The sequence below is a fragment of the Aquarana catesbeiana genome, linkage group LG09 (genome assembly GCF_042186555.1).
Source record: "Aquarana catesbeiana isolate 2022-GZ linkage group LG09, ASM4218655v1, whole genome shotgun sequence".
In the NCBI taxonomy this organism is placed as follows: domain Eukaryota; kingdom Metazoa; phylum Chordata; class Amphibia; order Anura; family Ranidae; genus Aquarana; species Aquarana catesbeiana.
In genome coordinates, this window is record NC_133332.1 from 195,182,267 (window position 1) to 195,326,445 (window position 144,179).

The window sequence follows — 144,179 nt, forward strand, 5'->3', positions numbered from 1 at the left end:
TGCTGGGAAGGTACTGTTTGAATGACAAGCAGACAGAAAATTTAATCAGGGACTCATCAATGCAGACAACTTGATGGGGAGTAAACAAGTCAGCAAAACGCTGGTTGAAGTGGTTTACGAGGGGCCGAATTTTGTAGAGTCGATCGTATTCAGGGTCTCCACGAGGACGACAGAGTTCATTGTCATTGAAGTGCATGAACCACAAAATCTGCTCATATCGTGCCCTGGCCATGGAAGCAGAGAACACGGGCATATGGTAAATTGGGTCAGTGGACCAATATGACCGCAACTCACTCTTTTTAGTTATGCCCATGTTGAGGGAAAGGCCCAGAAAGATCTTAAATTCGGAGACCGTAATTGGTCTCCAATCTCTGGCAAGGGAGGACTGGGGATTAGCGGCGATGTGTTGACCAGCGTATAAATTGCTTTGGTCCACAATAGATCTATAGAGATCTTCGGTGAAACAGTGAATAAAAATCCAGTGGCGTAAAATCAACTGTTGCCACCTGAATTCCGGGTTGGCCAGTGAATGGGGGAAGTACGGGTGCTGCAGAAGTGGTGGGTTCCCAGTTCGGATTGGCGAATGCAGCAGGAAGGGCACTATGGGCACGACGGGCCTGTGTTCGTCTTCTTGGTGGCAGCGGGACACTACTAGTGCTTGTCACCTCACCAGCTTGAACTGCACTTATGGGACTCGCCACGTCACCACGTGATACTGCAGTGCTGGATGTACGACCAGGGTATACTAGGCCGCTGGTGCTTGCCAGTTCACCATAAGAAATAGCGGCGCTAGTACTGCTCTGCTCCATACGAGGGACCTGCGGTTCTTGCACTTCAAGGACAGAAGAAGAAGTTCGGGGTCTGGTACGCCTGACCTTGGCAGGGACCACAACTCCGTCATCAGAGCTATCTGTCATGGAGCCGCTGTCGTCTACAGGATCGTATAATGAGCCTGAATCTGACAGATGAGTGACTCCCTCTTCACTTGCTGTCATGCTCAGAAATGTGTAGGCCTCTTCACTAGTGTACCTTCGATTTGCCATTTTGGGCTCTAAATTTAGGGGTACACTAGTGAGACTCACAGGCAAAAAAGCTCCTGACTGTCAGCGACTGTATCAAAACGCTACCAAAAAACTGTTAGCGATCGCAGGGATCAGGCCTGACTCTGCGAACGCTGCAGTTATGTGTGCTTAGCGTTTTGTAAGTGTCAGTGATCAATCGATACTGCACTTGGGTGGGCTGGGCTGGGCCGAGGGGCAAAACGCAGGTGCTAGCAGGTATCTGGGCTGATCCCGCTACCACTGCGTTTTTGGGGACCCTAAACTGCTGGGGATGCTAGTATAGATCTGATCGGATCAGATATTGATCCGTTCAGATACTATAGCACTAAGGGAGGTGTATGCGTGGGTTTTAGCGGTACTGGCGCTAACCTGATGCTGCCTGGGGCGACGCAGACCTTATCTGTCCCTAAAAACGTAACTTATATCACCGCCGGGCGATCAAGGGGTTAAACCTTTATAAGGTAATAAACGGCGGGTGCCCTAAAACTATAATAAACTATAAAAAACAAACTAACTAACCAGCGTCACCCGTAACAATTATATGGTGATCACTGGTGAAAGGGTTAACTAGGGGGCAATCAGGGGGTTAAAACCTTTATTAGGTAGTATATAGGGGTCCCTGTCGCTATAAAACACTGACGGCGAACCTATATACTTACCTCCCTAACTAGCGCTTAGTGACACTGGCGACGGGGGGTGATCACAGGGTTAAAACTTTATTAGGGGGGTTAGGGGGGTACCCTAGACCTAAAGGGGGGTACCCCAGACCTAAAGGGGGCTAACCCTAACTGCCCTAACACTTATAACTGTCACAAACTGACACCAATGCAATAATCAGAAAAAAAAAATGCTTTTGGTGTCAGTGTGACAGGGGGTACAGGGGGGTGATCAGGGGGTGACTGGGGGGGTGATGGGGGGTGACAAGTATGCCTGCATGTTCTACTGTTAGTGTAGTGTTGGTGCAAACTTACTTGGATGTCTTCTCTCCTCGGCGCCGGAACGAAAAGACCGGCTCGAGGAGAGATGACATCACTTCCTCCACTTCTGTTTACATTACAGAACTCGAGGAAGCCTGTCATTCGACAGGAGCGATCGCGAGGGGGGAGCCACGAATGAGTGGCCTCCCCCTCACCTTTGATCGCCCCTGACCTGAATCCGACCACCACAGGCACGGGGGGGGGTCCGATCGGACCCCTCGACCGCGGGAAGGCAAGGACGTACCTGTAAGTCCTTTTGCCTGCCCGTGCCATTCTGCCGACATACATCGTTGTGCGGCGGTCGGCAACTGGTTAACAAACAAAAAAACGACAATATTGATTAAAAAAACAATGTTTTTTACTTTCTGCTATAAAACATACCCATCAAAAAAATGTCTTCATCAATTTACGTCAATATGTATTGTGCTACATATTTTTGGTATAAAAAATCCCAATAAGCGTAAATTGATTGGTTTGCGCAAAAGTTATAGCGTCTACAAACTATGGGATATTTTTATGGAATTTTTTTAATTCATTTTTTTTACTAGTAACGGTGGCGATCAGCAATTTTTTGTGGGACTGCAACATTGCGGCAGACAAATCAGACACCTAACTGACACTTCTGACACTTTTTGGGGATCAGTGACATTATTACAGTGATCAGCTCTAAAAAAAAATGCACTGTTACTGTATTAATGACACTGGCAGAGAAGGGGTTAACATCAGGGGTGATCAAAGGGTTAAGTGTGTCCCTAGGGGGTGCTTTCTAACTTTGGGGGATGCTTTGACTAAAGGAAAACCGAGATCTATGTTTCTGCTTAGCAGAAACACAAGATCTCCATTTTCCTCTCTGGCAGAATGGTGCTCTGCCTTGTTTACATAGGTAGACTGCCCTTCTGTCCATCCTCAAAATGATCGGCGGGTACTGGCAGACGTCCCGTTCACCGGACACGCTTATTTGCTCCCACTGTGTCCAATCACAGCGCGTGCGTGCGCCCCAGCGCTGAAGGAAAGAAATCACGTACAGGTACACAGAGTGAATTTGATTTAAATCAAGTCGATTTAAATCCCTAGTAAAAAGGCATGATGTAGATCAACTCAATTTAAATCAAAATTTTTAAAGAGCAACTGTCATCTCTGTCCCGCAGTGGCTCCTCCTCTGACCCGCTGTTGACTCACTGACAGTCCCATTCACTTTAATGGGGTGGCTGGTGATGCGGCAGTGATGCAACAAGGTGAGGGAACCTGGCAACAGCAGATGAGTGGATGCCCGCTAACAGGCACTGCCGTGAAAGATCTGAAATGACAGTTGATCTTTAAATGTAAGAACTCATTCTTGCTGGTAGTTAGAATCTTTAATATTTGCAAACAAAATGAAGGTTTCCTATTAAAAATAATAAGCTGTCAGGTTAGTAAATTTTCCCAAACTGAGTCTCTTTTATAGCCTGCTACCATTTTGTACCTCAAAGGAGGAATAAAGCACTACAAGCTATGTGCAGAAAGATAACAAGGTTTTTAAGCTGCTTAGAAGGTTCCACTTTTATGTTTACTGCTTTCCCTTCCTACTCACACATAGAGCCCGATACAGATGTATTTCTCTTCACCAGTTTGTAGTGTACCTAGATTCGCAAAACAACGGGATAAAGGAATATTCCCAAACTTTGTTTTATCTCATGGTTACTGTGAAATTGTGTGAATGCATCAATGCAGTGGGTGTTATCTCAGCTTGCAGAGCTTGGATTCATTGAATGAGTTTACAAAAAACGTAAATATTGCAGAATATACAGCCTGATGCTACATAACTAAGCTCCATTTTATGCTGAATAAACTAATTTTTTAATGTATCTTAAATAGAAAACTATCTTTAGATAGATTTTTACTCCAAAAGCATTTTATTAAAATAAATTTGATAAAAAACAAAAAAAATCTGATTTAAATAAAAAAAAAAATCTGATTTAAATCAAAAAATCTTTTTTTTTTTTTAAATCATCGATTTTTATCCACCCTGCAGGTATGTGATTTTGCACTTAAGGGCCACCCTGCTGCACTATATGTACTTGGGTGGTCCTTAAGCTGGCCATACATTAATTAAAATTCATCTGGTTAAGCAGAGACTGGACAAATTTCTATCAGTGTGGGGCAGTCCCTACATTACAGATGGACACATGCTTGCTGTTAAAAATCATGGGGTCCCGTACAGCCTACCTGACAGAACCCCCCCCCTCCTTTTTTTTTTACATTCTTTTAACAGCCTTGTTGGGGGGCCTTTGGTGAAATATCACCAAACCCTTGATGTCTCACATTTGAGATTTCCCAGTTCCTTTCTCTGCAGCCTCAGCTGCACTGGACAGTCAATGAATGCAAAGCACTCTGAGGCTCCCCGATCGTTCACAAACTGAAGCTTTAGTGATGAATGGACACAGTGAGTGATCTGTGCCATTTGCTCACTGTGTTCATTCAGGAAAGGAGAGGGGCTGGTAAATAAGACATATTTATTGCACACACCCCCTCTCCATCCTGAAATATCCCTCTGTGTGCCCTCAGCAGCTTCTGGCACGAGAGGAGAGTAGGGAAGCTGGTAATTCTGCAGGGGAGGGGGGCAAACAGGAAGGCCCAGACAGCAGGGGGTGGGAACACAGATAATTATCCACTTGCAGTGCAGCTAGAGAAAGAAAGAGGAGGAGAAGTCAGCAGAGCTGCAGGGGGAGCCACAAGAGTTGGCAATTAGGCAGTACAACCGTCGCTCCTGCTCGGCAGAAGTCCGGGCCCCCCTTTTGAACGGATGGGGCCTGGGTCTGGTACAGGAGGGCTGGCTGTGCTGCTTTATCAGCGATCCTGTATGGACATATTATAAATCCTTTCCAATCAGCAGCTGCGGGTACCGCTGTTAAAATACAGTATCACGGCTGGGGAGATTCCTCCATCCACCTCAGGAATCTGTTAGTTTGGGCAGAACGAAAGATGTACATCTCTATATAGAATATACTAATTTCTTACTAAAAGTGTTATGCTGCACTAACTTTTTACCCAACCTTTATATTACTCCATTTGGTATGAAAAGCCATTATACAGGAAAAATAAAAGTTAAAAAACTTGTGTGGGATAGCCGATAATTTTCTGCACATTGATCTTTGCGGTCCATGTAACCAGGCCGTGGTAGGGATGCGTCCTTTGCATACTGCGTGCTAAAATAATCCCCACTGTGTGCTCTATCATTTCAGAAAGTTATTAGGTATGTATATATCATTTATTGCCTTTAGTACCACTTTAAACTATGCTGGGAATGCTGTTCTTCCGCCTACAAAATTGAGCAGGGCCCTCTTTAATATTGATTGGACCCTGGGCAAACATTTCCTTTGCCCCCCCCCCAGCTCCCTCCCCCCACTCTAGGAGCTAGACTCAAAATCAGTTCAGGCAGCAATTGTGATTGGTTGCCACAGGTTACAGCATATCATTACTGCTCATTGACTGGATGCTAGAGGTTACAGCACACATTACGACTCATCAATTAGTTGCTAGAGGTTACAGCGCACCATTTCTGTTATCTGATTGAGTGCTAGAGGTTACTGCACATCCTCATTTACTAGAGGTTAAATGCTTACCGCTCACTCATTGGTTGCTAGAGGTTGCATGCTTACCGCCCACTGGTTGCTAGTTGTTACATGCTTACCACTCACTGATTGGTTGATAGAGGTTACTGCACATTATTACCGCTCAGTGATTGGTTGCTAGAGGTTACTGTGCCTCATTACCACTTACTTATTGGTTGCTAGAGGTCACAGCACATCAATACAGCTCACTGACTGGTTGCTGAAGCTTACAGCACATCATCCCCTCACTGCCTGCACACCATGGACTAGGGAGGTGAGGGGACCCGCCAATAGACGGAAAACTCCTAGAACTTGCTATTAGCAATTAGCAGAGCCAGGGTCGTTGCTAGGCCTACTAAAGATCTGGGTCTAGAGCCCATAGCAGCGAAGTAAAGAAAGTCATACGCTTGGGCGGGCATACACATGTATATAATAAAAATGTGTGTGTGTATATATTTATACAAGAGGTGATGCAGAGGCTGCGGACATGGTACAGGAGATGTCAGAGGCTGCGGGCATGGTACATAGGATGTCAGAGGCCGCGGGCATGGTACAAGAGATGTCAGAGGCTGCGTGCATGGTACAGACCACCCCCCGTCATCAGTACAGACCCCCCTCAGTACAGACCACCCCTCCCTTAGTATAGACCTCCCCCCATCAGTATAGACACCCCCTCAGTGCAGCCACCCCCCCTCAGTGCAGACCCCCCATCAGTATAGACCCTCCTCAGTGCAGACCCCCATCAGTATAGACACCTCCCCTCAGTGCAGACACCCCAATCAGTATATACACCCCCCTCCATGCAGACCCCCCATTAGTATAGACACCCCCCATCAGTATAGACACCCCCCTCAGTGCAGACCCCCATCAGTATAGACACCCCCCTTCAGTGCAGACCCCCATCAGTATAGGCGCTCCTCTCCCCTCCCATAGCCCCCTGCACATGTCCACCTACATACTGTATAGTAAAAATGTACAGACCTCAGAACAGCGCTGACAGATATACTGTACACAGTGGTGTGTCCCTCGTGATCCTCCTCCTCCTGTGTGGATGTAAACAGAGAGGAGGGGAAGGCGGCCCCCACACCCCCAGTGACACCACTGCCTCGGGCTCCCACTGTGTCACTCAGCTTACGTGACATCACTGGTTGCTAGACCCTGGGCGGCTCTAGCAACCAGTGCAGTGGCAGAACAAAGTAAAATGATTGAGATGTTAGTTATCTGCATGGCGCCCACATCCGCCACTGATGGCATCGCTTCCCCCCAGTGAGAGACTCGGGGCTATGGGCCCCAGATTCGGGGCTATAGCCCCAATAGCCACCTCCTAGCAATGCCTCTGAGCAGAGCTTACACAGCTATGAAGGTTAACTGAGTGCAGGTAGGAACAGAGCTCAATAGGAGCAGTATCTCCGAAGACAAGCTGCCAGGAATAAATGACTAGTCATTAGGGTAGTGTGGAGGGGTGAGCTACGTACAGAGTGCAGGGTTAAGGGGTGTGCTGTGTATGGAGTGCAGGATTTAGGGGTGAGCTGTGTACCGGGTGCAGGATTGAGGGGTGAGCTGTGTACGGGGTGCAGGATTGAGGGGTGAGCTGTGTACGGAGTGCAGGATTGAGGGGTGAGCTGTGTATGGAGTGCCGGATTGAGGGGTGCGCTGTGTATGGAGAGTAGGATTGAGGGGTGCACTGTGTACAGAGTGCAGGATTGAGGGGTGAGCTGTGTACTGAGTGCCGGATTGAGGGGTGAGCTGTGTGCGGGGTGCAGGATTGAGGGGTGAGTTGTGTACAGAGTGATGGATTGAGGGGTGAGCTGTGTATGGAGTGTAGGATTGAGGGGTGAGCTGTGTACGGGGTGCAGGATTGAGGGGTGAGCAGTGTATTGAATGCAGCATTGAGGGGTGAGCTGTGTACGGGGTGCAGGATGGAGGGGTGAGCTGTGTATTGAGTGCAGGATTGAGGGGTGAGCTGTATATAGGGTGCAGAATTGAGGTGTGAGCTGTATACGGGATGCAGGATTGAGGGATGAGCTGTGTACGGGGTGCAGGATTGAGGGGTGAGCTGTGTAATGGATGCAGGATTGAGGAGTGAGCTGTGTATGGAGTGTAGGATTGAGGGGGTGAGCTGTGTATGGGGTGCAGGATTGAGGGGTGAGCTGTGTATGGGGTGCAGAATTGAAGGGTGAGCTGTGTATGGAGTGCAGGATTGAGGGGTGAGCTATGTACGGGGTGCAGGATTGAAGTTTGAGCTGTGTAAGGAGTGCAGGATTGAGGGTGAGCTGTGTATGGAGTTCCGGATTGAGGGGTGCACTGTGTATGGAGTGTAGGATTGAGGGGTGAGCTGTGTACGGAGTGCAGGATTGAGGGGTGAGCTGTGTATTGAGCGCAGGATTGAGGGGTGAGCTGTGTACAGGGTGCAGGATTGAGGGGAGAGCTATGTACGGGGTGCAGGATTAAGGGATGAGCTGTGTATGGAGTGTAGGATTGAGGGGTGAGCTGTGTACGGAGTGCAGGATTAAGAGGTGTGCTGTGTATGGAGTGAAGGATTGAGGGGTGAGCTGTGTATTGAGTGCAGGATTGAGGGGTGAGCTGTGTACGGGGTGCAGGATTGAGGGGTGAGCTGTGTACAGAGTGCAGGATTGAGGGGTGAGTTGTGTATGGAGTGTAGGATTGAGGGGTGAACTGTGTACGGGGTGCAGGATTGAGGGGTGAGCTATGTACGGGGTGCAGGATTGAGGGGTGAGCTGTGTACGGGGTGCAGGATTGAGGGGTGAGCTGTGTATTGAGTGCAGGATTGAGGGGTGAGCTGTGTACTGAGTGCAGGATTGAGTGGTCAGCTGTGTATTGAGTGCAGGGTTGGGGGTGAGCTGTGTAGGGGGTGCAGGATTGAGGGGTTACCTGTGTATTGAGTGCAGGATTGAGGGGTGAGCTGTGTACGGGGTGCAGGATTGAGGGGTGAGCTGTGTGCGGGGTGCAGGATTGAGGGGTGAGTTGTGTATGGAGTGTAGGATTGAGGGGTGAGCTGTGTACGGGGTGCAGGATTGAGGGGTGAGCAGTGTATTGAATGCAGCATTGAGGGGTGAGCTGTGTACGGGGTGCAGGATGGAGGGGTGAGCTGTGTATTGAGTGCAGGATTGAGGGGTGAGCTGTATATGGGGTGCAGGATTGAGGGGTGAGCTGTATACGGGATGCAGGATTGAGGGATGAGCTGTGTACGGGGTGCAGGATTGAGGGGTGAGCTGTGTAACGGGTGCAGGATTGAGGAGTGAGCTGTGTATGGAGTGTAGGATTGAGGGGGTGAGCTGTGTATGGAGTGCAGGATTGAGGGGTGAGCTATGTACGGGGTGCAGGATTGAAGTATGAGCTGTGTAAGGAGTGTAGGATTGAGGGGTGAACTGTGTACGGGGTTCAGGATTGAGGGGTGAGCTATGCACGGGGTGCAGGATTGAGGGGTGAGCTGTGTACGGGGTGCAGGATTGAGGGGTGAGCTGTGTATTGAGTGCAGGATTGAGGGGTGAGCTGTGTACGGAGTGCAGGATTGAGTGGTCAGCTGTGTATTGAGTGCAGGGTTGAGGGGTGAGCTGTGTAAGGGGTGCAGGATTGAGGGGTTACCTGTGTATTGAGTGCAGGATTGAGGGGTGAGCTGTGTACGGGGTGCAGGATTGAGGGGTGAGCTGGGTAAGGGGTGCAGGATTGAGGGGTGAGCTGTGTATTAAGTGCAGGATTGAGGGGTGAGCTGTGTACGGGGTGCAGGATTGAGGGGTGAGCTGTGTACGGGGTGCAGGATTGAGGGGTGAGCTTTGTACGGGGTGCAGGATTGAGGGGTGAGCTGTGTATTGAGTGCAGGATTGAGGGGTGAGCTGTGTACGGGGTGCAGGATTGAGGGGTGAACTGTGTACAGGGTGCAGGATTGAGGGGTGAGCTGTGTATGGGGTACAGGATTGAGGGGTGAGCTGTGTACGGGGTGCAGGATTGAGTGGTCAGCTGTGTATTGAGTGCAGGGTTGAGGGGTGAGCTGTGTAAGGGGTGCAGGGTTGAGGGGTTACCTGTGTATTGAGTGCAGGATTGAGGGGTGAGCTGTGTATGGGGTGCAGGATTGAGGGGTGAGCTGTGTACGGGGTGCAGGATTGAGGGGTGAGCTGTGTACGGGGTGCACGATTGAGGGGTGAGCTGTGTATTGAGTGCAGGATTGAGGGGTGAGCTGTTTACGGGGTGTAGGCATGTGCATTACGTTTCGTTCCGAATCGAAATTCGGACGAATTTTTCATTATTCGGAAATTCGGATGCATCCGAATTTCCGAATGACAAAAGTAAAGAATTTAAACGAATCCGAAAAAAAAACGAACGAATTCGAATCGAATTCGAAAACATATTCGAATCGAATTCGAAAACGTATTCAAATCGAATTCGAAAACATATTCGAATCAAATTCGAAAACATATTCGACTCGAATTCGAAAACATATTCGAAAACATATTCGAATCGAATTCGAAAACATAATCAAATTAAAAAAAAATAGAAAATGTTTTTCTAAAAAAAACAATAAGGTAGAATATAAAATAATAAAGCAATAGAATATGTATATATATATACATATATATATATATATATATATATATATATATATATATATATATATATATATATATATATATATATGTTTTTTTATGCTTTTCTTTTCTATTATTTTCTATTCTATAATAGTATTTTCAATTCAAATTCAAATTCATTCTATACGAAATTCGAATTTCGGAACATGGCTTCTGAAGTTTGAATTTCGTATAGAATGAATTCGAATTTGAATAGAAAAGATTAGAACAGAAAATAATAGAAAAGTATAGACTATAAAAACAATAGAACAGAATAGAAGAAAATATAATATATATATTATATTTTCTTCTATTCTGTTCTATTGTTTTTCTAGTCTATTCTTTTCTATTATTTTCTATCCTATTCTAATCTTTTACATTCAAATTTGATTTCGGTCTATATGAAATTCGAATTTTGGAAGATGTTATATATATATATATATATATATATATATATATATATATATATATAATTTTCTATTCTGTTTCATTGTTTTTCTATGCTATTCTTTTCTATTCTATTCTAAACTTTTCTATTCGAATTTGAATTCATTCTATACGAAATTCGAATTTCGGAAGATGGCTTCTGAAAGTGGAATTTCGTATAGAATGAATTTGAATTTGAATAGAAAAGATTAGAATAGAAAATAATAGACTAGACAAACAATAGAACAGAACAGAATAAAATATAATATATATAATTTATTCTATTCTGTTCTATTGTTTTTCTAGTCTTTTCTCTTCGACTCTATTCTAATCTTTTCTATTCAAATTCGAATTCATATTATAAGAAATTCAAATTTCGGAAGATGGTTTTATATATATATGTGTGTGTGTGTATATGTATAATATATATATATATATATATATATATATATATATATATATATATATATATATATGTATATATATATGTATATATATGTATATATATATATATAAAACCATCTTCCAAAATTTGAATTTCTTATAAAATTAATTTGAATTTGAATAGAAAAGATTAGAACAGAGTAGAAGAGAAAAGACTAGAAAAACAATAGAACAGAATACAAAAAATTATATATTATATTTTATTCTGTTCTATTGTTTGTCTAGTCTATTATTTTCTATTCTAATCTTTTCTATTCAAATTCGAATTCATTTTATACGAAATTCCACTTTCAGAAGCCATCTTCCGAAATTCGAATTTCGTATAGAATGAATTCAAATTCGAATAGAAAAGTTTAGAATAGAATAGAAAAGAATAGCATAGAAAAACAATGAAACAGAATAGAAAATTTTATATATATATATATATATATATATATATATATATATATATATATATATATAAAACATCTTCCAAAATTCGAATTTCATATAGACCGAAATCAAATTTGAATATAAAAGATTAGAATAGAATAGAAAATAATAGAAAAGAATAGACTAGAAAAACAATAGAACAGAATAGAAGAAAATATAATATATAATATATATATATTATATTTTCTTCTATTCTGTTCTATTGTTTTTCTAGTCTATTCTTTTCTATTATTTTCTGTTCTAATTCAAATTCATTCTATAAGAAATTCAAACTTCAGAAGCCATGTTCCGAAAGTCGAATTTCGTATAGAATGAATTTGAATTGAAAAGACTATTATAGAATATAAAATAATAGAAAAGAAAAGCATAAAAAAACAATAGAAGAGAATAATACAAAAAAATGACCGTATTTATCGGCGTATAACACGCACCCCAAGTTTAGGAGGGAATTTTAAGGAAAAAAAAACTTTTAGGAGGGAAGTTTAAGGGAAAAAAACTTACATTTAAATGCCCATCATTGCAGCCTTCTCAGTGCAGCCTTGCCCCAGTGCAGCCATGTCAGTGCAGCCTTGTCAGTGCAGCCTTCCCAGTGTCCATTGCAGCCTTATCCCAGTGCAGCCTTGCCCCAGTGCAGCCTTGCAGCTCGCAGTTTGAAAATCCTGTGATCCCCTGCGATCCTGAGCTTCAAAATCGCCGACCGCGATTTGAAAATGGTGCCGCCGGCGCCAAAATACACAGAGCCGGTCCTCGGCTCTTCTCGGCGGCTCTCGTTCACTTTCGGCTCCACTCGTAGTCCCGCCCGAGATGGGCGTGACTGTGAGCGGAGCTATCCGAACCTAGCCGAGTACACTCGGCTAGGTTCGGGCGGCACTCGAGTGAAGCCGAAAGTGGCCGAGAAGAGCCGAGGACCGGCTCTGTGTATTTCGGCGCCATTTTCAAATCGCGGTCGGCGATTTTGAAGATCTGTCAGCTCAGGATCGCAAGGGATCGGCGTATAACACGCACCCATGATTTTCCCCTGATTTTAAGGGGAAAAAAGTGCGTGTTATATGCCGATAAATACGGTATATATATTTATATATTTTTTTTTATTTTTATTTTTTTTCTATGCTGGTCTATTGTTTTTCTATTCTTTTCTATTCTTTTCTATTTTATTCTAATCTTTTCTATTTGAATGAATACGAAATTTGAGTTTTCCGAAAATGGTTATACAGAAACAGAATGAAATAGAATGAAATCGAATTCTAATAGAAAAGACTAGAACAGAAAAACAATAGAACAGAATAGAAAAAAAAAATATATACATATATATATATATATATATACACACACACATCTTCCGAAATTGGAATTTGGTACAGAATGAATTCAAATAGAAAAGATTAGAATAGAACAGAAAATAATATAAAAGAATAGCATAGAAAAACAATAGAACATTATAGAAAAAAATATAAAATATTCTATTCTAATCTTTTCTATTCGAATTCATTCTGTACCAAATTCCAATTTTGGAAGATGGTTTTATTTATTTTTATATATATATAAAATATTTCTTTCTATTCTGTTCTATTGTTTTTCTATTCTATTCTTTTCTATTAGAATTTGATTTCATTCTATTTCTATATAACTATTTTCTGAAATTCGAATTTTGTATAGAATGAATTTGAATTCAAATAGAAAAGATCAGAATATAATAGAAAATAATAGAAAAAAAATAGAACAGAATAGAAAAAATATTTTATATATATATATATATATATATATATATAAAACCATCTTCCAAAATTCGAATTTCGTATAAAATTAATTTGAATAGAAAAGATTAAAATAGAGTAGAAAGAATAGACTAGAAAAACAATAGAACAGAATAGAATAAGATATAATATATATATTATATTTTATTCTGTTCTGTTCTATTGTTTTTCTAGTCTATTCTTTTCTATTCAAATTCAAATTCATTCTATACGAAATTCGAATTTCAGAAGCCATCTTCCGAAATTCGAATTTCGTATAGAATTAATTCAAATTCGAATAGAAATGTTTAGAATAGAATAAAAAAGAATAGCATAGAAAAACAATGAAACAGAATAGAAAAAAATATATATATTATATTTTATTCTCTTCTGTTCTATTGTTTTTCTAGTCTATTCTATTTCTATTCTAATCTTTTCTATTCAAATTCGAATTCATTCTATACGAAATTCTAATTTTAGAAACCATCTTCCGAAATTCGAATTTCGCATAGAATTAATTCAAATTCGAATAGAAAAGTTTAGAATAGAATAGAAAAGAATAGCATAGAAAAACAATGGAACAGAATAGAAAAAAAATATAATATATATATTTAACCATCTTCCAAAATTGGAATTTGGTACAGAATGAATTCGAATTCAAATAGAAAAGCTTAGAATACAATATATTATATTTTTTTCTATTCTGATCTATTGTTTTTCTATGCTATTCTTTTATACTTTCTATTCTATCCTAATCTTTTCTATTGGAATTCGATTTCATTCTATACGAATTTCAAATTTCGCAAAATGGTTATATATAGTTTACTTTTTCAAATTCAGTTATTGTTTTTTTCGAATTTTATAGTTTTTTTCGAATGTGGTAGAAATTTTTCGAATTTGACAGTTTTTTTCGAATGTGGTAGAATTTTTTCGAATTTGACAGTTTTTTCGAATGTGGTAGAATTTTTTCGAATTTGACAGTTTTTTTCGAATGTGGTAGAATTTTTTCGAATTTGATAGTTTTTTTCGAATGTGGTAGAATTTTTTCGAATTTGACAGCTTTTTTCGAATGTGTTAGAATTTTTTCGAATTTGATAGTTTTTTTCGAATACGGTCGAATTTTTTCGAATGCGGTCGAATTTTTTCGAATTCGAATACGAAATGAAACGAATTCCGAAAACGAATGTAATGAATGAAACGAATTTAACTAAACGAATTAAGTTAAATAACGAATCGAAACGAAACTAAACTAAACTAATTTTTTCATCCTGCACATGTCTAACGGGGTGCAGGATTGAGTGGTCAGCTGTGTATTGAGTGCAGGGTTGAGGGGTGAGCTGTGTAAGGGGTGCAGGATTGAGGGGTGAGCTGTGTACGGGGTGCAGGATTGAGGGGTGAGCTGTGTACGGGGTGCAGGATTGAGGGGTGAGCTGTGTAAGGGGTGCAGGATTGAGGGGTGAGCTGTGTAAGGGGTGCAGGATTGAGGAGTGAGCTGTGTAAGGGGTGCAGGTTTGAGGGGTGAGCTGTGTACATCCAAGTTGCCCCCCTCCCAAGTACAGAGCTCTCCTCCCCCCAGATTCTAGTTTGGAGCTCACGCCCCATTAATACAGAGCATTCCTCTGGCATCAATACCCCTTTCAATACTGAGCATTCTGATCACCTAACTAACATCAGAGTCGGGCTGCAGAAGAGAAGCTGTAACTCACCGCATGTCCGTGGAGTAGCTTCTGCTTGTGTACATCCCCCGCCCCCTCCCCCCTCTGCTCTCGCATAGAGATAGAAGATGTGTTTTGTAGAGAAGAGAGAGGATTCTAAACGGCAACCGGGAGGAGAGCACTGTCACTTGTAAATACCGAAGCAGCGCTTCGGTATTTACAAGTGACAGTAGCAGGCAGCTCAGCAGCCAGAGTTGGATCTCGGAAGTGGAGGAATGGCTGAAAAAAAGCCAACGGGCAGAGCGGGCTCCAGAGGCAGCTGCTTTGGGCGCCCAACGATGACAGGGCCCTGGGCAGGTGCCCCGTTTGCCCTGCAGTAAAGACGGCCCTGAAATTAAGATAGATGATTTGATTAGTATAGTAAGAGCAGCCCTTTCCACTAAGCACACAAAAGAAAGTACAAAGGGATGGTGGATATAAATCTCCTATAACATTTTCTGAAAACCTTGCTGCAGAATTTACAGTATATAGCAAACCTGTAATAATGATTTGCCATAGTTCTACTGAGGTTTATCTTAAAAATAAAACAGACTGACAGGTTAGTTTGTTGGGTAGCAGATTTAGGTTCCTCCATTCTGAAATGAGCTGATGACAGTAAGACAGCAGTTGTAGGAGTTCATGTCACAGTTATGAGGTGAACAAAGCAGTGGGGAAATGAGAGAGGCATAGAAGGAAAGGTAAAATTAGAGACATAGGAATATATAGGAATAGGTCAATTGCTGTAGAGGAGAACAAGAGCAGAAATAATTTATGAGAGATTGGAGTTGATTTACTAAAGAAAAATTGGCTGTTAACTTTTTCCCTATAGCTTAGTGTATGTGGTGAAAATTCACTTTGCAATAAATACCCAATCATGTGCAAGGAAAAATAGTAAAAAACATAGGTTTTTGCTTGCATATGATTGGATGTTGGATCAGCAAAGCTTCAGTCACAGCGCTCTAGATAAATTGCCTTGTGAAAGACCTCTTTGCCTTTCTGAAATTAAGCTCATGGTCTCCAATCTGAGCTGCCTAAATAGCTTACATTTTACCTTTAAATTAAAATAAGGATAGTAAAATTCCAGAGCCCAGTTTATTGAATGAGAGTAAATCTGAGAGTACAGTGGCATAACTAGGCTTGGATATTCAGGGCATGTGCCCCAAGTATTCTGTTTAGTACTCCAAGTGTCAGCCATGTGAAGGTCAATCCTATCCTTTCTACTGTAAGTACACATTGTATGATTGTACAACATATCTCAGTTAAACAGCATAATACTAATGTGGGAGCTCCCTGCAACATCTTTCTTATAGGGTCTGGACAGGGGATCTCCACTTTGTTGGCTTCTAAATGACCAATAGTGCAGTCAATAGAAATATAGAGTAGAGAAAATTCCAACTCCCAGTCCCATAGGGAAGTTTTTGCGAGGCACTGACATAGCAGTAGATAAGTAAGATGAGAACATAAACGGCGCTGCCCTCTATATTATTAATAAGTACCAGGTAAAAATGTCAAAAAATCCACACTGAATCCAGATGACTCCGATACATAAAAGCTCCACCAATATCAAAACTTACTGCGGTTTAAACCAAAATGAACCATATATTTAGAGATAACCAAAATTTCAAAAACACCAGTACTTTAAAAATTGCTAAGTAAAATGTGTTCCCCCAGCGGGATAAAAGTGTCATCCAAAGTGAAATATATAATACCTGAGTGAAAAAATATATATCATACCTGAGTGAAAAAATTAGGTAGGTGTGAAAAACAGGGAATCAAGTTAAAAAATTTTTTTTTAAAATTCTTTAACCCCAAAGTTCAAAAGTATTGGAACAAGATGGCGCCAAAGGAAAACTATTAGATATTGAAAGAAATGTGTGCTTATTATTATCAGTGTGATGTCTGTGTTACCCCTTCCATATTTATATACAAAAAAATAAAAAATTAAGTAGGGTTGTGTTTGACCCCAATGTTCAAAAGTATTGGGACAATATGGCGCTTGTGAAGCGTAAGATGTGAGATGTCCTTCTGTGCGAAACGTGAAATGTCCTTCTAGGTGATAAACTAAATAATAATTGAATTTAAACCACCCCCTATGTTTAAATTACAGTGAATAAAACAATATATACAATTAATTCAAATTTCTTTTGTTTGTGTCCAAAGAAAGTGTACGCCAGTGTTCCAAACATTCATTTAGAAAACAGTCACGTAAAAAAAGGGACTCAAATGGCCTTAAAGAAAAAAAAAATTATAGCAAAAAATCTTTGCACCCCAGCAGGGGAAAGTGGTGTCAGAAGAAGTGCCTGAATGCAAAGGAGAAGCTGAGAAGATTCATAAATCTGATATTTATTCATTCTCAAAAAAATTGTGACAAAAATTACAACTTCAAAAAACTCACCATGCCGCTTACTAAACAGTATACCGTTGTGTATCTACTTTCCAAAAATGGGTCATTTTGGCTGTATTTGTACCGTCGTGGCATTTCAGGGCCTCAATAAATGAGTTACTGTAAGCAGTCAGTGCATCAGGACTAATCAATTTTCATATACAGTATATGTAAATATATATATATATATATATATATCCATAATTTGAAGACTATAACTTTCACACAGACTGAATAATATCCACTGATTTGGGTTATTTATACCAAAGAACTAAACATTTCGGATTATGACTCATCAGTGCAAAGCACTTGTTGGCTGCCTTTGCACCTGCAACATAGTCCTTGTTTTTTAAGTAGGTGAACTATTTAGGTTTGTGTAAGCCAGTGGTCTCCAAACTGCAGCCCGTGAGCCAGATGTGGCCCTTTGCCTGCCTTTATCCAGCCTTTGGGGCACTATTCCTGTCATTGATATGAGGCATTATTCTTTCTACTGACACCAACAATGAGGCACCATTCTTTCACACTGACACCAACTGTGGGGCATATTTCCTCTCACTGACACCAACGGTGAGGCATACTTCCTTCTACACATATAAATGTTGGAACCCCTTTTCCTCCCGCTGATAACAACAATAACACACTATTCCTTCACTGACACCAACAAATGAGCACTATTCCTTCCACTGGCATCAACGATAAGGGGACTATTCCTTTCACTGGGACCAACAGTGGAGCACTATTCCTCCCACTGACACCAATGAGAGGCACTGTTCCTCCCACTGGCACCAGCAATGGGCCACTATTCCTCCCACTGGCACCAACGATGGGGCACGATTCCTCCCACTGACACCAAAGATGGGGCACTATTCCTTCTACTGATGCCAATGATGGAGCACTATTGCTCCCACTGACACCAATGAGAGGCACTGTTTCTCCCACTGGCACCAACAATGGGCCACTATTCCTCCCACTGTCACCAATGATAGGTCACGATTCCTCCCACTGGCACCAATGATAGGGCACGATTCCTCCCACTGACACCAATGATAGGGCACTATTCCTTAGACTGATGCCATTGATGGGGCACTATTCCTCCCACTGACACCAATGAGGGGCCACTGTTCCTCCCACTAAGACCAATGATGAGGCACTATTCCTCCCAATAATACCAATGATGAGGCATTATTCCTCCTCCTATTGACTTTCACTGTTTACCAAGCTCCAGGCATTTTCTACTCCCCCTGGCCACAGTCCAGCCCTTCTATAGTCTGAAGGACATGAACTGGCCCTTTGTGAAGAAAGTTTGAAGACCCCTGGTTTACAAACAAGGAATGACATGGATATGCATCTACAGAACAGATTCAACCAGCACAGCTGAGTTTGACAGGTATCAGGGATGGGTGCATGAATCTCGATGCAGGGCCTGTGCATCCAGGGTCACGCACCTGTCCCTGGGTACCTATCAAACTCAGCCGTGCGGGTTAGTCTGTTCAGATGATGCATGTCCATTCAGTAATAAGTGTTTCCTGCACACATGCTGTATGGAGCTCAGCAATCATGTGAATGAGCCCTTATGTCATGTCTCACTTTGATTGAGTCACTGAGGTTCTCCAATTTGCATAGCAGGAGATTGTGACCAGCTCTCTATGGAGCCGGTTCATACATCTCAGCAGCGGCTCTGGTGCGAATTGCACGGGCATCCTGTGCATCTTTTGGTCCATTTCAGGTCCAAATTCAGCCAATGGCGGAGAGCGATGACCGGTGTGTTCTGGTGTACTGGTGGTGGTGGGGGGGTAGTCCCCCTGCCATTACACAATAGCTCAGCAGGGAGATTGCTGTACAAACATCAGATTGTTAGTACAGGATCTCCTCCCAAGCTCTTCAGTTTTTTTTTTCGCTCAGCCTGTTAGAGTGTTGGGACAAACCTGTAAATGCTACAGGGGCGCTTCCAGTGGTCTTCTTTTATCCATTTATATAAAGTAAGGGATCTGTTGCTGTAACTTCTCAAAAAGTGTTAGCTGGAAGCATAGCGCATCCAACACAACCCTCTCCACAGATGTCTCTGTGGTAGGAAAAAAAAGCCTAAAAAAGAAAACTAATGCAGCCACCACATTTATGGTTTGGAAAGCTGCAATCTATTACATTTTGGGTTTTGGGTTTATTTACACTTCAAGCCTCTCTGGGATTACTTGTATAGCAGTTAAAGTCTAAAAGGTTGCTTGAAACAAAATACCTTCAGAAACCACATTCATAACAAGATAACATGACTTCTGTTTTTTGTTTTCTTTTTTGTTTCTTTAAGTAAAGATTTGGTATCTTATAGGGAACTTGAAGTTAAAGTGGTTGTAAAGGCAGAAGTTTTTTCTTATCTTAATGCATTCTAGGCATTAAGATAAAAAGCCTTATGTGTGCACAAGCCCCACTCACTCCCCTTATACTTACCTGAGGTCTCTCTAGATCACATGTGTCAAATACAAGGCCCGCGGGCTGAATCTGGCCCTTCAGTTAATTTCATGTAGCCCTCACACCTCTTCTGCAGCTGCAACACTCCCCTCATCTCTACCACCCCCTGTCTCAGCAGCCGGCAGCAGAGTGGAGGACAGAACTCCTTCAGGTCCTGCTTCTCTCTTTGCAGCTGCAGCAACCCCCTTGTCTCCACCACCCCTGGCCTCAACATTCAGAAGACTCCAGCTCTCCCCTGGTCCTCCTCCAGGCCCAACACTTTCTGCTTCCCAGCTCTGCCCCCACTATGATGTAAGGAAGGGTGGGGGACCCTTGACTTCTGATGGTGGGGGGACTTTTGGCATCTGATGTAAGGGGGGTGGAGCTCTGGACTAGACTTACAGATACAACCGGCCCTTTGAGGGCAACCATAATGCCGATGCGGCCCACAATGAAATCGAGTTTGACCCCCCTGCTTTAGATCCAGTGATGTGTCAGGAGTGTCCAAGCTGCCCGGGACTCCCCTCCTCATTGGCTGAGACAACATTGGCTCCCGCTGTTGTCAATCAAAGTCAGTCAGCCAATGAGGAGAGAAAGGGGGTGGGTCACAGCTCTGTGTCTGAAGGGAGCTGAGGCTCGGCTCGGGTGCCCCCATAGCAAGCTGAACAGGAGGGAGGGGCCAGGAGCACAGAAGAGGGACCCGAGAAATGAGGATCTGGTCTGCTCTGTGCAAATCCACTGCACAGAGTGGGTAAGTATAACATGTTTGTTATTTAAAAAAAAAAATGACACTTTACAATCACTTTAATTATGCCTAAGCAGTTCCATGAAAGATCTGTCTTTTGCCTGGAAATCTATAGTGTGAGATAATTTATTGGGATTTCAAATTATTTGAAGTGGTAATGTAGGTCTTGTTCTGGAGAGGAAGCTGAAACTGAGGACCTGCAGTGCAAGGATTTACCTATTTCAATTTTTTTCACTCTCGGAGAGTGTGCTTCCTCCTCCTCCCCTGTGGCTTCTTCTTCATTGTTTCCTCAACCCTCCCCCCCTCATTGGAGCAGGTGGATGGGAATAGGGGGCATATAAGACCAGTAAAGAGCTGGGTGGCTGCTTTGTGTGAGAGAGTCATTATCTGACCCTCCAATGTGGTGGCAGCACAGGTCCATATTTAGTACTGTATATGAATCTTGACTGCAATACGATGATGAATAGCAAGGGTTCACCTGGACTATAACGGCAAAGGGTGGGAAGTTCACCGATTAATAATATACTTTTTGTGGCATTTTTTAAAGCCTAGGAATTTAGACTTTTTTGCACAGTACTACAACCATACACTATTTAGCGGTAGGTAGGATCCTGCTTATTGCCCATTTTAAAAGTGCTAAAACAGGCTCATTTTCAGACAGGTAACCTCATAGGCTAGAAGAAGAGGGTGTGGGATGTGGTTCAGCCAATGTCAAAAGCTTGTCAAGATAATTGCACTGGATTTTTGGGTTTTCCAGACTATACATGAAATGTGAGCACAATGCAGGTACCCCCAACTATTTGTTTTTCAGCACAGCTGCCTTTTTGTGCAGTATTCCTGTAACTATCATTTTCATGTGCCAACAACATAGACATACCTCCCACCTTTCTGGGATGGGAATGAGGGACACCTATTAGCAAAATGAAGTAGGCATAGGACACCCCCTACCACACCCCCTTGGAAGAGAATTGTACCAAAAAATGATTGGTTAAACCCACAACTGCTTTTTATCATTACTATTCCTTTATCTTGGCTTTTGGCATTTACAAATGCAGCAATTTAGAAATTGGATAAGAGGTTTAGCATTGTGAAAAAAAAAATTGAAAGAAAAGTAGTGCATTTTATATACAACTATATAGATCGGACCAAAATGAGGAACAAATGAGGAGGAAAGAGGGACAGAGGGACATTGTTCTGAATGAGGGACAGTCCCTCGAAATCATGGACAGTTGGGAGCTTTGCATAGAGCAAAAGTCTGCACAGGAAACTTACATAATTGTCAGCTAAATCTGTTTATTTAAGATGTGATTACTTTTACAGTGCATAGTACCTTTAATGCTAAAAATAATGGTGAAACTTACATTAGACTATAAAAAATAACTAACGCTCAGATACAATGTTTTATGTTCATTAAAACCCAAACAAATAACATTTCGTTGACTTTCGTTGATTTAACTTTTAGCATGTAAAACCAAACATCAACACTAGAGAGCAGCGAACCTTCATTTATAGATGTACTCATTGCAGCAAGATCACAATAAATAATATGAGGGTGTGTAGGCTGGTTTCTTGTACATAACTGTATTTATAGAAATGATGTTATAAACATTTATTGTCTGCCTTTCTTTTCCTTAATGTTTTAAAGTAGACCAGGAGGTAAAAGCAATAACTTGTATATACAATATACCATACAATATAAATATAATAAGTTATATAAGCCTGAAGGCAAACAAAATATTTAAGTAACAAATTGTAATCTAGGGTACTAATGGCAACTAGATACATGACTTTTGCCAAAGCATTTCTCAGGGACATACTAAAAGGAATGACAGAATGGAATGACCATAGACTTTAACAGGGAGATGGAATGCCCATAGAGAGTAATGGAACAAAGTGGAATGCCCATAGAGAATAATGGAAAAAAAAATTCTATTTCTGACAGACTCTTTAGACATATCATCAATTTCTTTTTTTAAAACCTACTTTTAAATATCAGTGGCCATGTTTAATATGAGATTAGGTGGGATTATTGTTGTTTTTTATGGCATAACAAAGGTGAATGACAGAAGGGAATGTCCATAGAGTATAATGGGAAGTAAAATCTAAACTAATTTGCAGGCAAATCTGAGAGACATAGCAATTTGTCCTTTACCACAGCTGTTCTTCAAGTAGAGTAGCAGATTATAAGATTGAGATTATTTGGGATTACAGCTGTTTTCTACGGAATGACAAACATATGACAGAATGGAATGCCCATAGAGTATAATGGGAAGCAAGATGTGACCAGGAGTCAGAACCATTGGTCATATCAGATCAATCTTTAGCAGACATACTCTCTATGTTCAGTGATGATGATGTTCAAAATTGAGATGAAACAGGATTATTATTGTTTTCTATGGAATGACCAATATTTGACAGAATGGAATGCCCATAGAGTATAATGGGAAGTAAAATCTAAACTCATTTGCAGGTAAATCTGAGAGACATAGCAATTTATCCTTTACCACAGCTGTTCTTCAAGTAGAGTAGCAGATTATAAGATTGAGATTATTTGGGATTACAGCTGTTTTCTACGGAATGACAAACATATCACAGAGTGGAATGCCCATAGAGTATAATGGGAAGCAAGATGTGACCCGGAGTCAGAACCATTGGTCATATCAGATCAGTCTTTAGCAGACATACTCTCTATGTTCAGTGATGATGTTCAAAATTGAGATGAAGCAGGATTATTATTGTTTTCTATGGAATGACAAACATATGACAGAATGGAATGCCCATAGAGTATAATGGGAAGCAAGATGTGACCTGGAGTCAGAACCATTGTTCATATCAGATCAATCTTTAGCAGACATTCTCGCTATGTCCAGTGATGATGTTCAAATTTGATATTAAGTGGGAATATTAATGTTTTCTATGGAATGCCCAACATATGACAGAAGGGAATGCCCATAGAGTATAATGGGAAGTAAAATCTAAACTCATTTGCAGGCAAATCTGAGAGACATAGCAAATTCACCTTTCCCACAGCTGTTCCTCAAGTAGAATAGCAGATTGCAAGATTGAGATTTTTTGGGATTACAGCTGTTTTCTATGGAATGACAGATAAATTATAGAAAGGAATGCCCATAGAGTATAATGGGAAGCAAGATGTGACCTGGAGTCAGAACCATTGGTCATATCAGATCAATCTTTAGCAGACATACTCTCTATGTTCAGTGGTGATGTTCAAATTTGAAATTAAGCGGGATTATTATTGTTTTCTATGGAATGACAAACATATGACAGAATGGAATGCCCATAGAGTATAATGGGAAGTAAAATCTAAACTCATTTACAGGCAAATCTGAGAGACATAGCAATTTATTCTTAACCACAGATGTTCTTCAAGTAAAGTAGCAGATTATAAGATTGAGATTATTTGGGATTACAGCTGTTTTCTACGGAATGACAAACATATGACAGAATGGAATGCCCATAGAGTATAATGGGAAGTAAAATCTAAACTCATTTGCAGGCAAATTTGAGAGACATAGCAATTTGTCCTTTCCCACAGCTGTTCCTCGGGTAGAGTAGCAGATTGTAAAATTGAGATTATTTGGGATTACAGCTGTTTTCAAAGGAATGACAGATAAATAATAGAAAGGAATGCCCATAGAGCAGTGGTTCTCAGCTCCTGTCCTCAGGACCCACTGACAGGCCAGTTTTGCAGGATAACTGAAATACATCACAGGTGATATCATTTGCTGCTCAGTGATTAAAATATTCTAGTCTGCATCTCCCCAAGGTAATGCTTAAAATCTGGTCTGTTAGTGGGTCCTGGGGACAGGAGTTGAGAACCACTGCCATAGAGTATAATGGGAAGCAAGATGTGACCTGGAGTCAGAACCATTGGACATATCAGATCAATCTTTAGTAGACATACTCTTTATGTTTAGTGGTGATGTTCAAAATTGAGAAGAAGCGGGATTATTATTGTTTTCTATGGAATGACAAAGGTGAATGACAGAAGGGAATGCCCATAGAGTATAATGGGAAGAAAAATATAAATTTGTTTGCAGGCAAATCTGAGAGACATAGCAACTTCACCTTTCCCACAGGTTTTATTTTGCTTCCCATTATACTCTATGGGCATTCCCTTCTGTCATTCACCTTTTGTCATTCCATAGAAAACAATGCTAATCTCGCTTCATCAAAATTTTGAACATCTTCATTGAACATGGAGAGAATGTCTGCTAAAGATTGATCTGATATGTCCAATGGTTCTGACTCCAGGTCACATCTTGCTTCCCTTTCTGTCATATGTTTGTCATTCCATAGAAAACAATAATATTCCCGCTTAATGTCAAATTTGGACATCACCACTGAACATAGAGAGTATGTCTGCTAAATATTGATCTGATATGACCAATGGTTCTGACTCCAGGTCACATCTTGCTTCCCATTATACTCTATGGGCATTCCATTCTGTCATATGTTTGTCATTCCGTAGAAAACAGCTGTAATCCCAAATAATCTCAATCTTATAATCTGCTACTCTACTTGAAGAACAGCTGTGGTAAAGGATAAATTGCTATGTCTCTCAGATTTTCCTGTAAATGGGTTTAGATTTTACTTCCCATTATACTCTATGGGCATTCCATTCTGTCATATGTTTGTCATTCCATAGAAAACAATAATAATCCCGCTTAATGTCAAATTTGAACATCACCACTGAACATAGAGAGTATGTCTGCTTAAGTCTGATCTGATATGACCAATGGTTCTGACTCCAGGTCACATTTTGCTTCCCATTATACTCTATGGGCATTCCACTCAGTCATATGTTTGTCATTCCGTAGAAAACAGCTGTAATCCCAAATAATCTCAATCTTATAATCTGCTACTCTACTTGAAGAACAGCTGTGGTAAAGGATAAATTGCTATGTCTCTCAGATTTGCCTGCAAATGAGTTTAGATTTTACTTCCCATTATACTCTATGGGCATTCCCTTCTGTCATATGTCAAATTCCATAGAAAACAATAATAATCCCACTTAATGTGAAATTTGGACATCACCTCTGAACATAGAGAGTATGTCTGCTAAAGATTGATCTGATATGACCAATGGTTCTGACTCCAGGTCACATCTTGCTTCCCATTATACTCTATGGGCATTCCCTTCTGTCATATGTTGGTCATTCCATAGAAAAGAATAATAATCCCGCTTAATGTCAAATTTGAACATCACCACTGAACATAGAGAGTATGTCTGCTAAAGATTGATCTGACATGAGCAATGGTTCTGACTCCAGGTCACATCTTGCTTCCCATTATACTCTATGGGCATTCCTTTCTATTATTTATCTGTCATTCCATAGAAAACAGCTGTAATCCCAAAAAATCTCAATCTTACAATCTGCTATTCTACTTGAGGAACAGCTGTGGGAAAGGTGGAATTGCTATGTCTCTCAGATTTGCCTGCAAATTAGTTTAGATTTTACTTCCCATTATACTCTATGGGCATTCCCTTCTGTCATATGTTGGTCATTCCATAGAAAACATTAATATTCCCACTTAATGTCAAATTTGAACATCATCACTGAACATAGAGAGTATGTCTGCTAAAGATTGATCTGATATGACCAATGGTTCTGACTCCAGGTCACATCTTGCTTCCCATTATACTCTATGGGCATTCCATTCTGTCATATGTTTGTCATTCCATAGAAAACAATAATAATCCCACTTAATGTGAAATTTGGACATCACCTCTGAACATAGAGAGTATGTCTGCTAAAGATTGATCTGATATGACCAATGGTTCTGACTCCAGGTCACATCTTGCTTCCCATTATACTCTATGGGCATTCCTTTCTATTATTTATCTGTCATTCCATAGAAAACAGCTGTAATCCCAAATAATCTCAATCTTACAATCTGCTATTCTACTTGAAGAACACCTGTGGGAAAGCTGGATTTGCTATGTCTCTCAGATTTGCCTGCAAATTAGTTTAGATTTTACTTCCCATTATACTCTATGGGCATTCCCTTCTGTCATATGTTGGTCATTCCATAGAAAACATTAATATTCCCACTTAATGTCAAATTTGAACATCATCACTGAACATAGAGAGTATGTCTGCTAAAGATTGATCTGATATGACCAATGGTTCTGACTCCAGGTCACATCTTGCTTCCCATTATACTCTATGGGCATTCCATTCTGTCATATGTTTGTCATTCCATAGAAAACAATAATAATCCCACTTAATGTGAAATTTGGACATCACCTCTGAACATAGAGAGTATGTCTGCTAAAGATTGATCTGATATGACCAATGGTTCTGACTCCTGGTCACATCTTGCTTCCCATTATACTCTATGGGCATTCCATTCTGTCATATGTTTGTCATTCCGTAGAAAACAGCTGTAATCCCAAATAATCTCAATCTTATAATCTGCTACTCTACTTGAAGAACAGCTGTGGTAAAGGACAAATTGCTATGTCTCTCAGATTTGCCTGCAAATTAGTTTAGATTTTACTTCCCATTATACTCTATGGGCATTCCATTCTGTCATATGTCTGTCATTCCATAGAAAACAATAATAATCCCGCTTAATTTCAAATTTGAACATCACCTCTGAACATAGAGAGTATGTCTGCTAAAGATTGATCTGATATGACCAATGGTTCTGACTGCAGGTCACATCTTGCTTGCCATTATACTCTATGGGCATTCCATTCTGTCATATGTTTGTCATTCCATAGAAAACAATAATAATCCCGCTTAATGTCAAATTTGAACATCACCACTGAACATAGAGAGTATGTCTGCTAAAGATTGATCTGATATGAGCAATGGTTCTGACTCCAGGTCACATCTTGCTTCCCATTATACTCTATGGGCATTCCTTTCTATTATTTATCTGTCATTCCATAGAAAACAGCTGTAATCCCAAAAAATCTCAATCTTACAATCTGCTATTCTACTTGAGGAACAGCTGTGGGAAAGGTGGAATTGCTATGTCTCTCAGATTTGCCTGCAAATTAGTTTAGATTTTACTTCCCATTATACTCTATGGGCATTCCCTTCTGTCATATGTTGGTCATTCCATAGAAAACATTAATATTCCCACTTAATGTCAAATTTGAACATCATCACTGAACATAGAGAGTATGTCTGCTAAAGATTGATCTGATATGACCAATGGTTCTGACTCCAGGTCACATCTTGCTTTCCATTATACTCTATGGGCATTCCACTCTGCCATATGTTTGTCATTCCGTAGAAAACAGTTGTAATCCCAAATAATCTCAATCTTATAATCTGCTACTCTACTTGAAGAACAGCTGTGGTAAAGGATCAATTGCTATGTCTCTCAGATTTGCCTGCAAATGAGTTTAGATTTTACTTCCCATTATACTCTATGTGCATTCCCTTCTGTCATATGTTGGTCATTCCATAGAAAACATTAATATTCCCACTTAATTTCAAATTTGGACATCACCACTGAACATAGAGAGTATGTCTGCTAAAGATTGATCTGATATGACCAATGGTTCTGACTCCAGGTCACATCTTGCTTCCCATTTTACTCTATGGGCATTCCTTTCTATTATTTATCTGTCATTCCATAGAAAACAGCTGTAATCCCAAATAATCTCAATCTTACAATCTGCTATTCTACTTGAAGAACACCTGTGGGAAAGCTGGATTTGCTATGTCTCTCAGATTTGCCTGCAAATTAGTTTAGATTTTACTTCCCATTATACTCTATGGGCATTCCCTTCTGTCATATGTTGGTCATTCCATAGAAAACATTAATATTCCCACTTAATGTCAAATTTGAACATCATCACTGAACATAGAGAGTATGTCTGCTAAAGATTGATCTGATATGACCAATGGTTCTGACTCCAGGTCACATCTTGCTTCCCATTATACTCTATGGGCATTCCATTCTGTCATGTTTGTCATTCCATAGAAAACAATAATAATCCCACTTAATGTGAAATTTGGACATCACCTCTGAACATAGAGAGTATGTCTGCTAAAGATTGATCTGATATGACCAATGGTTCTGACTCCTGGTCACATCTTGCTTCCCATTATACTCTATGGGCATTCCATTCTGTCATATGTTTGTCATTCCGTAGAAAACAGCTGTAATCCCAAATAATCTCAATCTTATAATCTGCTACTCTACTTGAAGAACAGCTGTGGTAAAGGACAAATTGCTATGTCTCTCAGATTTGCCTGCAAATTAGTTTAGATTTTACTTCCCATTATACTCTATGGGCATTCCATTCTGTCATATGTCTGTCATTCCATAGAAAACAATAATAATCCCGCTTAATTTCAAATTTGAACATCACCTCTGAACATAGAGAGTATGTCTGCTAAAGATTGATCTGATATGACCAATGGTTCTGACTGCAGGTCACATCTTGCTTGCCATTATACTCCATGGGCATTCCATTCTGTCATATGTTTGTCATTCCATAGAAAACAATAATAATCCCGCTTAATGTCAAATTTGAACATCACCACTGAACATAGAGAGTATGTCTGCTAAAGATTGATCTGATATGAGCAATGGTTCTGACTCCAGGTCACATCTTGCTTCCCATTATACTCTATGGGCATTCCTTTCTATTATTTATCTGTCATTCCATAGAAAACAGCTGTAATCCCAAAAAATCTCAATCTTACAATCTGCTATTCTACTTGAGGAACAGCTGTGGGAAAGGTGGAATTGCTATGTCTCTCAGATTTGCCTGCAAATTAGTTTAGATTTTACTTCCCATTATACTCTATGGGCATTCCCTTCTGTCATATGTTGGTCATTCCATAGAAAACATTAATATTCCCACTTAATGTCAAATTTGAACATCATCACTGAACATAGAGAGTATGTCTGCTAAAGATTGATCTGATATGACCAATGGTTCTGACTCCAGGTCACATCTTGCTTTCCATTATACTCTATGGGCATTCCACTCTGCCATATGTTTGTCATTCCGTAGAAAACAGTTGTAATCCCAAATAATCTCAATCTTATAATCTGCTACTCTACTTGAAGAACAGCTGTGGTAAAGGATCAATTGCTATGTCTCTCAGATTTGCCTGCAAATGAGTTTAGATTTTACTTCCCATTATACTCTATGTGCATTCCCTTCTGTCATATGTTGGTCATTCCATAGAAAACATTAATATTCCCACTTAATTTCAAATTTGGACATCACCACTGAACATAGAGAGTATGTCTGCTAAAGATTGATCTGATATGACCAATGGTTCTGACTCCAGGTCACATCTTGCTTTCCATTATACTCTATGGGCATTCCACTCTGCCATATGTTTGTCATTCCGTAGAAAACAGTTGTAATCCCAAATAATCTCAATCTTATAATCTGCTACTCTACTTGAAGAACAGCTGTGGTAAAGGATCAATTGCTATGTCTCTCAGATTTGCCTGCAAATGAGTTTAGATTTTACTTCCCATTATACTCTATGTGCATTCCCTTCTGTCATATGTTGGTCATTCCATAGAAAACATTAATATTCCCACTTAATTTCAAATTTGGACATCACCACTGAACATAGAGAGTATGTCTGCTAAAGATTGATCTGATATGACCAATGGTTCTGACTCCAGGTCACATCTTGCTTCCCATTTTACTCTATGGGCATTCCTTTCTATTATTTATCTGTCATTCCATAGAAAACAGCTGTAATCCCAAATAATCTCAATCTTACAATCTGCTATTCTACTTGAAGAACACCTGTGGGAAAGCTGGATTTGCTATGTCTCTCAGATTTGCCTGCAAATGAGTTTAGATTTTACTTCCCAGTTTACTTTCCATTATACTCTATGGACATTCCCTTCTGTCATTCACCTTTGTTATGCCATAAAAAACAACGATAATCCCACCTAATCTCATATTAAACATGGCCACTGATATTTAAAAGTAGGTTTTAAAAAAAGAAATTGATGATATGTCTAAAGAGTCTGTCAGAAATAGAATTTTTTTTTCCATTATTCTCTATGGGCATTCCACTTTGTTCCATTACTCTCTATGGGCATTCCGTCTCCCTGTTAAAGTCTATGGGCATTCCATTCTGTCATTCCTTTTAGTATGTTCCCATTTCTCATGTAATGTCTGTAGACAGAGAAGCTCACTGTTGAGGATGAGGAAAGGCTGGGGGTAGGTGAGAGGGCGGTACCGTTTTTTTTTTTTCATGAACAGTAACTATATGCATCCTCTAGTCTATGCAGTCCTCTGTTTTGTAAAATAATGCTTACTTTTCAAGCTGCTTATTTTATTGTCCCCTCTTCTCCCCCCTATAGATGACAAGATGTACTGAGCGTTAGGTGCACAGCTCTGGAAAATGACGAACGAGCACTGAGCTTCGCAGCTCAGCATTCTACAAGAGTGAAAGAGAGCAGACTGCACATGTGTGGGTAGGGAACCTAATGCTCCTTTGTGAGTTTCATCCAATGCTTCATACATCCTTCCTCCTGCACGGCGAAGGGGGGAGAACAACGGAATAAGCAACTGAAACAGTAATCATTTTATTCTAAAAGGGAGCACAGCATATTAATGTACCGAGGATGCTGTAATGCATAGGCATGTTTTTGGCAAAGGTCATTAAAGTTGAACTAACCCTTTAACTTGCACATAAACAATCCTACCAACTACCAGTAAACAAATCCAACAGACTCTGCCAGAGATCTTTCTTGAAGGGGTTCTGAAAAGTTTTAGGCCAGCCCACTCCTGATGGGTTTGTGTGGAAAATAGTATTGCAATTAGTTAAGAAAGACCTATCCAGCTGGTCCCCTTAGGTCAGGTGAAGGAACAGAGTAGGTGACAGTTGCAACCAACACTAGGACTTCTGTAAGCCTATTGATCTAGAAAAAAGCACAATACGCAGTTTACTCAAAAACTTTTTTTATGGAAAGTCCTTTCTGCATGACTATGGATAGCTAAGCATGGACTTCCGTAGGGATTTGAACAAGGTCTAAAGTGAGAACTACTGTTTGAGTATTCTGAGCTCTCACTCCTTATGAAACTTCTTGTCATATAATAAAATATTAAAAACAATCATAAAGACTACCAGCCCATTTGTTAGTCCTGGAAGCTCAAGTTTGTAAATAAGATTGTCCTCCACCATCTATAATCAAGATATCTTCAAACTATGGTGTCCTTTTATGAAACTGAGATCAGCGGCGATCCCGAGTCTCACCGCTGATCTCAGCTCATTACCAGTTTATGGAACTGAGATAATCAGCGGAGAACATGTTCTCCGCTGATTATCTCAGCACAGTGAGAATTTGTAACTGACTTCACAGAAACGGCCAGTTTATGAAGGTGCGATCTCAGCACCTCACTGGCGATCTGTGACAGAATTCTCACTTTCTGATTCACCATTTCAGAAGTGGAGAATCAGAGTGAGAAGCCTGAAACTGGCTGATATTCTGGAGAAAGCAAGAAGTCTTTTGACTTCTTTCTTTCACCAAACAGTCAGAGCACACCTTCCCCACCATTACACACCCCAAAACCAGCAGGATAGGAATTTATAGTGTATATATATATATATATTTTTTTAGATGTTCACGTCTCTGGCTGGGTTCACACTTGAGCGATGCGTGAACCAGCGTGATTCCTGTGCGGGTTTTCACATCGCACCTACATTGACATCTGCGCACCACTGCGGGTGTCAATGTAAAGTTAATGACACCCCCAGATCATTTCACAGATCGCAGTGCGAACTATGTAATGGTGCAGGAATCGGATCGCATGGGTGTTCACACCCATGCGATCCGATTCCAGTGCGGACCAAATAAAGGGTCCTGTACCATTTTGGTGCAAATGCAATATGATTTAGGGCCAGTTCCCACTGCTGCGGTGTCCGAGATCGGATGTGATTCGCACCGCACTGCAGTGCAAAATCACATCCGATCTCTGTGCGATGCGATTTCAGCCATACAGATAGTATTGCTAAATTTGCATTGCCCTCGGACCAAACTCTTACAGGACCCTTTTTTTGGTCCACAGCAGAATCGGATCGCATGGGTGTTCACACCCATGCGATTCGATTACTGTCCGAGTTTGCAGATCGCACTGCGATATGCGAACTGATTTGGGGGTGTTGTTAACTTTTAGGCCCAGTTCACACTTGTGCGATGCCGGACATCGCACAGGCATCGCATGTTAGTCACAGCACACTGCCATTCACATTACATGCGATGTCTGTGCGGTGCGATATCAGCTGTACAGATAGTATGGCTGATATCGCACCGCATTCGGTGCAAACACGCACTGGACCCTTTTTTCTGTTCGGACCAGAATCGGATCGCATGTGTGTTCACACATATGCGATCCGATTCATGTCCGAACTGTCAGTTCGCAGTGCGATATGCAAGCTGATCTGGGGGTGTCGTTAACAATGTATTGACACTCCCCAGCGATTCCCATATGCAGTGTGAACTGACATGCGAGTCGGTGCGATGCGGGAACCCGCAGTGGATTCGCAGTGTTCTCGCATCGCACCAGTTTATCAATTTTTATGTTTATCTATAATGAAATATATTTTATTTTAATTTATTAATAAATATTTATACTTGTATAGTTTATTAAAAAAAATTTTTTAATGATTATAAATGTATTTTGCATTTATATGAATGGTGTATAGCTGCATTACATATGTGCATTACATTCATTTACTATACACCATTCACATTTAAATAGGGACATGTATGATCTTTAAATATTGATAAAAACAATGTTTTTTTTATAATTAGGTTAATGTATATTGTGTAGGGGGAATTTCACTTTATTATTTTATTAATATGTTGGGGAATAATGTGTGCTGATTTGTGTTAAACTTTTGTATTTTATGGTTCCTCATACTGTAATCCCGCTATATCACGCGAGATTACAGTGAGAGGAGCCATTCTCAGGAGTTCCCGGCGTTTGTAGATCGCTCCTCAACTCAACATGAGAAGCGATCTACACACTTTCATAAACAGGCACTCAGAGGAGAGCGATCTCCTCTGAGAATGCCTGAGAACTGAAAAGCGGCATTTTACCGCACTTTCATAAAAGGACACCAATATAAGAAAAGACAGTCTGTATTATCTTAGCATTTATAAGGAGCACATGTATTTGTGTGTTCTACTGTAACAAAAAAATCAAACAGCTGTAAAACTGGCATTCAGAAAAATGACTGTTTATTTGAATGTATTTTATTTGTGTGAAGATGGACATAGACAGCTCCAATGTAATAACTGTGTTATATTTAGCTTAAGCTCTGTGTGTTCTTTTTAAGCAAGTAAGATCTTGCCTGATCCAAGTAGAGCATGGGCAAGCATAATTGGCCCATGAGTGTTCCAAGTAATCAAATGCCAGTTATTGCCTGCAGATGCTTTGTTTGATCTACTAAATACCTTAAATGTATAACTGGTTATTGTCTGAGGTCTTACTAAAAGTGATTCAGCAACTGGCACATTCCAGGTGGCTTGGCTGCCTTCATCTGCAATGTCCAAATATTTTTTACTCTTTACCTAATACAGTTTTGACTCTGGATGCCCTATGAGTACAGTAAAACCTTGGACTGCATGTATAATTAGTTCCGGAAACATGCATGTAATTAAGAGCACTCGTATATTAAAGCAAATTTCCCCATAAGAAATAATGGAAACTGATTCGTTCCACAACCATTTATTCGTAAGTCCTTCCGCCTATAGTCCATATAAAAAGATTATAGCAATGTGACTTCAAGGCAACTTTAATGCCACGTACACACGACCGGACTTTACGGCATACTTTGCCTGGCGGACTTTTCAACGGACTTTACGACGGACTTTCCGAATGAACGGACTTGCTTACACACGATCAACCAAAGTCCGACGGATTCGTACGTGATGATGTACGACCGGACTAAAACAAGGAATGGATGGAATGGATGGTTTGGATGGAGTGGATGGAATGGATGGTTTTCTGGGAACACACACAGTTCCCAGAAGGCAACGGGGCCGCTCACCGAGGAACAGGACACGCCGCGGAATAGGAAGAGGCAGATTAGGAAGACTGCCTAGCAACAAGGGTTCAGGTAAGTTTAAAGTTTTTTTTTTATTTTTTTTTAGGATTTTTGGTGCAATTTTTTTTTCAGGGTGGCCCTCTACTTTAACAGGCATTTGAGATTTCATTTCAGCTTGAAGAAGCATGTGCTTTTTTGTGCTCTTGTGTACATTTTTATTGAGCTTCTTTGAGCACCTTTGAGCTTTTTTGAGCATAAGCGTTTTTTTCACAAACCCTCGTTAAAGTCCAAGAGCACAAGTTGGATAGAAGTCGCCTTGAAGTAGTACAGGAAACTTTTCTAAAGTCGGAGCGACTTCAGTAGTGCTAATTAAGACAGCTCTCATTGACTAAAATGGGATTTCACATGTAGTAATAACTCTCGGTGGAGCTGCTGGTTTGAAGCGGGCTGTTACCGTCACCTTCGTCACCCCTATTTCACCAGAACCGGGTCTAGGGTCCCGTTGAGTTTAATACCAGACAGTGTAGGCACTGGACACTTGACTATCTTTTCCAATGTTTTAATAAACGTAAATTAAAGGAAGTAGCAGGAAAGAGGTAGAAGAAGAGTTGCAGGGAAGTTCAAATACCTTTTCTTAGCGTAGTATTAGGAATTGAAAGCTTATAGATGAATGTACTCTCTTTTTAGAGTTGAATCTTTGCCCGCCTGGATAGGTTTCTCTCACTAACCTAGCAGCCAGTAAGCAGCACGAACAAAAGTCTCTGCCACAGACTTGATTGGAACAAAACCCGTATGATCCTCTGCAACAGGATGTAATGGTTTACGATGGACAGCAAACACAGCACTAGAACCTTTAAGCCGACCCAGCAGTACTATGCGGTAGGATTACTTTAGGATACGTCCTCCAACTGAGTCACCAGGCCCCTCTCCAGACCAGCACTCTGCATGATCCTTCCATGACGGGTCCTCCCCTGGGATCTTCTTAGTTGTCCAGCTTCTTCCCGTAGGACAGACAGGCCAGGACCATTCCTTTGCCGCTGTGGTAGGCCCCAGACAGGCTTCTGGGCCCACCCACACGCTGCAGCGACGTGGACCTCCCGGTAGGAGGACCACGAGGTAGTACTCTTAGCACATACCTGTCGGCTAGGAGGGTCAGCAGGTGGAACGAAAACGAACCTCAGAACATGGCGTCTGTCCCATAAATACCCTCTCCCAGAATGCAACTCGGAGGACCACCTCCACCGAGTTATCTCCGGGACAGAGGAGCACTCATGCGCTTCAACGTGTTGCCTTTCCAACACCGACCCATGGTGACAACGACACCTACAGGCACAGTGTGAAACTACGCGCAACTCAGCCAAGCTGGAACAGAGGCAAATCTGACTATGTATAAACAGATAACCTGGTAGATTGAAAATATACCAGCGCTACACACATATCACATGACTTGGAATCTCACAGTTCGGATCCCAAGCTACTCGTATTGCAAGACCTTGCTCGTTTATCTAGTTAAAATTTATTTAAAAAATGTTGCTCGTCTTGTAAAACACTCGCAGACCAAGTTACTTGCAAGCCAAAGTTTTATTGTATAAAGTAGTGTTGAATATAAATATACATAAGCATTTCTTTGATTTAAAATTACTGCCGAAAAGAGTTTTTCAATTTTCATAGAGAGGGAAACTGGGACACTTATGCTGATTAACCATAATGCTTGAGCTTATGACATCAGTGGGTTTCCAGTTCTGAAATGGAACAGTACCAAAAGGAGATGAGTAGTTGTGTGTCCTCTGTTAAATATTTACCTGACAAAAATCACTTTGGGATAGTTACAATGCCTTGAAAAAGTATTCATACCCCTTGAAATTTTCCACATTTTGTCATGTTACAACCAAAAACGTAAATGTATTTTATTGGGATTTTATGTGATAGACCAACACAAAATAGCACATAATCGTGAAGTGGAAGGGTTAAATGATAAATGGTTAAATGATAATTGGTGTAATAATCCTAATTATGTTGCCTCAGTTGGGCTGAGGCTGTACTTTCATAAACTCCAATGATGGCCCTGGAAGCTGTCCGTCCTGGCTTCCCCCCCTCCAAAGCACCCATGAAGTGCAAGAAAAATATGTAGAATATTTTACGGTTAGGGGGGCCATTACTATGCCAGCACATTTTGAATAAATGTTCTCTTTTATCAGAACAAATCTTGATTTTCATTTACTGCTTGGGTTTCTTTTTGCTGTCTCTTAGGTTCTCCTAGTGCACTTGTAGTGCCAAGTGGTTTTCCATTATTAAATAACACCCATTGTCACTGTAAACACCAACTTAACACAAAAAATGGTATTGATCATTGAAAGAAGAAGCCACACATTGTTGAGTATAAAACCTTTAACTCCATGCACATTCACATGTGTGTTTTATAAAACATTTGGAGGTAAAAAAAAACACTTTTATTTTTTTTCAAAGTTTTACCTTGAAATTTCTGAAAAAATACAGAAACAGGCATGTTTCCAAACATAACATACACAACTCTGGAACTTGCAAAGTTCAACATTGCAAAAAAGAAGGCAATATCAGACATTTTATAGTGTGAAAAGGGTCTTGATCTTGTCTTCATCAGATGGGGTGAAGTCACCCTGTAAAAGCCAAATTTAGAAGATGCACACAAATTGTGAGTCAGATGACATTTATGTACCCAGGTTGTGGTACTATAACAGACTGCATTTTATGGTAGGCCAGACTGAACCCAGGCCAGCACTCTCCAATCTTCCTTCCACACCAGCTGAGGCTTCTGTCGACCAACCAGCTTGAGCCAGGTATAGCATTCAATATATTTCTGGTTGTCAAATTAATGATGTAAAATATATGCTAATTTTAATCACTAATTTCTGATTGCACAAAGTTTTATATTTATAAACATTAAATTTGCAACAGTCATGAGTTGAAAATTGTGTGTGATTGATGAACCAAAAACTAAAACGATATCCCTTTTTCATACACAGGAAAGCCTCAGCCAGGCCGTGGAAAGTGGCAGCCAGGAGGTGGCCGGGTCCAGTAGCCTGCCAGAATCGCAGGTCCCTCCCCTCCACCTTCCACCAAAAAGTGGCAGGAAGAGGAGTATTGTGAAGGAGGCAGCAATTGGCCTATTTCTGAAGGCTTCTGTGGCCCTCAGAACCCCCCACAGTGTTCAAGAGGACTTTGCATACATTACAGCATGCAAAATGCTGGAAATGGAGGAGGGCCAGCGCCTGTTATGTGAGGAAGTGTTGTTACAAGCCCTAAACAAGAGCTTGAGGGGCCAACTCAAAATGCAAAGCCACATTTGTGAATTGAACCATGGTCCTCCTCCTCCTCCACCTCCTGCCACACCTCCAACACTACAGCCACAGCCTGGAAGGAAGCGTCTAAGGAAGACCAGAGAGTGATGGCCTGGGTTCAGTCTGGTCTGGCAAAAGATGCAGGCTGTTGTATGACCACAGCCTGGGGACATATATGTCATCTGCTGCTGTTCTCCTAGTAGTCCTAGACTGGATTGTGCTCACTATTATAAGGACTCCTCAGGCCACTAATTTTTACTGTAAAATTATTGATGTCTGCCCTGGGGTACAAAGGCTTTGCAAATGTCACCAGTTTCTCCAGCGTTGCCTTCTCTTTATTTTGTTATGACCCAGAATAAATGGATATTTTTTTTTTTTTCAGAAATACTTGCCATAGTTTTTTACTTCAAAAAGGAACATTTTTTGGAGTAGGCAGGTACATTTTAAAAATACAATGTCAAATTAACAAGGGACACCAACCAACCTCATTGAGATTTACAAAGACAAGATAATAATGGTGTTGTGGAAACGTGACATACAAAAAAAAAATGGAGATCACTATAAAATAATTAAAAAAAAAAACAACAGGAGATTTTGATTCCAAAAAAAATAAAAAATGACTATAAAAATTAATTATAAACATTATTATGGAGATCTGGCTTTAAAAACCAAAAAGATTATTCAGGAGATCACGAGAAACAATAAAGAAATCTGTGTGAATATGAGCAGCAAAACAATTTCATTCTTCTAGCATTATAAAGAAGAGAATGAGCTGCTTTGAAAGATTTAAAAATTTGCAGTGTGATGAATGTGCCATCTCCATTACGAACGCTCGTTTTACCAGATTGAGCGGCTCCGTCTCGTACTTGATTCTGAGCATGCGTGTTTTTTTGCACATCGGAATTGCATACACACGAACGGAATTTCCTATAGAAACTTTTTCTGTCTGGAAAATTGAGGACATGCTCTCAATCTTTTGCTGGTGGAAATTTGGCCAGCAAAAGTCCGATGGAGCATACACACGGTCACATTTTCCAACCAAAAGCTCTCATCGGTCTTTTGCTGGCCGAATTTCCGATCGTGTGTATGCGGCATAACAGTTTTTCTTCTAAGATTGCCCTGTATTTGTCTCCTTCCATCTTCCAATCAGCTCTGACCAGCTTCCCTGTCCCTGCTGAAGAAAAGCATCCCCACAACATAATGCTGTCCTCACCATGTTTCACAGATAGCGTTTTGCTTTTAGGCCAAAACATTACATTTTGGTCTTATCCTTCCAGAGTGCCTTCTCTTGCATGTTTGCTGTGTCCCCCACATGGCTTCTTTCAAACTGCAAACAAACTTCTTATGGCTTTCTTTGAACAATGGCTTTCTTCTTGCCAATCTTCCATAAAGGTCAGATTTGTGGAGTACACGACTAATAGTTGTCCTGTGGACAGATTCTCCCACCTGAGCTGTGGATCTCTGCAGCTCCTCCAGAGTTATCATGGGCCTCTTGGCTGCTTCTCTGATTAATGCTCTCCTTGCCCAGCCTGTCAGTTTAGGCGGATGGCCATGTCTCGGTTTTCAGTTGTGCCATACTCTTTCCATTTTAGAATGATGGATTGAACAGTGATCCATGAGATGTTCAAAGCCTGGGATATTTTTTATAACCTAACCCTGCTTTAAACTTCTCCACAACTTTATCCCTGACCTGTCTGGTGTGTTCCTTGGCCTTCATGATGCTCTTTGTTCACTAAGGTTCTCTAACAAACCTCTGAGGGCTTCAGAGAACAGCTATATTTATACTGAGATTAAGTTACACACAGGTGGACTCTATTTACTAATTAGGTGAATTCTGAAGACAATTGGTTCCACTAAATTTTATTTAGGGGTATCAAAGTAAAGGGGGCTGAATACAAATGCACGCCACACTTTTCACATATTTATTTGTAAAGAATTATGAAAACCATTTATCATTTTCCTTCCACTTCACAATTATGTACCACTTTGTGTTGGTCTATCCCATAAAATCCCAATAAAATATATTTACATTTTTGGTTGTAACATGACAAAATGTGGAAAATTTCAAGGGGTGTGAATACTTTTTCAAGGCAAAGAGTCTGTTCTGGCTCTTGTGCCCGCGATTGCGCATGGCTGGTGGACATCGTGCCTGTTGGCAACGCTTATTGGGTCCCCTGCCGTGCAGCACATGCCTGCTATAGTTGTTTAAAGGGCCAACGTACAGCTACGGCGATTTGCACAGGAGAGCCGACCTGCCGCAGTAGAATTATGGCGGCTGGTCGGCTAGTGGTTAAAATTGAAAAAGAAAACAGCTAAAGGCTTGAAGTCATCACTAGAACTGGCAAACATCCCTGTTCATGAGTCTACCATACATAAGTCTTTCAACAGGCAGGGTGCCCATAGCAGAACACCATGAAGGAAGCCAAAGCTTTTTAAAAAGAAGACATTGCTGTGTGCCTGAAGTTTGCCAAAAAGCACCTTGGCAAGCTGCAACGCTACTGGGAAAATGTTTGGTTGACTGATGAAACAAAATTTGAATTGTTCAGTAAGAATACTGAGCACTATGTATGGTGCAAAAAGGGCACAGCTTACCAACATCAAAACATCATCCCAGCGGTGAAATATGGTGGAGGGAACATCATGATTTGGGCTTTGTTCACTGCCTCAGAGCCTGGACCACTTTCCATCACCGAGAGGAAAATACATTTCCAAGGTTATCAAAATATCCTGCAGGTTAATGTCAAGGTGGCTGTCCGTAAGCTGAAGCTTAGTAGAAGTTGGATGATGCAGCAAGACAATGACCCTAAGCTTCTAAGTAAATCCATCACAGACTGGCTTCAGAAAAAGCAAATGTGCCTTTAGAGTGGCCCAGTCAAAGCCTAGACCTTAACCCCATAGAGATACTGTGGAATGACCTCACACGAGACATCCTACAAATGTGTCTGCGCTGAAGCACTTTTGTTAAGAGGAATGGTCAAACATTCCTCCTGAATGTTGTGCAGGTCTGATCCAGCGCTACTGAAAGCGCTTGCTTGAATTCATTGCTGCCAAAGCTTTTACCAACTATTAACCTCATAGGTTCACTTACTTTTTCCTGCAGCACTGTGAATGCTTAATGGGTGTGTTCAATAAAGAAATGAGAAATTAGATTTATTTGTGTGTTATCCGCTTAAGCACATTTTTGTGTTTGTTTATTGTTGTGATTTAGATGAGGGTTAGGTCACATTTTATGGCAAATTACTGCAGAAAACCAGTTAATTGCAATGTGTTTCACATACTTTTTTTGCCATTTGTGTATATATATATATATATATATATATATATATATAGCGCCCTGCTCCTGTTGATCAGGCGCTTGCATGTAAATTTAGGGGGATATCTGTCATGTACACAGTTCAAATTTAATCTGTGGCTAAATTAGCTTCTGTTCCAGCATTGGATGTGTTGCATGTAGTTCCACACTGTTGTCTGTAGGTGTCGTTGCCACCACAGGCCAGTGTTGGAAGAGCAACAGGCTGAAGTGTATTGAGTGCTTCTTTCTTGGAAACAGCCCAGTGGGGGTGGTCCACCGCTGTGCATTCTGGGAGAGGGTACTTAAGGGGCAGACGCTATTTTTGTTTCGCTCTTGCCTCCTGGCCCTCCTGGCCCTCCTGGCCTAAGGTATGTGGTGACTCTTCTCCTGCCTCGGGGCCACGTTGGCCTGAGGCTATTTGACTACAAGTAGGCCCAGAAGCCTGTCTGGGGCCTACCACCGCAGAGGTGGTCCTTAGGCTGTCTTGCCTGTTAGGAAGAAGCCAAGCTGAGGATCCAGGGAAGGACCCTTGCTGGAGAAAGCCAGGATGAAGGCTTGTCTCTCGGGAGGGCCTGGTAACTTACTTGGAGGACACACCTATACCTAACTAACCTGCCTCACAGTACTGCCGGGTCGGCTTAAAGGTTCTGATACTGTGTAATCATGCTACTAATACTAAATCCTGTGGCAGAGGATCGTGCAACTAATACTAAATCCCATGGCAGAGGATTGTTCAACCATTTTGTTCTTCTCAAGTCTGTGCCAGAGACTTTTCGTCCGTGCGCCATTACGGCTGCTAGGTCAGTGAGAGAGGCCTATCCGGGTGAGCAAGATCTGGTGACTGAAGGTGTGTTTGTCTTTAGGATCTCAAATTCCTCAGTGATCTGCATAAGGTATCTGAACCCTCTTGCAACTCCTCTTCTACCGCTTTACTGCTACTTCTTTAAAAGTTTTGCAATAAAGCATTGGAAACAGAACTAAGTGACTGGTGCATACATTGGTGGGCGTAAGGCCTAATACGGACTCTAAGTCCCGTATATGGTGGAAATACAGGTAAGGGGGTGATGGAAAAGACCCAAATTAAATCAGCCGCTCCTTCGGGGGTAAGCGCTATATATATATATATATATATATATATATATATATATATATATATATAGTGTGATATGGGGGTTGGCTAGCTCAGTGGTAGAGTCCACATCAGTTCAAACTTAAGTTTTAAACACATGGCAACTTACTTTTATTTAAACGAAATAGCAAAATAAAAGTTTCAACAAAGATTCTCACGCAAGGGATTTTCCAACTTCAGCAAAACAACCGATCACCGAAAGTACTGAGCCACCTGGCTCTCATGTCAGCAGCACCTCTGTGCTCTTTGGTCTCCCAGACCACCGGCTATTCTGGGTCTCTCAGCCTTGGTTGCAGCACCTTGCTATACAGGCACATTCCTGGCCTCCTGATAGAGTTTTTTAGCCCCTCGAGCTTGCCCTCTCTAGAGACTTTCATATTCCCTCCAGTCCCCTGGACCCGCAAGCCGACTCAGCTTTGTCGGCCTCCCAGATCTGTATAGCTAGCCCAACTCTCCCAGTCCTTACGCAAGGAATCCCCCTCACAAGGGATGCAGCCTGCAGCAGGAACTCCCTGCTCTGCTGAAAGGGCTCTGTCTCCAAATAGCAGCAACTGTAATTCCAACTGCTTTGAGCTACTCTCAAACCTGTCTTATAATGACCCTGCACATCTATGCACTCACAAAGTCCATACACAAGATTTAGGGTTCCGTACCACCCAAGGCACTTTGAAACCTTCAAACTCCAGGCTCCGAACCAGGACTACCAAACCCAGAAGAAACTTAAAGCGGACCTCCAGGCTCCTCCAGAAAAAATTAAAAGTCAGCAGCTACAAATACTGTATATGCTGACTTTTAATATTAGGACACTTACCCATCCACGAATCCAGCAGTGTCTTCATCTGAGCCGATTTTTCAATCAGCTCTCGGCTGCTGCCACTGCCATCTCGGCTATTTCCCTACTGCACATGTGCAAGCAGGAGCTTCTCAAACTGCACCTTTGAGAACCCTGAATCATTTTGTCAAGCATTTTCACAGTGGCAGGGCCTTACATTGTCACATAATATATACAGTATACAGTATCTCACAAAAGTGAGTACGCCCCTCACATTTTTGAAAATATTTTATTATATCTTTTTATGTGACAACACTGAAGAAATGACACTTTGCTACAATATAAAGTAGGGATGAGCTTTCTGTTTGGGTCGAACATGAGTTCGACTCGAACATTGGCTGTTTGCCCGTTTGTTGAAAACCGAACATTATGGGCCGTTCAGGCCAATTTTGAGCAGTGCATAACGGGCCATAATGCACTGCGTGAGCGCAGTGCATTGCTGTATGATGATTGGCCAAAGCATGCACCATGACCTGCATGCTTTGGCCAGTCCCAGCGCCCTCAGCTAAGAGAGCCATAATTGGCCAAAGGCAGGGTGCCTGTGGCCAATCATGGCTCAGGAGAACTAAGTCCACGCCCCACACTATATAAGGCTGCCTGCACGTCGGCCACGTGTAGTGTGTTGTTGGCGTGGACAGAGAGAGAGTGTCATTTAAATTGACTGCAGGCCGATCCTGGTGTACTTTTTCTAATATACTTCAGGCAGGCAGGTTATTCAGGTAGCTGCAGTGTATTTAATATATATATATATATATATATATATACAGACAGTCTCGTATATCTATCTATATATATATATATATATATATATATATATATATATATATATATATATATATATATCCACTGTATCCAGTTTAGCTATATCTGACTGCATGCAGTTCCTGGTATACTTTTTCTAATATACTTCGGGCAGGCAGGTTATTCAGTTAGCTGCAGTGTATTTTATATATATATATATATATATATATATATATATATATATACAGCCAGTCTTGTATATACAGTATATATATCCACTGCATCCAGTTTAGCTATATCTGACTGGACTGCAGGCGATTCCTGGTGTACTTTTTTTAATATACTTCAGGCGGTGTACACAGTACACAGTACTGTGCACCCATATTGCAGTTGCTACTACTTTTCTGGTGGTGTTCACAATACAGTATACCCATAGTTGTTATTACACTTCTGTTGGTGTACACAGTACTGTGCACCCCTAGTGCAGTTGCTACTAATTTTCTAGTGGTGTACACAGTACATACATAGTTGCTATTACACTTCTGTTGGTGTACACAGTACCGTTCACCCCTAGTGCAGTTGCTAGTGCTACTACTTTTCTGGTGGTGTACACAGTACACAATACATACAGTGAACCCATAGTTGTTATTAAACTTCTGTTGGTGCACACAGTACCGTTAACCCCTAGTGCAGTTGCTACTACTTTCCTGGTGGTGTACACAATAAATACAGTGCACCCATAGTTGTTATTACACTTCTGTTGGTGTACACAGTACTGTGCACCCCTAGTGCAGTTGCTACTACTTTCCTGGTGGTGTACCCCACCATCATGCAGGGAGGAGTCCCCCGAACTATTCGACCACAGTGTCGGGTACATGCTGCAGGAGAATGCGCAGCAATTTGAATGCTCCAATGATGGTACCCATGTTGAGGAATGGAGTAACGTGAGCCTAAAAGAGTGGGTGCCAAAGAAGGTCAAGAAACTGGCAGTCATGTTCCCTGTGCTGCAGCATACTGCCAAGTTTGCTCCAGTGATGAGGAGGAAGGGGATGATGAGGTCGCTGACTCTACTTGAGTGCCTGATAGAAGGGAGGAGGAGGAGGCACAATGAGGCAGGATGCCCTCCAGCTTAAGGGTAGCCACCCTATTGCATCACACCGCAGAGTTAAGCAGGTGCAGGGCACTGCTGACTCCCCACATATTTTGAAAAGTTCTTTGGTGTGGGCCTTTTTTGATACGAGTTCAGCAGATCGCACCGTTGCTGTTTGCAACATATGTCTGAAGCATATCAAGCGTGGCCAAAACAGCAGCCGCTTGGGCACCACATGCTTGACCAGACATATGACGACCTCCCATGCAGTCCGTTGGCAACAGCACTTAAAAGACCCACATCAAAGAACAAGGCGGACCTCTCCTTGCTCCTCATCAGCTGGGATCTCCAACCCCACTATACCTCCAGTTCTCCCAGAAACCTGCACTGAGAGGAATGAAGGTATAGAAATAGGTGTCCCAAGTACTTGCGGCCAATCTGCTAGCGGTACACCAACATCGGATTTTAGCAGGCAAATTTCCCTACCCCAGTTGCTAAACCGTCAAAAGAAATTCAGTCCCAGCCATCCACATGCTCAGTGTCTGAATGCTAGCTTGGCCAAATTGCTAGCACTGCAACTGCTGCCTTTTCAGCTGGTAGACTCTGCCCCCTTTCATGAATTTGTGGAATGTGCGGTACCTCAGTGGCAGGTTCCCAAATGCTATTTCTTTTCACGGAAGGCCATTTCGGCTCTCTACCAGCATGTGGAAGTATCAGGAGCCATGAATCAGACTGAGACAGAAGTATAGTTAAATCACACTTGTTTATTAATAATAATAATAATAATAATAATAAGGTAAACAGAGTAAGCGTAGTCAAAACAAGCCAGAGTTCAGTAACCGGATAGGGTAGTCAGCCAAGCAGATGTCAGAGAGCCAGAGAAAAACGTAGTAGTACAGCAAGCAGGATCAAGAGCCAGAAGGAACGTCAGCCGAGCAAGTCTTCAACAGGAATGCAGGAGAAAATCTTTGTGATGTTGACAAAGGCGAAAGGCAGAGATCAAGTGAGCTGGATGACTTTAAGGGTCGGTTCCCACTACAATGACTTGGGATCCAACTTGTCAGCCCTCAAGTCGCCCCAAGTCGCTTGACATTGGGAATTGCATTATAGTCAATGAGAGCCGTCTTCATGTACACTACTGAAGTTGCTCCGACTTCAGAAAAGGTTCCTGTACTACTTCAATGCGACTTCTAGGCGAACTGTACCCATAGAATTAAATGGAAGTCGCCTCCAAGTCAGATCCTCATCTATAGTGAAGTGACTTTACAGGAAAAAGAAAAGATCATGAGGGGGAACTCCATGCCAAATTTTAAATAAAAAACTGGCATGGGTTCCCCCTCCAGGAGCATACCAAGCCCTTAGGTCTGGTATGGATTTTAAGGGGAACCCCCTATGCTGAAAAAACGGCGTGGGGGTCCCCCCAAAATCCATACCAAACTCTTATCCGAGCACGCAGCCCGGCCGGTCAGGAAAGGGGGTGGAGATGGAAGAGACCCCCAAAGTCGGAAGAAGACCCACGGAGCTGCTTAATAAATTACTTTAAAAATCTGTCTAGTGTGTTTTTTTATGGACACTTTTTTTCCTCCAGGTGAATGGGTAGGGGTACGATGTACCCCATACTCATTCACATAGGGTGGGGGGCCGGGATCTGGGGGCCCCCTTATTAAAGGGGGCTCCCAGATTCCGATAAGCCCTCCACCCGCAGACCCCGACAACCAACGGCCAGGGTTGTCGGGAAGAGGCCCTTGTCCTCATCAACATGGGGACAAGGTGCTTTGGGGTTGGGGGGGCCGCAGGGCGCCTCCCTTCCCCAAAGCACCCAACCCCCCATGTTGAGGGCATGCGACCTGGTACTGTTCAGGAGGGGGGCGCTCGCTTTTGTCATTTTTGACATGCCTGACATCATGGGGAGACCCATAGGGAAGTCCCTGTCAAGTCCCCGTGTGTCAGAGGGGGGCGCCCCTTTACAGGCATACTATAGACACCCCCCAGGTACGAAATTTAAAGGAATATTACACTTTTATTGTTTCACTTTAAGCATTAATAAAATCACTGCTCCCGAAAAAACGGTCGTTTTTAAAACTTTTTTTGCGTTGATCCATGTCCCCTGGGGCAGGACCCAGGTCCCCAAACACTTTTTATGATAATAACTTGCATATAAGCCTTTAAAATTAGCACTTTTGATTATTCATTTTCGAGTCCCATAGACTTTAACGGTGTTCGCGTGTTCGAACAAATTTTTTGCCTGTTCGCATGTTCTGGTGCGAACCGAACAAGGGGGTGTTCGGCTCATCCCTACCTGGGAGGTTACAATTTCCTGGTGCTGGACAACTGAGCCTTCGTTCTGTCACAGAAAGAGCGGTGGAGAAGGTGGCCGACTGACCGATGCCTTCAGACAATTCTTCAGTCCTCAGCGCCCAGGTCTGATCGCTTCCAGCAACCATCGCCAGCATCTGAATTACATGGTGTAGGAATATCTAGGGGCAAGATCAGACTTGGAGACCTTTCCACCAGAACATCCACTGGGTTACTGGGTCTTGAGGATGGACCACTGGCCAGAGCTTGCTCAATATGCAATTGAGCTACTGGCCTGTCCTGCATCCAGTGTTCTTTCTGAATGCATATTCAGTGCTGCTGGAGGCTTTGTAACCGATCACAGAGTGCGCCTGTCCACAGACTCTGTTGATCGGCTCACATTCATAAAAATGGGATAAAGAGGCTGGAAAGGAACCAGTGTTTGAGCTTTTCCGGGGATCTCTGCCACATCCCATATATAAAGAGAAAAACCAAAAAGGAAAGTGTGCCCCAAGGGGGATATTATGGGCAGTATATCGCCGGAAAATAAATAGATGGTGCAAAAATCGAATGCAGAAATGTTATTTATAAATTTATCACAAAAGTTTTTATTGGTTGCAAGGTATACAAAAATATCTATAACATGGAATTAATGTAAAATCAAAGAGATGAAAGAGACAACAAACAATTGTAATCTAACCGCTATAGTGTTGTAGTAAGTCATCCCAGCAGGTTCAGAGATCAACTCACTGGGGTGAAGATAAGACAACACATGACACTCTACATGTTTCGGAATAATATAGAAAGACTCAGTTCCTTCTATAATGTATATTTCCTTCTTCAGGAGTTTCAAAGAAGCAGTTTTGATGTATTTCTAGAGAAGAAAAAAAATATATATAGGTGTATATCAGTAGATGTATTTAGCACCAACATATAATATAAAACAGTTCTGTCTAATAATTTGAGAGATTGTTATATTCCAGACAAAACATACGGACAGCAAAGAATCTCAATCCGAACAGGCATAAATATATAAATATACTCACAGAACATTTGTCTCTTCATTATAAACATTGTACAAGGGTATGTTGAGAGATGGACTCCCACCTCCTTAGGTCCAAGGGGTTAAATTGTCTGATCAAAAATCCAGGCAATAGATGTTGTTGAATAGATGAAAGGAGGGGAAGAGCCTAGGGTGCTTTACAGATTTTGGCCTTGGTGCTGATCCCCACAGAGGCGGCAGGCCAGGGCTCACAAGAGCCACTACTGCTGGGCGGACTGGACACACATCTAAAAAATCAATAGAGAAAAGTATATATCTCTAATCAGAGACACTAAGCTTGTAGGATTTCTATGAATTATCTTATGATAAAAAGAGTTTTGCTTTCTAGGCATGTGCCATCAAGCAGAAAAATATGCGCAAAAGTAGTCCATGAGTGTGAAAAAAGAAAGGGTTGAAATTACATACCTAACCTCTGATGTTTCGCTGTACAGACATGCACTGCAGGGAAAGCACGCTCCTCTCAGCTGTGTAGCATAAGAGAGTGTGTGTGGAGTTGGTATTATATACCCTATGTATTGCAAGGTGTCGAGTTTACAGGCCAATCACTGGCTCAGGGGGTGGAGCGAGCTCAGGTGGTAGTGATGCACCTAGCTTAAAAACAAACTGGAAGATGCTGAAAAGACATCAGCTGTATATACAAAACAGTGTGACGTCCGCCCATCGTGGCTCCTCGGCCTGAGCGGCGTCCGACGCCAGCGCGCCAGTAGGCGCGGTGACGTCACACGTCGACGGAGGCCGCCGACACGGAGAGTGAGCAGCCTGGTTGAGTTACGATGGAAGGGTACCTATTGCGCAGGCGTGGGACGAGATGTCGGGCGCGTGCGCAACCAGCGCTGCTGAGGAAATGCCTCCGTCCCCAGGGAAGGGAATCAGAGGCCTTTCCGTGTCGGGGAGCACCGACGAGCCATCACAGCGAGGACAGCAATCAAAGCCATAGAGTTTCAGACCCAATTGTTGTAGAAATAAAAAAGAAAAGAAAAAGAAGAAGGGAGAAATTTGTGTTAAAACATGGTAAAATAAAATAAATTTGATTAGTGTTATTAATTTTACAGAGATTAAGTCAATATGTTTCGGGCTGTCCGGACGTGGGAGTTCCATCTTTACAATGACAGTACACATAGTAATCCCTGAAAATGAAAAACAAACATGCATGATTTCTATAGGTATTACAGTACAGCTGTAGATTGAAGGCAGACAGATGAGTTTGATGACAATTAGAGTAAGTACATTTTATTTAGTGCATATCCACTTGGTCATAGAGCAATTTGGCTATATCCGAGAAGAACATCAATATAAACCCAAAATCAGACTAATAGAAGACAAGGTGGAAATAAAATAGTGAAACAAGGAGGAGGAGATGAGAAGGAATGGCTGCTAATAGCTGCTAGTGTAATAGCATATAGTTGTTCTATAATTCCTTGTCATAGCCTCCTGTGGAAAAACCAGGAAGAAAAGGTTTCAAATTAAAGGCTTCATTCAGGCCTGGTGGCATTGTCGCATCAAGACTGGATATCCAGCGAAGTTCCCGTTGTAGTAGAATCTTATTAAGATCTCCTCCACGGGAACTTGGGTGCTAGCGATCCAATACCAGTGCCGAAATTTTGGGACAAATGCCACCATGTACCTGGGCTACGTGTCTGCCCAAGGGAAGGTCGGGGTCAGCTGACTGCATGGCCCTGAGGTGGCGATAAATACGTTGCCACAGTTTTTGTAGGGTTTTCCCCACGTAGAAGCAATTGCAGTGACATGTTAGTAAGTACACCACTCCTGTTGTTTGGCAGTTTGAAAAATGTTTCGGCACAAAGTGCTTGCCATTTGGTAGGTATATATTTTTGCGTGTATCCATGTACTTACAGTAGGCACACGATCCACACTGGAATGTGCCCACTGCAGTACATGGGTCACCTCTTTCCTGTCCTTTGTATTCGCTTTTGACTAATAGGTCTCCCACAGAAGTGGCACGTCTGTATGTGATTGGAGGTCTTGGAGGTACAAGTCGGGTCGGAAGTCAATAGATGCCAGTATTTTTGGCAAATCTGCCTGACTTTGTTATGGTCAGGGGCGTTACTAGGTCTACAAAAGATCTGGGGCTAGAGCCCATAGCAGCAAAGTAAAGAAAGTCATATGCTAGGGTGGGCATACATATGTATATAATGTGTGTGTGTATATGTATATGTATGTATGTATATGTGTATGTATATGTGTATATATATGTGTATGTATGTATGTATATGTGTATATGTGTATGTATGTATGTATGTATGTATATGTAGTTTGGAGCACCATCACAAGAATTTGACTCGCTGCATATCTTGAATGGACTTCATTGATGAATTACTATTATTGATGCACTTGAATGAGTAAACATATGTTTAAAATACAGTATATGCACTTTAAGCACTATTCACTTTATTAATATTTGCATTAAAATTTATTGCCCAGTATTTTTTGTTGATTCTTTTTCTTCTATTGTTTATACACAGTTTTGGAATTTTTTTTACAGTGTATAGCGCAGCCAGTTATAAAGCATTGCTCACAAAGCCAGATATAAAGCAGTGCTCTTTTATAACTGACTTTGTAAGAAATGCATTATATCTGGCTTAGTGATAAATACTTTGTAACTGGCTTTGTAAAAAAATGCTTTATAAAACTGGCTTTGCAGTACTCACAAAGCCAATTATAAAGCATCTTTTACAAAGCCAGATATAAAGCATTTCTCACAAAGCCAGTACATTGTGAGCAGGTGGGGACAGTATAGGGTGGGCAGGAGGGTACAGTACAGGGTTGGTAGCAGGGTACAGTGCAGGGCGGGCAGGAGAGCACAGTGCAGGGCAGGCAGAAGGGAAACAGTGCAGAGAAGGCAGGAGGGTGCAAGGCGGGCAGGTGGGTACAGTGCAGGTCAGGCAGGAGGGTACAGTGCAAGGAAGGCAGGAGGGTACAGTACAGGGTGGGCAGGAAGGTGCAGGGCAGGCAGGAGGGTACAGTGCAGGGCAGGCAGGAGGGTACAGTGCAAGGCAGGCAGGAGGGTACAGTGCAAGGAAGGCAGGAGCTTACAGTACAGGTTGGGCAGGAAGGTGCAGGGGAAGGCAGGAGGGTACAGTGCAGGGCGAGCAGGAGGGTATAGTACGGGGCGGGCAGGAGGGTACAGTACGGGGAAGGCAGGAGGGTACAGTACGGGGAAGGCAGGAGGGTACAGTTCACTGAAGGCTTCAGGGTACAGTACAGACTGGGCAGGTGGGTGCAGAGCGGGCGGGGGGGCACAGTGCAGGGCAAGTGGGGAGGGCAGAGTACAGAGTGGGCAGTAATGTATAATACAGCACTGTTCTGACAGAGGGGGAGATGGAGGAGGGAGAATATAGCAGAGCCTGCTCCTCCAAGCTCTCTTCTCTTTACTGCTGTCACTTCTGTCCCAACTTTACTGTTCACTGTAGTTCAATGCCAGGCTGCCACCACCCCGATCCCCCCTCCCCCTCTCCCCCTGTCCTGGACCTGAGCATTCCTTTCTGCTCTGGCACTGTCTGTGTCTCTTTGCTGACCTTATCCCAGGGGAGCATTTCATCAGGAAACTTGTTAGGGCTGCAGAGCTTTGTGACCTGGAACAGGCAAAATATCTCGGAGTAAAGTGACCATCTGTAGGGCAAAGGCATCCAGAACTCCTGCATGCAGCTCCAGGTGCTCATGCCTCTCAGCCGAGGGGGGAGAGATAACACTCTTATCTGTCACTTGTGCACTCAGTCCGCTGGCCGTATGCTCTCTGCAAGCAGTGGGGGAGTGGACCCCTCCCTGTGTGCACTTTGAGCTGCATTAGGCAGGGGCAGGAAAATACCTGACTCCCGAGATTTTTAAGCACAGCAGCTCTCCGCCCCTGTAGTGACACCACTGCTTACACAACTAACCTGTAAAAAAAACCCCATCCACAGCCAACATGGTCTCTCCTTCAGCTAGTCGCGTGGCTACTTAGGTTTAAGCAGTGCTCAGAAACAACAGATGAACACTCAACATACAGAAGCCTGGCCATGACCCAGATGATAAAAGACTGCCGCTGCCACTTACTACTACTCTGTCTGACCCCAGGGCATCCGACTCCCTCACTGCACAGATCGATAGTGCCAATGTCAGCATGAGTGAGGTGGGCGGGAACCAGCCGCACAGCGTCTCATATACAGCCGCTGAATATTAGACTGGCTTTTGCGTGTGGGAGGTGGTTTTCCAGGATCACTCTGCAGGGGCTTGCTGACCCCTGCCCTAAAGACTCGGGGCTATGGGCCCTAGATTCGGGGCTATAGCCCCAGTAGCCACCCCCTAGCAACGCCTCTGGTTATGGTCGTTTGTGTAAGTTGTGATTATTCTAGCAGGGACATCAGTGGTGGATTTTTGTTTGGGAATTAGCAATTGACGTCTGTCTTTTAGACTGGCACGTTTGAGAGCTTTTTTCAGACACTTGTGGCTGTATCCACGCTGTAGTAGTCGAATCTTTAGTTTATTGGCCTCATATTTAAAATCTGACTGGTTTGAACAATTCCGTTTTATGCTCAGGTATTCCCCATAAGGGATTGAATTAATTAAGGATTTGGGATGAAAGCTGGAAGAGTGGAGTACTGTATTTCCCACGGTAGGTCTCCTGAATAGTTTGGAAGATATTACATTGGATTCATTGATTGAAATTTCAATATCCAAGAATGTAATGGTGCCTTGTCAGAAGTCATAGTGAATTTGAGGTTGAACAGATTTTTGTTTAATGCTTCTAGGCATTCATTCAAAAGAGATTGAGTGCTGTCCCAGACGATGAAGATGTCATCTATGTACCTGTGCCACATTAATACGTGGCACAGGTACATAGAGAGACCCTCATCGTCAAATATGGTCTTTTCCCACTCCCCCAGGTACAGATTGGCGTAGCCAGGGGCACAACAAGTGCCCATGACTACACCCTGTACCTGGAGGAAGAGTCCACCGTCAAAAGAGAAAATGTTGTGGTTGAGTATGAAGTCTAAGGAATCAAGTATAAATTTGTTAAATGAAGCCTCATGGTGACTGGTTTGTGACAACACCCTCCGGATGCAGGCCAGCCCTCTACAATGAGGAATGGAACTGTAGAGGGCCTCTACATCGATGGTTACATATATATATATATATACTTTACATATATATATACTTGATTCCTTAGACTTCATACTCACTCACCACAACATTTTCTCTTTTGACGGTGGACTCTTCCTCCAGGTACAGGGCGTAGCCAGGGGCACTTGTTGTGCCCCTGGCTACTCCAATCTGTACCTGGGGGAGTGGGAAAAGACCATATTTGACGATGAGGGTCTCTCTATGTACCTGTGCCACGTATTAATGTGGCACAGGTACATAGATGACTTCTTCATCATCTGGGATGGCACTCAATCTCTTTTCAATGAATGCCTAGAACCATTAAACAAAAATCTGTTCAACCTCAAATTCACTATGACTTCTGACAAGGCCACCATTACGTTCTTGGATATTGAAATTTCAGTCAATGAATCCAATGTACTATCTTCCAAACTATTCAGGAAACCTACCGCGGGAAATACGGTACTCCACTCTTCCAGCTTTCATCCCGAATCCTTAATTAATTCAATCCCTTATGGGGAATACCTGAGAATAAAACGGAATTGTTCAAACCAGTCAGATTTTAAATATGAGGCCAGTAAACTAAAGAGTCCACTATTACAGCATGGATACAGCCACAAGTGTCTGAAAAAAGCTCTCAAACGTGCCAGTCTAAAAGACAGACTCCAATTGCTAATTCCCAATCAAAAATCCACCACTGATGTCCCTGCTAGAATAATCACAACTTACACAAACGACCATAACAAAGTCAGGCAGATTTGCCAAAAATACTGGCATCTATTGACTTCCGAGCCGACTATAGGCCCCCTTGTACCTCCAAGACCTCCAATCACATACAAACGTGCCACTTCTGTGGGAGACCTATTAGTCAAAAGCGAATACAAAGGACAGGAAAGAGGTGACCCATGTACTGCAGTGGGCACATTCCATTGTGGATCGTGTGCCTACTGTAAGTACATGGATACACGCAAAAATATATACCTACCAAATGGCAAGCACTTTGTGCCGAAATATTTTTCAAACTGCCAAACAACAGGAGTGGTGTACTTACTAACATGTCACTGCAATTGCTTCTACGTGGGGAAAACCCTACAAAAACTGTGGCAACGTATTTATCACCACCTCAGGGCCATGCAGTCAGCCGACCCCGACCTTCCCTTGGGCAGACACGTAGCCCAGGTACATGGCGGCATTTGTCCCAAAAATTTCGGTACTAGTATTGGATCGCTTGCACCCAAGTTCCTGTGGAGGAGATCTTAATAAGATTCTGCTACAACGGGAACTTCGCTGGATATCGAGTCTTGATGCGACAATGCCACCAGGCCTGAATGAAGCCTTTAATTTGAAACCTTTTCTTCCTGGTTTTTCCACAGGAGGTTATGACAAGGAATTATAGAACAACTATATGCTATTACACTAGCAGCTATTAGCAGCCATTCCTTCTCATCTCCTCCTTGTTTCACTATTTTATTTCCACCTTGTCTTCTATTAGTCTGATTTTGGGTTTATATTGATGTTCTTCTCGGATATAGCCAAATTGCTCTCTGACCAAGTGGATATGCACTAAATAAAATGTACTTACTCTAATTGTCATCAAACTCATCTGTCTACCTTCAATCTACAGCTGTACTGTAATACCTATAGAAATCATGCATGTTTGTTTTTCATTTTCAGGGATTACTATGTGTACTGTCATTGTAATGATGGAACTTCCACGTTCGGACAGCCTGAAACATACTGACTTAATCTCTCCAAAATTAATAACACTAATCAAATGTATTTTATTTTACCATGTTTTAACACAAATGTCTCCCTTCTTCTTTTTCTTTTCTTTTTTCTTTCTACAACAATTGGGTCTGAAACTCTATGGCTTTGATTGCTGTCCTCACTGAGATGGCTCGTCAGTGCTCCCCGACACGGAAAGGCCTCTGATTCCCTTCCCTGGGGACGGAGGCATTTCCTCAGCATTTCCTGGTTGCGCACGCGCCCGACATCTCATCCCACGCCTGCGCAATAGGTACCCTTCCATCGTAACTCAACCAGGCTGCTCACTCTCCGTGTCGGCGGCCTCCGTCGACGTGTGACGTCACCGCGCCTGCTGGCGTGCTGGCGTCGGACGCCGCTCAGGCCGAGGAGCCACGATGGGCGGACGTCACACTGTTTTGTATATACAACTGATGTCTTTTCAGCATCTTCCGGTTTGTTTTTAAGCTAGGTGCATCACTACCACCTGAGCTCGCTCCACCCCCTGAGCCAGTGATTGGTCTGTAAACTCCACACCTTGCAATACATAGGGTATATAATACCAACTCCACACACACTCTCTTATGCTACACAGCTGAGAGGAGCATGCTTTCCCTGCAGTGCATGTCTGTACAGCGAAACATCAGAGGTTAGGTATGTAATTTCAACCCTTTCTTTTTTCACACTCATGGACTACTTTTGCACATATTTTTCTGCTTGATGGCACATGCCTAGAAAGCAAAACTCTTTTTATCATAAGATAATTCATAGAAATCCTACAAGCTTAGTGTCTCTGATTAGAGATATATACTTTTCTCTATTGATTTTTTAGATGTGTGTCCAGTCCGCCCAGCAGTAGTGGCTCTTGTGAGCCCTGGCCTGCCGCCTCTGTGGGGTTCAGCACCAAGGCCAAAATCTGTAAAGCACCCTAAGCTCTTCCCCTCCTTTCATCTATTCAACAACATCTATTGCCTGGATTTTTGATCAGACAATTTAACCCCTTGGACCTAAGGAGGTGGGAGTCCATCTCTCAACATACCCTTGTACAATGTTTATAATGAAGAGACAAATGTTCTGTGAGTATATTTATATATTTATGCCTGTTCGGATTGAGATTCTTTGCTGTCTGTATGTTTTGTTTGGAATATAACAGTCTCTCAAATTCTTAGACAGAACTGTTTTATATTATATGTTGGTGCTAAATACATCTACTGATATACACCTATATATATATTTTTTTTCTTCTCTAGAAATACATCAAAACTGCTTCTTTGAAACTCCTGAAGAAGGAAATATACATTATAGAAGGAACGGAGTCTTTCTATATTATTCCGAAACATGTAGAGTGTCATGTGTTGTCCTATCTTCACCCCAGTGAGTTGATCTCTGAACCTGCTGGGATGACTTACTACAACACTATAGCAGTTAGATTACAATTGTTTGCTGTCTCTTTCATCTCTTTGATTTTACATTAATTCCATGTTATAGATATTTTTGTATACCTTGCAACCAATAAAAACTTTTGTGATAAATTTTTAAATAATATTTCTGCATTCGATTTTTGCACCATCTATTTATTTTCCGGCGATATACTGCCCATAATATCCCCCTTGGGGCACACTTTCCTTTTTGGTTTTTCACATTCATAAAAATGAATCAGTCTTGAATCACCAGCTACCAAGCACCTGATGCTGATGTAACCGATTGATTTTTCTGTGGATGTGGTATCCCTTGAAGACTGCATATGCTGAGTGACTATCCTATTATGCTGAGTGACTATCCTATTCCTCCTCAATCTTCATGATCATAGCTTCTAGGAATATTTTCGGTTCAGGGCACCACCACCACTGCCTAAGACCCAATTTTTCTGTGTCTGTTTAACAGGGGCGTGTAATTACAATTTTTGATCTAATATTTCACAGCAGGGCCTGTTCCTGCGCTCAACAAAAGTATCTGTGAGACTTTACAGTGTTGTGCCACCACCACCACCACCACCACCACTGCCTAAGGCCCAATTTTTCTGCCCCTGTTTAACAGGGGCGCATAATTACAATTTTTGATCTATTTCACAGTAGGGCCTGTTCCTGCGCTCAACAAAAGTATCTGTGAGCTTTACAGTGTTGTGCCACCATCACCACCACCGCCTAAGGCCCAATTTTTATGCCCCTGTTTAACAGGGGCACGTAATTACAATTCTTGATATAATATTTCACAGCAGGGCCCGTTCCAGCGCCCACCAAGAGTAACTGTGAGGGCTTACAGTGTTCTGGTACCACCAATACCTAAGCCCCAATTTTCCACAGAGTGTATAGGGCAGGCCGTATAGTATATACAGGCAGTCCACTATTTTCAAACATCCAACTTGCAAACGACTCCTACTTACAAACGTAGCACAGACAGCAAAACCTATGTTACAGGGGTGATGATAACCCTTCCCTATGTTATCCAAAAAGCTTAAAAATAGATTTTTTGGCTGGAGCTACACTTACAAAATGTACCTGTTACAAATTACAAACAGATTCAACTTAAGAACAAACCTACAGTCCCTATCTTGTTTGTAACCCGGGGACCACCTGTATACTGCTGCTGTTCAGAGTATATAGGGCCTGGGGGCCCCACGCCTTTTTTTTTTAAATTTGGGTGCGGGGTTTCCCTTAATATCCATACCAGACCCAAAGGGCCTGGTAATGGGCTGGGGGTAGGGGGCAACATTACATTACAGCTGCAAGCAGTTTTAAATGACTTTTATTCCTTTAGAAATAACATTTTGTGCAGGGACTGTTCTAAACACGGGAAAAATGCGCCACTTTACAGGCATACTATAGTCACCCCCAGGCACAATATATAAAGGAATATTTCATTTTTATTGTTTCACTTTAAGCATTTGGTTGCAGAGAGGTAATTAGGTGAAGAAGAAAAACGTTTTATTGATTGCCATCTAAAATAAACATCCATAGCATTTGATTACAACAGTAATAATATACATTGATACATGGTATAAATTCTTAAGAACAGTATCATGTAGAATGGCAATTAATCATCCTTCCAGAGTTCACCAATATGGTCATGTATAAAAACAATAATGCACCGTAAAACTTGCAAAACCCATGGTCTTGTTGATCCTGATGAGGATATTGAATGTAAACTTGGTAATGTGGTAATGTTAATTGGAAGTAAGATGTATGGCAGCTCTACGCGTTTCGTGGCTAGAGGGCCACTCGTCAGGAGCGAGCACAAGATATATCTATGAATAAAAGATGAGGTATTGTAATAGGGTAGGTAGATACGGTAATGGAGTATAGAACCCTCAAATCAATTACCTGTTAATATTGGGCATAAGTACGGTTGTGGCGCGAAAGCGGGGTGCTAAACCCTCCGGATAAATGCTCCCAACCGGGAGCCGCGGCAGACATATCATCCAAGATACCCAGGTAAGCGTCGGCCAGAGCTGGCACAAGAAGGCAAGGCAACCTGGGAAGGAAATAGAGGGTGTGCCATGGTAAACTGAACAGGAATGAATGAGGGGGAAAAAAGGTGTGAATGGAGCCTAATGGAAGGTAGTGAGGAGAGTGAAAAGCCAGCCACTAGGGCCTGAAGGTGGGTGTAAAGAGAAATGGGAGAGGTGGATGATGGTGATGACCACCAATCAAAAGTGAAATGTGCGGATCAGGGGGATAAAAAGAGAATGGCAAGGTTGGAAAGGGAGACAAGTGTGTGACTACCGTGAGGGGACAAGTAGAAAAGTGATGGGGATGGATGAATTACCTGGGTGAGGGTGGCTGAATGCAGCAGCCGTGTGTGCAGTTCAGAAGAGAAACGTGAAGGAAGCCTTGACTACCGGCACCCGCCCTAGGGACGCCCAAATAGGCGCCGGGACGATGACGTCGCCGACGTCACGCCAGCGCAGCAGAGGGGGGGTGGGGGAAGACCGGCGGTAGGAGGATTCCAGCAAACGCTCGATCCTCCGCCATCGGAAGTTCCCCATTCTGCCCGCGAGCGTGGTCACCACAAACATGGGCGGGCCCGCGCTGAGTAAGCGCCGCATGTCCAGTCTGGGATGCGCGACGTTGACGTGCAGTGACGGCACCCGTACCTGTCCAAATACAGGGGGAGGGGCCGCCAGGCACGTCACGGCTCCCGGAAGTGGAGAACCAACCGGCCAGCAGGCAATCCCGACTGAGTTCACACCACCTCCAGAACTGAACCCAATTGGAGTCAGTTGATGTTGAAGCATGAATGGGCAAAGATAATGAAAAAATAAAAAATTAAAAAGATGTATACAATTGGTGGGAATGACTAAAATAGGGAATGTACAAGGATCAAAAGGATTGCACATAGGGAAAAGGTTGCAAAAAAGGGGGGGTGTAACACTGATATAAATAGTACAGCAAACCAAGTGTTTCCATCCCTATGAATACTAAATGAATGGGGTTGAAGGGAAATAGATAGGGACTTTAAATGAACACATGGTCTGGTAAGACACCATTGTTCCATCCCTCGGGACTTTATATGAAACTGTAGCCTGGTAAGGCTGCAAGATTCCATCCCTGTCATGCATCAAAGGGGGAAAAACGAGAGGGAAGTGGGACTTTATATGAAACACTTGGTTGCAGAGAGGTAATTAGGTGAAGAAGTAAAACGTTTTATTGATTGCCATCTAAAATAAACATCCATAGCATTTGATTACAACAGTAATAATATACATTGATACATGGTATAAATTCATAAGAACAGTATCATGTAGAATGGCAATTAATCATCCTTCCAGAGTTCACCAATATGGTCATGTATAAAAACAATAATGCACCGTAAAACTTGCAAAACCCATGGTCTTGTTGATCCTGATGAGGATATTGAATGTAAACTTGGTAATGTGGTAATGTTAATTGGAAGTAAGATGTATGGCAGCTCTACGCGTTTCGTGGCTAGAGGGCCACTCGTCAGGAGCGAGCACAAGATATATCTATGAATAAAAGATGAGGTATTGTAATAGGGTAGGTAGATACGGTAATGGGGTATAGAACCCTCAAATCAATTACCTGTTAATATTGGGCATAAGTACGGTTGTGGCGCGAAAGCAGGGTGCCAAACCCTCCGGATAAATGCTCCCAACCGGGAGCCGCGGCAGACATATCGTCCAAGATACCCAGGTAAGCGTCGGCCAGAGCTGGCACAAGAAGGCAAGGCAACCTGGGAAGGAAACAGAGGGTGTGCCATGGTAAACTGAACAGGAATGAATGAGGGGGAAAAAAGGTTTTCCTGTTCTTATTCCTGTTTTTATTTTTTCATTATCTTTGCCCATTCATGCTTTAACATCAACTGACTCCAATTGGGTTCAGTTCTGGAGGTGGTGTGAACTCAGTCGGGATTGCCTGCTGGCCGGTTGGTTCTCCACTTCCGGGAGCCGTGACGTGCCTGGCGGCCCCTCCCCCTGTATTTGGACAGGTACGGGTGCCGTCACTGCACGTCAACGTCGCGCATCCCAGACTGGAAGTGCGGCGCTTACTCAGCGCGGGTCCGCCCATGTTTGTGGTGACCACGCTCGCGGGCAGAATGTGGAACTTCCGATGGCGGAGGATCGAGCGTTTGCTGGAATCCTCCTACCGCCGGTCTTCCCCCGCCCCCCCCCTCTGCTGCGCTGGCGTGACGTCGGCGATGTCATCGTCCCGGCGCCTATTTGGGCGTCCCTAGGGCGGGTGCCGGTAGTCAAGGCTTCCTTCACGTTTCTCTTCTGAACTGCACACACGGCTGCTGCATTCAGCCACCCTCACCCAGGTAATTCATCCATCCCCATCACTTTTCTACTTGTCCCCTCACGGTAGTCACACACTTGTCCCCCTTTCCAACCTTGCCATTCTCTTTTTATCCCCCTGATCCGTACATTTCACTTTTGATTGGTGGTCATCACCATCATCCACCTCTCCCATTTCTCTTTACACCCACCTTCAGGCCCTAGTGGCCGGCTTTTCACTCTCCTCACTACCTTCCATTAGGCTCCATTCACACCTTTTTTCCCCCTCATTCATTCCTGTTCAGTTTACCATGGCACACCCTCTATTTCCTTCCCAGGTTGCCTTGCCTTCTTGTGCCAGCTCTGGCCGACGCTTACCTGGGTATCTTGGACGATATGTCTGCCGCGGCTCCCGGTTGGGAGCATTTATCCGGAGGGTTTGGCACCCCGCTTTCGCGCCACAACCGTACTTATGCCCAATATTAACAGGTAATTGATTTGAGGGTTCTATACCCCATTACCGTATCTACCTACCCTATTACAATACCTCATCTTTTATTCATAGATATATCTTGTGCTCGCTCCTGACGAGTAGCCCTCTAGCCACGAAACGCGTAGAGCTGCCATACATCTTACTTCCAATTAACATTACCACATTACCAAGTTTACATTCAATATCCTCATCAGGATCAACAAGACCATGGGTTTTGCAAGTTTTACGGTGCATTATTGTTTTTATACATGACCATATTGGTGAACTCTGGAAGGATGATTAATTGCCATTCTACATGATACTGTTCTTATGAATTTATACCATGTATCAATGTATATTATTACTGTTGTAATCAAATGCTATGGATGTTTATTTTAGATGGCAATCAATAAAACGTTTTACTTCTTCACCTAATTACCTCTCTGCAACCAAGTGTTTCATATAAAGTCCCACTTCCCTCTCGTTTTTCCCCCTTTGATGCATGACAGGGATGGAATCTTGCAGCCTTACCAGGCTACAGTTTCATATAAAGTCCCGAGGGATGGAACAATGGTGTCTTACCAGACCATGTGTTCATTTAAAGTCCCTATCTATTTCCCTTCAACCCCATTCATTTAGTATTCATAGGGATGGAAACACTTGGTTTGCTGTACTATTTATATCAGTGTTACACCCCCCCTTTTTTGCAACCTTTTCCCTATGTGCAATCCTTTTGATCCTTGTACATTCCCTATTTTAGTCATTCCCACCAATTGTATACATCTTTTTAATTTTTTATTTTTTCATTATCTTTGCCCATTCATGCTTCAACATCAACTGACTCCAATTGGGTTCAGTTCTGGAGGTGGTGTGAACTCAGTCGGGATTGCCTGCTGGCCGGTTGGTTCTCCACTTCCGGGAGCCGTGACGTGCCTGGCGGCCCCTCCCCCTGTATTTGGACAGGTACGGGTGCCGTCACTGCACGTCAACGTCGCGCATCCCAGACTGGACGTGCGGCGCTTACTCAGCGCGGGCCCGCCCATGTTTGTGGTGACCATGCTCGCGGGCAGAATGGGGAACTTCCGATGGCGGAGGATCGAGCGTTTGCTGGAATCCTCCTACCGCCGGTCTTCCCCCGCCCCCCCCTCTGCTGCGCTGGCGTGACGTCGGCGATGTCATCGTCCCGGCGCCTATTTGGGCGTCCCTAGGGCGGGTGCCGGTAGTCAAGGCTTCCTTCACGTTTCTCTTCTGAACTGCACACACGGCTGCTGCATTCAGCCACCCTCACCCAGGTAATTCATCCATCCCCATCACTTTTCTACTTGTCCCCTCACGGTAGTCACACACTTGTCCCCCTTTCCAACCTTGCCATTCTCTTTTTATCCCCCTGATCTGCACATTTCACTTTTGATTGGTGGTCATCACCATCATCCACCTCTCCCATTTCTCTTTACACCCACCTTCAGGCCCTAGTGGCCAGCTTTTCACTCTCCTCACTACCTTCCATTAGGCTCCATTCACACCTTTTTTCCCCCTCATTCATTCCTGTTCAGTTTACCATGGCACACCCTCTATTTCCTTCCCAGGTTGCCTTGCCTTCTTGTGCCAGCTCTGGCCGACGCTTACCTGGGTATCTTGGACGATATGTCTGCCGCGGCTCCCGGTTGGGAGCATTTATCCGGAGGGTTTGGCATCCCGCTTTTGCGCCACAACCGTACTTATGCCCAATATTAACAGGTAATTGATTTGAGGGTTCTATACCCCATTACCGTATCTACCTACCCTATTACAATACCTCATCTTTTATTCATAGATATATCTTGTGCTCGCTCCTGACGAGTGGCCCTCTAGCCACGAAACACGTAGAGCTGCCATACATCTTACTTCCAATTAACATTACCACATTACCAAGTTTACATTCAATATCCTCATCAGGATCAACAAGACCATGGGTTTTGCAAGTTTTACGGTGCATTATTGTTTTTATACATGACCATATTGGTGAACTCTGGAAGGATGATTAATTGCCATTCTACATGATACTGTTCTTATGAATTTATACCATGTATCAATGTATATTATTACTGTTGTAATCAAATGCTATGGATGTTTATTTTAGATGGCAATCAATAAAAAGTTTTACTTCTTCACCTAATTACCTCTCTGCAACCAAGTGTTTCATATAAAGTCCCACTTCCCTCTCATTTTTCCCCCTTTGATGCATGACAGGGATGGAATCTTGCAGCCTTACCAGGCTACAGTTTCATATAAAGTCCCGAGGGATGGAACAATGGTGTCTTACCAGACCATGTGTTCATTTAAAGTCCCTATCTATTTCCCTTCAACCCCATTCATTCACTTTAAGCATTATTAAAATCACTGTTCCCAAAAAAAACAGCTGTTTTTAAAACTTTTTTTTGCATTGATACATATCCCCTGGGGCAGGACCCGGGTCCCCAAATGCTTTTTATGACAATAACTTGCATATTAGCCTTGAAAACTAGCACTTTTGATTTTTCACGTTTGAGTCCCATAGACTTTAAAAGTGTTTGCGTGTTCGCACAAATTTTTTGTCTGTTCGCATGTTCTGCTGCGAACTGAACCGAGGGGTGTTCGGCTCATCCTTAATATAAAGTAGTGAGTGTACAGCTTGTATGACAGTGTAAATTTGCTGTCCCCTCAAAATAACTTAACACACAGCAATTAATGTCTAAACCTCTGGCAACAAAAGTGAGTACACCCCTAAATGAAAATGCTAAAATTGGGCCCAATTATCCATTTTCCCTCCCCAGTGTCATGTGACTCGTTAGTGTTACAAGGTCTCAGGTGTGAATGGGGAGCAGGTGTGTTAAATTTGGTCTTATCGCTCTCATTCTCTCATACTGGTCACTGAAAGTTCAAAATTGCACTTCATGGCTAAGAACTCTCTGAGGATCCAAAAAAAAAGAATTGTTTCTCAACATAAAGATGGCCTAGGCTATAAGAAGATTGCCAAGATCCTGAAACTGAGCTGCAGCACTGTGGCCAAGACCATACAGCGGTTAACAGGACAGGTTCCACTCAGAACAGGCCTTGCCATGGTCAACCAAAGAGGTTGTCTTTGGAAAATAGACGTATGAGTGCTGCCAGCATTGCTGCAGAGGTTGAAGGGATGGGGGGGTCCGCCTGTCAGTGCTCTTAGACAATACACCGCACACTGCATCAAATTGGTCTGCATGGCTGTCGTCCCAGAAGGAAGCCTCTTCCAAACATAATGCACAAGCAAGCCCACAAAAGCCTACAAACAGTTTGCTGAAGACAAGCAGACTAAGGACGTGCATTATTGCAACCATGTCCTGTGGTCTGATGAGACCAATATAAACGTATTTGATTCAGATTTTGGCAAACGTGTGTGGCGGCAACCAAGTGAGGAGTACAAAGACAAGTTACATAGTTACATAGTAGGTGAGGTTGAAAAAAGACACAAGTCCATCAAGTCCAACCTATGTGTGATTATATGTCAGTCTTGTTAAACTCTCTTCTGCGAAAAAGTTTTATTTCTATTGTAGGGTCACCAGTACGGTATTTGTATATTGAAATCATATCCCCTCTCAAGCGTCTCTTCTCCAGAGAGAATAAGTTCAGTGCTCGCAACCTTTCCTCATAACTAAGATCCCCCAGACCCTTTATTAGCTTTGTTGCCCTTCTTTGTACTCGCTCCATTTCCAGTACATCCTTCCTGAGGACTGGTGCCCAGAACTGGACAGCATACTCTAGGTGCAGCCGGACCAGAGTCTTGTAGAGTGGGAGAATTATCGTTTTATCTCTGGAGTTGATCCCCTTTTTAATGCATGCCAATATTCTGTTTGCTTTGTTAGCAGCAGCTTGGCATTGCATGCCATTGCTGAACCTATCATCTACTAGGACCCCCAAGTCCTTTTCCATCCTAGATTCCCCCAGAGGTTCTCACCCCAGTGTATAGATTGCATTCATATTTTTGCCACCCAAATGCATTATTTTACATTTTTCTACATTGAACCTCATTTGCCATGTAGTTGCCCACCCCATTAATTTGCTCAGATCTTTTTGCAAGGTTTCCACATCCTGCGGAGAAGTTATTTGCCTGCTTAGTTTAGTATTGTCTGCAAATACAGAGATTGAACTGTTTATCCCATCCTCCAGGTCGTTTATGAACAAATTAAATAGGATTGGTCCCAGCACAGAAGCCTGGGGAACCCCACTACCCACCCCTGACCATTCCGAGTACTCCCCATTTATCACCACCCTCTGAACTCGCCCTTGTAGCCAGTTTTCAATCCATGTACTCACCCTATGGTACATGCCAACGGACCTTATTTTGTACAGTAACTGGTCTGTAATTCCCAGGGATGTATTTTGGGCCCTTTTTAAATATTGGTGCTACATTGGCTTTTTTCCAATCAGCTGGTACCATTCCAGTCAGGAGACTATCTGTAAAAATTAGGAACAACGGTCTGGCAATCACTTGACTGAGTTCCCTAAGTACCCTCTGATGCCAGCCATCTGGTCCCGGTGATTTATTAATGTTAAGTTTCTCAAATCTAATTTTAATTCTGTCCTCTGTTAACCATTGAGGTGCTTCCTGTGTTGTGTCATGAGGATAAACACTGCAGTTTTGGTTACTGAAGCCCCCCTATTCACTCGTGAAGACTGAGGAGAAGAATAAATTCAATACCTTCACCATCTCCCCTGCCTTTGTAACCAAATGTCCTTCCTCATTCTTTATGGGGCCAATATGGTCTGTCCTCCCTTTTTTACTGTTTACATACTTAAAGAATTTCTTGGGTTTTTTTCTGCTCTCCTCCGCTATGTGTCTTTCATGTTCTATCTTAGCCGTCCTAATTGCACCCTTACATTTCTTGTTGCATTCTTTATAAAGTCTGAATGCTGAGGATGATCCCTCAACCTTGTATTTTTTGAAAGCCTTCTCCTTTGCTTTTATATGCATTTTTACATTGGAGTTAAGCCATCCAGGACTTTTGTTCGCTCTTTTAAATTTATTACCCAATGGGATACATTGGCTAATGCCCTTATTTAATATGCTCATAAAGCAAACCCATCTCTCCTCTGTATTCTTTGTTCCTAATATTTTATCCCAATTTATGCCTTTTAGCAAGGTTTGTAGTTTAGGGAAGTTGGCTCTTTTCAAATTCAGTGTCTTTGTATTCCCTTTATGTTTCCTATTTGTGTGATTTATACTGAAACTAATTGACCTGTGATCGCTGTTACCTAAATTGCCCCGTATTTCCACATCCGCGATCAGGTCTGTATTGTTGGTAATCAGTAGATCCAGTAATGTTTTATTTCTAGTTGGTGCGTCTACCATCTGAGCCATAAAATTGTCCTGCAAAACATTAAGGAACTGGCGAGCCTTAAATGAATGCGCGGTTCCCTCCGCCCAGTCTATGTCTGGATAATTAAAATCCCCAAATATGATAACACTTCCCATCCTTGCTGCTAATCCAAATTGTGATAGGAGATCTGTCTCCACTTCCTCCCTCAGGTTAGGGATTGTAACGTACCTGGGATGTGAGCCTGACGTGTGGAGGGAGACCTCCCGTACCACCCTGGCTCGGAGACCACTGGAGTGGGAACAGTGGCGGTAAGAGCACAGTGAGGTAAGTGTGCCTGGGTCCTTACTGCTTGAAGTGGTCTCCTTGCGTGGAAGCTGGAGTGGTGGTTGCAGATCAGCAGATGCAGGCTAGTAGAGTGGATGCAGGTCAGCAGGTGCAGATTGCAGAGCAGCGGATGCAGGTCAGCAGGTGCAGGTTTGCAGAGCAGCGGATGCAGGTTAGCAGATGCAGGTTTGCAGAGTAGCGGATGCAGGTCAGCAGATGCAGATTTGCAGAGTAGCGGATGCAGGTTAGCAGATGCAGGTTTGCAGATCAGCGGATGCAGGTTAGCAGATGCAGGTTTGCAGAGCAGCGGATGCAGGTCAGCAGATGCAGGTTTGCAGAGCAGCAGATGCAGGTCAGCAGATGCAGGTTTGCAGAGCAGCGGATGCAGGTCAGCAGACAGAAGCGGAGTCAAACGAGCCGGGTCATACACATCAGGAAGTACAGCAGAAATGGCAGGCAGAGAATAGTCAGAGTCCAGGCTGGGTCTTGGCAACAGGCAATCAGGCAGGTAACAGAGCCGGGTCAAACTAGCCAAAGTCAGGATTGGAGACATAAGCGGGGTCAGGAAGCCGGGTCAAACACAGGAACAGAGTACTGGTACAATCAGGAACACAGGGAACAGAAGCAGATCAAACCGCAAGGGGCAGCGCCATTGAGCATCTTTTAAAGGCTATTGGGCGCCAAAGCGCATCTAACGTGCGCGCATGCGCACATTCGTGCGTGCGGTCCATGGTGACTCGCGCATGCGCATAGGCGCACGCTTTCTGGAACGGAACGAACATTCGTGACAGTGCCCCCCCTTAAGGGCAACCTCCGGGTGCCCAAGAGAACTCTTTTCTGGGGGTGATTACGGAAAAAGGCCTGGATTAATTCTTGAGCGTGAATGTTCCGTTGGGGTTCCCAGGAATTTTCTTTCAGACCGTAACCCTTCCATTTGATCAAGAATTGTAGCTGATTCCTTCTTCTTCGGCAGTCTAAGACGGCCTCTATTTCAAACTCCTCATCTCCGTCAATGATCACAGGTTCAGGTGGTCTTGATCCTCTATCTGGAAAAGGATCAGGCACTGTAGGTTTCAATAATGAGACATGAAATACCGGGTGGATTTTCAAAGACTCCGGTAAGGCAAGTTCATAGGAAACGTAATTTAATTTCCGTTTTACCGGGAAAGGACCAATGAATTTGGGTGCCAATTTCCTTGCTGGGCAGGCCATCTTAAGATTGGTGGTGGATAACCATACTTGATCACCCTGTTGCAGACATAACTCCCCCCTCCTCTTCCTGTCAAACATCTTCTTATTGGTTGCCTGTGCCCTGGTCATGGCTTCCTGTAATATCTTGCTATTACAAGTCAGGAAATCGACAGTACTCTGGACCGCCGGGACTGTTGAATCCGGGATGAGATCAGGTAGAAAGGTTGGATGGTACCCGTAATTGGCAAAGAATGGAGACTGACCTGTAGCCGAATGACTGGCATTATTAAAGGCAAATTCTGCCAGGGGTAGTAATGATACCCAGTCATCCTGAACAAAGGAGGTGAAGCATCGGAGATATAGCTCGAGCGTTTGATTCGTCCTCTCAGTTTTCCCATTGGTCTGAGGGTGATAGGACGAGGACATGGACAGTTCAATCTTCAGAGCCCTGCATAAAGCCCTCCAGAAACGAGAGGTGAACTGCACCCCTCTGTCCGAAACAATGTCTGCAGGAACCCCGTGTAGCCTTACTATCTCTCTAATGAAGACTTGGGCAGTTTCCATGGCAGAGGGTGTGCTTTTTAGTGGAACAAAGTGGGCCATCTTGGATAAACGGTCAACCACGACAAAAATGGCTGAATAACCTTCCGACGGAGGAAGTTCCACTAAGAAATCCATGGCAATCATTTTCCAAGGACGGTCGGGGACTGGTAAAGGTCTGAGCAGACCCCAGGCCTTGCTTCTAGTGGTCTTGCTACGGATACAGGTAGCACAAGAGTTTATATATTCCCTGCAGTTCTTCTCAAGATCCGGACACCAAAACGTACGTTGGACTAGTTCCAGAGTCTTATGCATTCCGAAATGGCCTGCCAGAGAATGATCATGACACAAATTCAGCACTGTGACTCGGACCTCTTCAGGCACAAAGATCTTGTTGTTTCTCCACAATAGGCCATCCTTGAGTAGTAGAGTAACTCCAGGAGGGCCAGACACACCTGCAGAGGCTTGCTTCAAGCTGGACATGAGGTCAGTTTGCAAAAGTAAAAAGTTACCTTCCGATAGAATGGTGTCTGGAGCTGGTACTTTCTTTGGATCATCAAACATACGGGAAAGAGCGTCCGGTTTGGTGTTCTTGGAGCCAGGCCGGTAAGTTATGTGAAATGAAAACCTAGAGAAAAATAATGCCCATCGTACCTGGCGGGGTCTCAGACGTTTGGCAGCTCTCAGATACTCTAAGTTCTTGTGATCTGTATAAATGAGTATGGGGTGCGCTGCTCCTTCCAACAAATACCTCCACTCCTCAAGGGCCGATTTAATGGCCAGTAGTTCCCCGTCCCCAACGTCATAGTTCTTTTCAGACGGGGTGAGCTTCCGGGAGAAGAAAGCTATGGGGTGCATCAAGTCCTTGAGACCCTCGCGTTGGGAGATGACAGCTCCAACCGCAGTCTCTGAGGCATCTACTTCAAGTAGGTAAGGGAGCGCAGGATCAGGATGACTCAGAATAGGAGCCGATGTGAAAAGTCCTTTTAAGTCTGTGAAGGCGGCCTGTGCCTCGGGAGTCCAATGGAACCGAACATTCTGCTTGGCCAGCTGCGTGATTGGGGAGATAATAGCAGAGAAGCCCTTGATGAATCTCCGATAGAAGTTTGCGAAGCCAACAAAGCGCTGCACCCCTTTCTTGTCTGAAGGTGCAGGCCAATCCAGAATGGCTGAAACTTTCTGAGGATCCATCTTGAATCCCTCTGTTGATATCACGAGGCCAAGGAGCTGGATACTCTGTCGCTCAAACTCGCATTTTTCTGGTTTTGCGTATAGTCCATGTTGACAAAGGCGACAGAGTACATTCTTGACATGTTCTCGATGCTGCTCAAGGGAAGAAGAAAAAAATCAAAATATCGCCTAGATAGACAACTACATAAATGTCCAGACAGTCTCTAAAAACATCATTAATCAGGTGCTGAAATGTGGCTGGGGCGTTACATAACCCAAAGGGCATTACTAAATATTCGTAATGACCGAACCTAGTACGAAAATCAGTCTTCCACTCATCCCCTGCACGAATGCGAACCAGGTTGTAAGCCCCCTGCAGGTCTAATTTGGTAAACACAGAGGAGGTTCTAAGTCTTTGAAAAAGTTCAGGTACCAGGGGCAAAGGGTATCGGTTCTTAACCGTGATCTTATTCAGCTCCCGATAGTCCACACAGGGTCGGAGAGAGAGGTCTTTCTTTTCCACAAAAAAGATTCCTGCTCCTGCTGGAGAGGTGGAAGGGCGGATGAATCCCCTCTTAAGATTCTCATCAACGTATTCCTTCAGTACCCCTAGTTCCCGTTCAGATAAGGGAAAGAAGATACGTCCGAAAGGGATCTCGGCACCAGGAAGAAGCTCAATTGGACAGCCGTATGGACGATGAGGTGGAAGAACTTCGGCCCCACATTTACTGAAAACGTCCAAGAACTCATGGTATTGTTTGGGCACAGCAGAGCATATTTCAGGATCTGGTTCCAGGCATAACAAAGGACCAGAGGTGCTGGGGCATGATGGCACGCAATGGTGCAGGCAGTAAGGTGACTGGAACTTAACACTTCCGGTTCCCCAATCGATCTTGGGATTGTGTGCCTGAAGCCAAGGTAGGCCAAGAATGACTTGAAACAAAGGAGAGGAGATGGCATTCAGGCTTAAAAGTTCCTTATGATCCACAGGGGTGATTACAGGCAAAGGAGGGGTTTCCTGGGTCACTACTCCAGATTTGATGCGGGACCCGTCTGCCAGGAAGATAGAGAGTCCCTGGGGCTTGGGCTGAAGGTGGATGCGTTGTTGGGTTGCAAAGTCTAAATCGATAAAACAACTGCATGCCCCTGAGTCGATTATCGCTGTCACTGGTATAGTTCTTTCCGGTAATTGGAATGAGATTGGTATGGCCAGGTGAGTGGCACTGGCAGTGGAAGGTGCATGATTAGAAGAAGAGGTGGCCAGGAACTTGTGCATCTTAGCAGGACAAGAGGAGATGTAGTGACCAGCTTCTCCACAGTATAGGCATAGATAATTCTGCTGCCGACGAAGTCGTTCTTGGGCGGACAGGGAATGTTTCATCAGTTCAGGCTGCTTTGGTTTGATGGAGTGCATGGAAGTTGGCATTCGGGATAGCATCCAGGCTGGGCGGAGCTGCTGAGTAGACCTCTCTGCTCTGCGTTCCCGAAGTCGTCGGTCTATCTGGATAGATAGCGTAATTGAAGTCTCTAGAGCATCAGGAACATCAACCCAGGCCAATTCGTCCTTTAAACTCTCAGACAGACCGAGACGAAACTGGTGTCGGAGAGCAGCCTCATTCCACTGAGTGTCCGCGCTCCAGCGTCTGAAATCGGTTACATAGTCCTCTACCGCTCAGCGGCCTTGCTGGAGCGCGTAGAGGGCAGCCTCGGCGGTGGAAGTCCGCTGGGGGTCGTCATAAAGTCGGGCCATGGCATCAAGGAAGAATGACAAAGAGTTCAGATCCATATGGCGGACTTCAAGTAGGTGGTGGGCCCAGGCCTGGGGCTCCCCCTGCAGTAAGGTGATAACAAAGCCTACTTTGGTAATTTCGGATGAGAAAGTCCGTGGCAGCAATGAGAAATACAGTTGCGAAACGGAATTGGTTACGATTCCCAGAGAACTTCTCAGGGACAGGCACCCTAGGCTCGGTAGATGGATCTGCTGAGATGGTCAAATCTTGTGCCGCTTTTCCATTCGGATGGGGCTGTTTTGCAGGGTCTCCATGACCTGAGTGAGGGCCGTGAGAGTTTGACAGACAAAGTCCATAGGCGAGGTTCCTCCTGCAGGCTCAGACATGGCGGTTTGATACTGTAACGTACCTGAGATGTGAGCCTGACGTGTGGAGGGAGACCTCCCGTACCACCCTGGCTCGGAGACCACTGGAGTGGGAACAGTGGTGGTAAGAGCACAGTGAGGTAAGGGTGCCTGAGTCCTTACTGCTTGAAGTGGTCTCCTTGCGTGGAAGCTGGAGTGGTGGTTGCAGATCAGCAGATGCAGGCTAGTAGCAGAGTGGATGCAGGTCAGCAGGTGCAGGTTTGCAGAGCAGCGGATGCAGGTTAGCAGATGCAGGTTTGCAGAGTAGCGGATGCAGGTCAGCAGATGCAGGTTTGCAGATCAGCGGATGCAGGTTAGCAGATGCAGGTTTGCAGAGCAGCAGATGCAGGTCAGCAGATGCAGGTTTGCAGAGCAGCGGATGCAGGTCAGCAGATGCAGGTTTGCAGAGCAGCGGATGCAGGTCAGCAGACAGAAGCGGAGTCAAACGAGCCGGGTCATACACATCAGGAAGTACAGCAGAAACGGCAGGCAGAGAATAGTCAGAGTCCAGGCTGGGTCTTGACAACAGGCAATCAGGCAGGTAACAGAGCCGGGTCAAACTAGCCAAAGTCAGGATTGGAGACATAAGAGTCAGGAAGCCGGGTCAAACACAGGAACAGAGTACTGGTACAATCAGGAACACAGGTAACGGAAGCAGATCAAACCGCAAGGGGCAGCGCCATTGAGCATCTTTTAAAGGCTATTGGGCGCCAAAGCGCGTCTAACGTGCACGCATGCGCACATTCGGGCGTGCGGCACGCCTTCTGGAACGGAATGAACATTCGTGACAAGCATACTCCCAGTATTATTTTCCCCTTAGCTTCATCCCTTTGGAGCTCTACCCATAAGGATTCCACCTCCTCCCTAGCTCCCTCAGTGATGTCATCTCTCACATTCACTTGTACATTATTCTCGATATATAGGCATACCCCTCCCCCTTTTTTACCCTCTCTATCCTTGCGATAAAAGGGTATACCCTTGAATGTTTGCCAGCCAATCATGAGAGCTGTTGAACCAGATCTCTGAAATTCCCACAAAATTCCCACAAAATCCAAATCCTCCTTGTTCACCCATCTTGTCCGCCATGCTCCTGGCATTGGTGAACATGCCACATAGTTTAGACTGGTCGCATATTGTCCTCGTATTGGGTGTTTCGAGATTGCAACTAGGACTTGCTACTATACTTAACTTGTGTTTTTGTGCTTTGGTCAACCTACCACTAATGCCCCCAATACTACCCTCTAGAATATCTTCCGCGTTGACTATCTCTACCTCTGGACCCTCCCCCCATCGCCTAGTTTAAAAACCCCTCTAACTTTTTGGCCATCTTCATTCCCAGCAGATCTGCACCCTCCTCATTTAGGTGCAGTCCGTCCCTTCTACAGTACCGGTTATCGACTGAGAAGTCGGCCCAGTCCTCCAGGAACCCAAACCCCTCCTTACTACACCAGCTCTTCAGCCACTTGTTTACTTCCCTAATCTCCCTCTGCCTTTCTGATGTGGCTCGATGTACCGGTAGTATTCCTGAGAATACTACCTCGGAGGTCCTTTTCCTCAATTTAGCTCCTAAGTCCCTAAAATCGTTCTTTAGGACACTCCATCTGCCTCTGACTTTGTCATTGGTGCCAACGTGCACCAGGACCGCTGGGTCTTTCCCAGCCCCTCCCAGTAATCTGTCCACAAGATCCATGATGTGCCGAACCCGAGCGCCTGGTAGACAACATACTGTTCGGGGCTTCAGGTCTTGGTTACAGATTGCCCTCTCTGTCCTTCTAAGAATTAAGTCCCCTACCACCAGAATCTGTCTTTCCTTTCCCTTCGCTGCCCCCCCCACTCTCACTGGAGGAGTTCTTCCCCCGGCAGCTAGGAGAGTCCCTCAGCTCCAGCAGTGCTGGTCCCTGACTGGTTTCACCAATGTCACTCAATGGAGAGTACTTATTGGGATGCTCCAGTCCTGGATCAGCCTCCCTGGCACTTCCCCATCTACCCTTCCTGACAGTCACCCATCTACTCTTTGCTAGTGCCTGCACCTCTTTGTCTCCATCCGGCTCTGTGCTGGCCCCTGCCGGCACCTGCCATGTACGTTCCTGGCTCTCCTTTAGTATGGAGGGACTTCTTAGTGCTAACAGTTGCTTCCCCAGATTCAGAACCTGGGCTTCCAGGGAAACAATGTGCTTACATTTTGCACAGCAGTATTCGCCCTCGATCAGATGATCAAGGAACGCATACATGCAGCAAGATGTACAAAGAGTTGCCTCAAGTGTGTATTGCCTAGTCAAGCATGGTGGTGGGAGTGTCATGGTCTGGGGCTACATGAGTGCTGCTGGCACCGGGGAGCTACAGTTCATTGACGGAACCATGAATGCCAACATGTACTGTGACATACTGAAGCAGAGCATGATCTCCCTTCGGATACTGGGCCGCAGGGCAATATTCCAACATGATAATGACCCCAAACACACCTCCAAGACGACCACTGCCTTGCTAAGGAAGCTGAGGGTAAAGGTGATGGATTGGCCAAGTATGTCAGACCTAAACCCTATTGAGCATCTGTGGTGCATCCTCAAATGGAAGATGGAGTAGTGCAGGGTCTCTAAAATCCACCAGCTCCATGATGTCTTTATAGAGGAGTGGAAGAGGACTCTAGTGGCAACCTGTGAAGCTCTGGTGAACTCCATGCCCAAGAGGTTTAAGGCAGGGCTGGAAAATAATGGTGGCCACACAAAATATTGCCACTTTGGGCCCAATTTAGACATTTTCACTTAAGGGTGTATTCACTTTTGTTGCCTGCAGTTTAGACATTAATGGCTGTGTGTTGAGTTATTTTGAGGGGACAGCAAATTTACACCGTTAGGCCTCATGCCCACGGGCATTATAAAAAATGGGCTGCAAAGCTAGTACCGACACCATCGAAAAAGCGGCGTTAAAAATGCAATTGTATCAACATTTTGCAATGGCGTCAATGTGCGTTTAGCCGCGCTAGCTTTCAGCTGTGTTTCTCTGCCTCTATTCAAAATCAATGGTTCCCTATGGGATCCCATTGATTTGAATAGAAGTCGCACCAGAAGTCGGATCATGATGATCCAACTTGCAGTGCGACTTGTGTGCTGAGGATCTTGAAGGGGAACCCCCGGCAAAACTAAAAAAAAAAATTGGCATGGGGTTCCCCCCAGGACGATACCAGGCCTTTCCGTCTGGTATGGATTTTAAGGGGAACCCCCATGCCAAAAAAATAGCATGGGGGTCCCCCTTAAAATCCATACCAGACCCTTATCAGAGGGCGCAGCCAGGTAGGTTAGGAAAGGGGGGACAAGCGAGCGCCCCCCTCCTGTACCATACTAGGCCAGATGCCCTCAACTTGGGATACCTGCCCTGCGCCCCCACCCCAAAGCACCTTGTCCCCATGTTGATGAGGACAAGGGCCTCTCCCCAACAACCCTGGCCGTTGGTTGTCGGGGTCTGCGGGTGGGGGCATATCGGAATCTGGAAGCCCCTTTTAACAAGGGGGCACCCAGATCCTGGCCCCCCACCCTATATGAATAAGTATGGGGTACATTGTACCCCTACCCATTCTCCTAATATCTGGGGGTCCCCTTGTTAAAGGGGGCTTCCAGATTCTGATAAGCCTCGTCCGCAGACCCCAACAACCAACAGCCAGGGTTGTCAGGAATAGGCCCTTGTCCTCATCAACATGGGGACAAGGTGCTTTGGGGTGGGGGGGCGCAGGGCCCCCTGCCCCAAAGCACCCACCCTCATGATGAGGGCATGTGGCCTGGTATGGTACAGGAGGGGAGGCGCTCGCTTGCCCCCCCCACCGGGCCGAGTGCTCGGATAAGGGTCTGGTATGGATCTTGGGGGGACCCCACGTCATTTTTTTGGCGTGGGGGTTCCCCTTAAAATCCATAGCAGACCAAATGGTCTGGTACCCTCCTGGGGGGGGAACCCCACGCCAATTTTTTCATCATGATCCGACTTCTGGTGCATCTTCTATTCAAATCCATGGGATTCCATAGGGAACTATTGATTTTGAATAGAGGCAGAGAAACACCTGACGCCGTCTGGTGTTTTTACAACTCTAGTGCTGGATCTGGTGTTTGTTGAAGTTTTTGTAGAGTTTTTGCGATTTTGCGTTTTCTCTGATTTTTTCATTATGGATCCTGTTGTGTAGAAGATTGATGAAGCAATCCTGTTTATTATCTTGCAGAGGATGAGGAGACAGTTGGAGGAGGAGAGAAGCAGCAGACGACGTTGCTTCTGGACCCATCCACTGGTATCCCAGCGGCTGTCAGTGGGGTATGAAGGTAATGGAACAACTCTGGACGGCCGCACTCCAATGAAGAAAATGTTTTCTTATGCCTTTTATTTTGAATACAGGATCATACTGTACAAACCACAGAAAGCAGCACAGGCTAACGCGTTTCACATCACCAAGCGAGCTTACTCATGAGTTATGAGTAAGCACGCATGGTAGTGTGAAACGTGTTAGCATGTGCTGCTTTTCTGTGGTTTGTACAGTATGATCCTGTGTTCACAATAAAAAGCATAAGAAAACATTTTCTTCATTGGTGTGCAGCTGTCCAGAGGTTGTTCCATTACCTTAATTTGCTACATGCATTTGCCGGCACCTGGGGCTCTTCATTCCTAGAGGAGAAACTTTTACTTCGGTGAACCTGCCTGGAGCGGTGGTATCCCTTCTCTTCAGGCTGTCAGTGGGGTACTTCACCCAGATGTATGGAGAACTGCGCATACATCCGGAAAAATTTTACAACTTTACCCAGATGTCTGTGACGCTCTTCAATGACCTCTTGGAGAGACTCTGGCCAAGATTGACCATGATGGACATTGTCATACGACACTCTGTGTCACCAGAGTAACGGCTGCTAGTGACACTGAGGTAAGTGAAAGTTTATAAATGTGTACACATATGGGTTAGGGTTAGGGGTTAGGGTTTGGGGGTAGGGGTTAGGGTATAGGGTTTAGAGAATAGGGTTAGGGGAAGGGTTTAGGGAATAGGGGTTAGGAGGTAGGGGTTGGGGTTAGGGGTAGGGTTTTGGGAAAAGGGGGTAGGGGTTAGAAGTAGGGTTTAGGCAATAGAGGTTTGGGTCTGGGGTTAGGGTTCAGGGGTAGGGGTTAGGATTAGGGGTAGGGTTTAGAGAATAGGGGTAGGGGTTAGGAAATAGGGGTTAGGCGATAGGGGTAGGGTTTAGGGGGTAGGTGTTAGGGAATAGGGGATAGGAGTTAGGGGTAGGGGTTAGGGGTAGGGTTCAGTCAATAGGGGTTTTGGGTATGAGCTTAGGGTTTAGGGGTAGGGGATAGGGTTAGTGGATAGTGTTAGGCTTAGGGGTAGGACTTTTTATTCGTATGCTGTTTTTGATTAAATATTTTATAACTGTTATGTTAGGTTCCTTGCCACAGGACAAAGTTTTGTGTCCCTTCACCATTATTTCCTCCTTGGTGTTGCAACAGTCTCTGCAGTAAGGAGGTCAACATGTGTGGCAATTTGGGAGGAGCTACACGAGTCAGTCATGCTGGAGCCCACCAAACAAATCTGGGAATCTGTTGTGGATGGATTCTGGAAAAAAACACAATTTCCTAATTGCATCGGTGCTGGCGCCCATGCATATAATGATGGCCAGATGACGGTGCACATTCTTCATAGGAATGTGGGGGGTATAATGGGATCTGGGGCATGGTGGGTGGCGGCTGGCGGTGAGGAGGGGGCTGATACAGAGAGGGGGGTGCTTGCACTGCTGAGGTCCTGGGGCCATTAGGGGATCCTGAGAATCAGTGTATGGATCGATTGAAGGTGGAGGTAGCACACCACTATATTTTACCTGTCTGTATTGCAAACAGATGGTGTTCAATCGATCCATACACTGAATATCCAGGTCTCCCACAATGTCGCCCAGAATGTTGTAATGTGGTGGCAGAAGCAGGCGCGCTTGTTGCTTGGGTCAAGGAAAACATCTATGCTGCGCCTCTCCTGCTGCACTTCCTGCAGCAGTGCAAGCACCCTGTCCTCAGTCTCTGCACTGAACTCGCCCCCCTCTGTCGCTGGTTATGCTCACGCCCAGGGCCACGGACACCTCCACGACCATGCACCTCCCCATGTTGTTTGCTGCCGCTGGATTCCTGCAAAAGAAAAAAATATATAGATTGGCATGTAGGCAGATAGACAGACAGACATTGAGATAGACAGGCAGACGTAACGAATAGACAGTTACCTCATGCGTTGTCTCCTCGGCTTGGCTTCCAACACTGCTGTCACGGGGAGATGCGTGGGCTGAACTGTCCGTGGCACTGGCGGTGGGTCTGTCCACCGCCGGCTCTTCCCCTGCCTCCTCTCTTCTCTCAGCAATATTGGATATCAATAGAATAGAATACAAAGAATAGAATTTAAATAGTTAGTTGACATTATACATAGAAAATTCATATGGCCTGCAAAGAAATGCACAGGGGGAATTACATGATATAAAAAGAAGACAATAAAAAAAGTACCATCTGGTGCTGTTAATCATAGCATGCCTTATGAAGGCCAGGTTCTGGTGATAAACGTGCAGCTTCTTTTTGGGCGCTGCCGCTCCGGACAGGGCTGCCTTTTCCTCTTCCGTGAGGTCCCTCCTTACGTGATCGCGGAGGGATTTCCACCACCGCTGAAGGACTTTGCCTAAAGAATAGTGGAGAAGAAGAGAAAAGTGGAAAGGAAGAGGTTAATAAGAGTTATGCATTCTACATTTACAGTACAGAACAAACAGATCATGCATTCCATGAACATAGACTTACTTGTTTCTTTTTGTTCACCATGTGACTTAGCTTCCCACCCCGAGCTGAGCGACGAGCTGATCTAGATCCACACTTTATTTTTTAATATCTGGTCTCCTTGCTGTGGGTGCGCCAGGTTCCAAATTTCGGGATGGGCCTCCACAGCTGTAATTAGAGCTGGCTGTGACACAGAGCTAGTCAAGTTTTGTTCCTCCTCTTTCTCTTTCCCACAAATCCCAGGGTGTGCAAAGGACTTTTGGGTAATTACAGACAGGAATTTCCTGTTTTTCCTTACATACAGTGACCAATCACATAATACACATATTTACAGCTTAAAAACACGACGTTCAAAAATGCGGGTTACAGCGCTAATACGCGCTTTTGAGCGTTTTTCGGCGTCTGCGTCAAAAACAGCTCTAGCGCTGGAGCCTCAGAACGCACTGGTCCTGGTTTTTTTTGGAGCTTAAAAACGGCAATGCCTGTTATAGCTCAAAAAACGGCATAGTGTGTATGAGGCTATTGAATAACATGCAAAGCAGAATTACCATTGCGACAACACATCATCAGTAGGGTAAAACTAACCTGTCTCACGACGGTCTAATCCCAGCTCACATTCCCTATTAGTGGTTGAACAATTCAAAGCTTGGTGAATTCTGCTTCACAATGATAGGAAGTGCCGACATTGAAGGATCAAAAATCATTGCTTGCCTTACGAAGCCTAGGTTCTGGTGATAAACGTGCGGCTTCTTTTTGGGCGCTGCCGCTCCGGACCGGACTGCCTTTTCCTCTTCCGTGAGGTCCCTCCTTACGTGATCGCGAAGGGATTTCCACCGCCGCTGAAGGACTTTGCCTAAAAAATAGTGGAGAAGAAGAGAAAAGTGGAAAGGAAGAGGTTAATAAGGGTTATGCATTCTACATTTACATTACAGAACAAACAGATCATGCATTCCATGAACATAGACTTACTTCTTTTTGTTCACCATGTGACATAGCTTCCCACCCCGGGGTGAGCGATGAGCTGATCTAGATCCACACTATATTTTTTAATATGTGGTCCCCTTGCTGTGGGTGGGCCAGGTCCCAAATTTCAGGATGGGCCTCCACAGCTGTAATTAGAGCTGGCTGTGACACAGAGCCGGCCAAGTTTTGTTCCTCCTCTTTCTCTTTCCCACAATTCCCCGGGTGTGCAAAGGACTTTTGGGTAATTACAGACAGGACTTTCCTGTTTTTCCTTACATACAGTGACCAATCACATAATACACATATTTACAGCTTAAAAACATGACGCTCAAAAATGCGGGTTACAGCGCTAATACGCGCTTTTGAGCGTTTTTCGTCATCGCCGTCAAAACACCTCTAGCTCTGGAGCCTCAGAACGTGCTGGTCCTGGGTTTTTCTGAAACTTAAAAATGCCAATTACAGTTCAAAAACACCATGGTGTGTATGAGGCCATTGAATAACATGGAGTGGCATTTTTATGCTGCAAAAGAATCTCAAAAACTCCGCTGTAAAAACATTTGTGTGTATGAGGCCAAAATATTTACAAAAACGTGAGGGGTGTACTCACTTTTGTGAGATACTGTATGTATATATAGTATATACTGTATGTTGATTACAAGTTTTGGTTTCATCAGAAGAAAAAAAAATGTGTACAAAGGTACTTGCAGCTTCCAAAAAATATTCTTGAGGTTGGATTCATGCTGTTGTGATGAATTAACACACATGTGTTAATTTGCATGATTAGGTGCAATAATGCACATGTTGATGTGTATTATTACATTAATTAAAGAAGTATAGCCAAAGCTTTTTTAAGAGACTTTCAAAAAGGACTGTTGCTGGAAGGTTGCTTCTGAGCCTTTAAATTTATACAACAGTGAGATTCACCACCTCTGGATACTTCTCCCTCTCTTGCGAGTGGCTTCCTCATGAATTCCAGTATTCACTGACTTGTTTCTTTTGAAATTAGGAAATTCATTGGTCAGATCTAAATATCCAGATGACTAAGTTCATGCGGAATTATGCTATGTGGCCATCTTTTTCCATTTCTCCTATTCAATTGATCACATCCTCTGATGTACAACCATCTTGCATGGAGACTGATTTCTCATGAGGTTCCGGGATATTCTGGGTTCCAACCACAGAGGACTCCTAAGACTCCATCCTGGTTGTCGGTTGACAACATAAGCCTGTTTGACTCACAGAACGTATGTTCTTCAGAGTTCAAACCATCCGGTAAGGTTACATTTACCTCGGTGGTGGCTTAATTACACTGGTGTTTTCAGTTTTCATCCACCATATTGGATGCCTATGCGGTGATCAGGACCACCAATTTATTCACTATACACAGTGGATCTTCAAACACCTATTGCACATTGTGGATTTCTAACAACTTAACAGACTTATTTATTTATTTAATTAATTTTTGGCACAAACATTTTTATTTAGTTTCTAGTCACTTATATGATACATATCACATGTGGTAATTTTATAATTTTTTGTATATTTTTTGAGTTATCATGGTTTGTAGATTTACTTAATTTGATTTACCAATATTTTGTGATTCACTTTTTTTATGTCAATAGTTGGGTTGTGTTTATCAACCCAAACACTTTAGCGCTACACGTATACACCTCTGTGATTTAAACAAAAATATCTGTTTGTTGTGTTCATGACTATAACAAGAAAAAAGTGTAGGACATCAACTGGGCTTCAAAGGACATCGGTAGAAATTCATAGGGACTACAGTTAATAGTTACATCTTAAAATACTAGTTACCTAACTGTTCTCCTGGAACCAATAATTATTAGCCCAGAACATGCTACAATCACTTGCTATATACGCATTGTGGGTCAGTGATTCAAAAAGTGTTAAACCCAAACCCAATTCAGAAGAAGGGCAGCAAAGTCATGGTCCATATATCTATAAAAACAATGTTCCTTTATGATCCTTACACCTTTGTAACTTCCAAACTAATGTACCCTAGATTTGTCTGGAACCCTTGAACCACAAGTTCCACTAAATGAATGTTTCCATATATTAATATGTCAACACTGAAAAGTAGAAGAGCTAAAATGTTCACATGTCCTTACTTCTCTAAGCACCTTCTAGTTATCCATAGAGGTTGATTTACTAAAACCAGAAAGTGCAAAATCTGGTACAGCAGTGTATTGTAGCCAATCAACTTCTAACTTCAGCTTGTTCAATTAATGTTTGACAAAAAAACTGGAAGCTGATTGGTTTCTATGCAGAGCTGCACCAGATTTTGCACTCTCCAGTTTTAGTAAATCAACCCCATTGTGTCAACCTTCACATCTAAGAAGAGTGTTTTGTGTAAATGTAAGACCCCTTTCACACTGAGGTAGTTTTCAGGCATTTTAGATCTAGAAATAGCCTCTAAATAGCGCCCTAAAACCTACTCCCATTCATTTCAGTGTGTCTTTTCACACTGGGGCAGTGCACTTGCAGGACATTAGGAAAAGTCCTGCAAGCGGCATCTTTGGAGCGGTTTGGGAGTGCTGTATACAGCGCTCCCAAAATGCCCTACCCATTGAAATGAATGGGCAGCGCTTCCAAAGTGCCTGAAAAGCACTTCGGAAGTGCCGCAACACGGGCGTTTTTTTTTTTTTAATCAAAACTTGTTTATTAACAAATTGCTCATATGATACATACAGTCATTGCAGTCATTGCAGTATTTAAATAAAAAGATAGTACATATAGAACATATCTGTCTTTGAGCATCCATATTATCTGAGCAATAACAGAATATAGTGCAAATAATGAATTTTCTCTTTTACCCCTCCTAAACCCCGAACAGAAAGCATTAACCAGCACTTTCAACCCATTATCATAAAACCACATTAATAGTTTCTTAAGCTAACTGATAAGATATTAGGATAGGGTCTAGTGCATAACCTGTGAACATGATTCAACCTGTGATTCCAACCTCTCTCTCTCTCACCTCTCCCCTCCCCACACCAACTGTCAAGAAGGAGCCTGTCTAATACCAGTTGTGAATGGGCAAGGCTAGGGTCATCCAGCCATGGCTGCCAGATGAGTTCAAATTTTTTTGCAGCCTTCCTGTGGCTGTAGGCCAAATGCTCCCTGAGAAGTAAAGAATTTATGTAAGCAATCCACTGTTTTCTTGTAGGGGCCATCCAGAACCTTGCTATAAGTTTCCTGGCCAGATACATCAACCTGGTGATCATATGGTACATTCCTTTCGGATACATTTCCTCATCAATTGCCCCAAGCAAGTACACCAGGGGATTCAGGGGAACAGGAACCTGAGCTAGTCTTGAGATGCATTAAGACACCTCCACCCAATACCGGTGGAGTTTCGGGTACCTCCAGAGTAGATGTATAAAGTCCCCCTGGTGTACTTTGCATTTCAGACATGGGGGAGTCTCTATCTCCTCAGCTATGGAGTTGTATTGGTGTTCTATATGCTCTGTGTAAGATAAATAATTGTGACAATTTGTGAGAGGCTGAAACAGATACTGCAGGTATTGACTCCAGGGCCATGTCCCATTGATCCCCATCTATTCTTCCAATGTCTTCCGCACACTTGCTTCTGCATTTGAATGAGGCATGATCCTGGACAGAGGACAGCAATTCAGCATATATCCTAGATATAAGTCCCTTCCGGGTCTCAGCCCGGAAGACGTCCATCAGCAGAGGAGTTGATGATACCGCTAAAGAGTGAGTTTGTTGTTGTGTCCATAGAGCATGTCTAAGTTGGAGGTATTTATAGAAGCCCCTTGGGGCTAATTGGAATTCCTTACATAATTGTTTTCAGCACCGTCCCTTTATATAGCTGGGTGAAAAACCATATTCCCCTCTCTCTCCAGGGGGACAACCCCTGTAGTTCCTGAAGTTCTGGATATCTAGGGTTATTCCATAATGGGGTGAAGGGTAATGGGCTTTTAAGTGCCTTAGCTTTCAGAAATTCATGCTATACCTTCCTAAGGTTGAATGTGGTATACTAGGCAAATCCATTTCCATATGGGAAGCTGCTTTCAATGTGGAACTGGACATTGTGACTAGGTTAATTACGGGGTCGTCCCCTGCATCCTCTCCCCACCCTGCCAGCTGTTGAATTTGTGAGGCTATGAAATACAGTTTAGGATGTGGTACAGCTAGCCCTCCTATATCTTTTCCATACTGTAAGGTGGTTAAGCTAATCCTAGCTTTTTTCTTCCTCCATATCAGATCTCGCATTAAGTAATCAATGCGTTTGAACCATTTGTTTGAAATCCACATAGGTGAATTATGGAATACATATAAGAGTTGAGGCGCCCATACCATTTTTATTAGGTTCACTCGTCCCACCACTGACAAGGGAAGCTTGCACCAGCTATTACATTTAGCCTTCTGCCTGTCCAGTAGCGGGCCCAAGTTCAATTAAAGATAGTCTGCCGGGTCTGGGGATACCACCACCCCCAGGTATTTAAAGCTGTGTGCAATGTCAATCTGGCTTGCTCCTACTGACAAAGGAGCCGTCAGGGGGTCAATGGGCATCAGGGTTGATTTGGACCAATTTATGGTAAAGCCAGAGAATCCACCCAAATCAGTTATAATCCCCATCACTGTTTGCAGAGAGTCAGCGGTGTTGCCCAAGTAAATAAGTGCACTGTCCGCGTACAGGGATATTTTATATTCCAGCGAGCCTCTGCGAAATCCTACAGCCTCTGGTGTGTTGCGGATCAAAATGGCCAGAGGTTCTACTGCCAAAGCAAACAGCAATGGGGATAACAGGCACCCTTGCCGGTGCCTCTATGAAGATCAGAGGAGGAGGATAGGTTGTTATTTATACGGTGTCTAGCCCTGGGCCCTGAGTACAACACCTTCACCCAAGCTATAAATTGGCTCCCCAGACCAAACCTTGCCAAGATTGCCAGGAGGTAGGGCCACTCCACACTGTCAAAAGCCTTTGCAGCATCCAGTGACAGAATGACCCTACCCCCAGGATTGCCCATCGGCACCTGCAAGTTCATGAACAAATGTTGAATATTGTTGGCTGTTGATCAAGTGGGAATAAACCCGGATTGATCTTAGACCAATCTGCCTATCACTCGAGATAGTCTGGTGTCCAAGACTCGTGCTAGCAGCTTAACGTCCGCATTCAATAAAGAGATCGGGCAGTATGAGTCCGGCAGAAGTTTGTCCTCCCCAAGTTTGGGAAGTACCGCTATAATGGCATCCTGCATGCTATCAGGTAGGCTGCCCGTTTTGATAGCCTCAGCAAGAGCCCGTAACAATGGTGGGAGAAGGACCCCACCGTACCAAGCATACACCTCGGCTGGTATTCCGTCCGACCCCGGCGATTTGTGATGTGGGGCCTCCTCTAACGCTTCTGTCAACTCTGTCAGGGTAATTGGAGAATGTCCCTGTCAGCGTCTGAAAGCTGGGGAAAGGGGCAGATTGTAGGAATGAGGCTAGGTCTGTGGGATCATAACTAGTTTTAGAAGTATATAGGTCATTGTAGAAATTATGAAAGTCATTTAATATGTCAGATTTAAGAGTATGTATTTCCCCCATGGCAGATTTAATGACTGTAAAAGTTGTGGAATCCCGTTGTTCCCTGGCTACCAAAGCCAGAAGGTGTCCTGTTTTTCCCCCCTCCTCAAAATATCCCTGCTGGAGGAAGTATCTCCTCTTTTCCGCTGCTGACATTAGGACTGAATTATACATAGATTGCGCCTCTGTCCATGCGTCATGATTGAATCGGGAGGGATCAGCTACCAGTGCCTGTTCACTATTCATCATTTCCTCTTTTACTCTGTCCTCCCATTCCCTAGAGCGGTTCTTGATGCCTGTGATTTCTCTAATGAGGCAGCCCCTCAGGAATGCCTTGAGCGAGTCCCATACCACCGCTGCACTGGCAGACCGTGTATTAAATTGCAGGAACTCTCTCAGTGCACTCAGTACCCCATCTGGAGATGGGAACAGGGTCAGCCAAAAAGGGTTCTCTCTCCAGAATGGACAGCTAGATGAAACAGCAGTATCTAGCCGTACCCAACAAGGAGAGTGATCAGATAGGAGACGATAGGAGATAGGATAGGATAGGAGAGTCCCTCACGCTCTGCATTAGTGTATCATTTCCCAATCCCAGATCAATATGGGAGAGTCCACCATGCATAGCCGAGTAGCAAGAATAGCATCTAACGTTAGTATGCCTTTCTCCCCACACATTATGGAGTCCCAGTTCTGAGAGCAAGGAAGCAAAGGCCATCCTTCCTGTAGTGGATCTAGCTAGTCTAGGGGTCAGAGGCAACCTGTCCAGGCATGAGTCCAGGGTGTTGTTAAAATCACCCAGGGCCAATGGTGGGGGAATACATATTGCTGCAATAATACACGTGAACCCATTTAGTTTACACAATATGAAAACATATTTGCCCTCTCTGTCAACCCACTGCTGAATGCATTCAAATGAGACATTAGCAGAGATTAGTACACTAACCCCCCTGGAGAAGCAGGAGTGTGTGGAATGGAATTGTGTAGGGTATTTGTGTGATTGCAGCAGGTGGACAGAGTCGGGCAGCAAGTGTGCCTCTTGGAGACAAATTAGCTGTGGTTGCAGCCTACTAAAATATTTAGATATTGCATTTCTCTTAATCCCGTCTCCCATGCCTCTTACATTCCATGACAATAGCAGCATTTCCGCATTAGCTATATCAGCCATTAAACTTTGAATCAATCATTACAGCATATAAAGTGAACCTTAAGCGGAGATGCATAGAAATTGTGTTAATGTGCAGCAACATTAACAGGCACTGAAAATAAGTGTTCTTGCACCACCCAGTGGATGTTTGGAGCATGGCCAGCAAAGTCAGAGTCATCTGATGTAGTTTCTGTGGAGAGAAAAACTTCCAGAGGAGGTAGAGAGAGAACAGCACTTGAGTTAGGTATAAATCAGTACATTCTTTGGCCAACTGGGCCCATAGAAGAACAAAATAACACCTCCAAACTCGCAGGGGGATAAGTCCTTGCAGGACCATCTTGTGGGGGCTCAATAGTAGCTGTGTGGCTTATGAACAATTTGTGCCACAATAAACTGAGCGCAGATAAAACAAACCAAACAAAAAGAACTTTTTCTTGTAGTGTAGGGATATCAGACTGCATGAGTCATCCCCGCTGGTTTTCTAGGATTCAGCAAAAGCACCTTTGAAGTGGTTGTGACAGACTTTGGTCTTCCCAGGGTTGCTAGGGTGGTCGCTGGGCCAAATGCCTTTCCTCCCTATCAAGCCAATGCATTGCAGCCTAGGGGTTGTCAAAGTGTGAGTTGCCGTTGGCGATGACTTTCAGCTTTGCAGAATATAGCATGAAGTATTGAACATTGAGAGAATGCAGCCTCCTTTTAATGTCCATGAACTTGGATCTCTGTCTCTGTACTTCCGCTGAAAAGTCAGGAAATAAGGAGACCTTGGCATTATCCACTTTAAGTACACCAGCAGCCCTGGACTTATTCAGTACAGCCTACCGGTCTTTATAGTTTAGCAGGCGGAACAAAAAGGGCCTTGGTGGAGCGCCCTGTGCTGGGGGTCTTGCAGGGACCCTATGTGTCCTCTCCACTGCAAACATAGGCGACAGGGCGTCCCAGCCGAAAGTGTCTGTGAGCCATGCTTCAATAAAGGCCACCGGGTTTTTACCCTCTGCTCTTTCAGGGACAGCCACTGCACGGAAATTGTTTCTATGTAAACAGTTCTCCATGAGGCCATAGATTGTATGTGTCTGACATCTCAATGCATGGGCTGCCATTCATCATCCAATGTGCTGAGGCGCCCCTCCAGGGCAGATGTGCGCTCTCGCAACTTCTGCATATCTTGCCTGACTAGGGATATTTCAACTTTCATGCCCTTCACCTCCCCTGTCAGGACTGCTATAGAGGAGCTACATGTAGTCACCGCTGCAAATATGTCCCTTAATGTGGGTTCAGGGTCAGCTCCGTCTTGCTGGTGCATCGGCGCCATATTGGAGGCCTGAGGCCTAGTACTCACATGTGATGCGCCCTGGGTATCATCCAGAAGCCTGGGGACTCCATCCAGGGATCCCATCTCCGATTCGCTGTGCTCCGCTCCAGAGTCAAAGTGCTGGAGAGATGCCAGATCCTTCAGAGCAGATCCCCTGCCAAACAATCGCTGCGCAGCCTCCTTTGCAGAACGGGATGGGAGGCCGCCATCATGGCCAGGCGTGTCAGGCGGCTTCTTCGGCCCTGCTCCTCTCCTATACATGGCAGCCCGGAAATATACCCGGCTGGGTATAGTAGATTAGTCACGGCAGCTAATGCAGGTATTCCTGAGTCCGTGCTGCAAAGGATGGCGGTGCTTTAGATAGGATTCTGCAGGATTCTCAGCAGAGCTAGCTCAGGCATATCCTATCTCATGCCATGCGTTGCCACGCCCCCAACACAGGCGTTTTTAACTCCTTCTTTGTGGTTAAAAGTGCCCCGCTAGCGGCCAAAAAGCGCTGCTTAGACAGCGCTAAAACGCTGCTAAAATGAGTGGTGCTTTAGCGCTAACTTGGCCGCGACCCCAGTATGAAAGGGGTCCAAGGGATTTGTTAACAGATTTCGATTAAATCTAACTTAATAATACATTTGTTGCTCTTGGCAGTGTTCAATCCTTTCAAACCTATAGATCACTATAAAAAAAAACACAGCCCCCACCTTTGTTTAGGTTGTAGGTCCTTGAAACATTTGGCTGTATGGTTGCCACCTCATCCCTTTAAACCCAAACACATATTAATTACACAGGTTCTGTGGCTGATTAAGGTGGTAATTAAACTCACTTGGTTCCTTATCTGCATTTAAAACTCACTTGGTTCCTTATCTGCATTTAATTAGCCTCAGAACCTGTGTAATTCATATGTGTTCGGGTTTAAAGGCATGAGGTGGCAACTCTATTTGGCTGATCCACTCATTCCCTTCCTAATTGTTAACAGAATGCTTTTACACATGTAGGGTTGGTGTGATGTGTTTTCACTTTTGCTAGTGAGGAAACAAAGACCACAATTATCCATTAGTTGCATAGGGACTCCTGCAGACCTGGAATCCAGCAAAGGTCAGCACAATATTTATATTGGACTGTTTTTGAGGTGTGAAAGTGAAAAGGATATGATCATGATTTCATGGATTAATAACATAGTGTCAGGTTATCAAAGATTTTTATAAACTCCCACAGCAGCTGAAGTAGCCAAGATCCCCTTTTCTGATTTGTATCAGATGGGATTCTGGGAGACCCAAAGAAGTTCTCGGAAATAAATATGCATGTAGTTTTCTCAACATTAAACCCATAAGTATTATTTTTACACAAGGCAGAAGGACATATTTTTTACTAAATATGTTTTGTAACGTTTTAATTGGATAAAACAGTAATAGTCCCATTTCAAAAATAGACTTCTTGTGTTGCTGCACCGTTAACTGTTTGTTTTTCTGTCAAGGGAGCACAGAGACTGATGCATCCTGCTGCACACAAATCTAAAAGAACCAGGGGACCTAGCAGAAATGTACAAGGAAAGTCACTTAGGGCCCAATGATCAGAAGGCTTCACTTTCCTGTTGGTGGCTGTGAGAAATGCCTTCGTACTGGCATTTGTACATTAGGATTTCTGTATGCAAGATGCAACAAGGAACCAGCAAAGTGTGTTCAAACGTGTCTAGCACGGGTGTAATAGGACCACCATACTACCAAATAATAGTGCACTACAGTAACACCTGGACAAAAAAATAAATCACTGATCAGGTGGAATGTGTTCCCTGTATATATCTTAAGGTTTAATTTACAGTTGTGACTAGAGGGTACCTATGAGTCCTTTTGTAAAAAAAAAAAAAAGAAACATAGAAATTAGTTCAGCTATTTTGGGTTTAATCCATCTATTTCAGGTAATGTCTTTACCTAAGTTTTCACGCACATAGTGGTATGTAAAGCAACTACAGCCTTAAATACTAGAAAACTGGGGAGAAAGGCCCCCAGATGATTCTATGTTTCCGGCATGATGGCCTTGTAGCAGTATAAAAATCTTGAAACATTTTCTCTTCTGAGATCTGTTGAACATAAATTAAATGAATTCATTGGTCAACTTTGAAATTCTCCATTGTACTCCCACCTGTCCTCTGGGGCCACTGGTCTTTGATGATTGTCATCCAAACCCTCCAGAAGGAGGCTACAATCATCAACTTCACTCAGTCCCCCTGGTCCCAACTTTAATGGACTGGACCAGCCATCCAGCCATCTTAGCAGCTTGCTCTAGACTTGATTTCATGTCAAAAGTAACATTGAGACACCTCCACTGAGATCTGTTAAATCTGCAGCCTGTCCTATAAGGTTTGGCCTCCTGTACCCCACAGAAGTACACTGCATAGCAAGGGAGCCAGGACAGCACATCCAGAGACAGACAGGAGACTGAGCCAGAATCTGAGGGAAGTCCTTTACCTGGCAGGACTGCAAAGAGAGAGGGAGACAAGCCCTCCCAACTGCAGACCTCCAAGACGATTTACACCATTGCATGGCGGTTCCCATCCTGTGCTGCCCATCTCCCTGCACCCTGTGACACCATTCACCGACACTCTCAGACTGACAATAAAGCCAGGAGAGCAGTGTGGTGCACTGCATATAAAGACAGGAAAAAACCCAAGGGAGAGGCATCGATGACATTGCAGAGCTCTTATAATACCACACCTGTACAATATCAATGCTGTTTAAGAATCATTTTGCCCACAGCCTTGGCAAAAAAAGGCACCCAGTTTTTAGAAGGATTTACCTTCAGCATTCAGGGTCTTCCAACTCCATGAGAGGCTGAACATGGAGGGGTAGGTTCGGCAGGGGGATGCAGCAAACAAATTACTTACCAACCGCAATCAACAGGTGGCTTGGAGCAGACCAAAAAAGAAGAACATCCTAGTTGGGGGAGGGGCTGTCTTTTATTCAGCTAGGTACAGGTGGTCATGTGGGGCTCCAGAGGAGGTGTTAACCCGTTGTGTGCTGACATGAGGTGGGCCAGGAAAGTGGGAGTACAGTCTGATCACACACCCTCCCAGGGAAAAGGTCCCAGTTTCTAAAGCAAGGTCCTGCACGATGAGCAGTCTCTTTGCTTCTCTCAGGTTCCACCCAATTGTGGCTAGCTATGGCAGGCTTCTGTTCAGTCAGCAGCTCAGTCTTTTTCCAAAAACCCTGCTACCATTTTTTATTGTCCCCTCCATTCCTCTCAGAAGCCTGCAGACACACTTTCCCTTGCTTTGTTGCATTAGCCATTCACACCCTCCAGGATCGATCCAGACCCAGCCAAGATGGCCGCCCCCTACACTGGAGACACTCCATAAACAAGCATATCAAAGTGAGTTTTCCCATTGAAGTCAATAGAAACGAAAATAATTTGTTCCGCATTGACTTCAATGGGATGCAATACCGCATGCGGCTAGAGGCTGGAGGTGCCGGAGAGCCTCGAAAATGGCCGAAAAGGCCCGAGGGACACTTCGGCGGACCTCGGCAAACCTCAAAAAGACTCTACGAGGTTTGCCGAGGTCAGCCGAACTGTCCTTGGGCCTTTCCGTGCATTTTCGAATGGCGCCGATCGGCGACTTTCGGCTCTGCTCGCCTCCGGCGCCCCCCACCTCAGGCCAAGACTGGTACTGCACACCACTTTTGGCCTGAATCCTGTTTGTTTTGCGAGACAACACTCTCAAACGGAGTTAGGAATTTTAGATATACAGTGCTCGTTTTGCGAAACGCTCGTCAACCGCGTTACTCGCAAACCGAGGTTCCACTGTATTTGAATTTATACTGTCCACAATGCAGAAGGATAAAACAGCAGCAACAAAGGAAGAAGTTCTGCAGCAGTTATCAGCTAAACACCAGGTTATAATAGGATTAAAGATTACTGTATTTTTCCTTTTTTTTTAAATTTCCCTGTGATCTTCACTATGCAGGACCCTGAAAATTGCACAACAGCTGATGTAGAAGTCTCTATTTGCATACAAGAGTATGGTTGCCAATATGCAACACAGCAAATATCTCCAGAGAGTAAGAAAATATATGTATGAAACTCTGTAGGGGTGGGGATTGTGCTGGTTTCAGACAGTTACCTGAATTGGGGCCAACAGATAGCACAATATTCAAAAAAGGAAAAGTAAATTTGGGACTTTAAATGAGGCTGGTACCAAAGGGATGCTCACCTCCATCCCGGTCATTGGTTTAAAAAAGAAAAAGAGAAGTCGGATTTTAAATGAAGCACACAGCAGCACAAAAGCAGGTCAAGTGACCAAAATACTAAAAAAATTTATTTGGTATAATCCATGGTATGTTAAAAAAAATTTTTTGGTATCCAACCTCTAAAATGCTGTGGGCATCAAGCCTCTATTTAATAAGCCATGGATTAATTATACATAAATTACACAATAAATCATGATCCGTTGTTACACACAGAGAGCAAAGATAACAATCAATATACATGTGTACATTTGTTACTATAATTGGGCCCAAAAAGAGCCATAAAAAATAAAGACAGAAAATTCAAATAATAAGAGACTTAATGCCATAACAGATACTTATGGAGGTAAGTGGAATCATTGAATTCTTGATATTCCATGATAAGGTAAAATTGATAATATTCAAAGCTCTATGCAGTTTGCGGTTTAACAACCGCTCATCAGGAGCATACATCATGGAATGATTGTCAGCATCAGCGATCCAGTACGATCATTAGAGTGAGAGCAATAATTCTAGCCCTAGACCTCCTCTGTAACTCAAAACATGCACCTTGTAGAATTTTTTAAACGTCGCCTATGGAGATTTTTAAGGGTAAAAGTTTAACGCCATTCCACGGGCAGGCACAATTTTGAAGCGTGACATGTTGGGTATCAATTTACTTGGCATAACATTATCTTTCACAATATAAAAAAAATTGGGTTAACTTTACTGTTGTCTTATTTTTTTATTCAAAAAAGTAAATTTTTTCAAAAAAAAGTGCACTTGTAAGATCGCTGCGCAAATACGGTGTGACAAAAAGTATTGCAATGACTGCCATTTTATTCTCTAGGGTGTTATAAAAAAATGTATAATGTTTGGGGTTCTAAGTAATTTTCTAGCAAAAAAACGTGTTTTTAACTTGTAAACACCGAGTCTGAAAAAGAGGCCTGATCTTAAAGTGGTTAAGAGGTCTATTTTACATTTGGGTGACTTTAGACACTGCATTACAGATATTATCACAAGCAGACTGAAATGTGTAGTATATGCAACTACTAATCCTTATAGATTCTACTATATTGGGAAGAGAATATGCCCCATAACAAATATTGTACAGTGGCATTTATACTCTGTATCCAAGTTGGTTCTGCTCATTATCTTATTGAACATAATGGTAATTATAATGACAGAATGTAAGGGTGAGACAAGATGGAAATATTAAAATCAATCAAATAATGATCCCGCGCTGCAGCAATAAAAAACAAAGTGCAAACAGTGCCCAATAAATACAATAAAATATACAATTAATGAACTGGTGAATCGATCCAGGGGCATTAATAAATAAAGTAAATTAAATAAAAGTCAATATGGTGATATTCTTCTAATCAGATGTTTTTGAAATTAATGTCCAAAATGCTCCTTTGAAATAGGTTTAAACAAACCGCAACATCTTGCAAGTGAGAGGTATAAAATCCCATCAATAAGCTCACAGAACCCTCACCTTAATGTCTTTGATCAACAGCATAGAATTGTGTAAAAGAATCTATTCCGCTATTCTTACATTAAGCGGCACTGGCATATACTTAAGAACAATAAAGATTTAAGAGACATCCTGCCGGTCACACCGAACATCATATATAAAAGAGCTCCTACCCTGAAAGACATGATTGTCAAATCTGTAGTTGAACCTCCCCCTAAAAATAATTTTACGTTTTTCTCTGGAAAGGGTTTCTTTCCTTGTGGGAATTGTTACGCATGCCGCCTTACACAAAAATTTCAAAGAAAGAGGTCAGAATTTACAGCTACCACTACAGGCCGAACCTATGAAATCAAAGATCTAATGCCCCGTACACACGGTTGGATTTTCCGACGGAAGATGTTCAATGGGAGCTTGTTGTCGGAAATTCCGACCGTGTGTAGGCTCCATTGGACATTTTCCATCAGAATTTCCGTCACACAAAATTTGAGATCTGGATCTCAAATTTTCCGACAACAAAATCCGTTGTCTTAAATTCCGTTCGTGTGTACACAATTCCGACGCACAAAGTTCCACACATGTTCGGAATCAAACAGAAGAGCCGCACTGGTTCTTGAACTTCATTTCTCTCAGCTCGTCATACGTATTGTACCTCACCGCATTCTTGGCGTTCAGAATTTCCGACAAGATTTGTGTGACCGTGTGAATGCAAGACAAGTTTGAGCCAACATCCATCGGAAAAAATCCATGGATTTTGTTGTCGGAATGTCCGATCGTGTGTACAGGGCATAACAGATTTTCTTCTAAGATTGCCCTGTATTTGGCTCCATCTATCTTCCCATCAACTCTGACGAGCTTCCCTCTCCCTGCTGAAGAAAAGCATCCCCACAACATGATGCTGCCACCACCACGTTTCACTGTGGGGACAGTGTGTTCAGGGTGATGTGCAGTTTACGTTTTCCATCACACATTTTGCTTTAAGGCCAAAAAGTTACATTTTGGTCTCATCTGACCAGAGCACCTTCTTCCACATGTTTGCTGTGTTCCCCACATAGCTTTTTGCAAACTGCAAATGGGACTTCTTATGGATTCTTTCAAAAAGGGCTTTCTTCTAGTCACTCGTCCATAAAGGCCATATCTTGGTAGGTCTGCAGTTGTGCCATACTCTTTCCATTTTCGGATGATGGATTGCACAGTGTTCTGTAAGATGTTCAAAGCTTGGGATATTTTTTTTTAACCTAACCCTGCTTTAAACGTCTCCACAACGTTATCCCAACCTGTCTGGTGTGTTCCTTGACTTTCATGATGCTGTTTGTTCATTAAGGTTCTCTAACAAACCTCTGAGGGCTTCACAGAACAGCTGTATTTATACTGAGATTATATTACACACAGGGGGACTTTATTTGCTAAGTAGGTGACTTCCAAAGGCAATTGGTTCCCATTAGATTTTAGTAAGGAGTATCAGAGTAAAGGGAGCTGAATATAAATGCATGCCAAACTTTTCAGATATTTATTTGTAAAAGATTTTGAAAAACATTTTTCATTTTTCTTCCACTTCACAATTAGGTACCACTCTGTGTTGGTCTATCACATAAAATCTCAATAAAATACATTTAAGTTTTGGTTGTAACATGACAAAATGTGGAAAAAAATGTGTATGAATACTTTTTCAAGCCACTGTATTAATTTCCTTACTTCTTGCATTGGGGGCTGTGTTCAATTCCCACATTTTTTGTAATGTGTTATTTCCTTTTACTTTTTAATCACAGACCTAGAGCAAGAAAATTATAAATGAGTGTCAGAACGCCTTATCTCTATATTTGTTCAAGGTCAGCAACTCAATTGGCTGAAGCCAATATCGACATGACAGCCGGGAACAAACTTACTTGAAAAGGGTCAGCAATGGCAACTTCCAAAATTCACTCCAGGCAGGTGTAATTTATGTATTTTATTATTATAATATTACTATACTCAAGAGTGCGGTTGACTGTTATCGTGTATTACCTACTTTTTTTCATCGTTGTTGTATGTACAGTATGTGACGCTGTAAAAGACTCTGCAGAAAAGGCGGGGCAATAGTTTCTTCCTCCTAATTTTTGGCACTGGATAAAAACTGTCTGTATTCCGGATGAGAATGAGATTGAGAAAGCATGGTGTCCACACAAACTGTCATTGCCTGGAAATTTTGCACAGCCATTGTTTACCTACCTGCAATAAGGTAAAGCTGACTCAGTATCTTACATTTTTGTTGGTGGAAATATACACTGATCAGCTAAACCTTTATGACCACTGACATGTTAAGTGAATAGTATTGATCATCTTTTAACAAGGGCATCTGAAAATCGGTAGGATATATTAGGAAACAAGTTGAAAGCAGAAAAAATGAGTATCATAGTTTGTTATGCATGGTGCTGTGTAGCTGCAGACCGCTTAGGGTGCCCATGCTGACCCATGTCCATGAACAAAAACCCCTACAGTGGGCACATGAGCATCAGAACTGGACCATGGAGCAATGGAAGAAGGTGGCCTGCTTTGATGAGTGACACTTTATTTTACATCATGTGGATAACCAAGTGGAGTGTGTCCATTGCCTGGGGAAGTTATGGCACCAGGATGCAGTATGGGAGGAAGGCAAGCTGGCAGAGGCAGTGCAATGTTTTGGGAAATGTTCTGCTGGGAGACTTTGGGTCCTGCCATTCATGTGGATTTTATATGACACGTACCACCTATCTAAATATTGTTGCTGACCCAGTGAATCCCTTCATGGAAACGATATTCCCTGATGGCAGTGGCCTATTTCAGCTGGATAATGCACCATGCCACACTGCAAAAATGGTCCAAGAATGGTTTGTGTGGTAGAGAAATATGGATGGCAGCAGGGAAGATGAGATACTGGCTGAACAGAGCGCAATTATCTGGCAAACAGGAAGTGCAGAGACATACCTTAAATCAGGAAGTTTATGGGAGAGATCAAGGTTCAGCAGAAGTCAAGGCTCAACGTGGGGTTGTCCAATTTATCAGACTGGGCACCATCCAGCATCTCAGGTAGCTCGGTGAGAAGAGGCTTTGCCAGACACAGCAAAGGTCCCAGGTTCTAGTCCTGGCAATGATACTGATTGGTGTATGTGCTTTCAGTACAGCACAGAGCACCAGGATTAACAGGCAAATAGCATAATTGAAGAATAGAGTAGTAAGGAAATAAATCTTATAGCCACATCAACCACCACTCCATGTTTCATTGACAACTGCCTAAGAAGGAATTAGCCTTACGTTGAAAGAGAATCTTAATAAAAATTAAACTGCAGGAGATGCATGAAATTTGACTTGTATCTGAGTACAGGCTTTTGGGGAAATCAGATAATCGAAGTAGCAGAAAATATGATTTTTGGGGGTAGTCTGTACAAGAAAGTTATACAGTCTTCCAGTACCATAGGCGCGCCAAGCTCTGTTCAGATCTTCCTCCACCATCGGTCCCCCAATGTACTTCCACTTATTGGAGCTATTGACCATGCTTAGGTTAGTGATTAGACATTCTTAGACCTCCTCAGGGCTTTGCTTCTCATTATTTCACAACATCACAAAGCTTTCATATAGACTTCTGGTGATGTCCTGTTGTTACTGATCTCCAGCAATATCACTTTCAGCATCAAAGGAAAGATAGAAACAAGGCAATACTTTATTTAAAGCTTAAAATTACTTAAAGCCATAAAAAAAATTGAGCTGGGACATACTGTATGTACCAGTATGTCCATACTAACTCGTTTCATCCCACAACTTTATCAAGAGCTTTTAATAAATGTCTAAATATGCACTATGACCCACCAGAATCTAGTCAAAAAGTTACGGTGAGTGAGGGGGCGTATGGAGGCTGGCACCAGGGAGAGCTCTAAACATTGGTTGGTGTGCCTGCGCTTCTCCGTGCAGCTTCAGAGAGGCTCACACTACCCCCAACATAAGGCATTAAGCTGGTAATGGTACACAGCACAAGCATAAGCAATAGACAGAAAGTTCAAGAAACCAATCTGCAGAACACAGATTGAATTAATGGGTCAAACATTTTATGCACTGAAGTGATGACATTATATGATATAAGGTCCACCCTTTGATCAGCTTATTATGCACACAAATCTTCAAAGCACAAGACACTTGCTTTCCCCAGCAAATGTATGTTCTGCTTTCTTGCAGGTGGAATGCAGTGTTAAGAGTTCTTCTGTCTGATCAAAAGAACAGTCTGATCCATTGTGACATAAAACCAGCTTAGCTGCAAACTCATTTTTCTCATGTGACATAGATGTGGCAGAGGCCTGCTCCTCTTTCTGCAGAAAAATGCTGTATGTGTGGTAAAGGTAAAGGTAAATATATATATATATATATAGATATATATATATATATACATACACATATATATATTTATAAATATATATATATATATATATATATATATATATATATATATATTATATATATATATATATATATATATATATATATATATATATATATATGTATATACCCTTCAATACCACTTTAAAACATATCTAACCCAAAGTACAGAAATGTATTATGTTGCAACCTGTGGAGGCTGCATTCATTTTCACTTTTCAGGCTAAGCATATTTTCAGCACGCACAAGAAAAAACTATTGATCTTGAAATTTTCTCTCCAGAAAAGCAGCGTCCATGTCCCATTCTGGGTGCTGAAAAGAAAGCAAAGACATACTTTTCTTTATTTTGTAAACTACTAATCTCACCAATGCACCATATAATAAAGAAAAACAAAGGCAGACATGTTTAAAGTGCAGGCAGTGTGACAACTATGGCAACTTTCATAGATAACATCTGTGTTATTTGTAGGTTTACCAGGTGAAAACAAAGGGAGAAGGCCTGGAAAAAAGAAAATGAATGTAGCCACCTAATCGAAGGACTTGCAAGCTGTAACATATTACGTTTCTGGTTTTGCATTTAGATATTTAGCCCCCGTTCACACCGGTGCGATTTGTCATGCGATTTGCCAGTTCCAAATTGCATGACAAGCCGCATCCCATTGCTATTCAAATAGCTGTGACTCATGTCGCAGCAACTTTGAAAAAGTTTCCTGCACTACTTTTTGCCAATTTCATTGCGACTTGCATAGACTTCAGTTGTATGAAGTTGAAAGCCACAATGAAATCAGCAGTGCAAATCGCACTGATTTCAAAGCCGCACCGATGTGAACAGGAGCTTAGTTACATAGTTACATAGTTACATAGTAGGTGAGGTTGAAAAAAGACACAAGTCCATCAAGTCCAACCTATGTGTGTGATTATGTGTCAGTATTTTATTACATATCCCTGTATGTTGCGGTCATTCAGGTGATTATCTAATAGTTTCTTGAAGCTATCAATGCTCCCCACTGAGACCACCGCCTGTGGAAGGGAATTCCACATCCTTGCCGCTCTTACAGTAAAGAACCCTCTACGTAGTTTAAGGTTAAACTAACTAGACTAATGAATTATTACACTTAAAGCAGATCAACACTGCATTTGAGCACTATAAACCAAAATGCTATTTAATTCATTTTTAATATTCAAAGTAAATTTACCCATACATCCATGTCTCCATGCTTTATTTTGCTGATAATACACCCCCCTAGCATGTCTGGCCATGGCCATCTTGAGTAAAGGCATTTATTTCCTGGAAAACATCTACCCTTAGCTCAGGCATACAAGCAGGAGGGTGTGCTTAGCTGAGAAAACCTCTCCTTCCCTCCTAAAGACTCTTGGGATGTATGACATCATTTGCCTGGACCTAACAACCAGGAAGTAACTAAAATAGTTTAAAGCGGCTGTATGCCCTGACCAAAAAAAAGCAAAAAACCTGTAAAGCAAAGGCATAATGAGCTAGTATGCACTGCATACTAGCTCATTATGAAATACTTACATTAGAAAGAAGCGGCCGCACCGCTTCCCGGGCACCACTGAGGCTAAATGACATGTTGCTTCTGGATTTCTTCCAGGTTTGTGGCTCTGGCATTGTGAGTGGCCGGAGCCCCGATGACGTCACTCCTGCGAATGCACAGTGTAATAATATGCCCAAACCATTGTGACTCCATTTTGATATGCTTTGCCATTTCAGTATACAAGATAGCTTAAACCTGCAACTATGAAAGAATGCTTATCCTTATAGAATAAATGCCTCAGTGTAGGAAGTTTGTGCAAATTAGTATTGCTACACTGGTAACATAACTTGTGACTGCTGATTGGTATTGGTAGATTACTTGCATATTTTTTTGTTGTAGTAGCTTGGGGTTTCTATAATGTTATGCCCAGGTTGGCTTTAAGCGTTTTGGGAATGCTGTGGAAAAGTGTACACGCCCATTGGATGCTTGGTGCTTGTGGGAATAAAGGTGATCGATCAGGTAGGTAGGAATTTTAGTCAGAAATATGGACAAAGTAAATTAGAATTCTCCCTTGCTTATATCCAAATATCGTGATTGTGGTAAGTACTTTTGTATGTATGTTTATATTAATCTGCTAAGTTTTCTTTAAAGAATGAAAGAAGGTATGGGGAAAATTTCAAATGTGGTTTTGTCATTACTTAAAGTGTTAAAAAGACTAAAGAAATTAAGAAATGTTGTTTCTGTGGTGCATATGGGAAAAGGGGTTTTGGCTATGCGATTTAAATTTAGAACGGATATTTATATTTTTGCTGAGTGTCAACAAATATCTTAAGAGAACAAAATAGACATTCAGTATATAAAGAAAATGAATATCAAATGACCAGTCAGTACAGTAACACTACAGTAGTGTGTGAGGTAGGTCTCCCCCTTTACTAATATTTGTGTATAGAAATTATAGTGCTTAATTTTGTTTGAAAGATGTGTAATTTGCTTGAAGTACATGTTAAATACATGTTTTGATGACTCTTTGAGGGTAAAAACAAGAATAGTATTTTGAAAGTTGCAAAAGAATGTGTTATGCCGCCTTACACACACGGTCGGATTTTCCGACGGAAAATGTGTGATAGGACCTTGTTGTCGGAAATTCCGACCGTGTGGGCTCAATCACACATTTTCCATCGGATTTTCCGACACACAAAGTTTGAGAGCAGGCTATAAAATTTTTCCGACAACAAAATCCGTTGTCAGAAATTCCGATCGTGTGTACACAAATCCAACGCACTAAGTGCCACGCATGCTCAGAATAAATAAAGAGATGAAAGCTATTGGCTACTGCCCCGTTTATAGTCCCGACATACGTGTTTTACGTCACCGCGTTCAGAATGATTGGATTTTCCGACAACTTTGTGTGACCGTGTGTATGCAAGACAAGTTTGAGCCAACATCTGTCGGAAAAAATCCTAGGATTTTGTTGTCGGAATGTCCGATCAATGTCTGACCGTGTGTACGGGGCATTAGGTGTGCTGGGAGTTTGTGTAAGGAAAGGGAAAGTTCTGAGAACACCCTACTGTGGTAAGGATAAAGTAAGTGAGTTTAAAGGTGTTTTTAATGAAAACATCCTACATTGTAGAGGGTAAAGCAAGTTATGTTTTGAAATTGAAGAGGAAGAGAGAAGTTATTTATGAATGAAAGTAAAATTGAATTAGGAAAAAAAGAGAGCAGCAAAGAAAAGACTCGGAGTATTAAGGTCTAGGGATTGCAGTGGAAATGTTAATAGAACTTACCACTCCTAGGCCAGGTAGAGCTCACATCTAGAAGCTTAGGAACACTGTGTCTGCAGTTAAATCCATTTTCCTGGTGCCTCCCATGTCAGCATACCCATGGTTGGTTGCTCCGCCCTCTACCAACCCACAGGACCATTTTAACTCTATAAAAAAAAGAGTTCCTCCCCTTAGTCAGTATTCTTTACTTTGTCCTCATGCCTGCAGGATCATTATCAGCCTTACCTCACCGCTTTATGGTGTAACCGTTGCAGGTTCATGCTCTCCTGCAGTATGGAGTCCCATCGCTTGGGCTGCTAAAGGCGCCAGATAAGTATGGGAGGCTGTTTTTTTCTGTGGATCTTTTTTTGGGCCATATTGGAAGATTAACAGGAGCTTAGCCTCTCCTCTATGCTCTTCCCTGATGGTATGTCTCCTATCCGTATGTGAGCAGGCTCTTACTTGCATTGCAGCGCCCCTCCATGGATTATGTCCCCCCCTCCTCCTGTAGCAGTGTGCGGCGCTTCGCACGCACCAATCGGCCCTGTTTTACTCGGGAGTGACGTCATGTGACAGTACGGTGCATGCCCAGTAGCAAACTGAAGCTGTCGGCGGCCATCTTGGTACTCCCAAAGTGCTCTCAGCATAAATGGAGAGCCTGGGATTCATTACAGGGCCAGCTATCAAGGTGAAGACATCTCCCTTAAGTGTCTTCCCCATTTTTTGCAATGGAGCCTGGCCAAGGTATTTAGGGGCTTGCAAATGGGTACTTTTGTTTAATGTTATGTATATGTAGATATGTGTATCTATGTGTATGTATGTATGTATGTATTTGTATATATATATATATATGTATGTATATGGTTAAAAAGGAAAGCAGAAAGAAATCTATCCTTTTTTTTTTTCTCTTGCCCAGCTGCCCCTAGTAATGTGATACCGCAGCAAAAAGATCCTCATCATACCACTAGGTAAGGGCTGCAACAATCAGGTAAGTTTTAAAGGAAAATAAAAAAGAGCACTACGGGCAAATTAGAACATATTTTTTGTTTCTACAGCCCGCACCGGGGATCATCCCGCAGATCATCTCACCGTAGCTCCTCAGATAGGAGATCCAAAGGTCATAGCAGTTCAGGACACTCTCACTCATCCTCAGCTCATGCCTCTCGCAGTGGCCAGAGGTCACCCCGACATACCCCTAGCAGACACGAATCCCACAGACCGGTGTATCCAAAAGAGAAGACCTGCTGGGTATGTGGTAGACAAGTGCTGCCGGAAAAATTGCTATGTGAGAAGTGTCTACTAGAGGCTACAGGGGATAAAGAGAAAGATAAACAACAGTCTCTGGAATCAATTAAGAGCTTGATCAAGGATTCAATCAGGGAGTTGGCCCTCTCCCAGGACCAAATTAACCCACCCTCGCCTGAAGCAGCAGTAAGCGCGTCCACTCCTCATTCGGACGCAGAGGTGGATTATGAAGACGAAGCGGAAGGGGTGGATAGCAATATTTCAGCTTTTGACTTCGCTCTAGTTGAGCCTTTCATAACTGCGGTCAAGGATGCAATTCAGTGGGAGGAAAATCCGGAGCCACCTTCTAAAACAAAGAAATATTTCCCACATCTGAAAAAGAAGGTATCAACTTTTCCCTTGATGGAAGAAATCAAGGAGGTGGTAACAGATGAATGGCAGAAGGTAGACAGAAGACCTATGGCGTATAATCGTTTTCTTAAGTTATATCTACTGGCAGAAGCAGATGCGCAACTTTTTGATGCTGTACCAACTGTGGATGCCTCAGTTATGAGGTTGGCTAGAAACTAGACCTTGCCACTAGAAGACGCAGTCTCCTTTAAAGATGTCCTTGACCGAAGGATTGACTCAGACCTGAAAAAAACATATCAGGTGGCTGGGGGAGCATGCAAGCCGGCGGTAGCTCTGACTTCGATCTCAAGGGCCACCAGAGTATGGTCAAACAACGTGGAAACGGCCCTCAGACAAGGGGTAGGTTCAGAAGAAATCATTAAGGCACTGGATGAATTAAAGCTGGCCTCAGATTTCATAGCAGAAGCGGCTATTGACGTCCTAAAATGCTCTTCCAGGGCCATGCTGTATTCCATGACGGCCAGAAGAGCGTTGTGGCTAAAACCATGGTCGGCCGACCCAACGTCTAAGCAATCATGGTGTCGTATTCCATACGATGGGAAAGCCCTGTTTGGTGAAAAAATGGATACGGCAATTACCAGGGGGGAAAAGTGGGCTAATTCCCCAGGACAGAAGCAGGAGGAAGAGATTTGCAAACCGCCCAGTGGACCATTTAAGAGGTAAGGACTCCAGATCCTACCGTCCGGGAAGGGAGTATAGAAGGGGCTGGAAAGGTTCACAAGCTACCTTTCTGAGGTCGGCTAAACCAAAAGCCTCTACATCCACAGTTGATGGCCAGAAGTCCTTTTGACGCCCTCTCCACCCAAACCGGTCTGGTAGGAGCCCGTCTAAAGGCGTTTGCCCGGGTTTGGGTGGAAAGTTGCGTAGACCAGTGGGCAGTGTCCACAGTCTGTCAAGGTCATTTCTGGGGATTCAAAAGGCAGCCTCCCCTCTATTCCTTTCAGGCCACCAAGATTCCAACCTCCAGAGAGAAGAAGGAGGCCCTTCTTCAATATGTCAAAATGCTTGTTCTCCAGCAGGCAGTAGTACCAGTTCCAAACTTGGAGAAGCACTTAGGCTTTTATTCCCCAGTCTTCTTGGTCCCCAAAAAATCGGGGGGTTGGAGGCCAGTGCTAGACCTGAAGAGGCTGAACAGGTATATCCGGGTGGAACATTTCAAGATTGAGTCCTTAAACAAGGTCATTCTATCTGTTCAGCCAGGAGATTGGATGGCGTCCATAGACCTTCAGGATGCGTATCTGCACATACCTATCCGCCCTCAGTTTCAACCTTTTCTTCGGTTCAGAATAGGCGACTTACATCTTCAATTCCAATGCCTTCCCTTCGGGATTTCAGCAGCGCCCAGATTTTTCACCAAAGTGCTAGTAGCGATCTTGGCTCCTCTTCGAGAGAAGGGGGTTCGAGTACTACACTATTTGGACGATATTCTAGTTCTTTCTCAGCACAGGCAGACCTTGGTGATACATGTACAGTTGGTCCTAGACACACTGATAAAGTTTGGTTGGCTAATCAACTACGCCAAAAGTCAACTTACGCCCACACAGGAGATAATTTACCTAGGGGCATTCTTCAACACTCCAGGAAGAGCGGTTTCACTCCCGGCAGAAAAAATCCCTTCATTGATAGGGAAAGTGAAAAGGGCGCTAGCGAGCCATTCTATGGCAGCATCAGACTGTCTGAGCCTACTAGGTTCCCTCTCTTCATGCATACCTATGGTGAAATGGGCCAGATAGCATCTACGGACTTTCCAGGTGGGCTTCTTATCACAGTGGAAGAAAGATTGCCTAGAGCAGAGGATATTGATTACACCTACAATGAAATCCAGCCTTTGGTGGTGGACAAGACCATCCAACCTTCTGCTTCACTGTCCCCTTGGCCCCATCCCATGGACTGTTCTGACGACAGACGCAAGTCAGTTAGGATGGGGGGCACATTACCAAGACCAGTTGGTACAGGGCAGATGGCAATTCAATGCGACAGAGGTAGTATCAAACACCTTGGAGCTAAGGGCGGCTTGGTTAGCAATCCTGTCTCTGGCCACCTTCCTCAGGGGAAAATCCATCCTTCTCCAGATGGACAACAATGCGGCAGTAGCTTATGTTCAGAATCAAGGAGGAACGCACAGCAGTTCCCTTCTGAACGAAGTGACACCCATTCTGACATGGGCTGAGAGGAATTTAGTCAACCTACGAGCCTCATATATCCCAGGGCCAGAGAACCAGTTAGCCGATCAGCTTTCAAGATCTTTCAGCCACAACAATGAGTGGTCTCTGAATCCGAGGGTCTTCTCCTGGATATGCCAACAATGGGGTACTCCCCAAATAGACCTATTTGCCTCAGCGCTGAATGCGAAGACACCGCTTTTCTTTTCAAGGTTCCCATCTCCGAAATCAGCAGGGGTGGATGCCCTAACCCAGCCAAGGAACTGGTTCACGTTGCTAATCAAGATGACTTTGTGCAAACCGCTTCACCTTCCACGCATTGACAACCTTCTGTCTCAAGGCAAGTTCTGTCACCCGCACCCGGAGATCCTAGACTTGAGGGTTTGGAAGTTGAGCAGAAAAGGTTGGGCGAGTTAGGATGTTCGCATAATGTCATTCAAACACTACTACAAGCCAGAAAAGCATCTACGAATTCCACATACTATAGAGTTTGGAGAAAGTTTACGGAATTGGCAGAAACGAACCATTTCGATCCTCTAAACCCCGGAATCCAGAACATACTCCTCTTTTTACAGAGTGGATTGGACTTAGGTTTGGGCCTGAATACGCTTAAGGTCCAGGTTTTAGCCCTTTCAGCTCTAACAGACACCCGGTGGGCGCTAGATCCTCTGGTGGAACGTTTCTTGAAAGCAGTTCTAAGATTGAGACCGCCTAGAAAGACGCTATACCCCAAATGGGATTTGACTATCGTGCTTAATATCCTTTCAAAACCTCCGTTTGCTCCCACAGAAGAAAGCACCTTGGAGGATATTTCTCTGAAGGCAGTCTTTCTAGTCTCCATCACTTCGGGTTGCAGGGTATCAGAGATCCAAGCATTAGGGTCACAAGAACCCTACATTACCTTCTTCCCGGACAGGGTGGTGTTGCAACCTATTCATCAGTTCATCCCTAAAGTACCTTCAGTCTTCCATCTGAACCAGCATTCGGGGAGGATCCAGCCTCCTCAAAACTGTATGAGTTGGATATAGCCAGATCCCTAAGTCACTACCTAAATTTGACGCAGCAGTTCAGGAAAGATCAACGGCTATTTGTCATCCCCAAGGGTGCCAGAAAGGGAATGGCAGCATCTAGGACAACCTTGGCAAGCTGGATTATAAGGTTAATCCAAAGAGCATATCGGGCTAGTGGTCTCCCAGTTCCAGATACGGTCAATGCGCACTCAACGCGTGGAATAGCCTCCTCCTGGGCAGCTTTGGCGCGGGTCTCCCCTGAGACAATTTGTCGAGCGGCCAGCTGGTCGTCCTTCAGCACGTTCATGTCCCACTATAGTGTGGACCCAGCAGTCCTTACTTCCCGAGAGTTTGGGGAAAGGACTTTGCAGTCATCTGTACTGTAGCTTTTTTGTTTAATTAAATTGCTTTATTGCAGTACCCTCCCTGTAAGCGAGTTATTTACCATGGGTATGCTGACATGGGAGGCACCAGGAAAACAGAAAATTGAATACTTACCTTTCCGTAATTTTCCTTTCCTGGTGCCTGCCCATGGCAGCATACACCCTCCCTTCAATGATCCTTAGCGTTATGAGATCTAGTTACGAGAATACTGACTAAGGGGAGGAACTCTTTTTTTTTTTTTAGAGTTAAAATGGTCCTGTGGGTTGGTAGAGGGCGGAGCAACCAACCATGGGTATGCTGCCATGGGCAGGCACCAGGAAAGGAAAATTACGGAAAGGTAAGTATTCAATTTTCCGTTATCGAAGGTGAATTAGTATGCTACCTATATGTCTCCCATACAGTTCAGAGACAAGATACGCAAGAGTAAAATGAAGTTTTAAAAACAGGAAATAACATTACGGAGCTTTTAGAGGTTTAAAGGGACATCGGAAAACATTAATGGCGAAGCGTACCAATTCGGGAAAATTCATTTTCATGTATTTATTGATTATGAAGAATATTTGAACCAAAGGATGGTCAGGCAAGGACTGTCTAGATTGAATAGATGATAGCTGGTATAATATGAGGAAGTTAATTTTTGTGCAGCCTGTCTCAAATCTACGCAGTATCCTCTAAGCGGGATAGCAGGCACGCCCACCGCCGGAGGCGCACACGGGGCCCGCTGCACTGCGGAGGTACCGATGCTCATAGACGATGGTCGCGATAACCGCCGACCATGAGCAATCGCGGGCACGAGAGGCAGAACAGGGACGTGTGTGTGTGAACACACAAATCCCTGTTCTGTTCTGTGAGGAGAGACAGATCGTGAGTTCCTAATAGCTAGGAACCACGATCTGTCATTTCCTCTAGGTCAGTCCCCTCCCCCTACAGTTAGAAACACATACAGGGAACACAGTTAACCCCTTGATCGCTGCCTAGTGTTAACCCCTTCCCTGCCAGTGACATTTTTACAGTAGTCAGTGCATTTTTATAACACTGATCGCTGTATAAATCCAAATGGTCCCAAAAATGTATCAAAAGTGTCCGACGTGTTCGCCACAATGTCGCAGTCCTGATAAAAATCGCAGATCGCCGCTATTACTAGTAAAAAAAAATAATAATAAAAATGCTATAAATCTATTCCCTATTTGTAGATGCTATAACTTTTGCGCAAACCAAACATAATACCCCTATTGCAATTTTTTTAACCAAAAATATGTAGAAGAATACATATCGGCCTAAACTGAGAAAAAAATTAACTATAAAAAAAAATGGGGATATTTATTATAGTAAAAAGTACAAAATATTGTGTTTTTTTCAAAATTGTTGCTCTTTTTTTGTTTATAGCGCAATAAATAAAAACCGCAGAGATGATCAAATACCACCAAAAGAAAGCTCTATTTACGGGAAAAAAGGACGTCAATTTTGTTTGGGTGCAGCATCGCACGACCGCACAATTGTCAGTTAAAGCGACGCAGTGCAGAGTCGCAAAAGATGGCCTGATCATTCAGCAGCCAAATCTTCCGGGCCTGAAGTGGTTAACCAGTTGCCGACCGCCGCACGCCGATGTACGTCGGCACAATGGCACGGGCAGGCATAAGGGCTTACCTGTACATCCCTGCCTGCCTGCGGGCGGGGGGCCTGATCGGACCCCCCCCCGGTGCCTGCGGTGGTCGGATTCAGGTCAGGGGCGATCAGAGGTGAGGGGGAGGCCACCCATTCGTGGCCACCCCCTCGCGATCGCTCCTGGCGAATGACAAGCTTCCTCAGCTTCTGTAATGTAAACAGAAGCGGAGGAAGTGATGTCATCTCTCCTCAAGCTGGTCTTTTCGTTCAGGCGCCGAGGAGAGAAGACATCAATGTGAGTTTGCACAACACTACACTTACAGTAGAACACGCAGGCACACTTTTCACCCCCCAGTCACCCCCCAATCACCCCCTGATCACCCCCCTGTACCCCCTGTCACAGTGACACCAATAGCAGTTTTTTTTTCCTGATTATTGCATTGGTGTCAGTTTGTGACAGTTATAAGTGTTAGGGCAGTTAGGGTTAGCCCCCTTTAGGTCTAGGGTACCCCCCTAACCTCCCCAATAAAGTTTTAACCCCGTGATCACCCCCTGTCACCAGTGTCACTAAGCGATCCTTTTTCTGATCGCTGTATTAGTGTCACTGGTGACGCTAGTTAGGGAGGTAAGTATATAGGTTCACCATCAGTGTTTTATAACAAAAGGAACCCCCATATACTACCTAATAAAGGTTTTAACCCCCTGATTGCCCCCTAGTTAACCCTTTCACCAGTGATCACCGTATAAGTGTTATGGGTGACGCTGGTTAGTTAGTTTGTTTAGTATATAAATTTATTACAGTTTTAGGGCACCCACCGTTTATTACCTAATAAAGGTTTAACCCCCTAATTGCCCAGCGGTGATATAAGTTCAGTTTTTAGAGTCGGATAAGGTCTGCGTCGCCCCAGGCAGCATCAGGTTAGTGTCAGTACCGCTAACACCCACGCACGCAGCATACACCTCCCTTAGTTGTATAGTATCTGAACGGATTAATATCTGATCCGATCAGATCTATACTAGCGTCCCCAGCAGTTTAGGGTCCCCAAAAACGCAGTGTTAGCGGGATCAGCCAAGATACCTGCTAGTACCTGCGTTTTGCCCCTCGGCCCAGCCCTGCCCAGCCCACCCAAGTGCAGTATCGATCGATCACTGTCACTTACAAAACACTAAACACATAACTGCAGCGTTCGCAGAGTCAGGTCTGATCCTTGCGATCGCTAACAGTTTTTTGGTAGTGTTTTGAATCAGTCGCTAACAGTCAGGAGCTGACTGTTTAGTGTACCACTAAATTTAGAGCCCAAAATGGCAAATCGAAGGTACACTAGTGAAGAGGCCTACACATTTCTGAGCATGACAGATAGTGAAGAGGAAGTCACTCATCTGTCAGATTCAGGCTCAGAATACGAACCTGTAGACAGCAGCGGCTCCATGACAGATAGCTCTGATGACTGAGTTGTGGTCCCTGCCAAGCTCAAGTGTACCAGACCCCAATCTTCTTCTTCTGCTGTTGAGGTGCAAGAACCGCAGGTCCCTCGTATGGAGCAGAGAAGTACTAGTGCCGCTATTCCTTCTGGTGAACTGGCAAGCACCAGCCTAGTGCTGTCCTCCCTTGCCAGAGATTGGAAACCAATTACGGTTTCTGAATTTAAGATCTTTCTGGGCCTTTCCCTCCTCATGGACATAACCAAAAAGAGAGAGTTGCGGTCATATTGGTCCACTGACCCAATTCACCATATGCCCGTGTTCTCTGCTTCCATGGCCAGGGCACGATACGTGCAGATTTTGCAGTTCATGCACTTCAACAACAATGAACTCTGTCGTCCTCGTGGAGACCCTGGATACGATCGGCTCTACAAAATTCGGCCCCTCGTAAACCACTTCACCCAATGTTTTCCAGACTTGTTTACTCCCCATCAAGTTGTCTGCGTTGATGAGTCCCTGATTAAGTCTTCTGGCCGCTTGTCATTCAAACAGTACCTTCCCAGCAAGCGTGCCAGATACGGGGTCAAGATGTATAAGCTCTGTGACAGGGCCACAGGCTATACATGTAGTTTTATGGTTTATGAGGGCAAAGATAGTTCCGTAGAGCCGACAAACTGCCCTGACTACATAGGAAGCACTGGCAAGATTGTGTGGGACTTGGTGTCACCCTTATTCGGAAAGGGGTACCACTTATATGTGGACAATTATTACACGAGCATGCCAGTTTTTAGTCACCTTTTTGATCAGCAGATTGGAGCATGTGGCACCGTGCGACCTAATCGCCGGGGCTTTCCCCAGCGGCTTGAAGATTCCCGTCTTAGGCTGGGGGAGAGAGCCTGCTTGCAGTGTAAAAATTTGCTCGCTATGAAGTAGAGGGACAATAAGAATGTTTTCGTTCTTACCTCCCTTCACGCAGACACGATGATCCAAATTACTACGGCAACTGGTGTTGTGGAGAAACCCCTCTGTGTCCACGAATATAACCTCAATATGGGAGGGGTGGACCTCTAAGACCAGTTGTTGGCGCCGTTACCTAGTTGCCGTAAGGCCAGACGCTGGTATAAAAAGTGTCTGTATACTTATTTCAATTGGCTTTGCTGAATGCTCATGTGCTATACAGAGCTTCAGGACGGACTGGACCCTTCCTTAAATTCCAGGAAGAGATCGTCAGAGCCCTTCTGTTTCTAGAGGGTGCTCCACCTCACCTTCCCAATCCAAATGTAGTAAGCCGGCTGCATGAGAGGCATTTTCCTTATGTCCTCCCGCGTACCCCTACCCAATGAGCCCCCCAAAGAAAATGTTGTGTCTGCAGAAAGCGCGGATATAGGCGTGACACCCGCTATTATTGTCCCTCCTGTCCTGACAATCCTGGTCTTTAAATTGGTGAATGTTTTGAACGCTACCATACACTAGTTGAGTTTTAGCGTAGGGTACAGCACTGCACAGACTAGGAGACACTTTCACAGGGTCTCCCAAGATGCCATCGCACTTTGAGAGACCCGAACCTGGAAACGGTTACAGTTATAAAAGTTACAAAAAAAAGTGTAAAAAAAAGACAAAAAAAGTAAAAAAAAACACAAAAAAAAAATAAAATAAAAAAACCAAAAATAGTTGTCGTTTTATTGTTCTCTCTCTATTCTCTCTATTGTTCTGCTCTTTTTTACTGTATTCTATTCTGCAATGTGTTATTGTTATTATGTTTTTATCATGTTTGCTTTATAGGTGTGCAATTTTTTTATACTTACGGTTTACTGTGTTTTATTGTTAACCATTTTTTTGTTTTCAGGTACGCCATTCAGCTGCAGAGCGGATTTATTTATCTTGACAGTAACAGCATTTGCTCCCACGATACATAAAGCCGTGACTCCAGCGCTGTCGGAGGTGATTTCACCACCACAATTACATACTTCAGCATATATACCGAAGCGTGGGGGCAGCAGTGGGTGGAGGAGCGATTTGCTCCTACCTTTTGCGGGAGGATGCCCCCATGCTTCGGCATATATATATTTTAGGCACAGGTTGCGTTAAATGTTTTATTTTTTACTATGTTTTTTTGTATTTGCTTTGCAGGTATGGTAAGTCTTAGGGCTCTTTCTCACGGGGCGGATCAGTGATGATCCGCCCCGTGAACACCCGCTTGCTCAGCGGGGATCGCTCCGCCGATCCCCGCTGAGCAGGAAGATGACAGGTCCATCGCTGCACGCTGTGCAGCTACGGACCTGTCAGAGCGCCGCTCTCCCCTATGGGGGGATCGGATGATGACGGACCGTAGTGTCCGTCGTCACCCGATCCGATCCGAAAACGGATGGAAAAGTAGGTTTTTCCTCCGTTACACTTTTCGGATCGGAGCGGGGTCGGATGTCAGCGGACATGTCACCGCTGACATCCGACGCTCCATAGGGATAAATGTATGTCCGTTTTTCATCCGAAAACGGAAGGATGAAAAACGGACATACGGATCCCTCGTGTGAAAGAGGCCTGACTGTTATACTGTAATGTTACTTTGTTTTATTGATAACCATCATTTGCTTAGCAGGTATGCCATTCAGTTGCAGCGCGGATTTACTTATTTTGACAGCAACAGCGTTTGCTCCCACGATACATAAAGCCATGACTCCAGTGCTGTCGGAGATGATTTCACCACCACAGTTACATACTTCAGCATATATGCCGAAGCGTGGGGGCAGTAGAGGGCGGAGGAGCGATTTGCTCCTAACTTTTGCGGGAGGATTCCCCCATGCTTCGGCATAAATATACGGTGCATATATGCCCATCATTAGAAGTGGGTGGATAAAGGGAGGTTTTCTAATGGTGGGCATACCCACGATCAATCTCTTTTTTTCGTTCAGCCCATAGGCTGCATGAAAAAAAAGTTTACAATATATGCCCAACAAGACCAGCAACGTACTGGTATGTTGCTGGACTTTGAGTGGTTATACCAGAATGATGCCTGCAGGTTTAGGTATCATCTTGGTATCATTCTATTCAGCCAGCGGTTGGCTTTCATGTAAAAGCAATCCTAGTGGCTAATTAGCCTCTAGACTGCTTTTACAAGCAGTGGGATTGAATGTCCCCCCCACCGTCTTCCATGTTTTTCTCTGGCTCTCCTGTCCCAACAGGGAACCTCAGAATGCAGCCGGTGATTCAGCCAGCTGACCATAGAGCTGATCAGAGACCAGAATGGCTCCAAACATCTCTATGGCCTAAGAAACCGGAAGCTAAGAGCATTTCATGACTTAGATTTCGCCGGATGTAAACAGCACCATTGGGAAATTGGGAAAGCATTTTATCACACCGATCTTGGTGTGGTCAGATGCTTTGAGGGCAGAGGAGATATATAGGGTCTAATAGACCCCAATTTTTTCAAAAAAGAGTACCTGTCACTACCTATTGCTATCATAGGGGATTTTTACATTCCCTGAGATAACAATAAAAATGATTTAAAAAAAAATGAAAGGAACAGTTTAAAAATAAGATAAAAAAAAAAAAAAAGCACCCCTGTCCCCCCCCCCTGCTCTCGCGCAAAGGCGCACGCAAGCGTCGGTCTGGCGTCAAATGTAAACAGCAATTGCACCATGCATGTGAGGTATCACCGCGAAGGTCAGATCAAGGGCAGTAATTTTAGCAGTAGACCTCCTCTGTAAATCTAAAGTGGTAACCTTTAAAGGCTTTTAAAGGCTTTTAAAAATGTATTCAGTTTGTCACCACTGCACGTTTGTGCGCAATTTTAAAGCATGTCATGTTTGGTATCCATGTACTCGGCCTAAGATCATCTTTTTTATCTCATCAAACATTTGGGCAATATAGTGTGTTTTGATGCATTAAAATTTAAAAAAGTGTGTTTTTTTCCCAAAAAAATGCGTTTGAAAAATCGCTGCGCAAATACTGTGTGAAAAAAAAAATGAAACACCCACCATTTTAATCTGTAGGGCATTTGCTTTAAAAATATATATAATGTTTGGGGGTTCAAAGTAATTTTCTTGCAAAAAAAAAAATAATTTTTTCATGTAAACAAAAAGTGTCAGAAAGGGCTTTGTCTTCAAGTGGTTAGAAGAGTGGGTGATGTGTGACATAAGCTTCTAAATGTTGTGCATAAAATGCCAGGACAGTTCAAACCCCCCCACCAAATGACCCCATTTTGGAAAGTAGACACCCCAAGCTATTTGCTAAGAGGCATGTTGAGTCCATGGAGTATTTTATATTGTGACACAAGTTGCGGGAAAGAGACACATTTTTTTTTTTTTTGCACAAAGTTGTCACTAAATGATATATTGCTCAAATATGCAATGGGAATATGTGAAATTACACCCCAAAATACATTATGTTGCTTCTCCTGAGTACGGGGATACCACATATGTGAGACTTTTTGGGACCCCAAAAACCAAGCACCGCCTTCAGGCTTTCTAAGGGTGTAAGTTTTTGATTTCACTCCTCACTGCCTATCACAGTTTCAGAGGCCATGGAATGCCCAGGTGGCACAAACCTCCCCCCCCCCCAAATGACCCTATTTTGGAAAGTAGACACCCCAAGCTATTTGCTGAGAGGTATAGTGAGTATTTTGCAGACCTCACTTTTTGTCACAAAGTTTTGAAAATTGAAAAAAGAAAAAAAAAATTTTTCTTGTCTTTCTTCATTTTCAAAAACAAATGAGAGCTGAAAAATACTCAGCATGCCTCTCAGCAAATAGCTTGGGGTGTCTACTTTCCAAAATTGGGTCATTTGGGGGGGGGTGTGCTATCTTGGCATTTTATGACCTTCGAAACTGTGATAGGTAGTGAGGAATGAATCAAAAATTTACACCCTTAGAAATCCTGAAGGTGGTGATTGGTTTTGGGGCCCCGTATGCAGCTAGGCTCCCAAAAAGTCCCACACATGTGGTATCCCCATACTCAGGAGAAGCAGCAGAATGTATTTTGGGGTGTAATTCCACATATGCCCATAGCATGTTTGAGCAATATATCATTTAGTGACAACTTTGTGCAAAAAAAAAAAAAAATTGTCACTTTCCCGCAACTTGTGTCAAAATATAAAATATTCCATGGACTCAACATGCCTTTCAGCAAATAGCTTGGGGGCGTGTACTTTCCAAAATGGGGTCATTTGGGGGGTTTATACCATCTTGGCATTTTATGGCCTTCAAAACTGTGATAGGTAGTGAGGAGTGAAATCAAAAATTTACACCCTTAGGAATCCTAAAGGTGGTTTTCGGGGCCCTGTACGCGGCTAGGCTCCCAAAAAGTTCCACACATGTGGTATCCCCATGCTCAGGAGAAGCAGCTAAATGTATTTTGGGGTGCAATTCCACATATGCCCATGGCCTGTGTGAGCAATATATCATTTAGTGACAACTTTTTGTAAATTTTTTTTTTGTCATTATTCAATCACTTGGGACAAAAAAAATAATGTTCAACGGGCTCAACATGCCTCTCAGCAATTTCCTTGGGGTGTCTACTTTCCAAAATGGGGTCATTTGGGGGGGGTTTGTACTGCCCTGCCATTTTAGCACCTCAAGAAATGAGATAGGCAGTCATAAACTAAAAGCTGTGTAAATTCCAGAAAATGTACCCTAGTTTGTAGACGCTATAACTTTTGCGCAAACCAATAAATATATGCTTATGAAAAACAAGCTAAGCGGGGATGGGGCGGAGCGTCATTACGTAGGCGTGCTCCAAGGAGCCTGTACTGCCTGAGCAGTGAGCCGTCGCTTGTCCCCTGCTGGCTTCGGGAGGTTGCGCCCACCCCCTCCGCATGCGTTGGAGCCTGGAGATCGGTGGACTGCGCTGGATCGGGCTGTCAGTTTGTGTGGGATGCCCCGGGAGCTGGAGTGTAGGAGACGGTGATAATCCCCTGTGAGCAGGATAGTGGAACGGGACAGAGCTGATCTTCTATGAGCAGGTTGGTGAGGTGAGACAGAGCAAAGCAGCAGCAGGAAGGGGGCACCCCGTCATAAGACCTCTGTGTCGTATGAAGAAGGAGGAGGTGAGAGTGTTTGTGTATCCTTGGGTGTCCCCCTGAAAAGTGATCAGTATAGAAAGGGATCAGGATGGCGATACCTCCCTGCACCTTATAAAAGCAGACCACTGATAAGAAAAATCCCCTTGTACCCTAACCACAGGTGGAAATATATAAACTGTGAGGAGGAGAAGCTGGGGAAGTGGAAGATGATATGATTGTTAATGTTGGTTTAGAAAAGACTGCCTGGATGTATTTTTCTCTTTGCTTGTATATATGAACTGTTAATATCTGGCTCATGAAGAGCTCACCCACTGAACACTTAGATACTCAACGCTCAAAGACCTATTCGATAGTATCCCAGGATTGTATAATGAAGTCATCTTACCAGGGTAGAGCGGTGGAGATGTAGTTGAGAGGCAAGTTAATGAAGAGTCGCTTAGGCCAATCCAGGGTTCTCCCCCTTCTCTTAAACTGAGTGGACAGGGGTCTGGGAAGATCGAGGGAATTGAAGACGGAGATACCCCCCCTGTGAAATCGCACATATAGGGACTGATATTGGGTAAACTCCCGCGCATGCTCCCCCCTCAGACCACCTCAGGTTTGAAGAAGACTTTGTAGTATTGATGCTTGGGCTCATGCTTAAGTTGAACTAAGCTGGTCAATTAATTGTGTATGACTATAAAGAGGTGGCCCTGCAGATTTTGCTCCCCCTGTGTATAATCACTTTAAGGAATCGCATGAAATCACGTAGAAGCTGAACACTCCCCTGGGTCTAGACGGGTTGTAAACCAGAGAAATGAGGGGGAAAGCAACTAAAGTTAATAAAAGAGCTACGGCCGTGTCAAGCCCGGGTGGGATCCAACGTTATATGTCCGCGGAGTCCAGCATATTGGAAGAAGCGCAGGGAAGCCCTAGATTAAGGGCCTCCGCACGGCCAGGAACTAATAGACAGAAGGGGGCAGCAGAGGAGAACAAAGGGGGGAGAATACAGGAGAGTAAAACTGTAAGGCCAAGAAACAGCGGGAGCCACCAGCAGAGCGGCTCTAAAGCCTAGGAGGGACCACAGGGGAAGAATGGTGGTGAAGAGCAATTAGTAGGAAAAAGATCAGCACAGCAGATAACACAGGAGAAAGCCCCACAAATCAAAGAAATGCTTGCTGAAATGTTGTTAAAAATGGAGACCTTATTGAAGATAGACATTGTGGCCGTAAGAACAGATATTGGGCCAGTGCTCAGAAGGGTGGAGGAGTCGGAGGACAGATTAGAAGATCATGAGCAAAGATTGAAGGGTTTTAGTAAGCAACTAAGAGAACTACAAAATGCAAATAGAAGTCTCCTATATAAATTAGAAGACCAGGAGAATCGCAGCCGACGTAAAAAAAAAGCGAATCAAAGGACTCCCAGAAAAATACGGAAATGAAGACCTGACGTCAGTACTACAGCAGCTGTTCAACCCCTTACTGGATAAAGAAATAACAGACCCTGTCCACAGGATTGCGCGATACCCCCGAAATAGATCTGAGAGTCCGAGAGATGTGATAATAAGGTTCCATTGTGTGGAAGAAAAAGATAAAATTATGGGAAAATTGCGACAGCGACCAGGTTTAGGTTTTGAAGGGGTGGAGCTACAAGTCTATTCAGACCTGTCGGCGGAGACTCTCACAAGAAGGAGACTGTTGAAACCTCTGACAGGGTTACTGAAATCATCAGAGATATCTTACCAATGGGGGTTCCCAGCCTGTTTAATTGGGAAAAAAATGGGCGAACGGCAGCGCTGAGTTTCCCAGAGGATCTGGAGGACTTCTGCAGTAAGCTGGACATTGTCCCCCCCCATTCCTGGTTGGGGAGAGGAAGAGAAAGCTTTATTAACGTGAAGAATAATGGGCTGGAGAGATAGAGGAGGTCCAGTAAGCAACCCAAGTTAGCAGTAAGGAAATATAGCCGGGGGGTGTGGGATAGCTCCAGCACGATCTGAGTGGAGCGGGGGGGTGGGGGGGACCAGGGTGGACCGGGGGGCACCTGTGACGTAAGCCCACTAGGGAATATGGGGGCAGGGTGGCATCAGGTAGATGAAGACCATCCGACCCATATAATGAACAGAGGGGTCTGCCCAGCTGTCATAGGCGATTCGTTCCAGACTAGGGGGGGAGGGGGGTGGAGGGGCGGGGGGAAGGAAGGGAGGGATCGAGGGTTGGTTTTGGGGGGGGAGGGGTGTGGGTTACCCTTTGGTCATTTTTTTTTTCTCCTCTCTCTCTCTCCTGGGTATGTCATACTGGATCGGCCAGACACTCTTATTTGAGGTGAAGTATGGGAGTGGTAAATCTTGTTACGTATAATGTAAGGGGACTCAATACAGCAAAAAAAAGATATAAAATTAACCAGGAGCTACAGTTCTTGGGAGCAAATGTGTTGTTCCTGCAGGAGACTTATATTACACACTTAGGAGGGGGACTGGCGTCGTATCAGTTCCCAAAGTGGTTCTATGGGGACGCAGGATCAACACATTCAAGGGGAGTGGCTATTGGGTTTGATAGGACAATGAGGTTCGTAGAGGATGAGCGAATGGCCGACCCAGGGGGTAGGTTCCTTTTTGTGAAGGGGAAGCTGTTCGATATGTTGGTCACAGTGGCAAACATCTACTCCCCTAACAGGAACCCGGACAAATTTTTAAGAAGAGTTTTGAGGAAGCTTGAGGAAACTAATAATCGCAGGGGACTTAAATTGGAGTATGGACCCCGGGATGGATACCTCAAGGGGTGCGATAAAGCCCGGTATACAAGGGGAGGCACCAAAAAAAATGCTAATGCACCTCCAGCTAATGGATGCTTGGAGGATTTGTCATCCAAAGGAATGGGATTACACCTTTTTTCTTTTGCACATAAATGATTTTCAAGGATAGATTATATCTTAATAGAACATCAGTTGGTCCCTTACCTGAAGGCAGCAGAAATCAAAGCAATCACCCTATCTGATCATGCACCGGTGAAAATCCAGTTAGAGATCGCCGGTGCGGCTCAGACTAGGATGAACTGGAAATTGAATGACTCTCTCAGCCAGGATCCGGATTCAGCTGGGAAAATTGAGCAGGAATTGAAGAACTACTTTAGGATAAACGACACAGAGGACATTTCCAGGGCCACCCTTTGGGAGGCGCATAAAGCTTATATAAGAGGGATTCTGATCATTATTGGAGCGGGGAACAAAAAAGAGAGGGGGGAAAAGATGGCACGCCTATACAGGGATATCCAGGAATTAGAACAGATTACAAGACCCAGGGGGATCCCTGAAAAACAAGAGCTAATAGAGAAAAGAAGAGAACTGGATAAGTTATTGGATAAGGAAAGGAAGTGTGCTTTTAACACTATTAATAGGGATATGTATCAGGAGGGTAATAAGCCAGGAAAGTGGATGGCAGGAAAGATCAAGGAAAAAAAGAATAGGACCTTTATACCTAAAATGAGGGATGGGGGGGGGGATTTAGAATTCTCTTTCCCAAAGATTGCCAAAATATTTCACTCCTATTATAGTGCCCTATATAAGGTAGGCCGGAAAGAGGAGAAGAGTGAAAGTAAGAAGGAGAAGATAAGGGAGTACCTGCGGGGACTAGACCTTCCCAGGGCAGAAAGGGAGGAGGTTGAGTGTCTTGAGATACCTATAACGCAGGAGGAAGTAGAAAGAGCGATAAGTAATACTGCCCTGGGAAAGAGCCCGGGCCCCGACGGATACCATAGCATACTACAAAAAATTTTCAAAAATTCTGGTGCCTAAACTGTGCAATTATCTGAATGCCCTGGGTGAGAGTGAGGTGTCTCGAGAAGAGTCCCTGTTAGCTCATATCACCCTTATCTTGAAAGAAGGCAAGGACCCAGCATCCCCTGGAAGCTACAGGCCAATCTCGTTACTAAACGTAGATACAAAAATCTTTGCTAAAATACTTGCAGATAGGTGGAAAGTTGTGTTGAAGCAGTGGATACATAATGATCAGGTGGGATTCGTACCTGGAAGGGAGGGGAGGGATAAATCCCTGAAGTCAATTTTTTTGATGCAGGAAGTGATCAGGAGCGATATCCCAGCGGCCCTATTGTCAATCGACGCCGAAAAAGCCTTCGATAGAGTGGATTGGGGATTTATGGTTGAAACTTTGAAACACCTAGGAATCGGGGAGAGGATGATGAGATGGATTCTGTCACTATACAGACATCCAAAGGCTAGAATTAGAGTAAATGGAACCCTGTCTTCTCCCCTTGAGTTATTTAATGGGACAAGACAGGGTTGCCCCCTGTCCCCGATCCTGTTTGTAATAACCCTGGAACCACTGTTAGCGGCGATCCGCAATCATGTAGATATTAAAGGAATCTGGGTGGGAGGAAGGGAGTATAAAGTCGCGGCATTCGCCGATGACTTACTCTCTTATATTACATACCCTAGAACAACAATCCCCATGGCGCTCAAGGAGTTTGAGCAATATGGAAGACTGACAAACTTTAAAATAAATATGGGTAAGTCAGAACTTTTAAACATATCGATTCCTACGCGTGAGCAGAAGGCAATCCAACCTAGATTCCCTTTTACATGGCGTGAGAGGGACCTAGGGTTTGCCGCTAACTATATTCCCTTACTCAATAAGATCAAGGACCTATTAGGCAGGATGAGGTACAGAGCTCTGTCATGGATTGGCAGGATAAGCGCGGTAAAAATGTTTGTCCTGCCTATGTTAATCTACACCTTCCAAATGATCCCAATAGTTCTCCCTTCTACTTTTTTTGATAAATTACAGGTCTATAACTCTAAGGTTCATCTGGGCATGTAGGCGTCCTAGGATAGCATACGATACCTTGGTGAAGGAAAAAAAACAGGGAGGGCTGGGAGCCCCGAACTTTAAAAAGTATTATCAAGCTATTGTTATCTCTAGGGTTACTGATTGGTTATATAGTAAACAAGAGAAAAGTTGGGTGAATATAGAAATTGCACAAAGTGGGGCTGATATAGAAAAAATGATATGGATTCCTCCACAACTTCGGAGGTTAGGACACGGTGTTCATTTTTTGACTAGGAACACATTTAAAATTTGGGATGGGTTAAGTAAGAGATTCCACTGGGAATATAATTCGCCATTTATATCATTATTGAATACTAATTATTTTTTGCGGGGGAAGGAGGAGCACTTATATTTCACGAGGTGGGTGAAAAAAGACGTGATACAATTACAGGATGTGATGAGGGAAAATAGACTGCATACTTACACAGAAATTACATGGGTATGGGGGAATAAACCACTGGACAAATGGAGGTATGCTCAGATACAGCACTTTGCACAATCACTACCACAACCACCGAGAGGAAGAGACCAACTAAGAGCAATAGAAAAATTATTAAGCACCCCCACTAGTGTGAAAGGCAGTATATCGAAATTCTATAGAGCACTAAGGGGGAAGCAAGTAAGGGGCACCCTACTTTTCTGGAGAAGTGGGAAAGAGAAATAGGATATCTAAAAGACGATGAACATATATGCAAGATATTCAAAATGGTACACTCAACGGCAAGAGACTCTCAGACATATGAAATGGCCTATAAGGTGATAGCGAGGTGGCACAGGATGCCCCAGCGGGTGCACAAGTATAGTTCTGAGACTCCCCCAACTTGTTGGAGGGGGTGTGGGGCAGTCGGAACCCTTGTGCACCTTTGGTGGGAGTTCCGCAAAATACAGTTGTACTGGGAGGAAATCTTGGGAGAAATCCGGCAAATAACGGGGGAGCAGGTTAATAAAAATCCATGGACGTTACGGAGAAAGAGATATCCCAATATAGCAAGTCATTAGTCCCTCACCTCCTCAACGCGGCTAAAGCGTTGATCCCGTGCTGCTGGAAGGGCCTGGAAGCTCCAAGGTTAAGGGAGTGGATAATAAGGGTGGAATAGGTAATAAGCATGGAAGAATCAATTCATCTGATGGAGGGCCTACGGGAAAAATATTGTAGAACTTGGGAGAAATGGCTGGAGTTTAGGAAAACGGAGAGATACACGATAATTATGGATGCTTGAGGGTTGGAGAGAGAGAGAGGGGGATTGGGAGGGTGAGAGGGTATGGGTTTTTTTTTTGGGTGGGGGGAATGGGAGATAAATATATATTTATATGTTTGGCAGATAAAAAAATTAAAAATTTAAAGTTTAATTAAATAGGAAGAAATGAAAATGTGAAAGCAAAATATTCCTTGCCACAATGATGTGAAAACGAGAGGGGACATAAATTAATGGCTCGGTTGAGTTAAATCTCTTTAAAGTGCTTGCTGATGTGGTAAAGAATAAAAAATAAATAAATAAATAAATAAATATACACTTATTGACATTTTTTTTTACCAAAGACATGTGGCCGAATACATTTTGGCCTAAATGTATGACTAAAATTGAGTTTATTGGAATTTTTTTTAAAACAAAAGTAGAAAATATCATTTTTTTTCAAAATTTTATAGTGCAAAAAATAAAAACCGCAGAGGTGATCAAATACCATCAAAAGAAAGCTCTATTTGTGGGAAGAAAAGGACGCAAATTTTGTTTCGGTACAGCATTGCATGACCACGCAATTAGCAGTTAAAGCGACGCAGTGCCAAATTGTAAAACGTGCTCTGGTCAGGAAGGGGGTAAATCCTTCCGGAGCTGAAGTGGTTAATATAGAGAAAAAAAAAAGAGGGGAACTTTGCCATTCAGCATAATGTTGTTACTTATTTTAAATGATTAGCCAAATACAGACCTAGGGTTTTAACACATAGAACATTGCCATCTTTGTTCTGTTAATTCAATAATAAAGGTTGAGTTAAAATGTTAACCCGAACATAGCAATACATAGCAATACAACATAGCTTAAATGTAAGAAGTATTGTATAGCAGAGCTTTGGAGTGCGTATGTGTGCAGGGCACACACAAGTGGTACCACTGGTAGCATTTTTTGAAGCTCATGAACTACTGGTGAATTACTGGTTATTAGGTAAGGGAAAGTTGTTGTTAGTATAAGGATTTCTCTTCCACCTGCTCAGAGAGAAATGCTTAATTTTTGTGTATGTGAATTTTTGTCTTGTCTTGGGATTCCAATTTAGAGTAAAAGTTGTTTTTCTTCTGAATGCAAATGGATTGTTAAGTAGTTGATATATGTCCTATGATCCTGCCAAGACGGAGAGCATTGCTAAAGTGGGCAGGTGAGAGGGACAGAGTAGAGTACTCATCTGTGTGTAGTGCTTTAAGTGGATTGAATCGTGGATTTGGACAAGGACAAGTTACTATTTGAGTGATTCCTCCTATCCAAAGTATTGTTTAGCACAATACACAGAGGTACATATCCGCTTGCATAGATCTGCTATGTTGCTTCAAGTGAAAAAAGGGGATCAAACCGCCGACCATGCCTTCGCCACCGCTTTCGCGCAAAGCATACTGATATGCATTCCATATTCAGCGAGTCCAGGAGACATCAGGAGACTTGCTGAGGTGGAGAGTGAATGTTAAAGAAGCATTTAATTCAGAAAAGTTATCTATATAGATTGAAAATACATGTTTATTGTTAAAATGTTGCAACTATTGTCAGTCTATTCATGAAATGTGTTGGGCAGTTGGGCACATATTAAGCCCATGCCCAATGCATAGTTAAGTGGAAACATTAAAAGGGGAATGTGACACGTCACTGATAAATTACATGTATGCGCTGATACCAAATGTTTTTTTTGAGGAATCTGATCAGATACAAATTTTTAAGAGTAGCATTTCGATTTATGTATAGGGTGTTTTGATTATTTCAGTTAAAGTCTGACTTTAAGGACTGTTTTAATTGTAAATGCCTATCCTTACATTATTAAAGTTAAAAGGTTTTATTTTTTTAATATCAGCAAATGTGCTATATTTGTGCAAATGGTTTTAATTGTGTTTGGGCTATATTAACATTGATTGGGGATTTTAAAATGTTTGATTTTTATCTTTTTTTGGTTAAATACAAGTTTAAGAATATTATAATTAAGAAATATATATCTATGCTATGGAAAGATTAAGGAAGTTATGTATTCCAGGCGCTACGCCAGAGAAATTGTGGTTAGTGATGAAGAAAAAGAGAAGTTATGCCCCGGTTATCCCACGGTCGGAATGTTCATTGGGAGCATGTTGTCGGAAATTCCAACCGTGTGTAGCCTCCATCGGACATTTTCCTTTGGAATTTCTGTCACACAAAATTTGAGATCTGGATCTCAAATTTTCCGACAACAAAATCCGCTGTCGTAAATTCCGATCGTGTGCACACAATTCCAATGCACAAAGTTCCATGCATGCTCGGAATCAAGCAGAAGAGCCGCACTGGCTATTGAACTTCTTTTTTATCGGCTCGTCGTACATTACCGCGTTCTTGACGTTCGCAATTTCCGTCAAGATTTGTGTGACCGTGTGTATGCTAGACAAGTTTGAGCCAACATCCGTCGGAAAAAAATCCATGGATTTTGTTGTCGGAATGTCCGATCGTGTGTACGGGGCATAACTGTGTTTTGTAATCCTATGCACTAGGGAAAATATATGCTTTGGGTGAGATAAGGATTTTAAAATATGGAAAAAGGTGTTCAAAGGTGTTCGAGGGGAAAATATGGAAAACAGTTCAAAATGAAGAATGAATGGAATGGCCAAATGAATGTGGAATGAGAAAGTGGTTGTATTGTGTTTAATGAATGCACAGGGTATTATTATCTTAAGTGTTTGTTTAACCACTTGCCGACCGGGCCATAGTCGAAAGACGTCTGCAGCGCGGTCGGCTAGTTCTGGGTGGACGTCCATGGACGTCCTCCCAGAATACTGCTCTCGCGCGCCCCCTGGGGCGCGCACCCGAGAACTTCCGTGACCGCCGGGTCCAGAGGACCCGGCGCATCACGGATCACGGTAAACGGCCGCTGATCGCGGCCGTTTACCATGTGATCGCTCCGTCAAATGACGGAGCGATCACATGTCAACAGACCGGCGTCATCTCATGACGCCGGTTCCTCCCGCCCCTCTCTGTACCGATCGGTACAGTGCGAGGGGAGAGGGGGAGGGATCGGATGGCAGCACCGCTGTGGGCTGGATGTGTAGTGCCCACAGCGGTGCTCAGTGACAATTGCTGTCACATCCATCCATCCCTCAATGCTCAGCCAACCCTGCAATACTCTGCATAACACCCTGCAATACTCTGCATAACACCCTGCAATACTCTGCATAACACCCTGCAATACTCTGCACTATACCCTGCAATACTCTGCATAACACCCTGCAATACTCTGCATAACACCCTGCAATACTCTGCACTATACCCTGCAATACTCTGCATAACACCCTGCAATACTCTGCATAACACCCTGCAATACTCTGCATAACACCCTGCAATACTCTGCACTATACCCTGCAATACTCTGCATAACACCCTGCAATACTCTGCACTATACCCTGCAATACTCTGCATAATACCCCGCAATACTCTGCATAACACCCTGCAATACTCTGCATAATACCCTGCAATACTCTGCATAATACCCCGCAATACTCTGCATAACACCCTGCAATACTCTGCACTATACCCTGCAATACTCTGCATAACACCCTGCAATACTCTGCATAACACCCTGCAATACTCTGCACTATACCCTGCAATACTCTGCATAACACCCTGCAATACTCTGCACTATACCCTGCAATACTCTGCATAATACCCCGCAATACTCTGCATAACACCCTGCAATACTCTGCATAATACCCTGCAATACTCTGCATAATACCCCGCAATACTCTGCATAACACCCTGCAATACTCTGCATAACACCCTGCAATACTCTGCATAATACCCTGCAATACTCTGCATAATACCCCGCAATACTCTGCATAACACCCTGCAATACTCTGCATAACACCCTGCAATACTCTGCATAATACCCTGCAATACTCTGCATAATACCCCGCAATACTCTGCATAACACCCTGCAATACTCTGCACTATACCCTGCAATACTCTGCATAACACCCTGCAATACTCTGCATAACACCCTGCAATACTCTGCACTATACCCTGCAATACTCTGCACTATACCCTGCAATACTCTGCATAACACCCTGCAATACTCTGCATAACACCCTGCAATACTCTGCATAATACCCGGCACTACTCTGCATTATACCCGGCACTACTCTGCAATATACCCGGGCACTACTCTGCAATATACGCGGGCACTACTCTGCAATATACGCGGGCACTACTCTGCAATATACCCTGCAATACTCTGCAATATACCCCGCAATACTCTGCAATATACCCCGCAATACTCTGCAATATACCCCGCAATACTCTGCAATATACCCCGCAATACTCTGCAATATACCCCGCAATACTCTGCAATAGCCCGCAATACTCCGCAATTTTTAACCAGTTCCCGCCCACAGTCATATGACATCCCTGACTTTGAGCGGGTATATCTGAATGATGGGTGCAGCTACAGGCATCATTCAGATATCAGCTTTTTCAGCCAGCGATTTCCTACACCATAGGAATGATCATAGCTGCTGTTCCACTGCTTGATCATTCTTATGGGAGGCGAGAGGGGACGCCCCCCCCCCTTCCCGCCACCCTCCGGTGCTTCTACCGACTCACCGCTACGATCGAAGCCAAGATCGTTTTTTTTTTATTATTATTTCAGGCTTCCCAGCCTAGAGGTGAGATGTGGGGTCTTATTGACCCCATATCTCACTGTAAAGAGGACCTGTCATGCCATATTCCTATTACAAGGATGTTTACATTCCTTGTAATAGAAATAAAAGTGATCAAAAATTTTTTTTGGGGGGAAAAAGTGTCAAACTAAAATAAATAAAGTAAAATAAACAATAAAAAAAAAAAAAAAAAAAATTTAAAGCGCCCATGTCCGTGTGCTCGCATGCAGAAGCGAACACATACGTAAGTCCCGCCCACATATGAAAACGGTGTTCAAACCACACATGTGAGGTTTCGCTGCGATCGGTAGAGCGAGAGCAATAATTTTGGCCCTAGACCTCCTCTGTAACTCAAAACATGTAACCAGGAAAAAATTTTAAAGCGTCACCTATGGAGATTTTTAAGTAGCGACGTTTGGCACCATTCCACGAGAGTGTGCAATTTTGAAGGGTGACATGTTGGGTATCTATTTACTCGGCGTAACTTCATCTTTCATATTATGCAAAAACATTGGGCTAACTTTACTGTTTTGTTTTTTTTTAAAGCACAAAACTGTTTCTTTCCCCAAAAAAACGCGTTCGAAAAATTGCTGCACAAATACCGTGCGAGATAAAAAGTTGCAACAACCGCCATTGTATTCTCTAGGGTCTTTGCTAAAAAAAATATATATAATGTTTTGGGGTTCTATGTAATTTTCTAGCAAATAAATTATGATTTTTACATGTAGGAGAGAAATGTCAGAATTGGCCTGGGCGCTCCAGAACGCCTGGAGGTGCTCCCCTGCATGTTGGGCCTCTGTATGTGGCCATGCTGTGTAAAAGTCTCACACATGTGGTATCGCCATACTCGGGAGTAATAGCAGAATGTGTTTTGGGGTGTAATTTGTGGTATGCATATGCTGTGTGTGAGAAATAACCTTCTAATATGACAATTTTGTGAAAAAAAAAAAAAGAAAAAAAAAATCTTGATTTTGCAAAGAATTGTGGGAAAAGATGACAATTTCAAAAAAACTCACCATGCATCTTTCTAAATACCTTGGAATGTCTTCTTTCCAAAAAGGGGTCATTTGAGGGGTATTTGTACTTTTCTGGCATGTTAGGGTCTCAAGAAATGAGATAGGCCGTCAGTAATTCAGGTGTGATCAATTTTCAGATATTGGCACCGTAGCTTTTGGACTCTCTAACATTCACAAAGACCAAATAATATACACCAAGTTGTACTTATTTTTACCAAAGATATGTAGCGGTATAAATTTTGGCCAAAATTTACGAAGAAAAATTACTAATTTGCTAAATTTTATAACAGAAACAAAGAAAAATTCATTTTTTTACCAAATTTTCAGTCTTTTTTCTTTTATAGCGCAAAAAATAAAAAACCCAATGGTGATTAAATACCACCAAAAGAAAGCTCTATTTGTGTGAAAAAAAGGATAACAATTTCATATGGGTAAAGTGTTGTATGACTGAGTAATTGTCATTCAAAGTGTGAGAGCACCGAAAGCTGAAAATTGGTCTGGTTAGGAAGGGGGTTTAAGTGCCCAGTGGTCAAGTGGTTAAAATGTACACAAAGAGTTGTCTCATATTGTGTTTTCTTGTTTTGGGAGTAGAGGTTATTAGGCCCATGTTCCTGATAATATATATTTCCCTAAAAGTTTGGGGTTAAATTAAAATTGATAATGGAATTTTGGTTAAAAAAAAAGGGTGAAACTATAAATGTTTGAAGAGTTACTGAAATTAAGTAACCAGGACCAAAATAAATTGCTGCATGTATTGAGTCCAATGAGATTCTAAAATATTGAGGGGAAAGTTTGTTTGAATAACAGTCAGAGTGACTATTCTGGATATATTTACCTTTTGAATCCCAGGAGTGTCAATCGTGAAGCGTTAATGATGTAATTTTGTTTATCCATCAATGTTTTGTTTATTACTGATGATTAGATATATTTGCAAAGATGGGAGGCTGACTTCTGAGTCAGAATATGTGTTTGGGTAAAATGTTCTGTTCGGAGACCCTCGGGTCCACTTCGGTCCCGGGTATAGAAGGAACTAAAGGTGTTTAAGTTTTGTTGAAATTCTGCTGTAGTACTGGATTTGAAGGAAAAGAAAATTTTTTAGTTCATTATATAGATTCAATATATTTAAGACTTTTCCAAAGAAACATTTTTATTTCTGCATGCTTTACTTATGTTTGAATCAATGAGGGATATTATTTTTAATACCTCAAATGGTTAAGGCCTGGATTGATCAGGTATATTCTGTGATTATTCATGTTGGATGAGGAGTATCTGCCCCAGCCAGCCAGCATTAACCCCTAGCCCCATGCACATGAAGAAATGCCCACCCCATTCTTACCCTGCCCTATACCCTATCCGAATGTCAAGTTACTTGAAGACATGACTACAGCTTTTACATGGAAATCTTTGTTGTTCATCTTTGTTGGTCAAATGCCATGGGAGGTGCTGAGATGAGTAAAAGCAGACTCCTGCTGGAAAATGTTCCTCCTGGAAGTGGGTGGAGGATCTCTGTAAATTATGGATGAGCACAGAATCGAACCAAACATTTTGGGAAAAGTTTAGGAGAATGAGAATTATAATGTGGACATTTCCTTTTTCTTCCCTTTTATGAATTTAATGGACATTCAGAAGCCATAGAAGAAAAACATACTTTTTTCTGTGATTTTCTCTGGGACTATTTTTTATTTGGCCTAAAGGCTGTCATGCCCCTCCCATTTGCTTTTATGGATGTCACACCCCTTCTCTCTTTGTATTTCATGGAAAATTGCTATGCAGCTGAGATTATGTGTTTTTTTTGTTCTCTATTTTTACATGCTTAGTATAGTGGTAAATTTGTGGGAAAGTAGTCCAGGTGAATGTCGGGGGCATATTGGGGGCAACTGGGTTTGTGATTGTCACGTTCGTGACAAAAGAGAGGATTGTAATAATATGCCCAAACCATTGTGCCTCCATTTTGATATGCTTTGCCATTTCAGTATACAAGATAGCTTAAATCTGCAACTATGAAAGAATGCTTAGAAAAATGCTTGCACAAGCACTGTACTCTATATATATCATTGTGGACTGGTTTGTCCTTTCCTGTTTCCTGTTCTATAGGCCATGGGACAGGATGCATGACTTATGACTCATAACCAGATGATCTGTTGACTCCTGTGAACTCATGATAAGTGTATCTTAGTGGTCGCTAACTTGTATAACCATATATTTTATACAAATACATCATCTACTAACCACTCCCCTCTTCCCTCTTTTGATTGGTATGTTGAACCATATATAAGCTGTAACGCACCTAATAAAGGCAGACATTTTACGAATGCACAACCTGCCTCTCATTTTATTCGGTGTCTCCAGATATCTGAGGGCCCTGTTGGTGTACCTACAAGAAGGGTGGTCATCCAGAATAAATACTATTTCCTTTCACACAGGAGTCCTCCGTTCCGGCAAGGAGCTCTGATATTCCGACAGCATCTGGCAGACCTTCAGAGCGCATGCGCCGCTGATATCAGCGGCTGCATGCAAGGTGAATATCTCCTAAATAGTACAGGTTTAGGAGATATTCATTTTACCTACAGGTAAGCCCTATTAAAGGCTTACTTGTAGGTAAAAATGTGCAAGAGGAGGATACAACCGCTTTTAAACAAGTAAATATTATATACCTTCCTATCTATTTAACTAATGCTAGCATTGTAAAAATAGTCAATGCTGGTTGAGAAAGGGAAGTTCCGCTTTGAAATGTTAAATATGATTAACACCAGGGCTTTTTTTCAGCTGGAACATGGTGGAACTCTATTCCACCACCTCTGGCTCAGGCCCTCTGCTCCCTTCTCACAACTATCACTTGTAAACACAGAAGTCCAGCTTCTGTGTTTACAAGTGACAGCTTGGCTCTCACAGATCTGACCTCTCGTGTGGCACCCAGTGCAGGATAGGGACAAGGGAGATGCAGGTGCCCAGGTTGCAGTGAGGATGCCAACAACCCCACTGGATAATCTCCCTGCAAGTGAAAGAGGTGGAGCCACCTACAGTGTGTTGTGAGATACTAGAGAAGAAGAGGGTTAAAAGTGAGATGTGGATGGGGGAAGCAGAAGTATACCACTGTGAAAGAAGACTAAATTTTGCACTCTGTGTGTAGCGCACCCCTGAATTCTGCACTGTACTGATCAGTATTATGCACTCCCGGTATTCAATGCCCCTTTAAGACCCTCCCACCGTTAGTGAACCATTAATGAAGTGAGCATTCAATAAGGAGTAGGCCATGTGGGCTGAACATTGGGAGCAAGTTTGTTTATTAAAAACAATGGATGCCATTATTTCCGTCCTTATCACATGAAACAAGTATTTCACCTCAGGTGGTCCCTGCTTCCCCCCTATGGTGGCCTGGTCATGTCTCACTGTAAGAACCTCTACTGCTTTCAGATGATAGTTCATGCGTGCTCAGGATTTTTCCTTTCATTAGAGCATATGATTAGAGTATATTTCCACTTCTGCAGTCAAATTTGATAAAACACCCACAATATGTTTGTTATGTGTTTCCATTTGCACAGCATGCCTATTTATTTATGTATTTATTTCTTGTTTCTTACCATTTCATTGTTTCTCAGGAGTAGGTGTCATGGCTGACTGCAAGTATTTGAACAATGTGTGAGAGTGAGAGCCCCTGTCTCGGTGAAAATGAGTGTAAAATGGACACAGGACCCTCAAAGAGGCAGTTTGAGAAGTGCCAGCAGAAGATTTGTGAGCAGAGAAAACTATGCTTTAAGTTTTCTCTGGATTTTGTAAGTCTGGATTGGAGCTGGAAATAGGGTTGTCGACTTTTCTTCGAGCCAAACCCGAACACTTCAGCAGGGCTTGGCATTTTTTTTTGTAGCATACACTACTATGAGATTGTAAAATACCTGGGACACCTCTGTGTGCCCTAGGGGAGTAGTAATGCGGCACACGCAGCGGTGAACTGTGGTTGCAGCCAACTGCATATAATGCAGGTGTGTGTAATGTGCAATATAGTGTATATAGTGCAGGTTTGTGTAAGGTGCAATATAGTGTATATAGTGCAGTCGTGTGTAATGTACAATATAGTGTATATAGTGCAGGTGTGTGCAATGTACAATATAATGTATATAGTGCAGGCGTGTGTAATGTACAATATAGTGTATATAGTGCAGGTGTGTGTAATGTGCAATATAGTGTATATAGTGCAGGCGTGTGTAATGTACAATATAGTGTATATAGTGTAGGTGTGTGTAATGTGCAATATAGTGTATATAGTGCAGGCGTGTGTAATGTACAATATAGTGTATATAGTGCAGGCGTGTGTAATGTACAATATGGTGTATATAGTGCAGCAGGGATGGACTGACCATTCGGACAGTGCCCGAGGGCCCCGTGGTGGTAGGGCCCGGGCCGGCTCAGTTCACCATCATGCAGAATAAAAAAAACTATACCTCCGAGGAAGCAGTGCCAGTGAACCATTAAATCCCACCCGGTTGATGCGGCTATATGAGAGGCTTAGAGGAGTGAGCTGGCCGGGATGGATCATCAGAGCCGTCAACCGTGCGGGGATGCTTTCAGTGACAGGCGATCCAGTCACCTCTCCCCCTGGGGAATTCAGCTGAGGGGAAGGGCCATACATCACTGCCACGGGGACAGTCAGTAAAGGAGCTGGAGGCAGAGTGCACACAGAGTGGAGTCATTTTAGAATTTCCCAATGGCACCCATACTGACCTGCCTTGTGTGCAGCAGCAGGTCAGCGTGATAATGATAGCACAGCAGTTAGTGTGTGTCTGTGTTGTTATAAGAAGAACGAGCCATGCTGAGTGTTCCTTCCTTCTTGTCCTGTGCTGTGCCTATTTACCAGGTGGCAGGTGCTATTAACTAGTGCACACTGATATCTGGTACATTGAATGCCACTCAGTGCACTCAGTGTATAGATATCAGTGTTATATATAGGGAATAGCACTTAGCCCTGGTTCACATTGGAGCAATTTGGCATGCGATTTGACATGTCAAATCGCATGGCAAATCAGCGGCAATTGCCGCATTTGTGGCGCCGCACCGGTTCCCAAAAGTAGGTTCTGTACAGCTTTTGGTGACTTCTGGGTGCGATTTCCATAGATATCTATGCAGCAACCCGCACAGATGTCTCTGAAATCGCTGCCAAACTCGCACTGACATGCGGGAGTGAAATCGTGCGAGTTTAGCTGAACGCATGCTTGATTCCGAGCAAGCGTGGAACTTTGTGTGTCGGAATTGTGTACACACGATCGGAATTTACAACAACAGATTTTGTTGTCTGAAAATTTGAGATCCAGATCTCAAATTTTGTGTGAAGGAAATTGAGATGGAAAATGTCCGATGGGGCCTACACACGGTCGGAATTTCCGACAACAAACTCCCATCGAACATTTTCCGTTGGAAAATCCGACCGTGTGTACGGGGCAAAAAAATGCTCCTTACATTGGTGGTCAGTGGGAAGAATGTTCCTTACACTGGTGGTCAGTGGAAAGAATGCTCCTTACATTGGTGGTCAGTGGGAAGAATGTCCCTTATGTAGCGCTGGTAGATTTTCACCTACCGCTTATAGGTAAATTTAGTGGGTTATCTGTTTTATACATCAGATTTAGCCTCTGTTCCAGTTTGGCTGTGTTGCATGTAGTTTCACACTGTGCCTGTGGGTGTCGTTGTCACCATGGGTCAGTGTTGGAAAGGCAACGCGCTGAAGCGTATGGGTGCTCTTCTGTCCCGGAGATAACTCGGTGGAGGTGGTCCTCCGAGTTGCATTCTGGGAGAGTGTATTTATGGGACAGACGCCATGTTTTAGGGGTTTTTCGTTCCACCTGCTGGCCCTTCTGGCCAACAGGTATGTGTTAGGAGTACTACCGCATGGTCCTGCGACCGGGAGGACCATGTTGCTGCAGCATGTGGGTGGGCCCAGAAATCTGTCTGGGGCCTACCGAAGCTGCGAGGGAATGGCCCTGTGCTGTCTGTCCTGCGGGAAGAAGCTGGACAACTGAGAAGATCCCAGGGGAGGACCCGTCATGGAAGGATCATGCAGAGTGCTGGTCTGGAGAGGGGCCTGGTGACTCAGTTGGAGGACGCATCCTAAAGTTAACCTACCGCATAGTACTGCCGGGTCGGATTAAAGGTTCTAGTGCTGTGTTTGCTGTTCGTCGTAAACCATTACATCCTATGGCAGAGGATCATACGGGTTTCTATTCCATTCAAGTCTGTGGCAGAGACTTTTGTTCGTGCTGCGTGCCGGTTGCTAGGTTAGTGAGAGAAACCTATCCAGGCGGGCAAAGATTTAACTCTAAAAGGAGAGTACATTCATCTACAAGATTCCAATTTATAATACCACATCAAGAAAAGGTATTTGAACTTCCCTGCAAGTCTTCTTCTACCTCTTTCCTGCTACTTCCTTCAGTTACCCCTTATTAAAGCAGTGGAAAAGATACTCAAGTGTCTGGTGTCTACACTGTCTGGGACTAAACTCAATGGGGCCCTAGACCCGGTTCTGGTGAAATTGAGGTAACAAAGGTGACGGCAACAGCCCGCTTTAAACCAGCAGCTCCACCGTGAGTTAGTGCTACACTTACATTGGTGGTCAGTGAGAAGAATGATCCTTACATTGGTGGTCAGTGGGAAGAATGTTCCTTACATTGGTGATCAGTGGGAAGAATGCTCCTTACATTAGTGATAAGTGGGAAGAATGTTCCTTACATTGGTGGTCAGTGGGAAGAATGCTCCTTACATAGGCGAGTTAGTGCTATATGTGGGGGCTCGTCCGGGATTTTAGCCGTCAACCTCCTGCAACCCTGAGAAGTATTTCACCGGGAGTTTATGTTAAAAGAGGTTTCTGGACTTTGTCACTTTTTTCCAGGAAAAGAAGGGGTTAAATTGCAGGACTTTATTTCTGACTGCGTAGACTGTGGCTGAAAAGTAAAAGCCCAGGAGCTACGTGATCAGAACAAGTGGGAGGAGCTTAACCTACTTGTTACCGTGTGGGACGCGCGTGTGTGTGTGTTGGCGCCAAAAGAGAAGAGAGGCCTCGTGATCGTGCTGAGAGGATCAGAGTACAGCCATGTCTTCTTTTCCATTGGTACCATTGACTGTGGGGTCTAAGATGTTCCCTACAACTACCGTTGTGGGTGCTATGCTGACCGGAACCCTGCTGACAGATACCGGCATTCGTCTGAAGCCGCAGGGGAGGTTTGTGCTATACACTGTTGGAGATATCGAAGGGCTGGGCATGCTTTGCCACAAGTGTGAAGGACTGGCCATACATCTCTGTCCATTTGTCCGATGTTTGCAGTGCGGAGAATATTTGTTCACGGTGGAGCAACCTACCATGTCGCCCCGTGCTTATCGTGTGGATTGGGCTACAGGAATTGCCACAGTGGAAACTACTGCCATTGCTGCTGGAGAGCAACAGGCCGTGATCTCGTCTGCTACCGTGAGTGCTTCCGAAGAAGATGTTGCTGTTACCGCTTCCTCAGCGGACATCACCGTTATGTCCACGTCTACTACACCTATCCCCGTTGCACCTGTTCCAAGGAAGGTGGGATATGTGAAGGCTTCCCGCGGCCGTGGTCGAGGCCTACCCCAGAGACTACCCGAACCGGAGCCGGAGAAATACATGGATCCGGAGAAGTCCACGTCAGGAACGGGTGAGAGTTCAAAGGGGAACATATCTGGGACCCTTTGTAAATATTTGCCAGCGGAAGAGTTGAGAGACTCGGAGATAGATTCTATGTCGGAGTGGTTGGAGTGGCATAGGGCAGGTTGGGGATCCTCAGGGCAGGTTGGAGTGGCACAGGACAAGTTGGGGTGGTACAGGGCAGGTTAGGGTGGCACAGGGCAGGTTGGGGTGGTATAGGGCAGGTTGGGGTGGCACAGGGCAGGTTGAAGTGGTATAGGGCAGGTTGGGGTGGCACAGGGCAGGTTGGGGTGGTACAGGGCAGGTTGGGGTGGTATAGGGCAGATGGGGTGGCACAGGGCAGGTTGAAGTGGTATAGGGCAGGTTGGGGTGGTACAAGGCAGGTTGGGGTGGTATAGGGCAGGTTGGGGTGGCACAGGGCAGGTTGAAGTGGTATAGGGCAGGTTGGGGTGGCACAGGGCAGGTTGGGGTGGTACAGGGCAGGTTGGGGTGGTATAGGGCAGATGGGGTGGCACAGGGCAGGTTGAAGTGGTAGGGCAGGTTGGGGTGGCACAGGGCAGGTTGAAATGGCACAGGACAAGTTGGGGTGGTACAGGGCAGGTTAGGGTGGCACAGGGCAGGTTGGAGTGGTATAGGGCAGGTTGTGGTGGTATATTGGAAGGTTAGAGTGGTATATTGGCAGATTGGGGTGGTACAGGGCAGGTTGCGGTGGTACAGGGCAGGTTGGAGTGGTAAAAGGCAAGTTGGGGTGGTACAGGGCAGGTTGGAGTGGTATAGGGCAGGTTGGAGTGGTATAGAGCAGGTTGGGGTGGCACAGGGCAGGTTGGGGTGGTACAGAGCAGGTTGAAGTGGTATAGGGCAGGTTGGAGTGGCATAGGGCAGGTTGGGGATCCTCAGGGCAGGTTGGAGTGGCACAGGACAAGTTGGGGTGGTACAGGGCAGGTTAGGGTGGCACAGGGCAGGTTGGGGTGGTATAGGGCAGGTTGGGGTGGTACAAGGCAGGTTGGGGTGGTTTAGGGGAGGTTGGAGTGGCACAGGACAAGTTGGGGTGGTACAGGGCAGGTTGGAGTGGTATAGGGCAGGTTGAAGTGGTATAGGGCAGGTTGAAGTGGCACAGGGCAGGTTGGGGTGGTACAGGGCAGGTTGAAGTGGTATAGGGCAGGTTGGGGTGGCACAGTGCAGGTTGGGGTGGTACAGGGCAGGTTGAAGTGGTATAGGGCAGGTTGGGGTGGCACAGGGCAGGTTGGGGTGGTACAGAGCAGGTTGAAGTGGTATAGGGCAGGTTGGGGTGGTGCAGAGCAGGTTGAAGTGGTATAGGGCAGATGGGGTGGCACAGGGCAGGTTGAAGTGGTATAGGGCAGGTTGGGGTGGCACAGGGCAGGTTGAAATGGCACAGGACAAGTTGGGGTGGTACAAGGCAGGTTAGGGTGGCACATGGCAGGTTGGAGTAGCACAGGGCAGGTTGGGGTGGCACAGGGCATGTTGGGGTGGTATAGGGCAGGTGTGGGTGGCACAGGGCAGGTTGGAGTAGCACAGGGCAGGTTGGGGTGGCACAGGGCATGTTGGGGTGGTATAGGGCAGGTGTGGGTAACACAGGTCAGGTTGGGGTGGTATAGAGCAGGTTTGGATGACTGGCGCAGGGCAGGTTGGGGTAGTATAGAGCAGGTTGGGGTGTCACAGGGCAGGTTAGGACTCTATGCAGTGAGAGTGTGCTGTGCAGTAACTTACAGCATGCCTCATTCCTGCAGATGAACTTCGGGATCAGCCAGTATGAAGAGGTCTGTGGAAGGAGTGGAGGAGGCGGCGCGGCCACACCCACAGCTCCGCCCACTATCTCCTTCAGCTGCGGGATCAGCCAGTGTGAAGGGGTCTGTGGGAGGAGTGGAGGGAGTGGAGGAGGCGGCGCGGCCACACCCCCAGCTCCGCCCACTATCTCCTTCAGCTGCGGGATCAGCCAGTGTGAAGGAGTCTGTGGGAGGAGTGGAGGAGGCGGCGCGGCCACACCCCCAGCTCCGCCCACCAACTTCGGCTGCCTCGGAGATATTGGAGATCTCCGAGTGACAGCTTAACCTGAAGGGGGAGTGTTATAGGCAGCTTCCCCCGCACTGCTGGATGCCCTGCTCGCACCGCTCCGAGGCAATCTATAGTAGTGTTTAGCGGCGGCCCCGGTGTCACCCCTCTGGTGTGTGTCACCCGGTGCGGGCCGCACCCCCCGCACCCCCATAGCAACGCCTCTGTCTGCTAGAAATGTGTCAGATGTTTCAAAACACACAAATGTTTTTTCTGCTGGGAGAAATGTGGGCAGTTATCCGTCTGTTCTGGGGAGTCGCACCAAGGAGGGTGGAGGGAATTTTGTAAATACTAGTCACAATTTGGGGAGGTTTGGTGGTGGGATGGTTGGTGGATACAGGAGAAGGAATGTGGTTCAGTTGAAGTGGGAGGGTGGCTGAGTTGGTTTTAGAAATGGGGTTTAAAGCCTTGGATATAACAAAAAATGTAGGAGGAAGCGAGTCATTTTGGGGGATAACTCAATTAAGAGAGATAATTAAAGAGGGTAAAATGATCACACTAGCACAACTTAGACACGGGAAGGGGGCACGGGGGATGGACGAGTGGCGGTACTTCCAATTGAACCACTTTGTCGGTAAGTTACCCCACCCTATTCGGTCAGGGGATGAACTGACAGCGATGGAACGGTTATGTGACACAGAGGACTCAAGGAACATAATCTCCAAAATATATAAAATCTTGATGAAGACAGAAAAATTGGAGATACCGCCATTCATCGGGAAATTGGAGAGGGAACTGGGTTCACCGAGGGACAAAAACACAATTAAAAAAATTTTTTAAATGGTTCATAGTTCGGCAGTAGACACTCGAACTGCAGAAATTAACTATAAATGCATGAGTAGGAGTTACGCAACACCAGACACAATAAGTAAAGAGGAATAGGTCGGCACTTTGCTGGCGAGGCTGTCAAGAAGTTGGAAATATGGCCCACCTTTGGTGGAACTGCCCTAAAATTGGCACATTTTGGAAGAAGATCCTATCGTTAATTAAGACAATCACGGGGATAGAGGTGGTGGAAGATCCATGGGTGGTGCTATTCCATGGGGGAGAGGGAGACATAAATACCGTATTTAACGGCGTATAACACACACAGGTGTATAACACGCACATTAATTTTAAGAGGGAAGTTTCAGGAAAAAAAATAAAATGTAATAAGGATTTAATATTTAAGCAACATAAGGGTCAGTGCCCATCTGCAGCCTCACCATTGCCATCAATGCAGCCTGATTAATGCCCATCTGCAGCCTCACAAGTGCCATTAATGCAGCAGCCTCACCACTGCCATCAATGCAGCAGCCTCACCGTTGTCATCAATGCAGCAACCTCACCATTGCCATCAATGCAGCAGCCTCACCATTACCTTCAATGCAGCAGCTTCCTATTACAGAGGCCGCCAAGTAAGCAGGAGATTCTCACAATATTTAATCTGATGGCGCTCATCCCGCCCCCCTCCCTATCCCCTCCGAGGCAGCTAAAATTGAAGTATTGGCATATAACACGCACACACTATTTGCACCCAATTTTCATTGTGAAAAAGTGAGTGTTATACGCCAATAAATACAGTAAATATAGGCGGTCGCTGGTCCCCCATCTGTTAAATGCAGCAAAGAGATTGGTACCGAAGAACTGGCAAAAGAAGGAGAGCCCAGCGACCTGGGAATGGATAGATGCGGTAGAAGAAACATACAATATGGAGTCCCTGGGAAATACTATAGACGAAGTAAACAAAGGGAATACAGACAGATGGGAATGTTGGATTAAATTTAAAAAATCTTGGAGCTACGCTAAAGAACTTAAAGCCCGGGTCTAGAGAAGGAGAGTAAAATAAGAAATTACCTTGGAGAGAGGGGGAGATAAACGCGCTGAGGCTGAGGGGGGGGGAGGGAGAGGGAGGGGTGAGAAATTAGGATGATAAGAGCTGTATATATTTTCTTTGCTGATGGGATATGGTATACAATATTTATTCTTTTTTGAAAGGCAAATGCCACTATGATGAGACACCGAGTAGGAGGCAAAAGAAAATGAACTGCAAAGTTGATTTAAGCCCCTCGGAAAGGTTGACTGAAGTGGCGAAAAAAATAAATAAATAAATAAATAAATAAATAAATAAATAAAGCCTTGGATATATTTGCTTTGATTTGCCCAGTGGGGAGTTATGAATTTGATTTGTCCTTTGTAAAGTCTGAGGGTCTGGATTTATTTTGGGAGAGGTATAGTAGGTGCAAGGGCCTTCCGCAGTGGAGTGGTTTGGTGCCAAAGGTGATTTCCAGGTAGCCTCTGATCAAATCGGTGACGATCCTGGTACATAACAATTGCATCTACCTGTACCCGTAAGAAATGCTCACTATGCCAGGATTTGGGCCATTTGGCTAAGGATTGTACCGAAATTCGGTGTAATTTGTGCCAAAAGCTCGATCATCCTTATAGTCAGTGCCTGGAGGCATTACATAATTTGCCAGGATTGGAGGCTGAGTTGCAGAGGCTTGATAAGGAGGATGAGGCCGCTAAAACTGTTGTTGCCCCTCCTGCTGCTTCAGATTCTGTTTCCCCTAGTGATGTGGTCCCCAAGTCTGCCCCTCCTATTTCTGTTACATCTGTTGCTTCAGATTCTGTCTCCCCTAGTAATGTGGTCCCTGAGTCTGTTACATCTGTTATTTCGGATTCTGTTTCCCCTAGTAATGTGGTCCCTGAGTCTGTCCCTCCTGTGGTGGTCCCTAAACCTACTGTACGTAGATCCTCCAGACTGGCAGAAGCTGCTGGGGGGGCAGGTTTGGCGGATCTTCCCTCTCAGCCTCCAGTCCCTGTCCCTCAGCAGCGCAAACGTGGTCAGGGTAGTGTGGGGGTGGGGCTGATGGAAGGGTATCCATATCCCATGTCTCGCCCTCTGTTGAGGGGGATTCGGATGATGAGAGGTGGGAGAAGTTTAGGAGGAAGAAAAAGAAGAAGAGGAAGACAAGTAAAGTGGTCATTTCTTCCTCAGAGTCGGACCCAGGAGGGGTTCCTCTTAGTACTACTTTTTCAGTTTTGTCGGGTGATGAGATGTCTGATCTATCTTCCTCTTTATCATCCATGGATGAGGGGGAGCCACGTAGTCTGAAGAGAGCTGTTTCTGGTGATGAGAGTGGGGCAAAGGTTAAGAAACGACTACCCCAATCATCCTGATGGCAGTTCCCACTCCGATAAAGTTTTCAACCATTAATATCGCCAGCATTAAATCTGCAAGAGCTTGTGATATTGCCTTATTTTTTCTCAGCGAGTTTGATGCTGAGATTTTATGTTTGCAAGAGACCTGGCTCAATACTTTGGCCAATGTCCATCTAGCAAAAAGGGAGTGGAGATGCGGTCCCTCCTTTTGGTCTCTTGCAGCTGAGCCCTGCAGCGGAGTTGCGGTCCTTATTAAAACCGATATTGTAACATGCTGGTGGGTAATTGAGGTAGAAATAGGTAGATGCATGGTCTTAGACATCTCTGTTAGGGGGCAGGACTTGCGCCTGATCAAAATCTATGGACCGCAGTCAAAATGGGGCAGGAAATGCCTCCTCGCAGAGATCAAGCCCTTCCTTTTTACGTCCCAGCAGGTTGTCTTTGGAGGTGATTTTAACACCATAATTAGGCCTGAAGACAGGAGAGGCTCCATAGACAGGCTGGGTTACGATAGCGTTTTTCTTAGAGATATGGTGAGACAAGCAGGCCTGGTAGATGTGCATATTAAGCACTGCCCTGGCAGCACGGGATTCACATTTCAGAGAGGTAATAGTCAGAGTAGGATAGATAGGTTTTTTAAAGGAGAACTCTGCTTTCTCGCCTCCTGAGTTGAGGGCGGTGGAGTTCTCTGACCACTGTATGCTGTCTCTGACTCTGAATGCCTCGGACACTTCCCCCAGGGGAAGGGATACTTGGAAACTGAATTCAGCTCTCCTGGAAGATGTAGAGGTAAGACAATCCTTTGAGGATTTTTTTCAGGCACAGGTTTCTATTCTGGACTTTTGCAGCACTAAGTCAGAGTGGTGGGAACTTGTGAAACAAAGGGCAATTGAACTTTTCAAGGCCATAAGTAAGAAGAAGCAGCTTGGTATGTACATTGCCTACCAGCATTTGCGGAGGAAGCTTGATCGTCTTGTTTCGTATAGAGGAGATCCAGGGGAGATCTCTGAGGTGAAGTTTCTTCTTAGGAAGTGTCAATACGACCGGCATGCCTCCTTGGTTCTGGATAGGTATAATGGAAAATATCACTCGCCTGATCCTTACCAGAACTGTAAGCAAGGTATAGCAGTTAAAACGGTCATAGGCCTGAGGGATAGTACGGGTTCCCTGGTGAAGTCCAGATCAGGGATCCTGGAGATTTTCAGATCATATTACGCAGACCTTCTGGGAAGAAAGGACCTTTGTCGGAACGGGATGGAAAGCTTTCTGGATTCTACTCCAGGATTGGGAAATGGTACTTTGCCTTTGATGGATTTGACAGAACCAATTTCAGTTGATGAGGTAGTTCATGCTATAGAGAAGCTGGCTACCAAAAATCGCCTGGGCCAGATGGGTTGACAGCTGAATTCTACAAGTGTTTTAAGTCCATTCTGGCTCCCTTTTTAGCAGAGGTTTCTAACAGCTGTCTAGAAGAGGTTTCGCTCCCTCCCTCCATGAGGCAATCCGCTTTGATTCTTCTGTCAAAAGGTAAAGACCCCTCAATGATTGAGAACTGGCGCTCCATCAGTCTTCTCAATGTTGATAGAAAGATCCTGGCGAAGATTCTTTTTTGGCACTTGTCAGTGGCAGGCGATTTGTTGTCCAGTCATCAGCACTTCTCGGTCCAAGGTAGAAGTACCTTTTCAGCGGTTTTAGCTGTCTGGGAGGCTTTGGAACGTTGCAGGGCTGCTGGATGGAGAAAGTACTTGCTGGCATTGGATCAGGCGAAGGCTTTTGATAGAGTCAATCACGAGTACCTGTATTTGCTATTTGGTAGATACGGCCTGCAGGGGAGGTTTATAGATTGGTTGAAGACATTATATAGAGGGGCTGAGAGCTTCCCACTGGCTAATGGTTGGGTTGGACGGGCTTATGAGGTTGGCTCTGGTTTGCTCCAGGGATGTCCTCTGAGCCCCCTGTTATATGTATTCGCAATCGACCCCTTCATAAGAAGGCTAGAGAGTGGATCTTTGTGCGGGGGGGCCTTTGGGCATTACTGGTGTGCCGCCTTTGTAGGTCATGGCCTATGCCAATGATGTGTCTGTTATTGTCTCTGGGACGGAGGAGGCGCAGGAGGTGGTCTCTATGATAGAGCAGTACACGGAGGCTTCTGGTTCTAAAGTCAACCATGAAAAGAGTGAAGTTTTCTGGATAGGTGAGGAGGGTGAAAGCTTCAAACTTCCGGATGCCTTCCCAGAGCCCCAGCAGGAAATTAAATTGTTGGGCATCAAATTTGGTCCTGGTGACTATGGCCATAGAAATTGGGAAAGCAGGTTGGTGTGTGCCAATGCCAAAGTAGCAAGCTGGAAGAAATGGAAGCTTTCCTTGAGGGAGAGGGTTGACTTGATCAAAACGAACCTGGTCCCAATCTTTTTATATGTCAGCTTCGTCTGTATCTTGCCAGCATCTCTCTATGCAAGGGTGTACAGCTGTTTTTTCCAACTGTTATGGGGAAATAGGCTGAACCTGATCAAACGCAATGTAACTTACCTGTCTAGGCGGGAGGGTGGTCTAGGAATGGTCAACCCAATAGTTTTCTTTTCTCTGCTCTTTTAAAATACAATCTTGATAACATGCTAGCAGAGAACCCGCTGGGATGGGTGGGCATTTTTCAATCTTGTTTTGGGCCTTTTTTGCGATGCTGGGAAGATGGCGGGCCAGTGAAAAGTCTGAGAGTCTGACATGGCAAGCTCCCGGCTTATGTTGCCCCATGTCTGAAAATACTTTGGCAGTGGCAGGTGACAGTGGAGGATATCAAGTCCCTCCACAGGAAGCTTCTGGAGAAGAGGATTTTGAGCTCTGCTTTCAGTGTGCCACTGGCCTTAAGGGATTGCCCAGGCTCTGTAATGAGGGAGGGATTGCATTTAATCAATTTAGAAAGAATCCCCTTGAAGTTTAGGGATCAAGCCTGGCTTGCTTTCCATGTGAGGCTCTATGTGAGAGGGAATTTGAAGCATCACCCTGTGGATGATCGGGATTGTCCTAGAGCGGAGTATGTTGGTAAAGTGGAGTCTATGGACCACTTTTTGCTGCAGTGTCCCTTTAACATAGAGGTGTATAAAAGGGTGGGGAGGGCTCTAGGCATCCCCTTTTTCTATCGCATGAGTTATGAGAAGTGGGTGTACGGGGCATTCCCGACTCGCTGGGATTTTGATTTGGATACACTGTTTTTAGTTAGTATAGTTGTCCGTTACTTCACATGGAATGCACGGTGCCAGATTACCCTGCGGAAGAAAGTCCTCTCTGTTGAGGTGGTGGTGCACGATATTCTGGGTGAGGTCGGGGTCTTGAGAAGGGCAGGGAGCCTCAGGCGGTCTGGAAAAGGGCGTGGAGGAATATCAGACCTGCCTTTAGTGAGCTGCCCATCTCTGGGTGACGAGCTCTTTTCTTTTTCTGTTTCTTTCACTCCCTTAGCTTTTGTTGGTTAGTATCTTCTTTTTGAACAAGGGCTGCATGCATAATGGGTGCGGGTTTGTTTCTTGACCTTACAGTTTTGATGTCTGGTGTAGTGGTGTGAGCTGTAGTAAGATTATCCCCAATAATGACATGTTCATGATGAGTTTTGTTTTTGCTGTAAAGTCATTTTTTGTTTGAGAGCAGATATGCTAAATTTATTTTCATTTATGTAAATATGTATATATTTATGTATATTATATATAGTGATTTTATGCTTTTTGATTGCAAGATTTTTAATAAAGAAAAATTGGGAAGAATGTTCCTTACATTGGTGATCAGTGGGAAGAATGCTCCTTACATTGGTGATCAGTGGGATGAATGCTCCTTACATTGGTGGTCAGTGGGATGAATGCTCCTTACATTGGTGATCAGTGGGAAGAATGTTCCTTACATTGGTGATCAGTGGGAAGAATGCTCATTACATTGGTGATCAGTGTGAAGAATGTTCCTTACATTGGTGGTCAGTGGGAAGAATGTTCCTTACAATGGTGATCAGTGGGAAGAATGCTCATTACATTTTTGATCAGTGGGAAGAATGCTCATTACATTTTTGATCAGTGGGAAGAAGGAGGATATACCCAAGGAGCTCTCTGTGAGAACCAGCCTTTTTTCAAGCCTGGCCCTTGCCTGCTAGTTTGGCCCAGGAATAATGCCTGATCCTGGGGAAGGCCCTGGGAGGGATTCCCCTGATGATACAGGGCCTAGTGAGGAGGAGATGGTGGATCTGACTGTGGGTCCAGGCCCTGGTGAGAATGTGAATGTCTACAGACAGAAGATCATTGACTGTTTTCGGACAAT